The sequence below is a fragment of the Coffea arabica genome, chromosome 1e, assembly GCF_036785885.1.
Source record: "Coffea arabica cultivar ET-39 chromosome 1e, Coffea Arabica ET-39 HiFi, whole genome shotgun sequence".
In the NCBI taxonomy this organism is placed as follows: domain Eukaryota; kingdom Viridiplantae; phylum Streptophyta; class Magnoliopsida; order Gentianales; family Rubiaceae; genus Coffea; species Coffea arabica.
This window is the reverse complement of record NC_092311.1, coordinates 42,161,285-42,305,463: the sequence shown is the minus strand read 5'-3', so window position 1 is coordinate 42,305,463 and position 144,179 is coordinate 42,161,285. Positions and strand designations below refer to the sequence as shown.

Here is a 144,179-nt window from a genome sequence, read left to right as displayed (position 1 = left end):
GCCGAAAAATCCCATCTCCCTTCTCGTACAAAATCCAAGACCTTCACATCTGACGCCGCTTCCGGGAACCGCCACGCCAAAGGGCCTAGCCCACTCCAATTATCCCACCAGAAAGCCACCTCCTCTCTCGAAAGATCCCACTGCAACCAAAGCTCCATGGTTGTACGGACACTCAGCATACGTTTACACGTAGCAGACAATTGAACAGAAAACGGGCCTTGATTAGGATGCAGAGGCCCAAAATACCTAGCCCTCATGAACTGCGCCCAGAGCGATTGACCATGTCGAAACATCCACCAAAGTTTACAGGAAAAAGCCTCCACAATCGTCTAAAGTGACCGAAAACCAACCCCTCCTTCCTCCACCGGAAAACATAAGTTCGCCCATTTCGACCAGTGGCGCTTAGCTCCAAACTCCGACTCACCCCAAAAAAACCTCGCCAAAATCCGCTCTAGATCAGAAATCACCCCCTTGGGCGGCTCTATAACCGCTAGAATATGAATAGGCATAGACGACAGTACATGCTTAATCAATATAGCTCGAGCACTCATAGATAACCACCGACCATGCCAGGAGGCAATCCGTTGGGAAACCTTAGACAGCAAATTAGAAAACAAAGCTTTCACTCGTCTCCCCTCGAACAACGGGCATCCCAAGTACGTGACTGGTAAAGATCTAGAACAGAAACCAGTAACATGTGCAATTATCCTCCTGCGAGCCACCGAAGTCTTCTTGCCAACCAAAAAACAACTCTTCGCCACGTTCACCAGCTGCCCTGACACCTCCTGATACCCCTGGAGCACCTCCCTGACACACTCCAAGGAACGCTTACCACCATTGCAGAAAACGATGATGTCGTCAGCATAGGCCAGATGTGTCAGCGGCGGAGAGCCCCGCGACACCAAGAATGGGACAAACCTTGAGGCTCGAGGTAGCTCATTCAATCGCCTAGATAAAACCTCCGCTGCAATAATAAAAAGAGCCGGGGATAAAGGGTCCCCTTGACGTAACCCACGAGAGGATTGGAAGTATCCGCAAGGCTTCCCATTAACCAATACCGAAAAATGACACGACGAAATCAGCCTCCACACCATGTCAAGCCATTGCTCCCCGAATCCAAACCGTCTCATTACTTGGATTAGGAAATTCCAAGATACCCGGTCATACGCCTTGGCCATGTCCAGTTTGAGTGCAACATTAGATCCCCGCACCTTCTTCCCTAAAGCCGAACACATCTCTAAAGCCAGCAAAATATTATCCGAGATCTGCCGACCCTTAACGAAGCCACTCTGTTGCGGTGAAATAATCTTTGGCAGCACACTTTCCAAACGGCTAGCTAATAGCTTGGAAATGATCTTATTGACAAAATTGCACAGGCTAATTGGGCGAAAATCTGAGAAAGAGGCAGCCCCGGGGACCTTGGGAATCAAAGCCAACCAAGTAGACGTATACCCCCAGGGCAGCTCCGCTCCTGCAAAAAAATCACAAACCGCCCTGACAATATCCCCCTTCACTATCTCCCAACACGTCGTGAAAAAAGACCCCTTGAAGCCATCTGGACCCGAACTACTCTCACCATCCATCTGGAAAACAACTGACCTAATTTCCTCCTCTGTGGGGAACTGTTGAAGACTCACATTATCCTGTGCCGTAATAATCGACGGGATCACACTTAGTTGAGAGGGATCCACCTGCCCCCGGTCAGGCTGTGACAAGACGCCCTCAAAGAAAGCAACCGCCAAATCCTCAATCCTGCCAGCCTCCTCCGTCCAAACCCCATCACCATCTTTCACCCGATGTATACACGAGCGGGCCCTCCGCTGCTTCACCTGAGCATGGAAAAACTTAGAATTGGCATCCCCCTCCCGAAGCCACCGCAGACATGCCTTTTGACGCCAAAAAGCCGCCTCCGTAAGCAACGATTGCTTGAGTTCACCCTGAGCCTGTACTAGCTGATATGTCCCCTCCTCCGAGGGACCCTCCTCTAACGAGCATTCCAGCTCCGAGACCTTAGCCTCATGGTCCCGCACACGATCAAATATATTCCCAAAAACCTCTTTATTCCATCTGCGCAATGCCTGCTTTACCGCTTTTAACTTTCTGAGGAGGACTTGAATCGGCCGCCCCTCACACTCCCCCTCCCATGCCTGCCTTACCACACTCTGGAAATCAGGATGTGACCTCCAAACATCAAGGAATCGGAAACTAGTAGGAACCCCACCCACCTCCTTAGAACAGACTAACAAAGGAGAGTGATCTGAAGCAACCCTACACAAATGGGCGACCGATGTGGTGACCGCTAGGTTCAACCACTCCTGGTTAACAAACGCCCTGTCTAAGCGCTTCCAAACCTTGGCTCTGCCCCAACGGTTATTACACCAGACTATACTTTCTTGTTGTAAACATGTAATCAATAATAAATATCTTACCACATTCATGTGCAATTATATGAGAAAAATTACAAACAAACATGCGAAAATCATTTGAACTCCTTTTATGAATAGCTGCAATAAGCAAGATTCTTACCTAAGTTCCCTTGCAGTCATCACCAATGCACAATAGTCCACTGCCCTTGTGTACTCCATAAAGACGTGCTTTTCCTGACTTAATTACACCTTAAAAAGTTCAACAAGTCTTTTGGTTGATGCCATGAATGAGCTTTTCTGAATTGGTGCCCAGAATGTGTGGCTTCTTGAAAATTTGAGGTTAGTGGTGAGAGGAAATTAAGAAGGATTCTAGAGCAGGACCAGTTAAGAATGAAGTAGCTGTGATTACTTAATAAAGGCAGATGCTTTTAACAATTTTATGGTACCATCTAATAGAATGTTTGCATTGATGTACTAGAGAATGACACTTTTCTAGTCTTTGGCTTTACAAAAGATAGATAATTGGGCATTTGCAACATAAAAAAAAGTGAAATATTAAAGGGAAAATCGTCCAAAACGTCCCTCACATTTTGTAAAATAACTTTTTTCGTCCCTCACTTTTAAAAGTGTAATTTTATGTCCCTTACATATTCACATCGGTCAAATTTAGTCCCTAACTAGATTTCCGATCTTTTTTTGGCCGGAATCCATCACGTGCAAGGCACGTGATCATTTTTTAAGGGTAAATTTGTCAAATTATATTTTACATAATCTGATTTATAGTCCTCCACATTTTATAAAACAAATTTTTTCGTCCCTCACATTTTATAAAATGATTTTTTTCATCCCTCACATTTCACAAAATGAATTTCTCCATCCCTCATATTTCAAAAAATGAAATTTTTATTTCTCACTAATTATGTGTGTTAATACATTTTTTTAAATACTTGTATATGTTTATTTGATTTTGTTTAATAATAATAGCATAAACACATGTATGTAATTGGGTCCAGCTTGTGGGCTATCTTCTCTTTTTGTATGATTATGACTAATATTTACCAATATAACCTTAATTTGCATATTTTTATTGTATTTTGACCGAAGATAGTTTTATTGGCCAACTTGACAATGAATGCAAGATTATTTACTAGCTAATACCAGATGAAATCAAATGATCATGTATAATATATGGTATTCGTATTGTTAAGTGAAATCAAATAGACACATATATATTTATGCTATTCGTATTATTAAGCAAAATCAAATAGACATATACATGTGTTTAAAAAAAATGTATTCACACATTTTTTTTTAGGATTTCCCTCACACACATAATTAGTGAGAGATGGAAATATTCATTTTTTGAAATGTGAGGAATGGAGAAATTCATTTTATAAAATGTGAGGGACGAAAAAATTTGTTTTATAAAATGTGGAGGACTATAAATCAGATTATGTAAAATATAATTTGACAAATTTACCCTTAAAAAATGATCACGTGCCTTGCACGTGATGGATTCCGGCCAAAAAATGATCGGAAATCTAGTTAGGGACTAAATTTGACCGATGTGAATATGTAAGGGACATAAAATTACACTTTTAAAAGTGAGGGACGAAAAAAGTTATTTTACAAAATGTGAGGGACGTTTTGGACGATTTTCCCTTTATATTATACACGAGGAAGAACAGTAGTGTTTCTAGTCATCTCTTGGGGATGTTGTCTTCCTTTGATAAGATAAGTTTCTTAAAGTGTACACAAAAGGTATCATTTTCCTGCTTTTGATTTACTTCTTCAATGTTCAGCTTCTTAAAGTGTGCACATTTGTCATCAAACGAGAAACTCTGGTACAATTTTTATACATCAATTAAATTTGAAAATCCCATGCCGGCAAAACATGGTATAAGACATGCATGTGAAATGAATTTTGAATCCATAAAAGGCACGAAACAATGAAATGAACTCCCTGCTAGAACCCATAAATATGAGCTGATGCAACGGGATCAACATGCAACCAAACCAGAAATAGACACACTGAAACAACAATCAATCAACTTAAAAAGTAGGACCAATCAGAAGCTCCAATTTTTAATAGTCTATGCTGCAAAAACAGACTATATATAATACGTGGCAGCAAAAGTCATTTAAAACACGAGAAAAGAGAGGGAGGAATACAGATAATGAGAAGTAATAGTTACTGAAAGCACAAGAAGAACAAGAACGATAGCAATGGAGTGAAGAGGGTTTTCCCGTTTTGGTTCCGATGCCTAAGTTAGTCTGCAAAGTGTTTGGGAGCTTGGTATTAGAGAAATTTGAGGTTATCTGGTTACCCGAGTTATGAGGAGAAGTGGGATATTTATACCAAATGGGGAGCTATTGTCCATTGGGGTGCGTTCTCCTTGGATGATCTTGTAGAATATTTTAGTTATTACCCTACTGTGTTACATTAGATCAAATAATATCAATTATGTCACTTTTATCTTCGGATCCACTTTTGATAATTCTTCTTAGGCCCGTGGTCTAGACAACTCGAGCATTGAGTCGAAGAGACCAAGGTTCATCCTGAGGTCACGGCTCAGGTACCAGACATACAAATAAAGAATGCTGATCAGCTAAGTTATGTCAAAAACTATAAACTAAACGCAAAAAAGGAAAGCGGACTCAAATGACATATTAGATTTGCATAGCAAGAGGAGCAGCTCCAAAGAAATTGAGCAGAGCAGCTACAGTTCAGACCTATGAAAAAGTTCAAAGTTTTTCTATCTTAAAAACATTGAGAGAATTCATGTAAAAAGGAGATGCATGCCAAAAATGACGTGACAATTTTTCCTCCCTGACAACTGTGCATACAAGGAGTTCCACGGGAAGGTGAAGTCGGCAAACTCCCGAAGCCCCTACAAAATGAAAGAGAAAAGTGGGGGCTTTCCCCTCATTTTATCTCTGATGCTTAAGTCAGATAGGAGCTTGGCAAATAGTAGGCGAAAAGTTCTAGAAGGGTTTTTTCATTACCCATTTCTCATTCATATGAAGTTATTTATAGCAATCTAGGAGAGAGGGATTCTTGTGTTTTGAACTGCTTTTATGGGGTAGAGTTTGGTTATAGTTCGGCCACAGGTCCTGTACACATACAAGGTCGGTCCTCTAAAGCCTGCCTTTATGTCAGAATATCACGTCAATTATTCTTTGTCTTCTCCGTGAATGTCTCGTGAGACCTTCCGAGCTCCAAGAATTTGTGTCCATACACTGTAAAGACCTCAAGGAATGAAGGAATCCGAGGAGCAGGTCCTTGATCCCTCAACAACAAAAAGCAAAGGGAAAGATTAAAGGCACTTATTAGCAAACTGTAAGATGTAATGATGGGTGCAGAAACTACGTGAGTCTATCCAAAGAAAGCTGGCATGACCAAAATACCACCACAAAAGCCTTGGAAAATGATTCTAACGCCCTCCAAAGTACAGTGAATCACAGTTTGATGGGTTCATTGTTCATTCGGCCCTTAGCGACTTTTGTTTACTTCCATCCCATGTAAGACATGGGAGCAACAGTAGTTTTGATGTTTTCTTGAAAGGTCCCTGCATTGTTCTAAACTATTTCTCTAGTGTCATGGCATAGTTGCATGCTATCTATCAATCATAGGCAAGTTTGATGATGGTCAATTGATAGGTATTGTTAATTTACTGTCAGGGCTTTAATTAGCTTCTAGAATTTAAAATCACTATGCATTTTTAGGACATTATTAATATAATTAATTAAGCATCAAAAGAATTTATGTAACTAATGTTAATCATTTGATGTACAATCGCTTGGTAAATTAGTTCCAACTACAGATTTTAAGTCAACAACTAGAAATAAATACTGCAGATTAGTAATGCCAAGTGCGATACATATGTTCTTAAACTAATAGATTTTGTCTGATTCTCATTGAAGTCATTACCAAAGCACAACAATATTGCACTATTAACTATCACGACAGAGATGGTTGGTGTGGAAAAAGACTAGGATTGCTGAATCACTCGTGTGTGATGAGCAGGCAATTCATTCATGGATCATCTAGTGAAGGTTGGGTTAATACAATCTGCTAGATTAGTTGTTTTAGGGATGCCCCTCATGCACTTTGTTGGCTATTCGTCTACGATGCATTGGGAGTTTCATATCTCTAAGCAGTTGCTATTGAATGGCATTAGACACTTCGTTCTTACCAAAGAAGTGTAAAACAGAGAGAAATGGTTCATCCAGATACAAACATTGAAGATTATGAAAGGTTCGATCAGGCACATCATATATGATCTAAGCAATCTACAAGATCTCTCTCTCTCTCTCTCTCTCTCTCTCTCTCAACTCTATGGTGCCTGCAAAAATCTGCAATAAACAAGAAAGTAGTACTATATAATTATATTTAGATATGTATAGATTTTCATATTTTTATCTCTTAGATATGTTTATAAATGCAGATGTATGCCTTTGTGATCATAACACTAGGGTGTTGAACTCTTTACAAGATTTGTGTGAATTCGATTATTCTTTTTCTTTTTTTATAAAAAGAATGACTATAGAATTGTCTAAATCATACCAAGTTGGATTGAATGCATTGAACTCAATATAAATAATATTTCTTTGGTAAAAAGCACTATATGTATTTGGAAAAAAAACCCTACAAAAGTTGTGATACTTCTCACTCATTTATTGTATTTTAATAACACTAAAGTACTGCTTAGCCAATCGAATCTAATGTTATTCTGATTCCTTTATCATTATATTTTACGTGCATCCATCCTCTAATGTGGTCTATAACATTCACACCATTTTCTTAGAAGTTAGATGAATATAGAGTAACAATTGAAATTTGTAAAGCTCTTCCACTGCTATGTTCCTTCTAGTTGATATCGCCTGCTCAAGTGTCAACAAAAGAATTCATGCCAACTACTTTTGATATTTGGTTTCCCCATTTTTTGGTAAATTCATGTCAAGATTAATTTTTAAAACAACAACTAAAAATAATATTGCAGATGGATAATGCTGCGTGCGTGCGTGCGACACACGTGGCCTCACACCATTGATTTTTAAAATAGTAAATTTGCTTGCTGCAATTACTCATAAATATCTACCAAATTCATGTGGAATTACAAAAGAAAAGTACTAAAGAAACATTTAAGAATCATTTGATTTTCATCTAAACACCGCTAATAAGCAAGACTTATATCCGAGTCCCATTTACTATCATCACCAAAGCACAATTCTCCACAGCCCTTAATCATTCCACCAAAACATATTTTCCCCAATTTATGCGCTTAAAAGTTCAACAAGGAACAAACAAAAGTAATTTATTTGTGTCTGGAGTCAAAATGGAACTCCTCCAATAGGAGCAATTATAGTATTGGTGTATTTTTCTTGAATGGTCTATATGATGTTTTCAACTTCTAGTCTAGTATTATGTGACTGTAAGCAAATTTTAAATCTTAGACAATTTTGATGATAGTCTCGGTCATGCCAAACTAGTCATGACATTATTGTGTATTAGCTGCTGATTTGTGCCTGATTCCTTCTTCATTTTCATCAATCAGGCTTCAGCTCCTAAACAACTTATGCATAACAATACATACGACCTAAATCATTCCACAGGCATGGAACTTAACCAATTCATAGAGATTTGCAATAGCCTTTTGAAAATTCGAATTAAATTACGTTACAGAAATCGGCATTTAGACATGCTTTCCATATGGCCAAAGTAAACACCATTCGTGTCAGTTAGTAGAAACATCAAATGAAGCACTATCTGCTGCATAATTTGACCTCGCAATCAATTAATCAAAGTCAATGGACCGTCACGATTTAAAAGATTCAGTTGTACATAATTATGTTTAGATATGTATGGATTTTTTTCCATATATTTATATCTCTTACATATGTTCTGACAAAAAAAAAAAAATCTCTAACATATGTTTATATATGCATGGGTGTTCCTTTGTTATCATAACACTAGGGGCATTGCCCTCCCTCTTAAGACTTGTGAGAATTCGATTATTCTTCTTACAGAAAAAATGACATAGGAATGTATAAAACTTACCAAGTTGGATTGAATGCACTGAACTCAATGTAAGTAATATAAATATTTTTCTTTGGTAAAAAGCACTATATCTACTTGAAAAAAAATTAAACTTACAAATGTTGTCTTCTCAATCAATGGCTATATCTTGATAACACTAAACTACTTTTTTTTTTTTTAATTATTTTATAAAAATTTCGGCAGAGTTTCCCCTTATAAAAGGACGAAACTCCCTGCCATCAAACCACAATTTGACAATAAAAATACAATATAGCGAAGGATTAAGCACTTAAAATATGATACTAAGATTAAATCTTCCGTTGTCCATATTAGGATGTCTTCCAGTGAATCTGAATGTTGATCCTTGAAGCTCAGCGGTTAATCTTGTTACTTTCACCTGCATTGGTCTTTTTTGCCTCTTATTCCCATTCATGCCAGATACCGTGTACGAAACGTAGGAAGTCCTAATCGATCTAATCTAATAGCCCCCCTGACCAATTGTGGTAAATCTGAAAATGTATTAAACACATGACCTGCGCAAGCATCAGCACCAAAATTTGCCAGATGATCTGCCGGTGTGTTTGCTTCTCTGTAGCAGTGTGTGATGGATTGGAAAGACTGCTTGAATATCATCAACTCATCCAGATCTCTCTGTAGACGCCACGGACACTCACTAGTCCCTTGAACAATCTGAACCAGGGTGAGAGAATCTGCCTCTAAGTGTAACTCCAAGTACCCTTGAATCACACAATGTCTAACTCCCCATAACAACGCTCGAAGTTCTGCTTGCATGCTAGATATCACTCCGAAGGGCTCCGCGTATCCAAATACAAAATTTCCTCGACTGTCTCGTACAAGTCCACCCCCCCACTCCTTCCTGGGTTTCCCCGAGAGCATCCATCTGAGTTCAACTTATAACCTCCACACGGAGTTATCCAATAAACTGGCTTAATAATCATCCGCCTTTGATGATTACCCAACTCGAGAAGTAACCCTTCCCATGTAGGAGCAGAACACTGCACCCCCGGGAACCGTGATTGAAGAAAATCATGAAGAAGCTGAACAATCCAAGTAACCGTATCCCTTATCCTCATCTTCCGATCTTCAAACACCCCTTCATTCCTTCTTTTCCACAAAACCCAGCATACTACCGAAGGAAGTATATTTTGTAAAAATTTTACACGGTCATTAGTTCCCCTCCTTACCCAACAAGACCACACCATGTGACGTGTCGTATGCACCCCACTAAATTCACCAGCAGTACTCTCGAAGTGACTCCAGACCGATCGTGCCCCTTCTCCTGAGCAAAATACATGATTCAAGTCCTCCTCATGAGGGTTCTGACAACAGAAGCATTTAGATGGGACATAGACCCCAAACCTCTGTAATCGATCCATAAGAGGGAGCCTCCCCTGTAGTAGTCGTAACATAAAAAAAGAGATCTTGACTGGAAGGCCTTGCTGCCATATCCGGGCAAAAAGCCAAGAGGTGTCATTGGAATGACTGATCAATGAGTAAGCCGATGCAGTGGAAAAAACACCCGAGTTCGTCAATGCCCACACCATTCTGTCATTGCCCCTACCGGAAGGAGGATCAAGCTCCAGAACCTGCCTAACCAGTTCTCCATCTAAGAATTTATGGAGCATGCCCACATTCCAGACCCGTCGATCTACAAAATCCACCACGGAATGATCATGGAAGATATCCACCTTGTTGCAAAGCGCTCCTGACCCCATCCAATTGTCATGCCAAAAATCCAAAGCACCCTCACGGACTATCCAAGTAATATTCTCCTCCCCAAAACGCTGCATTGTGACCATCCTCCTCCAAGCCTGGGATCCCCGATGACCAATATCAGCCAGACAAGGGTGCTGCCCTGAACAATACTTTTGGAGCATAAACTTTGCCCATAATGATTGCTGTTGCCGGAATTTCCACCAGAGTTTAATGGAAAATGAGTCGTAGACCTGCTTCAACCCCCGCAGGCCTACACCCCCTTCATCCTTCGGCCGACACAGATCTGCCCAACTGAACCAATGGTACTTGTTCCCCAAATTCAAGGATCCCCACAAGAACTTGGCAAACAATTTCTCTAAGGCCATCAACATCCCTTTTGGAGGGGACGCGGCTGCCAGCAAATGAATTGGCATAGAGGCTAACACGCTCTGAATCAATACCACCCTGCCCCCTGACGATAAAATCTGGTTCTTCCAAGACAAAATGCGATTCGCCACCGCATTATATGTATCCGTATAGTAAATCATCTTACTCCTTCCGGCATATAAGGGACAACCAAGGTACCGAATCGGAAATACTCTTCTATTATATCCCAATACCTGGTTAACAACCGCTATCCTCTGAGCTGGTGAGCGTGGATGAGTAAGGAAACAACTCTTCTGAGGGTTGAGCCGTTGACCTGATGCCTCACTATAATCTTCCAGAACTCGTTTGATCAAATGTAGGGATGACCTGCCGCCACTAGAAAAGATAATCACGTCATCGACGAATGCCAAATGCGTAATTATAGGACAATGAGGAGGCACTTTAAACGGAGTAAATCCTCTCTGTGTGGGTAGCTTGTTGAGGGCTCGAGACAACAACTCAACTCCAATAACGAATAAGGCTGGTGAAATGGGATCTCCTTGCCGTAAACCCCGTGAAGATTTGAAAAAGCCGTGTGAACCGCCATTTACAAGCACCGAGAACCAAACATTCGATATTAAGCGCCATATCATGTCTATCCAAGTTTCACTGAACCCGAAATACCGTAACACCTGTAGTAGAAAGGGCCATGAGACTCTATCATAAGCCTTCATCATATCTAACTTGATGACCACGTTGCCACCCCGATTTGATTTTTTAATATCCGCTACTAACTCTTGGGCTAACAAGAAATTATCTGTAATCTGCCTCCCTTGGACAAACCCACTTTGCTGTGGAGATATAATCCAGGGTAATATTATCGCCAATCTTGTCGATAATAGTTTGGAAATGATTTTGTTAGTGAAGTTACATAGACTGATTGGCCGAAATTGCTTGAAATCTTGGGGGTTCTCCACTTTGGGTAACAACACAATTGAAGTAGCAATGATACTCCTAGGTAGTTCAGCGCCGCAGAAAAAACTGATAACCGCACGGTATATATCCAAAGCCACTACCTCCCAAGCAAAGGTAAAGAATTTCCCTGTAAACCCGTCCGGCCCTGCTGTGCTCTCTCCGTCCATAGCAAAGACTATGTCTTTAACTTATGTAAGAGATGGAATGTCCGTTAACCGTGAGTTTTCTTGGTCCGTTATCAATTTCGGTATGATCTGCAGACCAGTAAAGCAAGGAAGGCCCCCCTCTGCTGTGAAAAGCTCCTTAAAGAAACCCACTGCTGCTTCCCCAATCTGGCATTCCTCATCGATCCACTCTCCAGCGGTATCTTTGATCCGATGAATTACTGCCCTATGCCTCCTTTCCGTGACCAAGGAATGAAAATATTTGGTGTTCCTATCTCCGTCCGAGAGCCACCTTACCCGCGCCTTTTGTCTCCAAAAACCCTCCTCAACTATAAGCGCTCGGCGTAACCGAGCCCGAGCATGATGTAACTCGCTCCGCCGTTGCTCAGTAGGATCCAGGTCGTATGCTGTTTCAGCCTCTGTTACCATACGTTCGGCATCACGTGCTCCCTGAAAAATATCCCCAAATGTCGTTCTAGACCATTGCTTGAGGGCATTTTTAATATTCCTCAACTTCAAGGCCAATACTTGCAAAGGAGAACCATTGACTGGTTGAGCCCAACAATCCTTGATAACCCCCAGTAAACCAGGATGAGTAGTCCAGATGTTTAAGAAACGGAACGGCTTGGGTTTGTTATCTAGTTTCGTATCCACCGACAAAAGTAATGGAGCATGATCCGACGGGTCACGTCCTAAATGTTGCACCATGATTTGGTATGGAAGCTCTAAAGCACGCCCGCATAGAAGTAAGCGGTCCAGACGTTTCCATATCCGCGCCGTTCCCGAACGGTTATTACACCAGGTATATCTTGAACCAGAGAATCCCGCATCACAGACACCGGCCATCGTCATGAAATTCAAAAAATCTGATCCCTCTGACGGTCTAAATGGCAATCCACCCCTCTTCTCCTCGGTATTTATGACCACATTGAAATCTCCCATCAAAAACCAAGAGTTGAAGTCGGGTTTATCTCCCAAAAGTGCATTCCACAAAATTTCTCTTTCCTGCTCCGTACACTTCGCATGTATACAAGATAAAGTAATGAAGTCTTGAAAAATATGAGATTTAACTCTAATAGTTAGATGTTGGGGAGACTCCCCTGTAATCTGACACGTAAACAACGACCGGTAGAAAATCCAAACAGAACCCGAAAGATTGAACAAGCAACAATCCATCCCTAATTTAATTCTAATATTAGTGATTGACTCCACCCTCAATTTAGGTTCAACAACAACCACCAACTGAAGATCATACATTTTAATAAGTTTCCTTAATCGTCTTAAATTAGGAGCACGAGCTACCCCTCTTATATTCCAAAAAAGAAACTTAATCATCAGAAAGGACAGAAAAAGAATTTGATGAAGAACTAACCATGGAGCGTAGTGTTCTATCTGACGGGATACTAGCTCGGAGACCACGTGACACCGTCTCCAAATGCCCGGTCTGTAGTGATGACTTCTCCTGTCGGACAAGGTCCTTGCCCCTAGGAGAGAGGGAACCTACCCTTCTTTGAGACTCCTGTATGTCATCAATTTGTCCCTCAACAGAACACACTACCACCCTCGCGGGCAGCGCACTCCCTGCAATCTCAGAACCTTCCTCTCCTTTCTCATGTCCCAGCACCACCTCGATACCTTCGACAGCCACCGCCCCACATTCCTCCTCCGTTTTCCTCTCATGCTGTGCTGCTATAGTATCAGAGGACTGCTGCACCTGGTCCTCTTGCTCAGGCTCGTGAGATGTAACACCTGGTGACTGATCATGAGCAACTAACTCTTTGCTAGCCACAGCCCTATTAACTTCTCCCTTTGCCCCATCAATCGCTGCAGCATCTTGTAACAACCTTGCTGGGTTTTTTGTATTATCCTCCGAAGGCCCATCAGGCCCAGTAGTCTTGGCATGTTGACCAGAGGTTCCTCTCAATTCGGGCTTTAAAACATGACAAATCTCCACATCGTGACCTTGGCGGAAACAATGTGAGCAATACCTTGGAAGGTTCTCAACCACCAGCTCTTGCCAAAAACCAGTATGATTTCCATTGCCAATCCAAACCCGCGACGGAGTTGACCGCAACAAATCCATCTCAACACACACCCGTGCCACACTTGGTCTTGACACCGCAAGGGTAGCCGCATCAACCAACAAAGGGTTACCCACCATAGAAGCAATCTGGAAAATCACCTCCTTATTGAAAAAATGCAGTGGGAGCTTTGGTAATTGAAGCCACAGCGGAACCACCGACGACTCCCTATCAACATGGAAGTCTGTGGTCCATTTGAATACTCTCATGGGGAATGAAGCCACATACCAGATCCTCCTGAACCATACACGATGGAAATCAGCTTCATTGTTCAACTGAATTAACACATGTCTTGCGTCCAATAGGCCAATCATCGGGTTCTCACGTAAATCCAGCGATGCAAAGAATTTCCTCACCTCCTCCAACTTCGGTCTACCTCTAGAGAATTTCCCAATCAATGCAAAACGAAATGGACTAGCCAAAGCTTCAACCGCTGCCTGTGGGAAAATCAATGCAGGTTCTCCTTTGTGTGTAGCCTCCTGTGCCGCAAAGGATAGTGTTGGCTGCTGTGAGTTTTTCGTGAACAAATCAGAAAATGATTTGCGTTGAAATGTAGGGGGGCAGGCTGCCCTCCATCAGGTGGCCGTACGGCAGCCATGGACTGCCGCACCACTGCCCAAACTACTTCTTGTAAACCTTAGCACCAAATCCTTACCTTTAAAACTGGTAAGAATGTAGAAGTTTATAGAACCGGAGTGGACTTCACCTTTGGCTAGAAAACCAAATCCAGGTTAGCAAATCCAAAACTAGTTTTCTGTATAGGCATTATGACAAACATGTGGTCTACATGACTTAAGTTCCTCTGGTTCTTTGAAGCTAAGCTGATTGAAAAATCCAAAATTTTCCAACAATCTTTGTGTGAGTAATAACTCCAGAAAATTATGGGATGAATTCAATTGCTCATAATCAATCCAAGCGATCCTTTAATGTCCGTAGCCCCAAGATGTCCGTAGCCCCAAAGCGATCCCGCAGGAGTTTTCTTGATCTTCTGATGCTATCCGACGTCCTTGATCGGCTCTTCCACTAGCTAATTCGAAGTTTTTTCCCCAGGCAGGTCAAAGAAGAGGAAGTCGAATTCTAATATTATAGATTTTTTGGACGATTGAAGGGAGATGCCTTTTCTATACTAGTGGATTCGGTTCGAGTTTTCCTATTGAGACACTGGTATTCACTAAACTAAACTACTTATTAACCATCCAAATCTAACATTATTCTTGTTTCTTTATTGTTATAATTTAGGCGTATCCACCCGATAGTTTAGTTTATAATACTCGTTTAGTTTTCTTAAAAAGCTAGACGAATATAAAGTAATAATTTAAATTTGTGCATGTGTTTATGACTCAAAATTTGAAAATGGACATACTCCACTTTACACTCCCGAAATTGTATCATTTTTTCATTTTGCAGTCTATGTTTTAATTTTGAACTCTTTACACCCTAAACTCTTAATTTTGGATACTTTATATCCTAAATTATCAAGTTTGTCCTATTTAAATCCAATCAATGATAACTTTTTGCAAAATTAATGGCATAGGGAGCCCAATAAATCAATGATAATGTATTAAAGTAATCAAAGTATCATAGCAAAAATAAAACAATATATTATCGTTAATTTATATCATCTTTTATCTCATTAATTTTATTAACAATATTAATAATTGAACATTATCTTTTATCTCATTAATTTTGCAAATATAATCATCGATTAGACTTAAATGGGACAAACTTGAGAGTTTATGGTGCAAAGTATCTAAAATTAAGAGTTTGTGGTGTAAAATATCCAAAATTGAAATTTAGGGTGCAAAATGAGAAAGTGAGGCAAGTTCATAGGTGCAAAGTGGAGTTAATCCTTGGAGAATCTCTAACGCTACCAAAATTCTATTTATTTTTCACCTTAAGCGAATGATTTACATTTATAGTCAAGTACCAAGTATATGGCAAAGCTCTACTAATTAAGTATTATATTCCATTTCTAACCATTTTTAGACATTTAGCAAATTCCTAGTCCTTTTTTTTTTGGCATTTGGAGATGTTGATATCTCTATAGTGGTCAATGCATGTTATTTTCCTTTTTTATGTATGCCATTTTTTTTACCCCTCTTTGAAAGTTTACCAAAAATTCGTTTAAGAATTAAGATCTTTGCTCTCAAGAAAATGTCAAAATCTTTCATGTTGACTCCAAGATTTGTATGTGTTTGAAGGTTCCCCCTCCTAAAGTATATTTTGATATCCATCAATGGATATACGAAACTGAGTCGAGTTCCAACTAACATTTGATGATTCAATTAAGTGTCTAAGACTCTTTACCCAAGTCCCCCTTGGAGTCCTCACCGAAGTACAATACTCCCCATTGATGTTGATTTCCCTGCCAAGTTATACTTCCTTTGACTCGAACCATTAAAATTTGAACCAAGTACAAATTTTGGAGTAAATCACAGTTTGTTTATGTTTGGTGTTAGTGGAACTCCATAGGAGCAACCGGAGTTTTGATACTTTGTTATTGAATGGGCTATGGTTTGTTCAATCTCTTAGTCTTGTACGTGTTATGTTATTGTAAGCATATTTTCAATCTTAGGCAATATTGATGATAGTCTATTGACAAGTAATCTTAATTTGCTGTTTGATGCTTTTTCAGTTGCTCTACGATGATCTGATCTAATGCAATTTATCAAGAATAGGTGATACACAATCTGAATTCCAATAGTCCAATTGCACAAGTTATAATTAATACCACCTAAGTTACTAAAAACTAGGGGTTAAAATATGTTTAAACTCTAGATATGTTCCTATTTAGAACTAATGCTCATGTTGCACTATTTTCTTATCTGTTAGAATTTATGTTTATATTAGTTCATATCTGAAATGGATCTCAAACTGTACATCATTTTTTATTTATTAAATTTTATTTTATTAAGTATCAATAAAACAATTTATGTCAACTAATTTTTATATTTGATTCCTAGTTTCTTGGTAAATTCGTGTCAAGATTAACTTTAAAAAAGGTTTTTTTTTTTGTTTTTTTTTTTGAACGTGAAACTATTTATTCATGGGATTGAATACAAAAATATTCCTCTTACATATTTGTGATTTTTCGAAGTGAAGGCATTCCTAATCTGTCCAAACAGATTGCTCCACGAGCCAGTCTTGGGAACATACTTAATGTATCATAAACCTTGATTGGTTGCTGTGGATGCGATATTCCCACATTAGACAAAGCATCGGCAACTGTATTAGCTTCCCGATAGCAATGTGAAAATCTAGCAGAATCTTCTACTAGCTTCCAAATCTGGTTAACTTCTCTTCGAATTTGCCAGGGATACTGAGTACGACGTTGAATGATCCCAATTAAAATCAATGAATCCGATTGTACACATATGTCTTCGAAGCCCTTTTGTATACACGTTTGAAGGCCAATTAGAAGAGCTCGAGCCTCTGCGCGGAGACTTGTAGTTTCTCCCAAGTAGGCCGAGAAGGCAATTAGTGGTAAGCCAGTTGAATCCCGAAGAACACCACCACCTCCACCCACTCCTGGATTACCTTTAACACAGCCATCTGTATTAAGTATATACCTTCCTGTCTCTTTTGTCTCCCAGCGGACAACTTTATATGCAACCCTGCCACCAGAAGGAATCATCCAATCATACAACTGACAGAATGATTGCAGTCGAATAACCTTTTTGAACTGTATTCCCACCATAGTATGGATTTCTGCGAAGATGGCTTGGCAAATGGCCGACGATCGCATCTGAATACCCTCAAACATTGCTTTATTCCTCGTCTTCCAAATCTGCCAGCAAACTACACTTGGAAGAATGCGGTCAATAAACCGTCGTAGCTCATAATCATGTGATCGCAACCACCAACCTACTATGCGAGCGCGTAAGAAAGATCCTGAAAATTTCAATCCACATGACCTCCAAAATAATTCCATATTACCGTCGCTATGTGGCCATTGAAAAATAAATGTTCAATAGACTCCTCAGATGAAGCAGAACAACAAAAGCATTTGGAAGGTAAATGGAAACCCAGTTTGCATAACTGATCTGGTATCGGAATCCTTCCCAGAAGTAATCTCAACATGAAAAAAGAGACTTTTACAGGAATGCGGGAATGCCAAATAGAGGCAAATACCATAGACGTGGGGCGAGCCTGCCTAATATCCCCGAAAGCGGACTTTAGGGAGAATTTTCCGGATGTTGTGGGCATCCAAATGACTTCAACTTCATTTCCTTCTTCCGGGACCATTTGCTCTAAAATGGAAAAAACATTCTCCCTTGGCAATGTCTGGAATAAAAGATTCAAATCCCAATGACCATTGAGTGTGAAATTTTTAAATGATAAATGTGGGATAACCGGAACTTGTAGAGACAAAGCACCACTTCCCAACCAGTTATCGTACCAAAAATGACACGCCCCATCTTTGGCCACCCATAACATCGAGAGTTCCACTTGTCGGCTCACGTTTACCATCCTTCGCCAAATTGACGAATCCGTTTTCTTGAGTTCAACCTGACAAGGGTGAAGACCTTTGCAATATTTTGCTTTCATGAATGTCGACCACAACGACGATCCTGTTCGGAAGTTCCACCACAACTTGCAGGAAAAAGCTGTGTATACATCACGGAGTCTCCGGAAACCAACTCCTCCTTCCTCAATCGGATAACACAACTGGGACCAACGTATCCAGTGAAACTTCGACTCGTCGGGTGATGATCTCCACAGGAATATCGAGCATGCCTTTTCTATAGTTTTAAACACCTTACTCAGGATTACCGCTGCTGACATCAGATGAACTGGTATTGATGATAATACAGGCTTGATTAGAATTATCTTACCTCCAAAGGAGAGTAGCCTTGATTTCCAAGACAAAATCCTTGCTAGAATCGACTGACACACTTCTGCAAAATAAGATGATTTGCATCTTCCAAAATAGAGCGGAAACCCTAAATAGCGAATCGGAAATGATTGCCAGGCAAACCTAGTGATACGATCAATCACCCGTCGTCTCGCCGATGACATCGATGGATGGATTAAGTAACAACTTTTTTGTACATTTATCAGCTGCCCCGAACATCTTTGATAAGCCTCTAACACTTGCATGATAGCCTTCAGAGAAAATGAGGATCCATTTGCAAATATGAGAATATCATCCGCAAAAGCCAAATGAGTAATAGGCGGGCATGCATACGGAACTTTAAAACCCACAAAACCTGGTTTCCTGGCAAGATTATTCAATGCTCTAGATAATGCCTCAGCCCCTATAATGAATAATGCTGGTGATAAAGGATCTCCCTGCCGGAGTCCTCTGGAAGATTTAAAAAAACCGTATGAGGATCCATTGATAATGATTGAAAACCAGGCATTTGAAATCAACCGCCAAACCATATCGATGAATCTCTCACCAAAACCATACCTCCTCAGAACATTGATAATATGACTCCATGCCACTCTGTCATACGCCTTAGACATGTCTAGCTTCATAACCACATTGCCTCCTCTATTTTTTTTCGCCATACCCGATATCACCTCCTGAGCTAGCAGAAAATTTTCCGTTATATTACGGCCCTTAACAAATCCCGTCTGATGGGGGGAAATGATTTTTGGCAAAATATCCGCCACTCTATCTGCCAAGATGCGGGATAAAAGTTTGTTGAAAAAATTACAAAGACTGATGTGTCTGAATTGAGCAAACTCTTGAGGATTTTGCACCTTTGGAATTAGTACAATTGAAGTAGAGGTAATGAACCTAGGTAACTCCGCCCCACAAAAAAAACTTAGTACCGCTTTGTAGACGTCTTGAGCGATCACTTGCCATGCAAAAGTAAAGAATTTCCCTGTGAAACCATCTGGGCCAGCGGCACTTTCTTCATCCATTGACCTCAAGGCTCGGTAAACCTCTTCAATTGATGGGACTTCTTCCAACTTTGCATTATCCTCCCCCGAGACCATAGGCGGAATAAGGCTTAACATATCTGAAGATGATGCCAAAGAATCGTTGAAGAGATCATGGAAATAAGTTATTGCCGCACTAGCTATATCATCCTCATTATCCACCCAAACGCCATCAGAATTTTTGATACGATGTATCATTCCTTGAGACCGTCGCTGTCTTACTATTGCATGAAAGTACTTTGAATTGCTGTCTCCTTGGCAAAGCCATTTTACCCTGGATTTTTGTCTCCAAAATTGCTCTTCAATTGATAGTGCATGCCTTAGCTCCGCCTGAGCCTTGTTGAGCTCCATCTGACACTCCTCCGAGGCATTGTTATCTAAACTTTCCTCAGCCCTTTGTACCGCCATTTCTGCAGATCTCACAGCGTCGAACACATTCCCAAAGTGTTGCTTGTTCCATGCTTGAATAGCTCTCCTCGTTGCCAATAATTTAGAACATAAAATACGCAACGGAGACCCACTGATATCTAGATTCCAAGCCTGGCGAATGACCTCCAAGAATTCAGGTTTGGTTGTCCAAACATTCAAGAATCGAAAAGGCCGAGGTTTATTATTGGACCGAGCCACAAATGAAATCTTTAAAGGTGAATGGTCGGACGGATGTCTTGCCAAGTGAAGGACAGAAATGGCATCAGATAAATCCAGACAAGCCCCATTGACTAAAAATCGGTCTAACCTCTTTGAAATGCGAGCTCTACTCCGTCGATTGTTGGACCATGTGAATCTGGCTCCTGAAAACCCTACATCAAATACCTCAGCTTCCTCCATGAAAGACATAAAATCCACCCCTTCTGCTATAGCAAACGGACGTCCTCCACATTTTTCATGAGGAGCCAAAATAACATTAAAATCACCCCCAATACACCAAGGAAGTAAGCTAGACTTATCTTCTAACAATGAACTCCATAAATTGCGGCGCTCATCAACTGAGCATTTTGCATGAACAAAGGACATAATTATTGGAGTAGGGAGTAGCGGACTTTGAACTTGTAGAGAAATATGCTGATCCGAATTACCCACAATCGAGCAAACAAAAGGACTACTAAAGAAAACCCAAATATCACTCGAACAATTAACACATACATAATCAAATAATAGACGTAATCGAATGGACTCAATTTTAGCTACGTCTAACTTTGGCTCACAAATGGCAACAAAATGAACATGATGAGACCGTACTAGTTTAATCAATCTTCTTAAATTTGGAGTTTTAGCTACCCCTCTAATATTCCAAAAAATACCACTAATCATGAGAGAGAACCTGGAATGAGTTTTTGTTTGATGTTTTTGACCGAAGCTGTCTGTCGGTTGGGACATTTACCCGCGCACCTTTCAGCCTTTTTTGTTTGGAATTACGGTCAGCCACCCCCGATTGATCAAGCTGTAAAGATTGACTTGAAGATCCCGGCAAATTTTCTTGTGGGTCCGCTAAAGTGGGAGACAAGTATGCTGAACTAATTGGCAATTGATTTACATCGATCCCATGCTCTTTAGGAAAGGTATTCTCCGGCCCACACAATTCCACATAGAGGTGCTGCAAAGAATTTCTGTCGGCCATGCTTTGATGTGCCTCTCTAAATTGTTTATTCAATTCAGATTGGGTCCCTTCATACTCATTTTCATGGACCTTCTCCAGCTGGTTTTCCATTTCTCCTTGTTCCCCATCCAATGCATCCTCCCTCATGTGATCAGAATCGGAATACCCATGCACAGCAGAAGGCGACGGACTGGTATCATCTCCTATTGCAGCATCCTGATCTCCAATAATAGCGGTAGATTTGTCATGTTGGTGAACTGGTACGACGTATTCCTCAGCTTGCTTGGCAGTCCTGACTTCCTCCTCTATTACTCCTTTTGGCTTACCTTCGTTATCAATCGTATCTGTGCATTGCGCTGCGTTTGGAGTATCATCTGAAGTAACCATAGCAGAAATATTCAGCACCTCTGTTGTCTTTTTGGAGTTAGCATCTGGATTTTGCACATTGTCTAAATTAGACACCTGAACATTGTTTACTTCTTTCTGCGGATCATGCTTGGCTCTCGTTGTTTGCTTATATTGATACCGAGGTTCATTTTCAGTTGCATTCTTCTTGCATTGCTCATGTGAGTGCCCCAAGCGAGAGCAATATGAGCAGTATGGTGGCATGTTTTCTGGCACAATACGTTGCCAAAATCCAGACTCCCCTTCAACAGCCACCCATACTCTTGGTATCACAACCTTCGCTACATCTAGCTCCACGCAAACCCTTGCCAAACTAGGACGGGTTCCAGCAGCCGTTGCCGAATCTAGAAACAATGGTCTTCCTACTGGAGAAATTATGGAAAACAATGAATGTTTGTCAAAATAATGAATAGGCAAAGCTGGAAGATCTACCCAGACTGGAACCAAAGATGATTCTTTGAGAACATGAAACTCCCTTGTCCATCGAAACACCCTCATCGGATATTTGCCCAACTGCCAAATCCCTCTCATCCAGATCCTATTAAAGTCAGCTTCAGTCGTGCACTTAATGAGAACATGCCTGTAGTCCATCAATCCAATAGAAACGTGATCTTTCAGGTTTAACAAAGCAAAAAACTTTCGAATATCTTCCAAGGACGGTCTCCCGTGAGAAAATTTTCCCACTAAAGCCCATTGAAAAGGCGCTGCAAGTTTGTCCGCATCTGCTTTAGAAAAAACTACCGCTGCTTCACCCTTGTACACAGACGCTTGCCTAATGTGGATAGGAGATGTTGCTGGTTGTGAGAAAAGTTGTGAGAAAGACTTTTTTCCTGTAGGTGAATCTTGCCCCTCAGTCGAAGGCTGAAGGGCAGCCATGAACTCGATGAAGATCTGCCGGCGATAGGACTTGAGAAGAAAAAGAAGGAGAGAACTTTTGATGATAATCCTACTTTAAAAAAGGTTAAAAATAATATTGCAGATTGGCAATGCTACGTGCGTGCGACACACGTGCTTTTAAATTAATACATTTTAGAATTCTAAATTTGCTTTTTGTGACCACTAATAACCATCTTACAAAAGAAAAGCTATAAAGAAACATACAAGAATCATTTGATTTTCATCTAAATACCTGCAATTAGAAAGAATTAATTTGCAGTCATGACAAAAGCACAATACTCCACAGCCCTTAATCATTCCACCAAAACATATTTCCCTCGATTTAAACTCTTAAAATTTGAACAAGAAATAGCATTGAAGTGAAAACTAGTGTATTTGTATCTGGAGTCAAAATGGAACTCCATAATAGAAGCAACTGTAATTCTGATGTTCTGTTCTTGAATGGACTATGGTATGTTTTAAATTCTTGGTCTAGTATTATTTGACTGTAAACATGTTACCAATCCTAGCCAATTTTGATGACGGTATATTGATAGGTTTGACAACTTCATTTTCAGCTTCAACGAAATAGGTGGAGGAACAACTGAATCACTAAGCACAACTTCTTCATCCTTTACACCTTTATTTCAACTTCATGCTAAACGAGTAAATGTTGGACAATACTTCAATTTTCTGTCCACCTAAAATAGGTCTTGTCCACCAAATTCCATTACCAAAATGTCATTATCTTTTCCCTGAGAAATGTAAACTTGCAAAGCAGGTCATGAAAAACGTCCACATGGTTTTGTGGCAATGCCAGAATCCAGTGCTAATGGGTCGGTGAATTTGATGGTGAACCACTACACCATTCCTGGTGAACCAAAGCTTGCTGATCTAACACAAACTGAAAGCTATTACCCTGCTGAATACAAAAGAAGGATTGGACACTAGGTCAAGCAATATCCACCTATTGTTTGATAATAAGCTATTTGTAATTACTTTCGGTGGACAAGTGTCTTTGCTTAATTTTGAGCAATATGTACCGGAAGTCAGTTGATTTTGGTAGGTCATAATTTTGTCATTTATTTTATAATTAATTCCCTCTTATTCCCTCTTATTATCTTACCAAATGTGCGTTATTGGACAGATTTTATTTACTTTTGAAAATTTGTACTGATTGCAGGGAGTTGGAATAAAATACGGTAAAAGGCGCAAATTCCTTGCTACATTTGCTAATTGATGCAGGACATCCAAAGTTGCAAAGCGGGGTCACAAAGTCTGGCAATTGATGCAATTGCTGGCCATATATCCTCGGTGTACATGAGATGCGTAGGAATAATTCCTGTGGCAATAAGTAAAAGAGTTTGAGTAGTAGTAAGAAGGAGAAGACTAATTCAATTATGTTTCCTTAACCAGTGGAAAAAGTGCGGCAGACTTGGAGTCAAATTAGAACACTTCCTTTTTTCTTCTTTTGGTAGCTTTTCAAAAAGGAATCAGAGGGCCATAATAGAGCAACTTTGACTTTTTCTTGTTTTTCTTACTCCTTCGGGTAGACAATTCGAAGGAAGGAACATTTAGTCATCTTTTTGACTTGGTAGTTCTTTCAATTGTTCTTATTTCATCGGATTCAATCATCTCAATTGAGGACAATGTACGCGACAATTACTTCTACAATATCGCATGAGATTGTTTCGATGTCGATGAACTAAATCTCTTTTTCTAGTCAAAAAATAACGGAGACTTTAGTTCATATAAAAATTGTGAGATCGAATTAATTTTGTTTATTCCTCTTATTTACTGGTATTTACATATTCTCTGATTGCAGTGCTTATGATTTTTTTTTTTCTGCAACGGTAGTTTTAGTATTGATTGGCAAAAGATGTACACTTATATGAGCAAAGGCCCAAGGAGTTCTATACAAAAGTGTTAGAAACACTGAGGGTTAATCCATCCCTCATCTTGAACAATGCCTAAGGCATAATCACTAATCATATCACTTCTTTTATCTAATCTCCTATCTAGACAAAAGGAGCATTTTTGGAACAATGCTCTGAGGTTGTTAATATCATCAGCCAAAGTAGACATTTTGATATCCTTAGCCACTCCCGACGTAATCACTTTCAGCAGCTGCGGGCTGGGAACATGGACTGTAATTTCCTGCCATTGCTGCCGTCTGGCCTTTATAATGGCCATCTTTACAGCTTCTGCTATAGTCTGCAACTGATTTCCTGATTTCCTATCAACTAGTGCCCAGGCTGACACCACCTGATTGCTGTGGTTAGTTGTTAAAATCCCAATACCAACTCTTTTGGATTGTTCCTGCACACTGGTTGATATTTTGATATGCATTTCATCACTTCGTACCTCCATTGGTTCTACTTCCTCACCTTCCCTTCCAGTATCCTCAGGGGACATTGTCTCATTACTCCAAGCTGGTGATTGCTCTTGCCATTCCTGTTGAGCCTTGTTAACTGTTTTCCAAGGATGCTTTCGTTTAGCATTGAACTTCCATTCATTTCTCCTTTTCCAAATTTGCCAAAGGATATTCGTGGTAAGCTCTATATGCTCCCTCCCCTCTTTCCTACATGAGGCTTCCAGCATTGCAGTCCACCAAATTCTAAAATTCCCTGTCTGTCCAGTTAGCCCATCCCACTGTATTGGGGCCATTTTCCATACCTCTTGAGCTCTGCTGCATTGAAAAAACATATGTTCAATAGACTCAGTATGTTCTCCACAGCCATCACATATTGGATCTCCATGGTGTGTTCTATTAAACACCAAAGCATTAACTGGCAATAGCCCATTTAGGCTCCTCCAAATGAAGTGTTTTATCTTGCTTTTGACTTTCAGCTTCCACAGCCACTTCCATTGCTTTCCATTGGAGTTTGCTGAGCTCGTTTCTGCCTCATCAGCTCCTCTTCCTATGTGTTGGGTTGCATCTCTACTCAAAGCCTTGTATCCAGAATTGACCGAATAGATGCCATTGCCACTATGTAGCCAGTAGTTGCTGTCTTCCCTTCCTGAGATACTTATGAGGATATCCAGAATTTCGTCAGCATCCTTCCTATTGAATGTTCTGAGTACCAATGGTTTCCTCCATCTAAAGCCACTGATCAGCTCATCTACTCTTCTGATATTGCAATTCTGAGGCCTTGCAGATCTGACTTTCCCATCCTTATTTCCTGGGATCCATTTATCCTCCCAAATATTTGTAATTTTGCCATTGCCAATCTTCTTCCTAATTCCATTTTGCACAAAATCTCTCACATTCATCATACTTTGCCAAATCCAGGAAGTACACTTTGAGACTTTGCATTTAAAGATTGGGTCCCTATGGAAGTACTTTGCCCTCAAAACCTTGCTGACTAATAAATTTGGTTTGGAAATCAGTCTCCATACCTGTTTAACCAGCAAGGCTTTGTTAAAATTCTGCAAATCTTTAAACCCCAACCCTCCCTCTTTTTTCTCTTTAGCCAATCTCCCCCATGAGCACCAGTGCATCTTATATTTCCCATCATTTTCTCCCCACCAGTAGTTAGCTAACATGGAGGTCACATCTTTGCACAGTTTGTTAGGGAGTTTAAAACAAGACATTGTATAAACTGGCATTGCCATGGAAACTGCCTTTAACAAAACTTCTTTCCCTCCTTGGCTGAGCAACTTGTTTTTCCAGCCATTCATTCTTCTACTGATACTGTCCTTAATGTATCCAAAAACTTGCTGTTTAGACCTTGTTATCACCATAGGGAGCCCCAGATATTTCCCTTGAGTAGCCACCTGAATTGTGCCTAGGCTTTGTATCACTTCCCCTTTCCTCTGATAACTAACATTGCTGCTGAAGAACACTGAGGACTTTTCCAGGTTTATAGATTGACCAGACCCCTTCTCATACTTCCTCAAAATTTGAATGAGTTCCCTGGCTTCCTCTCTTTCAGCTTTACAGAAAATCAATGAATCGTCCGCAAAAAATAGATGAGTCATGCTTGGTCTAGACCTACTAATCTTCATCCCTGAGATCCTTTTCTCTTCCTCAGCTTGCTTCAATAAATTGGAGAACCCTTCTGAACATAAAAGGAAAAGGTAAGGTGACAGAGGGTCACCTTGTCTTATTCCTCTTTCTGGAATTACAAACTCTTTAGGTACTCCATTAATGTTGAAGGAGTATGTAACTGAGGAGAGGCAACTCCATATCCAATTCCTCCAGACTGTACAGTAGCCTATCTTTTCCATCATGGCATCAAGGAATTTCCACTCCACTCTGTCGTAGGCCTTGGACATGTCCAGCTTCACAGCCATAAAACCATTCTGTCCTTGTTTCTTATTTTTCATGTAATGCAAATACTCATGAGACAAAATGACATTATCAAGGATTTGCCTGCCTGGGATAAAAGCTAACTGATTTTTACTAATTGGCCTATAGCTCTTCAAGTTAGTAGAATTCTGAATTTTGGGTATGAGGGAGATGACCGTATGATTCCAAGACTTAGGCAACTGGCTAGATTGGAAAAAATGCTTAATGGCTGCAACTAAATCAGGTTTAACAACCTGCCAGAGTTTTTGAAAAAACAAGGGAAACATACCATCTTGACCTGGTGCCTTATTAGGATTCATGGAAAAAAAAGCTGATTTAATTTCCATCTCATCTACTTCTCTAGTTAACTTAGCATTCATCTCAGTAGTGATAGTAGGGGGTATACCATGAAGAATCTCTGTTATACCCTCACTCCCTGAACTAGAGAAAAGGCCTCTATAATAGTCAGCTACTTCCATTCCCAGTTCCTCCTCACTATTTGTCCAAGTTCCATCCTCCCTTTGAATGTTAAGCATTTTGTTTTTCTTTCTTCTTCCCTTCACACAAGCATGGAAAAATTTGGTGTTCTTATCCCCTTCTCTCAACCAATCAATCCTTGCTTTCTGAACCCAATACTGCTCTTCATCAGAGTAAGCCTCTTTCAACTGCTTCTTCAAATCTGCAATCTTATCCTTAACTCTTGAGTTCTTAGAGTCATTGATCTCCTTAATCTGAAGCTTAACTTGATTGATTCTTAGCAAAGAGTTCCCTATGAAGTTGTTTTTCCATTTGAGTAGAGCCACTCTGCAATTAGCAACCTGTCTAGTAATCTTGTACATACTGTTTCCTACAACTGGTTGTTTCCAAGCTTGCTCAACCACTTGATTAATGTCCTCCCTTTTGAGCCATCTCTTATCAAAGAAAAATCTTGATCTTCGTTTTTCTACTCTAGGCCAATTGTCTATGAACAGCATACTATGGTCTGATCCCAGAGTTTCCACATGTTCACATTTAGCTTTATCAAAAATTTGACCCCAGCTTACAGTGCTCAGACCCTTGTCCAATCTTTGCGTAATCTCTCCCTCACCTTCCCAATTATTGCTCCATGTCCAGGGGTTACCCGTAAATCCTAGGTCCACAAGGCTGTTATGCTCTATAAAACTGTTAAAATTCTTGAAACTTCTGTCATCTCTTACTCTCCCTCCCCACTTCTCTTCATTGGAGAGAATGTCATTGAAATCCCCTGCTAACAGCCATTTATCCCCCCACAATTGTTGTCTCATTGTCAAAACATCTCACTGATGTTTCCTTATATTAGCATCACTGCTCATGTAAACCCCAATAAACCACCACTCAAGTTGAGTATCCCGTTCAAACACTAGTGCCTCTATGGTGAGGGCAGTTGTAACCACTTTCCTAACTTCTATATCATTATTCCAAAACAAGGCCATCCCTTCTTTCCTATCCATATCTTCCACAATCACACTTTCCTCAAATCTCAGAATTTTTTGAACCTTTTTCATATAACAAAATCTGTTTTTGGTTTCACTTAGAAATATTAAGTTTGGTGAGAGGAGGTTGTTAATCTCCCTCAACTGGGGAACTGTCAAGGGGCTCCCTGCACCTTGACAGTTCCACACCAGAACCTTTATTGGAACATGAGGGGCCAGTTAAGGTTGGCCCCTACCCCCTCCATATTCTCACTCAGATTCCCCCTCCCCCTCTTCCTTTTTGTTTCTCTTAGGACCAACTTCATTCACCTGCACTTCAACCATATCTTCATCCACCAAGATCAGTTTCCTTTTCCCTTGTTGAGGTGTCAGAGACCTGTTCCCCCTCAGTTCTCTCAAAGGTTGTCTAGAGATTTTGGGAGATCTCAACTGTTTCTTCATGTTCCTGTTATGCTTCTGGGCAGCCTTTGAACCCACGTCAGAAGATCCTGGATCAATTTGCATTAAGGCTGTTTCAGGCCTACCAGAATCTTCCTCCACTACTGTTACTTGCATTAGCTCCTGTGCTATTTTTTCAAGACCAGTCCTCTCCACTTCATCCTTATTCTTCTCATGTTTCTCTACCTCCTCAGAAAAACTCATCCTTCCTTCTTCAAGGACACTGTTACTCTTCCCTCCAATGAGGATCTTTGAAGCTTCTCTGGAACAACTTTCCTTCTGACTCTTGCTGCTAATTGAACTGAAGCTATGCATTTTCTCTTTACTGCAGCTAACTTCAACTCTTTGTTGCTGTACCTCACCTTCTCCAATCTCTTTGGATTTCTCCCTATTTGTCTGTTCCACTTCATTACCCTTTCTATTGACTTCCTTTCTCCCTGGCATAAAGTCCTTTTGACTATAACTCTTATTCACCTTTTCCTTAGGATTTAGCAGAACCATCTCTCCATCTTTATAGCCCCAATCATTCTTTTCAGAGTTATACCTATTCTGTTGTTCCTTTTGGGGTGATGATTTTCCTGTATTGGCTCTCATCCAAGGGCCGAACTGATGTTCCTGTTTCCCTCTGCAAATCTGTATTACTTCCTTGCATGACTTTTCTCCATGTCCAAGAACTCCACACTTGTAGCAAAAATCTGGACATCTCTCATATCTGAAGTTCAACCATTTAAGAGCTCCATTAACTTTAACTGTCGATCCCCTGAATAGAGGTAGGGAAGTATCTAGTACCACTAATAGCTTTAGATGTCTACCTTCCTTCCCTCCAACTTGAGGCACCAGAACATCCTTTACTTCCTAAAATACAGAACCAATTTTCCACCCTGCTTCTTTTGTTATCCAGTGTACTGGTAGATTCCAAACTTGGACCCAGAGAGGTGCCAGGTCAAACGCAGATAAGTCTTCCTCTATACCTTCAAACCAGTGTTTCATCACCAGAATCTGATTGTCCATGACCCACGGTCCACCTCCTACTATCCTATCTCTGTCCTCTTTATTTGGAAACATAAAACTGAAAAATATTTGGACCCAACTCTATGATCCTTAGATTCCTTGGCTACCCCCAGGCTGAGTTCACAAAATTCTTAACTCCAACAAAGTTCACCACTTTCTCCCCTTTAATTCTCCCCACTAAACTTGACTGACATTCTTGAATACCTCTATCTATCTCTTCACCTCCAAGGTCAGTACCTTCCAGTTCTTTATCTGAGAGGGCGAACTTTTTTATCGCATCTGTTAGTTCCTCCTCCATGGGTTATAACCAGATTCTTAAGTTACCTCCCACTATCTCTACTAAGACCAAAAACAAGACAAACAAAGGCCAAAGAAACTACCCAGGCAGGCTTGGTCGCTTAAGAAAGGAGGACCACCCTCCCTGAAACGAAGGAAATCAGCAACAGTCTTTATATAAAAATTAACCGACTATTCTATATAAAACCTCCTTTTTTCTTTTTTTCTTTTTATTTAAAAAAAAGATCTACCTTAAATGCAGGAAAACTTTTGGAAGAGAGAGACAACAAAACTCAATCAGAAAAAAGCACCCGACCAAGAACAGTGGTGTTAATGGCTCTGAAGATACCTGTCAGCACTCTTACGTCTTCCATGGAGTCTGTTTCCTTGGGCCAGATTAGCTAAGATCGCTTCTGTATGTTCTCATATTCCGACATTGTTACTAAAATTTAGGTGCAAGCTTTCCCCTGAGTGGGGAACCAGATTCTCTCAAAGTTCTCGGCTTTTGTTTCCTCACTCTTAAATGTTCAATCTTCTTAACTTCACCACGCACTAATGATTCTGGTTGCTGTTCGAAGCTTGGGATTGTGAATGTGTCTTTCCGGAAATTTTGAAAATTTTGAAAAGGTTTGAAACTCTCAAAGTTGAGAGACTCGCACTCTTACCTAGAGAGAGAAACTCTCACTTTTGGAGGGAATTGATGATCCTGTCTGATTGCAGTGCTTATGATTGTTTTATTAATTGAGTATCTTGGGTTTGGACGTTAAATTAATTTAGCAACCTAATGTCAATTGGAGCGTTAAATCTGTAATTATTTAATTGCACTAAAATAATGGCAACTGGCATGATTGGGTTTGTGTCAGGGGAATACGCGGGTTAATCTAAAATAACCCTGGTACTGTATTATTTGGTTAGAATAGGGTTCCTCTAATACGTAAGGCAATTGGGGAATTAAATCTTATGGTCGTACTTAGGATTATTTCTTGATTAGAGTAGTGATTAACGGTCGTACCTTAATCACCGACACAGTAAGGAGGAGTTGACTGTCATCACTTGTTTTGCTGTTATAACTTATTTATTAGTTAATAATTAATATTACTTTTGTATCGATGATCAATTAGGTGAACCATTGTCGAAGTTATTTCTTGGCTATAGCTTAGTTATTATTAATTTGGTTTTAATAATTTGTCATTTAATTTTTAGTTGGCTATTTATTTTTATTTGAACCGTTTAATTATTACCATTTATATATAAAAAAAAACCCCCCTTTGTTAGTTTGAATTTTAAAAGAGACCCTACTTATCACTATCTATAGAAATTATGTTTTAAGCAGGTATTTATTATTGTACAGGCTCGACAACCTGTCAAATTTACACCTATACTTTGTGATTTTGGCCTCACATTTGGAATATGGGACTTATACACCTATACAGAATTTTGGCCTCAATTTGTGTGATCTGGAGATGTATATGTTATCTTGGTATTGGTTTTGGAAGTACTGGTTTAGCTTTAACTTTTGATATTTGATAAAGTTTTTTTGTTTCATTCACTTGGCAGTTACACATTAAAACCTGGTATTTGGATGGAGGAACTTGGATAAATTGCTAGTATTAGAGGGATCATAATTCAGTTTTTTTTAAAAAAAATTGAGTCAATTAAGTTGACACAATTACAAAAAAGTAATGACACTCACATGACCAAATAGAAAACTTGGATTGAGGTCTTTTTGACATGGCACGCCTGCTGCACGACAAAATATGAAATTGAGCAGTTGAAAAACTTATTATTAGGAAAAATCACTATTTTGGTTTCTTATTTTCAAGACTTAGGCCAATGTGTTCCCTTATTAGCAAGATTTTGAAACCAAAACAGCTCATTAACCATGAGAAATGATTGACATAGGAATAGTGCTGTTAAACAAAACGAGTAGCTCGAAAACTCGAATGGGCTTAGTTGGATAATGTTCAAGCTCGGCTCATTAATTTTAGTAAACGAGTCGAGTTTGAGCTAGAAATATACTCAATTAATTAACGAGCCAAGTCAGCTCGAATCGTTTGTTATTCGAGTAGTTCGTTTGGGTTCAATAAGAAATGACATATATGTCATTTTATAAAACTTGTGTGATTGAATTGTGACATTTTTATGAATATCACCAAAATTGACAATAAAAGCTGTTCGAGATTTCAAGATCATGCAAGCTCAGCTCGTATGTGATAAACGAATCGAGCTCGAGTCACAAGTCTCATTCGTCGATCCAATGTTAAACATACTTCAAGACTCGTCCACTTAGCTGAGCGAGCCCGAGCCTGACTCGATAGATGCACGAGTCAAATTCGAGAATCAAACACTACTCATTTACTGAAATTAACGATCCGAATCGAATATGAAGTATTGCATCTGATCCAAACCCAAACCCATTTAAATAAAAAATAATTATAAAATATATATACATATTAATCATTTAATAGTCATACACTCCCGATACCCACACCCCATAAACATAACCCCGTACCTATCGCTGCTTCTCCCATTCCTTGTCTTCATTTATTTCCAGAAAAAAAATTTCATATTTTTCCTCTGCCATTTCTCCCTGCTAAACCTCTTTCACCCTCTAGTCTAGTGCAGCACAGCATCAATCTTGTCTTCCTCTTGAGTAGTGACGCGAAATTTTCCAACTCCGCCTCCAATTTCCGCCGCTGTTGACGCTGCCATTGAAGTACTTTTGTGCTTTCCAGAATTCGTCTTTTTGGAGAAAAAATCGTGCTATCCTAGGTAAGCTTTTCCTTCTTCTCATCAGTTTGCCAAGTCTCCTTTTTTATTTTGAGTCCATAAATGAATCGATGAATCTTTAGTTCTTGATTTGAGAAAGGGTTGACATAGTGATTAAGGTCTTCTTTCTACTTATTTTGTCTGGCTCGATTCTTATTCTCCCTCATATAATCTAAATCACAAGCATTATTTATATGTACATTTATGTAGATGCAGAACCGTAAGCTTGACATTTAAATAAGACTTAGCATTTATATAGGAACTTTAAGTTTTTAATTTATTACCTTGCCAGTGACTTGTTTGATTTTGGGAATATTGAAAATAGATGCAGAACCAAAATTGGATTTCAATTGAAACAATGTGATTAGCCCCTTGGGTTGGCTCAGATGGTTTCGGAATAGTTTAATTAGGTCCCGAGATCGTGTGTTCGAATAACCTCTCTGTTGCTTGTGTATCCTCGAGTGACGGGATACACATGCGCAAGGAGATTAGTCTGACAAACTTAAAATATTTCTTGTGTTGAAAAAAATATTTTGAAACAATGTGATTAGTTCTCAATGGGCACCAATTAGCAGCAAATCAAAACTAATTAGAGAGAGAGAGAGAGAGAGAACTTGCGTTTAATCGGCCACCTCATTAGTTTGCCAAGGTTAGCGAGCCATGATGTGTTAGTCACTAATGCTCCAGTAGTTTTTCATTAATATATGTATTGGTTGCTATTCCGCGGACGTATTCTTCCAAATTGAATTCTGGTGATCATGATTGTCTAGACTTTATTCTTGGAAGCACTCTTCATTATTGTCCATACGTTCAATGTTTTTGCTTAATATATCTTTTCTTGTTTTTATTGTAAAAATTGTGAAACTTGAGAGCTATGAAAGGTGTTGAAATCTACAAGACAGTTGCACATGATGTAACTTGAGAAAGATGTCCCATTCAATAACCCCATTGTTTTAACTCTAGAAAAGTATATCTCATTAAACAGAATTAATGCAATTTATTAATTATCAGCAAAAGAATTTTTGTAACTAATTTTGATCCTTAGATGCATACTTTCTTGGTATACTGAAATCAACATTAATCACTAGAAAAGCAACTACAAATAATATCGAAGATGAGTATCGGCACGTGTGATGCACGTACACCTAGACTAGCATTTTTAGTCGATAAGACTCTAGTTTAGTAGCTAATGTTAAGATCCCAAGAATTAGAGATTCGAGATTTCTAAATCTCCTTACCCCCTCCTTACTTCTTAAATTAAAAAAAAAAAAAAAACTAGCATGTTTTAAACTTATTTTCTTATTGTAACTAGTAATAATTTCCAAACTAACGTAGAATTACAAAAGAAATACTATAAAGAAACATACGTAATACCATTTAGTTCGTCTCATTAGCCGCAGTAAACACGACTTTTTCCTAAGTCTCGAGTACGGCCAAAGCTACAAAGAATTGGACAAGTTCTACCCCCCAAAAGGAACTCGTCGAACTTCGTCGCTTCATGACACCCGCCACTCAACCGTTCCTGCTTCTTTTCCCTTCATTACTACTCTCTTCTGACTTGTCTAGGATCATGTTGTTGACAAATTCTTCATGGATATGTACAACTTGTTAACATTGAGTTACAGCTTTTAATAAAAAAAAAAAAAAAAAAGTTACAACTTGTTCATACTTCATATGGTATTACACCTGCGATTTACCGTTCCTGCTTGTTGATATTGTTGACAGCTTCTTCGTGGATGCGTATGCAGAACAGTTGAATGGGCAGCGGGCAAAAATTTAAGGATGATGAAGCTCCAACTGGTTGGCTTTAATCCTTGATTTAGATTTCTCTTACGAAATCTTAAGTTAGGGGGTGAAGAGTTGGGATTCAGTTTCTTCACTAGTCAAAGTTTCAGCCAATTTTCTGCCTTGGCTTGATTACCAGATAAATTAAATATCTGTCTAACTAAGGATTCCTATTCTTTTCTGTGACCCTTTCCATATTCCTTTTTCAAAAAATTTAAAAAAAACATGCATAAAGTCAAAGTTTTTTTTTTTGTGGCCAATTTAGTGATCTAGATTATAGAAATAACGTAATTGAACATAAATAAGTTATGCAAGTATCCAATTTGGCAAATTGTTAACAGGTAATTAAAAAAAGATGACTTTAAATTAGTGTTCAAGTTTATTTATTTATTTAGTTACTTGAAAACGCTTTTTTTTTTTTTTTTGCACAATGTGGAAATGTTCAATAACACCTAATAATTATTTTAAGTAAGAAATTATTTAAACACCTAATAATTTCCCCAAATGAAACAAGCATAAACACAGCATTAGTAGTTTTTTTTTTTTTTTTTTGGAGCACAACATAAGTAGTAAACTTGGTTCAAGAGATTTTTGTGCACTTTTTTTTTGAATCTCATTTGACACGTCCATAGCATTGAGCTACTGACAATAACAAAATTCAGGTGAATATCAAGTCCAAAGCGTACTTCACAATGCAAGTAAATTGGACAGGAGTTTCATGAAAATTACCTTCAAGCCTTAAGCAAATAATTTCTTGAAAGTCATCAATTTAGTTGTCATTTACACGAGTCAAAATTTTTTGACATCTTCATTTCTAGCTTGGACAAAGGCAGATAAACTACAGAATCACTCAAATACTATTTTCAGTACTTTAAATTTCAATCCCTAACCGGTTTTTCAAAAAAAAAAAAAATCTTTCAGTCCCTAGCCGCTTTGTTGGCTCTAATACCAATTTATTAGAATTTATAGTATAACTTTCTAATAACACTTAGTTCTGAGAAAAAAAAAATGGTTTATTAAGACTTGTATTGGGGCTTAAAAAATGGAGTTTAAATTCTCTATTCATCAACTCTCTATTTATAGAGCATACGATAAACAAATCAATATAATCTTATGCCAACAAATCTCAACAAAAGTACTTATAATTCAAAATGTTTGAACTAGTCAAAAAAACTATAAATGTGGAACTACTCATAATAACAAGATTTATTCAACAACTAATTCATTTATTCTAGGGTTAACAAGTCTGTAATAAGGTCGCATATCTCAACAGAATTTAGAGCATAAATTACTGATACTTTCTTGCCATCCACTTTTGTAGCTCCACAATACTTCAATATCAAACAGGTAAGCCATCTAAAATAAGTATTTTTCCACAGAGATATATTATCTCGAATATCATCAGCTCCTTCCACACAAAAAGCTACAATTTTAAGTCTATCTCTTCAAGGTCATTTGTTTTGGACTTTTCGATTTTATTTTTTGCTTTTTCTTTGTTTGTTACAGTACTACCACCTGGAGTTAATCTTTTTAAAGTTCGTCTTAAATGGCAGTTCCTGATTTCTTTTATGAGCAATATATGGAAACCTCATATGCAACTAAATTTTTTCTCTTTCATTCTTTTGTTAAAATCTTTTGTAATTTCTTCAAATAGAATAATTTGAATGTGCTTTTATGACATTATTCCATTTGCACCGAATAAAATATATGGACCTTAACTTTTAAAACAATCATTGCAGATAATATTAGAGATCATTAATATCACGTGAAAGACACGTGCTATTAAATAAAGTATTATATTCTAAAATTTTATATCTTATTGTAATACGAATAAATATCTTACCAAATTCACGAGAAATTACAAAAGAAAAACTATAGAGAAACAGAAAAGAATCATTTGAGTTCATCTCAATTGACACAACAACCAAGACTCTTATTTGAGTATCTATACGGTCATCACAAAAGCACCGTTACTCGCAACCCAAAATTGCTGCACCAAGACATATTTTCCGCGACTCATACCTTTAAAGGTTCAATATGGAAAAAAATTTAAGTAAAAACAGGTTTCTTTGTCTCTGATGTCAACGGTATTCACAATAGGGGGCAACTGTAGTTTTTGATGTTTTGTTCTTGAATGGTCTATGGTAAGTTTTAGACTCTTAGTCTAGCATATTATCAATCTTAGGAAAATTTTAATCATAGCCCGTTAATAGGTATTGTCAAAATTTTTTTTTAATTCCTTTTTAGTTGCTCTATGACGAGCTGCTCCGTGTTTTGCTTTTCTGGTACTAGTTTGTGTCAATGAAATATAACTAACATGCAAAAATTACCCTATAGCCATGGATGTAGTGTATAGGTAACCACTTAAGCAAAGCAAACCTGTCTCAAGAAAGTACCTCATCATAGTATTGTTGGCAATTTCTTTAGTTCAACATTCCTCGACAACTTCATTTCTACCATGGACAAAGTAGTAGAGAAATTAAAGAGTCGCAATTGGTAGCTTCTTCATCTGCTCAAGAACCCCACAGTCGCCTATCTTCAGTGATTAGAATTGAAGTTCTGTAATTTTAGGGCTGGCCGTTTTGAAGGCATTTTACAATTCACAAATTCAGACATGTTTTAGAGCAAAATATCATCCATTATGTTATTAAGGTGGCAATATTTCTTCTTATTCTTTTGGAAAGTTAAAAAAAAAATTGTCTATTTCAAAGTATCTAACATAAGAGACAATGAGTTACAAGGGTGCGAGGGTGCCCGGATTCAATTTTTTGAGTCTGTTTTTGGATAACAAAGTGAAGTTACTGTAGCAATTCCAATGATTGCCAAGTGATTTTCATTTTATTTTGACACGTGCCACATCTCTCTTTTGAGGAAATTATCTTCATTTTTTCTTTTCTTCTTTTTACTTTCTTTTTTTTTGTCACCTTATTTCCTTTCTCCTTTCTGAATAAAATTAACTAAACAAACCCTTATTTACATTGCAACTTTTTCATTTAGTTTCTATTTTGTACTTCTTTCTTTTTTTTCCCTTCATTCTCATCATTTATTCTGCTTTTTTCTCTATTGGATTAGTTGATGAATTTTCTTTCAATGTTATCCATATATAACTAAATAACTGGTTTCGTTATAGGAACTGCAGAAAGAGTTTGACATTTGCTTTCTTACTAAGTCTAGTAATCATGATTCATGATTTTCTCCTCTTACCGTCTCTTTTTGGTGTGTACTATTTAATATTTATTGTTACTTTTTGCCTCCTAATCAGAAACCTTTGCTTATTCTTTTTGTTACCATTTCCTCCTTCATTTGACTTCCTTTTTCCCCCTAAAAGAGACAAGTTGAAATTTGCATGTAATGTTGTGAATACTTTTTCGCCATAAATCTAAAGAAATGTGTTTTTTTTTGTTTTTTAAAATTTTATTTATTCTAAAATTACTTTTGGTCTGTTTTATTTTTGGAAAAAAATTCCCTAAGGCTAAAAAGAGGACTGGTGGTGATTACATGACAAATTTTCAGGTTGACAATGAAAGAATTGTAACTACATTTTCCTCGTAAAATAATAAATGCCATTATACATATTCATTCTAATTTTAATTTTTTAATTATTAAAATTGATATTTGATAATAGGATAATAGTGCTAGAGTGGAGGAGAAAGAATTTGACAAGTGAATGTCTAAGATAAATGATGATTAGAAAGGAAATGGTGAGACTTGCAGAATTAAAAATTAATCAAAACCTCTTAATTTATGGATATATAATTATATTTTGATATTTTGATTTATATAAAGTTTCTTAATAATGAAAAGTGCTTATTTACTGGATAAAGTGGATGATATATAAAATAATTGTTGGGCCTTGTTATTTAGGATGTGAAGAAAATATTTCGTATCTCTTCATTTTGAATTACTAGCCTGTATCTATGATAGGTAGTTTATTTTCATAGTTTTAAATTTTAACAAATAATATTTTGAGAATAAAGAAGTGTAAAATTAGATTTCAGAATCTTTTGTCTAAACTGGTTATATATGACTTTTCCTCTAATTCTTTTTTATTGTCCCTGATGATAGATAATGTAATTAGAATTTGAGATAATTGCTATGTGTGGGACTAGACCTATCATTATTATTTGGTTGAAGGAGTTGATAAAGTTTCTTTTGATATTATGTTTTAACTAGCTGAAATGATAGCGATTGTCAAAGGACTGTAGTTAGTCGTGGAAGTTAGCATTAAGCCTTTCAATCTAGAGTGTCAATTAAGAAGACATTTTTGCTATCAAACTAATTGTTGTTTCAATATTGTATATGTAGATCTGGAAATATGATAGTTCATATTTTTATCTAAAATTACTGTTTGTATTCTAGAGCTATTTGGTGAGATAATGTTCTCACCTATTTGTAATGCTATTAGGCAGGATTTAAATGAGTGGATTGACTCGCTTTTTCACTCAAAAAGAAAGAAAGATGTGCAAGTTTGTCTGTTTTTATTGATGTTGAAGACTGTGATATGTTTTGGTGGTTTTATAAGCTTTTTATATTTATTAAAGTGCTAGAAATAATATGATTGTTTTTTGTTTAGTTACAACTAATATTATGTTGTTATTAAACCGACAATGCACTCATAACGGATTTGTTTTCTCTTTTTTTTTTTTTGGTACATTATGTACACATAATGCTGGTTAAAAATTTTTTGTTCAAATCACAAAAAAATAGGGGACTAACTTCATAGATAGAATTTTTCTTCACAATAATTTTTTTATTATTTTGATACTCAATTTTCTCATATATCTCTATTCATTACATACCAAAATGATTTGTTATTATGTATTCAATTAAGTTTCTAGGGTGCCCGTATCTCTAGTATTTACATATATTTATATTGATTCATGAAGGATAATTACATGTGGCCTTCATTAAATCGGATTGGAAGGCTATCAAAAGTTACAAGGCTCGTTTGGCCTCAAAAAAGGGATGTCTTTTTTTTTTCGATATCAATAATAGTTGTATAACCTATTCTACCCTAATTTACAGAGAGAGAAAGTCTAAAAAAACTTATGTGTCAGAAACTAATAGGTATATAAACCTGACTTGATCAAGAAAATGCTACGGCATCTTACTTGAATTTTTTTGCCGCAGAACTCCCACCTACAGCCCGGTGGCCACTGAACCAAGCTCAATGGTTCTCAAGAAAGGGATGTCGTTAGGTAGTATATTTAGTTTTAGGGATAATTTCAGAAACCTCCCCTGAGGTTTCTGACATTTACACTTACCTCCCCTGTGGTTTGAACAATTACACTGACCTCCCCTGAGGTTACTAATCCTTTACAAATTCAGTCCAAATGATTAAAATATTATTTTAGAGAGTGAAATTAGAATTTTGTACCTGAATTGTCCTTTGTGCCACATGTCCAATGAATGGCAAAGTATTACAAATTAATTAACAATTAATAAACTTTAACGAGCGTAGTTTATAGGCAAATACGTATTGCCTATTTAAAGTACCAGCTCTTTACATGTATTTTACTTTCAAACATTTACTTTATCACAAATATTTATTCTCAAATATAGATTTGTATTTACTCTCAAATATTTAATTTTTGTTAAACACAAAACCTACCAATTTTTCTTCCGTAGAAATATTAATATAACACTTTTTCAATTTTAGTTATAAATATTTATGTATTTAACATAAATTAAATGATTCAGGATAAAATATCTATAAAGAGTCAATATTTTACTCATGTAATGGATGAAAGTCATAAAAAATTAATAGTTTATGAGGCCATTTATTTTTTAAAAAATATTTAATTTATATTAAATAGATAACCTACTGATTTTTTTTGCAAGAATATTACTTTAACACTTTTTAATTTTTAATTACAAATGTTAATATATTTATCATAAATTAAATATTTGAAAATAAAATATCTGTAAAGAGCCGATACTTTAAAGAGGATATGCGTATTTGCCTATAAACTACACTATTTAAAGTAAGGAGTATAGTTTATTGATTTAAGTAAGGAGTGTAGTTTATAGGCAAACACGCATAACTTATTTAAAATACCGGCTCTTTACAGGTATTTTATTTTTAAATATTTAATTTACAATAAATATATCAATATTTGTAATTAAAAATTAAAAGGTGTTACAATAATATTCTTGTAAAAAGAAAATCGATAGGTTATCTATTTAATATAAATTTAAATTAAAAAAAAAAAAGAAATGGCCTATAAAATGTTAATTTTTTATGGCTTTCATCCATTACATGAGTAAAGTATTAGCTCTTTATGAGTATTTTATTCTGAATCATTTAATTTATATTAAATACATAAATATTTGTAATTGAAATTGAAAAAAATGTTATATTAATATTTCTACGGAAGAAAAACTGGTAGGTTTTGTATTTAATAAAAATTAAATATTTGAGAGTAAATACAAATCTATATTTGAGAATAAATATTTGTGATAAAGTAAATGTTTGAAAATAAAATTCATGTAAAGAACTGGTACTTTAAATAGGCAATACGTATTTGCCTATAAACTACGCTCGTTAAAGTTTATTAATTGTTAATTAATTTGTAATACTTTGCCATTCATTGGACATGTGGCACAAAGGACAAATCAGGTACAAAATTCTAATTTCACTCTCTATATGACAGCCCCACCTCACCCTAAAGCGAACCCCACCTCACCCTAAAGCGAACCAAAGGGTTCGGCGGATCGCCTGCCCAGCTCTCGCCAGGACTACGGAGTCGATTTACACAAACCCAACATAGTACGTGCGATAAGATCCAAAGAAAACGAACAAGTGGAAACTACAAATATTTACATTGGAGTCTTGAACAAATCCGGATACAGTGCAATCCGAGATATTCATACTACACAAAATACAATTAGGGCTTCGTTTTCAAAAAATAAGTACAATTAGGGTTTTCAACCATTGGGGAGCTATACAAAATCTAAACTAGTTCAACTCATACTTCAAAGTCATAGTTCCCAAAAGTGGTTCCCTGTAAGGAAAACAAAGGTAACAGAAAGAGGTGAGCTTACGCTCAATGAGTTACCAAACAAATAGGGGTAAAATCATGGCCTTTCACGTTGAATCAATCAGATACATGTACCAGATATAGAGGAAAGCATTTAAACACCGTGGTTCAAAGGGAAAGGATACGGGTGGCTCTCAGGAGCCAGATTTCCATTTGCAGTACTTGATCCGAATCCGTTGACTCTCCGTCAACGTAAATAGAACCAACATATCCGTAGACCCCACTTTACACCAATTTCCGTCCACCAAACATACCCCTACCGGGCCCGAACTCCATACAGTACAGAAATGGTAATACTCGAGCATACCGGAATCAAGAGTTTCAATACCCAAAGATTCCCAGAACAGACTACTGTGGTTCGTTATCTAATCGACCAGGCCCTTGCCGGCCCGACTTGAGTCACTAGCCACAGGTGTTAAACTCAGAGGTCACAGAAAGGTCGTTGGATACCAGCCTCCAAATGACATCCGAACAGATTCAGATACAGTTAACAGATTATACACAGTAAATAGGCATATAGACAGATAAGAGAGCAAGTGTGATAAAGTACACCCTCGTCTCAAACAGAATAAACAGACATTGCAGTCATTCAGATCACAGATTGCAAGTGCAGAAATCAAGTTAAGTAACAAAACAAATAAGGGGAGTGGTACACTCACCGGTTTCAATACAGATACTTCAAAAGTTTTTGCCCAAAATAGAGCTTTAATCACCAAGAAATCCTAAAATAACCAAGGTGAAACAATTATAGTTCCCACTTTCATGAATCCAGTACACGAAATGTATAAATAAGACTCAATTATAAGTCGTGTGCCTGATCAAATTAGCTACCAGTGCACAGAAATAACAATGTGATTTTGGAGTAAAAGGTAGCAGTTGGTATCAAAGACATGAACAACCCTAAAACCCTTCGCTCAAGTCACAAGTAAATCCAACTAGCCTTCAAGTAAAATTTCGGGCAGCATATCCCTTGTGTTTACCTATTTTCCAGCCATTAATGGCTTCATTATTTTCCTCAAATCAGTCCCAACATCTCATACAAAATAATCTCATTTCCAAAAGCCGTTCACTAGGTTTAAATTCATATAAATACAAAAATCATGCTAGAAACATTTCCGGAAATGAAATCTAAGTTACGAAACAAAAGGCAGATTCGCCGCTACTTAGCGTATCGGACCTAACTGAAACTACGCTTATCGGATTGAAGTAAAAGTTATACCGTTTCGAAGCTAAGACAGAGGGTTATAACTTTGATGCAGAATACTTAGTCCAGTTCTCGTCCTAACTAGGTCAAAGTTACCAAAATAACCTCAGATTTGTCCAGTTCGAAGTTCACTGTGGCAGTCCTGATTCATTCAGTTATATCTCAGCATATACAACTCCAATTCAAGTGATTCCAAAGCCATTTGAAAGCTAAGATACACGGCTATAATTCTTAACAAGACATCAACAACCAATTCGGTAGTATTCCTGGTCAAAAGAACCAATTACAGAAGCTGATTCTCAGTTTCGGGTAACTACAGGGCAGCAGGGGTAATGCGGTCTTTTCACAGGCTACATTGCTTCGAAACTGAAATTTTGCAGGCTACTATAAAACATCATTCTATACAACTTTCATGTTTTAACCCAAAGCTAATTCAGCCTCTAACTATGAGGAACAGTACCGGGCAGAAAAGGGAGTAATCGAAACCCTAACTTCCGAAATTTCCGTTCAATGCAGAAATTTTCCGCAAATAACTACAATTGACACATTAAGGTTTCATTCCAGATCATTTCCAATCATTATCCATGGCCACAACATATGAATCATATTAAATTAGAAAAATCATGATTAAATAGAAAATGTCATCAATCTCAACCAAAATCATGAAATAACACCTAATCTCATCCCTTAGGCTACCACAAGTCATTAATTAAACATCATTAGATAGAGGAGAGGGGTTCCTTCACTACTCACCTTGTAAACACTAGAGACAAGATAGCTTAGGGTCTTTCCTTTCCAAACAACTCCACCAAGCACTTCTATCCTTCTTAGCAAGTAGGTTTTATGGAGAAATTTGGGAGATTAATGGTTGGATTTCAAGATTTGGCAAGAAAAGGAAGCAAAAGTTGAAGAGTTTTCTTTCTTGTTTTCTCCAAGAGTGGCCGGCCAAGAAGATGAGATTTTTGATGAATTTTTGGTTATTTAGTAAAGGTAATAAGATGGTCAAAGTCCAAGGTCCAATGAAAACGCGACACCTAGTATCTCTTTTGGCTTATAATTATCCTTTTGTCTCTCCACCATTAATCCATTTAGCAACCTCTAGTTATCTTTTAACATCCAATAAATTAAACCCAATATCCAAAACTTAACCTAACTGGCCAAATTTTACCGAACTTTTCGCACTAGCAGGTCCCACGTCCGATATACGTTCTTAATTTCTCAAAAACTAACCGATACTAGAAAAATCATTTAAAACTATATTTACTAATAAAAATTATGTTTTAAAATTTTTCGAATAAAGAAAATATGGAAAAACGTGCAATTCAAAGAAAATAAAACCTAGAAATTAGGAAAAATTACGGGTCCTCACACTCTAAAATAATATTTTAATTATTTGGACTGAATTTGTAAAGGATTAGTAGCCTCAGGGGAGGTCAGTGTAATTGTTCAAATCACAGGGGAGGTAAGTGTAAATGTCAGAAACCTCAGGGGAGGTTTTTGAAATTATCCCTTAGTTTTACTAGGCTCATCCAAGCAGCTGCAGAAAAGATTTCTTGTATATTTACCAGGCCATGTGATAATACAGAAGGTGTCTGACTGACTTTGATGGAACCAATGGACCCTAAAGCGGCTAATTTCTTAGATTATACGTTTAAAAAAAAAAAACAATCCGTCAAATGTACCTCTGACAGGGGGTGTTTCTCATTTTATAGCGGCCGTGCTGACTAGGCACGTCCGCATAATTAAAAATTCCACCGGAAACTTGTCTGCAAAAAATTCAGGGGAGCAGCAGGTGTCAGAGCGAACGTGCTGACTGGGCACGTCCGCAGCTGACTTCAGACAGAGCATGTGTCAGGCGCGGACGTGCGTTGCTTCTGATGTTTCTGTTGTGAAGTCCTTAATTTATTGTACTCCCATAACGAACTTAATTTGTGCCTAAATAAGCCAAGCATTTTAACAGTGATTAAAAAAAGGAAGGGTCTGATTTGACTGATTTTATTCCTACACCAATCTGCTTTTTGCCAAACTAAGTGGAGCACCATTAGGAAGGATAAACATTAGGAGCAAAGTTATCTTGAACTGAAAAAGTTTGGTCTTTGGGATTATTTCTTCTTTTCTATAAATGAGTTCTTTTCTTATTTGTTTATTTTGCATGTAGTTCTTCATTGATTCTAAAGCTAAGCAAAAATTAGCTTCTGCCCACAAGAAGCCCTGTATTGGATATGAAGGGCACTGTATCCACACTACACTGTTGGTCGTTGACAGTTCATATGCTTCATGCTCGTTTAATAATACTCTGCTACAAGTGGAATGTTATCAATATTGTCCGTCATATTTCTAAGACTACTTATATTTCATTTGCAGTGCCTTAGAAAATTTAGGTTGGACAAAAAAATTGCATTGGGATACCAATCTCTAAGAGATGTTATTAATTAAGAGTTCATCTTAAAAAAAAAATGACTATAAATCATGACATTACTAAATGATAAATACAAGCGTGAGAATCTTAAAAACAAGGAGATGAATTATCTTTTAATTTGTTTCTATCATTTAGTCGCAATGTCACTTAGTATCGAATTTTTCATTAATTAAACAGCTAATATATCACTTGGCACTTTTATATGCATTGTGGAAGTTAATTATCTCTATGTATATGGCTCCTAAATTGTGGCATTATGAAAATTCTTCCTGGTTTAAGGTATGTGTCGGTCATTGTCCAATTGAAAGGTGGGCTTGGGCTCCTCCCCTTGGTTTTCCATCTTACATAACTGGTGGTGCCATGACACCATCAACAGGGACCGGGGAAAAATAAATATATATGTCGGCTGCACAGAAGTCCGCCACGTGTAATTTCCGATAAAGGAGGTTTCATCTGGTTGGGCAAATTGTGTCCAATACCGTGTGGGGCATTTGGAAGTAGAGCTAGCATTAATGGTGCCAGCAAATTAGATGCGAAAATCTCAACTCTTTTGCTGCAGAAGAGAATTGGCCTCAGGCCTTTATATAGGGGTTTAACGGTAAAAAAAAAAAGTCTATAACACTTACAATTTTTGAATTTATTCCCTTTTTTTTTTAAATGTAGAGATTATAAAGACCTCCTTTTAAGTTGATAAATTGGATGGCGATCTTTTTGTGACATTTACATTTACTCTCAACTTTTCATAGAATTCTCTTGGAAAATGGATGTTGACAAAGAATAATGATCGTAATTTTACACTTAACAAATATCAATTATTGAAAGGGGTGGTGGGCTCCTCGAATTAAATATCAAAGATAGAATGTACCCAAAAAGTTCAAGCTAATAAAGATATGGCATTCTTTCTTAATATTCTTTACTTCTTTTTAAAAGAATAAGAAGATGACATTTCATTGCTTTGACGTCAATCTCATTCCAGCAATATTAGGTATTGCCTATTTTAACGTCAGAGAAAAAGGCAATTAACCAAAAAGGAATTTGCAAATATGTAAGCAATTTTTTTAAAAAAAAAAATAGAGAGAGAGAGAGAGAATTATGACATGGTAATGTACCTTAAAGACTTTGAAAGATAATCAAAAGAGTTTTATATATCAAATTTCGAAAAAAACAAAGGTTAACTTTGCATGATTATTTTTTTCCTTTTTTGAGGCAGCTCTAAAAGAGTGTGTTGGACTGGTGTTGAAGTTGGAAAGAGCCAAATTGAAGTACGACTCAAAGTCAGCAGAACAGTCTCTTGAGGGGTCGTGTACATATGGACATGAAAAAAGTCTCTAATAATTGATCTTGTCTGGACAGGAAGAGATACTCTTGATAAGGAAAATCGGTCAAAACATCCGTCATATTTTATAAAATGATATTTTTTATTTCTCATTTTTTTAAAAGTATAATTTTACGTTTTTTACAAATTCACATTAATCAAATTTGATTCTTACCTAAGTTTTCAACTAATTTTTTTATCGAAATCCATCACGTGCATTGTTTAAGAGGAAAATTACACGTGATCATTTTTTAAGAGTAATATTGTCAAATCAAATTTTACATAATTCGATTCATAATCTCTCACATTTTATAAAATGAATTGTTTCGTCCCTCACATTTTACAAAATGAATTTTTTAATCCCTCATTGATTATGTTTACGAATAGTTTTTTCTTATCTATTTGATTTCACCTAAATAGTACGAATAGCATGTAATATATCTCTATTTGATTTCACGTAAACAGGCTAATCGTAGTTGCACACATGCTATTCAATAGATATATACAGGGGTTTAAAACTAACTATTTTATTTTAAACCCATGTATATATATATATATGATTTCACCATATGAACCTATTCAATATTTCTGAGCTTTCTCTTTTGGTAATAATTTATTTATTGAGTTGTATAATAAGGCTATCTAATTAATGGATCCTAGCTCGAATTCTATAGTCATGCTAACAAATTGCAGTTTAAATCTGAAATTTCTACTCGTCACTTTTAAGGCCAACAGTTGAATTACTTACTTGTGATTGTCTTAAAATTTGAAAGTGCCAATTATATACTTCTTTTTGTCATACTTTTTCTTTATTTATTTTTTCTGTCCAAATTTAATTCGATATATACACTTGATAATGTTTAGGATTAAATGTCTTCTTTGTTTTCAATATTCGAGTAAAAGGAAATGAATATGAGTGAAAAACTAACAATTTTTTTAAACATATATATATCTATTTGATTTCACATGAACAGTACAAATAGCATGTAATATATCTCTATTTGATTTCGTTTGGCAAAATCAAATAGAGATATATTACAAATCAAATAGAAATATATTACATACTATTTGTACTGCTCAGGTAAAATTAAATAGATATATGCATGGGTTTAAAAAAAACTAGTCAAAAAACTAGACACGTGAGGGATTCCGACAAAAAACTAGTCGAAAATTTAGGTAGAGACCAAATTTGACTAATATAAATTTGTAGGGGATGCAAAATTATACTTTTAAAAGTGAAGGATGAAAAGTCATTTTATAAAATGTGAGGGATGTTTTGAATTATTTCCTCTTTTGATAATGTCTCAATAATTGTTTTGATATTTCAATAGGATGCAATTCCACCACCGTGTTTGAGTTTTTTGAACAATGTTTTATCTGATATAGAATAGAATTCCAATTTTTCTCTCCTTTTGTTTTTTTTCTTATTTCCTTCAACAAAAAGCTTTGTTAGAGGATAACTAGGATAGGTATACATTCATTTTGATATAAGCAAATCATCAACAGCAAATTGCATAAACTAGATGTCAAGATTTGCATTCCTTCGATTTTTCTTTCCTTTTTTCTCCCGGGCGTTGGGTGTAAAAACGTACTTATTGTGCCTGTTTAATTTTACGACACAGTTTTTTATCATTATTTTTATGTACACATATACTGTTCTAACTTGGTTCGATTTCCATTCTTGACGGAGAAATCTAGAGTTTGTTTTTAATATTTCTTTAACATATTTTTTAACTTTCTTTTAACGTCACATACATCATACTCTGTACCCGTCTGGTCAGATGGTGGTTAAGTCCCCGTCAGGTTCTCCCGACTCAATTGGCTCACTCCCTAGAGTCGTTTCCCTTAACAAGTAAGTCCCCCCCTAGGAGTAGGAGTAGGTTAGGTTAGGCTAGAAGTTGCCGCTAGTGAAAAAAAAAAACATACACCATACTCTAAAAAGTGATACAATATGTTATTGCATATGAGGGGGAGGAAAAAAGATTTCATGGTCACCATTTTTATCTAAATAAATCCAAGCGCATGTTTGATCATTTTTTGTAGTGTCCATGGTGGTTCCAAAGCTACTCCATTCTTACCTTAACCTAGTAGTCGATGTGCCATTATACGATTACAAGCTTCCCGGTTATGGGATGGACAGCATATACACTAACAGACATAAATATATATAACAAGTGTAAAAATTGAAATTGAGATTCAAATTCAAATTGAGATGAAGTAGTAAGTATCCATATTCGTTAATGCATCCACTTTCGATACATACAAAATTAATCCTTTTTTTTTGTTTTACAAAAAAAGACATCATAAAAATCTCCTTATTTGCTACTACTTTGGAGACAAATTTTTGGGTACCCTCTGCTCCAGCTCCCATTTATTAAAAGTTCCACGTCCCGTTTCTATGCAATAATAGCTCTTTGAACTGTTCTCTTCTCCACCAGCTGCCAATTTGTAGGTTCCCTGTACAACAAATATATTCAAATGTTAGTGGCACCTAAAGTTTACATTATATATGACTAAGCTTTTTAGCGAGCCCAATGGAACTACACAAATTACACTAGAACCAACCTTGTAAGTCTACATCATCATATATCTTCATAGAAATACTTCTTAAAAGCATTAATATGTTCTACTTGTAGGCCCAATGGTATCAATAACGACCCATCTCCATTAGGACTAGGAATAATGAAGAGTTTTCCATCATCACCTAGTGACGCATGGGCCATGAATATTTCATCTCCCCACCCAAAATCGGCTTTGTACAAGCCCAGACCAACCCAAGTCGTAACGATCAAATTGGGATTTCCGAAGAACAACCCCTGCGGACGACCAACGGTGTGAAAATATGGACTGGTGGATACCTCCGGAATGTTCTTCATACAAACAAGATATGACCTTACATACTCATCTGTAACATTCTCTATTGCTTCCTTAATTTTGCTTGAAGCATAGCTTAGTGGCCTCGATTGGAGGTCACCTGCAATGGCTCTTGCTGGTACAGGTAAGACAGCATTTCCAAAGTACCTTCCGGGCAAGGGTAGTTTAAGCCGCTTGCGAAAATCCACAGTCACATATAGAACCGTTTCTTGGGCGGGGTTGTGCATACGGGCCTTGGATAAGCACCTCCATATATGTGCAGATACTGCTACAAACCGGCTAAAGGGCCTTTGATTGCTAGTTTTGTGAATCATCAAATCTTGGTCGTTGGCCTTGTTCCTGATCTGCTCAATTTGGTCTTTACTTAACTTAAGCATGGCACAGATGGTAGCCTTTTTACGCCCTTCCAAGCTGCTAGACCGGCCTATCAGGACGGGTAGGGGGAAAAAGTCCGAGTATTGTAATTTTGGAGCCGTTGATGATGGATGATCGTCTTCATATTTCTGAAAAATTGTTCGATCTAGAAATGGTTGATCATCAGATTTTTCACCACGTGCAATCTTTGCCCATTCGGAAACAAAATGAAACCCGCTTTGGCCGTCAGCAATGACGCGTGACACGGCCAAGCCTATAGAAACACCACCACAGGCAAACTTTGTAATTTGCACTAAAAGGAGCGGTACCTCATGAAGGGGAGTATTATTGTTATCTATAGGTGGGATCAGGGCACGGATTTGTGGCGCTGGACAGAAGTCTCCCAAATCCTGGATTTTGAGTTCAGATTGAGCTTCAACAAGTAAAGCTCCCATGGAATTGCAATGCAGCTCAACTCGGCCCCCATCTTTCGGGTATAAACGTCCAGCAAGCGGATAAAACGCCACCAAGGCTTCGCTTAGTGAGTCTTTCAAAACCTCAGTGGCATCATTCAGCAATTCTGGACTTTCTGGCTTGTAAAAATGGACGACAGTTGCATGAGTCACGGCTACACGTTGATCACACTCAGATAAAAACATTACTTTTGTAGGGATTGGTTTTGCTGGTTTGACAATGCGAGAGGCTATCAAGTTAACCATTGTGAGAAGGAAAGAGAATAATGGGTGTGAGAATTGTAAGAAGGAAAAAAGTATGGCAGCTGGGAGACTTTGTGAGAAGGAAAGGAAATTTTGAAGGTGAGATTTTGGCTGTGGTAGCAAAGTGTCGCCAGCGTAAGCTTAGGTCATCGGCAATGGTTTACACTCTCTTTAGTGTAATCCATACATCACGTCAGCATTTCACTTTTTTCTCTTTTATTATACTTTCACTCACAATGGATTACACTCCAGAAGGTGTAATAGCATGGATTCACAATTAAATCAAATATTTATTTTAATAATGCATAACTCATATCCCATAAATAAATAAAGTAATTTTTAAAAATAATTTTGTTATTTTTAAAAAATAAAGTATTAAATTTCATTAAATTTTTTACCTTTTGAATCTTTTATTTTCTACAAATAATATTATTAATTTCTAAGTTTGAATAATACATCTTTTTCTATCTCTCAAAAATAATATATTGTTATTTTTTGAAAAATAATTATGCAGAACATTAAACAAATACGTGATACCTCAAATGAATGTTGGAAAAAATGGACTCCACAATTGAAAAAAAAAATGAACGTTGAAAACGGCTAGTTTGCTGGGCAAAATTTTTCCAACGGCTTACACGGCCACCAAACCTTAAGCTGTCAGACATTACACCGCTTATTTCACGCGGTTGAAGATGCTCTTATATAGACTCGAGATTTATAGTATATCACACGAAAATTGTGAAGGCTCTGCTAATATATTTTACAAAAGTATTTTGGTTGTTGCAATTATAGTATATATCTTACCACACTCACAAGGAATTACTAAAGAAAAGTGTTCAACGAAATATTCAAGAACCAATTTGGTTCATCTCATTAGACGCAAAAAGCAAGACCTTTTCCTGTGTCTCTTTCGGTCATTACAAAACCACGATACTTGTGCCCCTTATTTAATCCACCAAGACGTATTTCGCTCAATTATGTACTTAGAAGTTCAACAAGGAGAAAAATTCAAGTAAAAACTGGTTTGTTTGTGTATGGTTTTAATGGAACCTCATAATAGGAGCAAGTGTAATTTTTGATGTTTTGGTCCCAAGTTACTAGGCATGTAAACAAAACTAATCAAAATGAGCTAGTTGGCATGTTTGTTTATTTTAACAAGTATAGAATTTTGATTTACATTTGACTTGTTAATTGTTCGAGTCTCAAACTTTTTAGGAAGTCAACTTCTAGTAACTTAAACTCCTTATAGATGAATTTCAAGTTTCATCAGTGTCAAATCAATTTTGAAATCTTAATTACTACTAATTCAAGCTCACGTCCAACAGCATTAGTTGACAAACCAATTTTGAATGAGCTTGATTGAATAATCAATAACTTTGATTTGTATTTGAGCTAGATAATGTATTACTACTAATTCAAGTTCACTCAAACTGTTTTGTTGCCCAAAAAAATCCACTTACTTTTTAATTTTTATTTTAATTTTTATTTTTTAGATTGGAAAGCAACACTCAATATTTTTATTTTGGGAAAAGTTTACTTTGCAGAATGTGTAGAGAAAAACCAACCAAAAAAAAGTGCCATAGAGAGAGAGAGAGAGAGTGTGTGTGTGTGTGTGTGTGTGTGTGTAAATAGAAATTTGCAATATTCATTTCAAAGAAATTCTTTTGCCAACTTGATTAAATAGAAACTTAGTGTATTCTTTTCAGGAATTTATCCTTTCATTTATTTTGAAAACTTTTCAATAAAATAAAATTTCGACAAAAGTTTACGACTTTGTGAAATATAAAGATATATTATTTGAACAACATAGGATGTGACAAATAATTTCTTGAATTGCCTTAAGGGTTTATTAGTTCTTGAATCCTTAAATATTTGCATCGTTCTTCATTCAATTGTAAGCTATAGATTTATCTTCACATTCATCCTACATATACAACAAAAAGGACTTTTGGTTTCATTTTTGGGAAGTTCTTCCTCCGTCTCCTAAAGGGCCTTTTTAGTACTTTGGCATGCAAATGTAAATCATTCATTCAGCTTGAAGAACAACCCTTAAATTGGGATTGTCAGTGTAGGTTACTGATTTACCCTTTATCAATTCATTGTACCTGTTTAGTCCTATGGGCTTTGGCTTTGAACTGTTTCCGGTCAAATATGTGTGAGTGTTTGGTTAGGCTTTTCACCATAGTAGTGAATAGGGGTACAAACGAGTCGAGTCGAATCGAGTTTTGAATTTATCGAGTCGAGTTACACTTATTTATACACGAGCTCGTCGAGCTCGGCTCGATATAGGAAAAGGAAAACTCGAGATCGACTCGTTTATGGCTCGCGAGCTTAGCTCGAATTCTGGCTCGCGAATAGCTCAAGTTTCGCTTGATTTTCTGGCTCACATGAAGCTCAAAGGCAGCTCGATTTCTAGCTCGTTAGGAGTTCAAGTTCGAACTCGAAAACAGCTCGAAAATTTCTGGAAATTTAAGCAAGAAAACAGCATTTTTGTCCCCATATTTTTGACAAAATTTGAGCATGATAACAACAATTTTTCACATATTCTTGATCTTGAGGCCTACAAATTATGCACTAATACAATCATAAATATCCAAATATCCACTAATACAAATTATCCAAAAATATCCAGATATCCACTAATACAAATTATCCAAATGTCCACAAATATCCACTAATACAAATTATCCAAATGTCCACAAGAATACCAGCTTGTGGCAAGGCATGACATGAAGCGAGAATTAGTCCACCAACTCCAACTCCAGAAAATTCCTAAAGGTTAAAAGAGTCATAAGAAAAACGATTTGGCCAAAATGCAAAAGAAAAAAAAGGAGCATTCTCTAGTCCCAAAACAGATTACTATTACTAGTAAACAAGTTAGTAGCAGTAATTATTTTCAAGAAACAAGAGGACAGCAAGTCTCATGGTATACATTTGTGCTATAGCATGGGAATAGACAAAATCTGGTACAACCAGTTACATTTCCTAATAGAGTTGGATGATGATGTAGTTGTAGTATATCTTTTGTTGTGGATGCTACTTGTGTTTTATTTTCCTTTCGGATTTCCAGGAATTATTTGAGGGTTACTACTTTTGTCAAGCTCAAAGGGAGGATTTCTTTCAGCGAGCAAAGCCTTATAAGGGACATCCAACAATTCTAATAGAAATGATGAAGCAGCTTGTTTTAATAGAAATGAGTTATTTGCTTCACATTCATTGACATTCCTTATGCAATATTTTATGCATAGTGTGCTTCTCAGAATGCAAAAGCTTACTATGAAATTTTAGTTCTCCAAAATTAAAATGCGCAATTTTAGTTCCTAACAAATAAAAAGTGTTCTCTTTAGTTCCAACAAATTTTAGTTCTGTGGACAAAGATTCATTTGCAATCCTGTTACTCATGATAGCATCATATCCTAGAAAACCAAAACTTGGTACGAGGAAAGCTAAAGAACTTCTTATATTCGAGAATTACAGGGATGTAACATCTGATACATAAATTACAGAATAAATGGGGTAAAATGCAAACTATCATCAAGACAGTATCAAAAAGTGTGACATGGGATTTCATTTACCCCTTGGTATTACTACTTGAAAGCAGAGCAAAGTGGATCACCTTCTAGATTCCAAAGAAAAAGGAAAAGGAAAAGAAAAAAAACCTCAGTACATACCTGCAAAATCTAGGGAGAAAATCCAATGGACTGATCTGAGGATGTTGGACACGGTAGGGAGTGGTGGAGATGGGCTTAGCGGGTTGCACACTTGCGACGCTGGAAAAGCTTAGACAAAGCTCGGAGATGGGAATGCGCCGAGAAGCTGGTTGAGTTCGGAAAGCCCGTCAGTCAGCCTCGCGGGAGAAAAAGAGGGAAAGCTGGTTGGGATCACCTTCCAGATCCTCGTCCGTCAATGGGTTGCGCACTCAGATTCTTGCATGGCTTGGAGGTTGCTCAAGTGGTGCTGGCGGAAGTGATAGAGATGGAGCTAGCAGTAGCAGCGATGGCAGTGATAGAGTGAAAATTGGGAGTTTGGGACAGTCGGTCGGCAGAGGAAGAAGATCGATCGAAGGAAGTGAGGAAGGAGTGAGCAGAGAAGTTAACCTAATCAAAGAAAGGAGTAAAGTTTAGACTACAGTGTATCAGAAAAAGATCGATTATAGCTTAGACTATAGTGGCCGAAGATCGATTATAGCTTGAGTCCGAGTGTGCAGAGAAATTGTAAATTTTAATTGATTCAGAGATATTTTTATAATTTCATATTTATTTGAGCCCAACGAGCAGCTCGTCTAGCTATCGAACCTAAAAAATGAAGGCTCAAGCTCGTCTCGTGTATCTCAACGAACGGCTCGAGAACACGAGCTCGAGCCGAGGCCTAGTAGTGAGCCAATATCCCGTGTGACATGTACTTTGTTATCAGACCCCGCTTTTGTTTTGGGTTACGTGTACTGTGGATGCATCTACTTTGGTTATCAGACTTTTATTAATATTATCACATGTACTTATGTGACAAGGCCCGTTGCTGCCCTTTCACTACAAAGTACAAACAGCTATGGCATCGCATCTGCTGCTACCAAATGTGGGTACATAACCCCCTACGCTTCCCACGGTTTTCAATCTTGGGATTAGGTGATAAAAGATATGGTCTGGCGGAGGAGTCCAGCACTGCGTTTGATAGGGTATTATTTAAAATAATTTTTATAATATTTTTATAATATAATATATATAAAATAAAAAATAATTAAAATATATAAAAAGAATTAATTTTTTCTACACTGATAATATATATATTATCAACGTTGGATAAATGACAACTATATAAAATTTGAATTTAAAATTTTACTTTTATATACATGTCATAAATCTAACGATGATAATATATATACTATCAGTGAAAATACGATTTACTCATTAAAAAATATATTAATGATATAAACGAAATATTATATAAAATAAGTTAGCTATCAGATTTCTAGGGCTCGTGTCGGATTTCTTAATTTTCTTTCCATAGTTCATCGTTGCTTCAACCGTCATGACCATTTCTTCATTCTTAGTTTTTTTCCTCAGGTATTTCTTTCTCTGTCATCACTATTCTCGGAAACCAAATTTTTCCTCTGCCCCTCTTCTTCTTCTGAGTTTTTCTTCTTCATCTTTTAGTTAATGTGTAATGGTTTTACTGATCATTACCTCTAAATCTCTTATGCTTTTGTTTAAATTATCTAATTTTTTCCTTTTTGTTTGTCTCTGATTCTCTTATTTTTTTTCCCCTTCCCTATTTTGTTGATTGTAATTCATTGGAGTAGGGCTTCTTTTCTGCTTTTTACCTTCATTATTATGCAAAAAAGATAGTGAGATATACAATTTTAGCGTTTAATATGCTCGTTGGAATGGAAAGCTATATTTTTTATTTTCTGATAATTATTTTAGCATTTATGATTTTTGGTGGTTGTAATAAAATCTTGGTAGATTGAGTTAGAAAACTATTCCTTGGTTTTGATTCCTTTCCACATGCTTCTAATTTTTTTTGCTATCTGGAGAAAATTTAATCTCTATGCCTAATAATCAAAGTTTTGCAACTCTGATTTATGGTTGTGATTTCTTGCTTTATAAAATGTTCATGTGGCTTTGTCAAAGCCTGTGCTCTGACGAATTGTTGTCTGACAAATGCTTTTGTACTCAAACATATGTTATTTTTGAAAACATATTATTATGGTTTCCACATTTGTATCGCTGTTGTTTTGTCATTTGCTTTGCTTACTCTTCTTTTTGGGGGGCCCCCTTAACTGGGGATAGCTGACGTCATAGTTGTTCTCGTCTCGGGGGAAGTGGAACTACTTTCACCAGAGAAAATGAGCTAGTAGGGTAGAATGCCAATAAGGGGAGCGGGGTGTGGGAAGTAGAATAAGAAAAAGTGGAATATCAATAACGTCCGACATATTTTTAAAACTGCATAAATATTTTTTTAATGTAAATCTATATATATACATGTTGAAAGAGCCATAAGCAAAGATTCAGGACTGAAAACATCTACTTTTTTTTTTTTTTTTTTTTTTTTTGTATACGTCCCAATATCTAGCGACCGCATTGAGTTCCAACTAATCAAAATTCGAATATTGTCATATTCTTTTTGAGGATGATTATCTCAACACTATTTTCTCTATTCACAAAATTCGAATCCATAGTTATTGGCATTTCATTTGCTTCATGCACGTTTAATAATTTAATAATACTTTACTACAGGAAGGGTAGAATACCAATAAGGAAAACTGGAATATTGTCCGTCATATTTCTAAAACTACATATATTTCATTTGCAGTGCATTAGAAAATTTAAAGTTAGACAAATAAATAGCATTGGAGAGATACCTAGCTACAATATATTTCTAGGAGATGTTATTAATTAAAAGTTCACCTACAAAAAACGACACTGTAAATCACGACATTACTAAATGATAGATATAAATATGAGAATTCTTAAAATCAAAAAGATGAATTATCTTTTAATTTGTTTCTGTCATTTAGTCGCAATGTCACTTGGTGTTGAAATTTTTGTTAATTAAGCAGCTAATATATCACTTGGCACTTTTATATGCATTGTAGAAGTTAATTATCTCTGTGCATATAGCTTCTAAATTGTCAGGCTGATTGCTTCAGCCAACTTGAAAGTTTATACATACTTCAATTTCCAAATAATTACCATGCCATATAAAGGTTGAAATATGGCCAGCCCTGCCTAGTGTTAGCATACATGATTTGGTTTGACAATTCTTCCAGGTTTTAAAATGCTCAAGGATTGTATTAGTACATAAGTAGTGGGATCATGATGATAAGTAGTGGACCCATCTTACATAAGAAAATGCATTTTTCCATCCTACGTAAGTAGTGGTATACCATGATACCATCAACACAGAAAACCGTCACGTGTAACATATTGAAAAGGTCATACTAGCTATCACAGGGAGTAAAAGTCTCCTCGTTTGCTACTACCTTAAGAGACAAATATTTTATTCCGTCTACTCCATCTTCCATATCTGAAAAGATCCACGTCCCGTTTGCCTGCAATAATTGCTCTTCAAACTGTTCTCCAGCAGCTGCCAATTCGTTGGTTCCCTGTCCGACAAATAAATTCAAATGTTAGTGGCTGTGCATAATGTTTACTCACATATGACTAAGCTTTTCAGTGAGCCCCATGAACTACACAAACTACATTAGAACCAACCTTGTAAGTCTGCAGCATTATATATCTTCGTAGAAATACTTCTTAAAAGCATTAATATGTTCTACTTGCAGGCGCAGTGGGATAATCAACGATCCATCCCCATTAGGACCAGGAATAAGGAAGAGTCTTCCATCATAACCTAATGACCCAGGGGTCATGGAAATTGCTTCTCCCCACCCAAAATTGACTTTGTACACGTCCAGCCCAACCCAACTCGTAATAAGCAAATTGGGATTTCCAAAGAACAACCCCTGTGCACAACCAACAGTGTGAAAATGTCGACTGCAAGATACCTCGGGCATGTCCTTCATACAAACAAGATATGACCTTACATACTCATCTGTAACCTTGTCTATTGCTTCCTTAATTTTGCTTGAAGCATAGCTTGGTGGCCTCGATTGGAGATCACCTGCAATGGCTCTTGCTGGTACAGGTAAGACAGCATTTCCAAAATACCTTCCGGACAAGGGTGGTTTAAGCCGATTGCGAAAATCCACAGTCACATATAGAACCGTTTCTTGGTCGGGGCTGTGCATACGGGCCTTGGATAAGCACTTCCATATATGCGCAGATACAGCTACAAACCGGCTAAATGGCGGATGATTGCTAGTTTTGTGAACCAAATCGTGGTGGTTGTTGACGTTGTTCTTGAGCTGCTCAATTTGTTCTTTACTTAACTGAAACATGGCACAGGTAGTAGCCTTTTTACGCTCTTCTAAGCTGCTAGACTGGCCTATCAGGACGGGCAGTGGGTAAAAGTCTGGGTATTGTAATTTTGGAGCTATTGACGATGGGCACTCTTCATATTGTTGAAGAATTGTACGATCTAGGTATGGTTGATCATCAGATTTTTCACCGCGTGCAATCTTTGCCCATTCGGCAACAAAATGACACCCGCTTTGACCGTCCACAATGACATGTGACACGGCCGAGCCTAAAGAAACACCACCACAGGCAAACTTTGTGATTTGCACTAGAAGGAGCGGTACCTCATGAAGTGGAGTATTATTGTAATCTATAGGTGGGATCAGGGCACGGATTTGTGGAGTTGGGCAAAAGTCTCCAAAATCCTCGATTTTGAGTTCTGATTGAGCTTCAAGAAGTAAAGCACCCATGGAATTGCAACGCAGCTCAACTCGGCCTCCATCTTTCTGGTATAAACGTCCAGCAAGAGGATAAAAAGCTGCCAAGGCTTCGCTTAATGAGTCTTTCAAAACCCTAGTGGCATCTTTTAGCAATTCTGGATTTTCTGGCTTGTAAAAGTGGACGGTGGTTGCATGAGTCAAGGGTTTACATTGATCACACTCAGATAAATACATTACTTTCCTGGGGATTGGCCTTGCTGGTTTGACAATGTGAGAGGCTATCAAGTTAACCATTGTGAGAAGGAAAGAGAATAATGGGAGTGAGGGTTGTAAGAAGGAAAAAAGTTTTGGTAGACTTTGTGAGAAAGGAATTTTGAGGGTGAGATTTTGGTTGTGGTAGTAAAGTGCCGCCAGCGCACGCTTATATAGACCCGAGATTTGTACTACATCACATGTGAAACTTGTGTAGACTCTGCTAATATATTTACGAAATATTCAACGAAATATTTTACGAAAGGATTCCGGTCAAATTTTTGTGGGTGTTTGGTTACCATGTGATTGCTTTGGTTAGGCTTTGTCAAAGCTTGTGTTCCGACAAGTTATTGTCAGGCGAATACTTTTGTACCCTAAAGCCCCTGCAGGGCAGCTTGGTCAATCATGTAATTCTACTTTAAAAATTGATCAGTGTTCGAGTCTCGTAATTATCGTGCTTTGAGTGGGTTGAGGTGCTCTCTTCCGAGCCACAGGGGATTAGTCGGGTCGAAAGCCTAAATATCCCAGTGTCATAAAAAAAATTATACCCTAAAACATTTTATTTTTGATCTTCTATTTCAGGAGACTATGATACTATTATGGTCTCCACATTTGTATTGCTGTTGTTTTCAATGACGGAGCCAAGGGGGGGCAGAGGGGGGCCATGGCCCCCCCTAAGTTTTGAGAATTTTAATTCATAATATGTAAATATGTGTGTAAAATAAAATTGGCCCCCCCCTAAATTTTTACAATTTTAGTTTACATTATGAGAGTTTATATATATATATATATATATATATATATATATATATATATATATATGAATTAGTCATCTTTGAATGGAATGGCTTGCAAACTTTAATTTACCATGAATGTCCATATGCCTGTTACATTCATTGTTTGGCTCATAGGCTTCAATTTGCTTTAGTTGCAGCTTCTAGAGAAGTAGCTTCTGTTCTCCAATTCTTCTCCAATTTAGTTTTCATTATCAACATTGTTACTACATCTAGCAAACATAATGATGAATTAAAGATGGCTCAAGCAATTGAAGTTGCTACTAAGATTGCTAATGGTGAACTTGAAACTGGAAGGGGGCTTAATCAAATTGGCACTTTAAAACAAGCTAGAGATACTCATTGGAGTTCTCATTTGGATTCTATTTCTAGTTTACTGAAAATGTTCAATGCTACTTGGGTGGTTTTAAGTAACATTGCAGTAGATGGAGGTTCATACTCTCAACGTGGAGATGCAAATTTTGTTTTGAATCAGTTGTTATCTTTTAAGTTTGTTTTCACTTTGCATCTTATGAAAGACATTGTGGAAATTACTCATCTTTTTTGTATAGCATTGCAACGTAAATCTCAAGATATTTTGAATGCAAAGTATCTTGTCTCAAGCACAACAAAGCTACTAAAGAATTTTCGAGATTCGGGATGGGATGATTTCTTGGTGAAAGTTAAATTATTTTTTGAGCAACATCAAATTGATATCCCATGTATGAATGCTCAATATATTGCAAGACGTGGTAAATCTCGAAGTCATCATGATTAGATTAGTGTGGAGCATTATTATCAAATGGATATATTTCTTGCAACAATTGATTATCAATTGCAAGAGTTACATAGCAGGTTTAATGATCATACCGTGGAATTGTTTGTTTTGAGCACTGCTTTAGATCCTAGAAATGGATTTATGCTGTTCAAGATTGATGATATTTGTAAACTTGCAGAGAAGTTCTATCTGAATGATTTTATGGAGCAAGAACTAGTACGTCTAAGAATAGAACTTCAACATTTTGAACTTGACATTCCAAATCATCATGAATTGCAAGAATTATCTGGTATTATGAGTTATGTCAAGACTTGGTGAAGAAAAGAAAATCAGTGATATATTCTCTTATTGATAGATTGATTAGACTTGTTCTTACTCTTCCTGTATCAACTGCAATTACAGAGTGGGCATTTTCAATTATGAAAATAATCAAGACAAAGCTCCAAAACAAGATGGAAGATAATTTCTTGAATGATTGTCTAACTGTGTATATAGAAAAGGAAGTTGCTGAAAAATTTAGCAGTGATTCAATCATAGATGAATTTAGTTCTATGAAAGAGCGTAGAGCTCAATTTATTTCTAAGAAAAGATATTGAAATTTCAAAGTATGTTAACATAACTTTTATCTTTTTTCAATTGAAAATAGTTACATTTATATTACATGGTTATTTATATATTGCATAGGTGACATATTAGAGAGCATCTTCTCATAATGTGCAAATTGGATGGTTTGTGATGTTATAAGATATTTAATCAAAGGTTATCTTTTTTGTTATGACTGTACCGCATATTTATGAATAGACGTACCTTTATAATTAAATTTAATATTTGATATTTTTAGATGTCATATATTTAAATAGAAGAAAATTATTTTGAACATAATATATTAAGATAATTTTATTAGAAAAAAATTTTGGCCCTCCCAAAAAAAAATTCCTGGCTCCGTCACTGGTTGTTTTGTCGTTTGCTTTGCTTGCTCTTTTTATTTTTTGGGGCCCCTTGGATGGGGATAGCTGATGTCATAGTTGTTCTCGTGGGAAGTAGAACTACTTTGAGAGAAAAAATTTTAAAAAAAATCAATGGTTTTTTTATTTTGGAAAGTCAGGTGACCCCTCTCGTCTTTTTTTTTTTTTCAAACAATAATAATATTTATATAATCTAATTTATTATATTCTATAGAAAAGGGGAGTCTAAAGAGGCTGTATAAAAAATTAGTAGGTATGCAGATCTGACTAGATCAAAGGGGTGTTCTATCATCTTTTTTAAATTTTTTCAAAATAAGTGGAATTCAAACCTCTGACCTACAACTCAAATAGGAATTTAGTCCCTTTTTATTGCCACTGAAGCTCAGTGGTTGACCCCTCTCTTCATTGTGTGCATGATGGAAAGGTTCACAACTTAATTAGGCCGGGATATCAGCACAGCAGTTTTAAACAAACATTTTCTAGCAAGCAGTTTAAATATTTTCTAGAGAAAAGATATGCTTGGTATGACTCATGAGATGCTTGAAAGATTGGAGGCAAACTTGAAGGCGAATGGTTTTCTCAAGTTCACGATGCGATGGTTTGCGCTCATTTCCATGTTCCCATGCTAGAAGATGAAAGCTCGCACAACGCGCGGGAATTGGGTGCCTCTATTTAAAATGTTTTAAATAATTTTTAAGAAAAATATAATAAAATTGAGAAAATAGAATGTATTGCAGATATAAGTTTTTTTAAAAAAACATGTATTTAAAGTAAGTATCATATCAATTGAAATAGAATTACCCATAAACAAATCATTTTATACTCTACATAAAAATAAAGTTAATTTCTAAATGCACATAGTATTTCTTCTACATACGTTAATTAAGAAACTAGAAGGAAATGTCAAAAAGGCTAACTGAATAACATAATAAGAAAACATCCAAAGTTGAAGCTATAATATATTACTTTTTATTATTTAACATCAACATAACAAACGAGAGCAAAAACTTTTTTTTATGTCAAATAGATAATTCTCATCCTTATACTACAACTCATTATAAGATTAAAAAAGTTTTAACCCTTAGTTTTGTTCTTAGCCAGTTTTATCTTATCCACATCAAATTTGACAAACCTGACACTCAAAAAGAAAGAGTCAACCTTGTAAAGCTGAAAAGTATCACACAAATAATTTGGAAGTATTAGACAATCTATCTTAACTATGATCGAGGAAGTCCCTAAGTTTTTTGTCCACATAGAATCCAAAATCCAAGCAAGTTGATGCCTAATATATTTTTGGTCTCGTCAAGCATGATGTGGATTGGAGCATAGAATTTATAATTGTTCTGATCAATAGGAAAATAGAACATAACATGATCCAAAAACAGGATTTTTAGAAGGAAATAAATTTATGAGTTCATATTGATGGAAATCCATTGAGAACTAATAACTTGAAGTTAAGAGCTAGCTCATAGAATTTATTGAGGATAATTTTTGCACTTTTGCCTCTCCTAAAGCAATCGGTAACGTCAGCACCAAATTTGTTGCATTGGACAAACAAAAATGAGTAAAACTTCTTTGGGAGTTCTTTTTTTTTTTTTTTTTTTTTTAGCAAATTGTCATCTGTATTTTATCTGCCAGGCAAACTATGTTGTAATAAGTACCATATAATAGTAACTGGAAAAAAGAAAAAGCAAGGATTTCAGCATGCTAGTCATGAAAAACTAGCTTCAATTTGCATTATACATCAGCGGAAGTAATCACATACTCATGATTTGATCTTAACCCCGTGAATCCTTCTCACATAATAGATCATGTAACTGAAAAGGATCATGGAAGTCTCAAAAGGTTTCAGTCTAGACGACGCAGAAGATATTCCACTTCAACATGTTTGGTCAGAGGCATGACCCACTCTCCATATAGGCAAGGAAGAACAGATGGATCGATCTTGCACTTTCCATTGCCAGCATCGTTGGTGAGGTTCACTTCTTGCCCAAACACCTTTGCTTTCTTCTCCACCCTCTTCTTCACCATCTCCTCGACACTTTCAAATGTCAAAAGCTTCATCAGAGCATCTCTATCCTTGGCTTGAATTGCAGGTGAATATTCTTCAGAAGCATCCTTGAATTTTACCTCAGCAACAAATTTTCCATAGTGAATCCTTCTAGAGAGTACCCAACTTCTTTGGGAGTTCAAGGTGTCTATTTCATAATGCATTCTTGAAAGGAATAAGTGACATATTGTCACAATTTAACTCTAAAGAGAATGCACTTCACACTCTCTTGAAAGATTCACACTATAAGAAAATGTGAAAATTTGTTTCTACTTTGATAGCACATCTCAATTGTAATGGTAAAATACAATAGAAAAACACCCTCATGTGAAAAGAGCTTATTTGGTAGATCAACCCCATCACGAAACCAAAAATGAGAAGAAATTGTACACATAAATTGGAGTTGGAAGCCACAGGTAGAAAGTGGTTAATGATATTTCCCAATATTTGCTTGCAGATGCAGTATTTTCACTACTAACCCTGCAATGATGATCAAACATTCACTATATATTTCAAAAATTCCATATGAATAATGAAATTGCTAGTGGAAAACAATCATACACAGAATTCTGTGAAAGCAAGCAAATGAAAATGTGGTGGAACAGAAAATACCTCGTTGGAAGGTTGTACTAAAGTGAAGGGAGTAGTTAAATCAGCAAAATTCTAATTTATCACAACTTTGATACAATTAAATCGGAAATAAAGAAGATAAATTGGAACAAATTGGCCGTGATTGTGATAATGATCATCCAACATAAAGTTTCATAATAATTTGCATTAATTTTACCTTTATATCTTTCCTTCAAATTGGCTTTTTCACCCTTATAAGAAACACAAAGAAATATATGACTTTAGAAAAAAAATTGGAAAAGACAAGAAACTGATCTTAGTTTTATAGAGTAATATACATAACTGGCCCAATTTAAGGTTAGGAAGAAGAAAGATCCTACATTCGTAAATGTTGGGGAAAAATGGAAGAGCAAGAAGCAAATGGATAAATGTGTAAATAATTAGAAACAATTGTTACTTAAATAATAATTAATTCAATTGATTGTAGGTTATGGGGGATAAAAAGAAAGAATTTTGATTAGTTGAAGTTTATTAATTAGCTCCGAGGTAGCGGGGGTTGAGACAATAATGATGAGTCCATTAGGAACTTGAAATAATGGTATGTTGAACAAAATTCTTTCTTTATTCATGCTATGCTCAATATCCAAGGATCACAGGATTATGCAGCGGGATCTTTCCTCAAAATCAAAATCAATAAGCATGCCAAAAGAGGGAGATTTTTCACAAAAAAGAAAACAATTAGTCATACCTGGAATAAAAGATGCCCGATTATCAAAACCCAAAGGCAACAGCTATTATGCAATAACAAAAAGAAATAAAAGAGGAAGAAAAACCAATGCATATTATCATAATGTTATTAAGAGGTAATTATATGATAATTAGAGAGATTCTAGTTTCCCTTAACCGTTATATCTTTACTTCACATAATGATCAGGATATTGCAATTTTAATTACCAATTCAAAATGACATAAAATCCACGAAGTTGTAGAACCTTTGAGTGTTAATTGCCATATCAAATGGCAAAGTAATTTCACACATAAATAGTGTACTAATTAATTAAATGTCACATGCATAATCACACATTCAAAGCACAAGCAAGATAATACTGCCAAGTTAACAAAATTTCATGCTTCCATTATTTGTATTCTAAGTTTCACCACATATCAATACCTACTTTAAAATACAAACATAACCCTTAATGCAGTTGAAATTCAAAGATGAGTTTGACTAAAACTCAATCTTATAAAGTACAAGGATATTGTTTAAAGATTAGTGTACAGTATGGTTTGATAGTCCAAGACATGGGGCTGAACAGTTATCAGAAAAATCGTTTGGTAGTTCAAGACACGGGACTGTTGGACTACGGGACTGAACAGTTATCAGAAAAATCGTTTGGTAGTCCAAGACACGGGGCTGAGCAATTATCAGAAAAATCGTTCGAGTTGATTTTGTGTAAAATACATAAAACATAATTTTGTATTCATAAAGTGTAACTTACTTTCAATAACGTATAATTACAGAATAAAATTTTATAAGTTTCACGTATAATATAAAAAAATAATGTATAAAATACAATCTAGACTAGAGCTGCAAACGAGCCGAGCCGAGTCGAGTTTTGAGGTAATTGAGCTGAGCCTCGACTAAATTTTACCAAGCTCGAGCTCTAGCTCGAGCTCGACGAACTGGCAATTTTCGAACTCGAGCTCGACTCGAATCAAGTCGAACCGAACTTGAGCTCGAAAAAAATAAAAAAAAATTATTTTATTTTTTAAAAAAATAAATAAAATAATATTTTTTTCTGAATAAATAATAAAATACTAAGGATATATCCGTAATTTCACTATGAAAATAAAAAATAAAAAATATATATATATAATATACTTAATTTTATTATTAAATAAAAATAAAAAATATATATATACTCAAACTCGCGAGCCGGCTTGCAAGCTAACGAACTTATATTCTGAGCTCGTGAGCGGCTCGATTCGTTTGCAACCTTAATCTAGACCTTACATTTTTTTTTTTTACCAAATTTTGACAATAAACATTTAGAAACAGTTGCTACCCTCCTCTAATACTCTCTACCATTTTTGAGGTAAAAAGCTGACACAATTGTACTTGGTATTCTGCCGCACGTCAACTCAAATTGTTCTCGTTAATTGCGTCAACTACTAACAAGTTGCCTTTTTACTTCCCCAACTCTGCCCACCATAACAAAACAAACGGATTATTTCCGAAACTCTCATGAGATTTTTTACAATTTTACTGAGTTCCTCTAAAATTTAAAAAATTATATATATCTCTCTTATTATTTAAAATAATAATTTTATTCTCAAATATTTTATGAAATTCTCTTATTTGATATTGCTTGTATTTAGAATGAGTTTTAAAATTATTTTTTCATTTTTTTCCTTCTTATTCCTTTTTTTTAAATTTTTCGCCAATAAAACTGTAAAACTACCACTATTGCCTCTAGGTTTCTATTATAACCAAATGTCAAGCTAGTAATTTTTTTTTTGACGAGTTAATTTTATATGTAATCCAATGTTTTTGCTAATATTTGTTTTCTATTTTTTGGTATTAAAATTAACAATAAATCAAAAGGAAATGACCCAAAAGCACTACTAAATTATGATAATCTCACTCTTCCAAAAACTTATAAATTCTAAATGAATTATTTCAACATTTTCTTTTTAGTCTTATAAATCTAAATTCATAATAAAATACCATTAAAAATGTCATATCATAGTAATAAAATTATTATTATAGTTGTTTATTAAATAATAGATATGAACATGAAAAATTTGATATCTTTTTCTTATAATTATACTAAATAATCCTATAATTGTATAGAAAAATAAATTAAACTCATTCCACAAGAGTATTTTTGGGTGTTCATTTAAAAAATTGTTCAAGTCAATATTGTTTTGAAGTTTTGTTAGTAAAACTATCAAAATAAGGGAGATAAGTGTAATTTTTTAAACCTTAAGGAATCTCAGTAAAATTGTTAGAAATCGCAGGGAGATTTCTGAAATTATTCCCAAAACAAAAGCTCTGCAGTTTCTGTCCTCTCAATCATCTTTATGTCCATTCAATCTGCGTCTTACAAAAGCCTTATGTTTCCCGGTAAAATTTACCCCTCATGTGCCTGATCTAAACCGCTTTGTGCCTGATCTAAACCGCTTTGACGTCAGTAATTGTATTCGTACCTTACACGTGATCTGTGCTCCTTACCAACGTATTGGTCCGGCGTAAAGACAAAAGAAAGACAAAAGAGCATGCAGCAGCAAGAAAAAACAGAACTCCACCGCAATGCTAAAGGCCTTGCCTGGATTGTATTTTTTTAAATTTTTTATAAAAAAATTATTATAACAATTTAATGTATATAAAAAAAAATAAAAAAATATAATCATAAAAAATGATGTCCTTTTTTGTGACCGTCCAATCGAGACCAAATCGGAACCTGAGCTTGGTTTGAAGATTCTTCCGTGTTTAAGGTCATTGTCTAATTAAAAGGTGGGCTTGGGCTCCTCTCCTTGGTTTTCCATCTTACATAAGTAGTGGTACCATGAGACCATCAACAGGGACCAGGGAAAAATAAATGTATATATGTCGGCAGTACAGAAAGAAGCCACGTGTAATTTCCGATGAAGGAAGTTTCATCTGGTTGGGCTAATTGTGATTAGGCCGAAGTCCAATATCGTATGGGGGATTTGGAAGGACAATTGGCATTAGTGGTGCCTGCAAATTAGATGTTGATGGATTGAAAATCTCAACTCTTTTGCCGAAGAAGAGAATTGACCTCAGGCCTTTATATAGGGGTTTAACGGTACCTTTTAAAAAAAAAAAAAAAACAAGTCTATAGTACTTAAAATTTTTGAAATTATTCTTTTTTTTTTAAATATAGAGATTATAAAGACCTCCTTTTAAGTTGATAAATTGGATGGCGATCTTTTTGTGAGATTTACATTTACTCTCAACTTTTCATAAAATTCTCTTGGAGAATGTACCCAAAAAGTTCTTTCTTAACATTCTTTACTTCTTTTTAAGAGAAAAAGAAGATGACATTTCATTACTTTGGCATCAATCTCACTCCAGCAATATTATGTATTGCCTATTTTAACATCAAAGAAAAGGGCAATAAACCAAAAAGGAATTTACAAATATGTAAGTAATTTTTTAAAAACAAATAGAGAGAGAGAATTATGACATGGTAAAGTACCTTAAAGACTTTGGAAAATAATCAAAAGAGTTCTATATATCAAATTTCGAAAAAGCAAGGGTAATTTTGCATTAATATTCTCTTCTTTTTTTTTTTTTGGAGGCAGCTCTAAATTTGAGACAAGATGAACAGGAATTGTTCTTAAGTGCACAATGTTGAAGCTAGAAGACATGAAGGGAACTCTGCACTGAGTTGATTACATAGAACCAATCTGGATTTGGGAAGCTGGCCATTGAGAAGGAATATAAAATTCCTCTTGGACTATAAGTCCTTTGCTTTAAGATGTCTAATAGTGTACTCCTCTACTTTATATGGGTTCTTTCCCTCTCACTTGGATTCTTTCTTCCCCTCAGACTAAGATAAGATAGGTTATAAATGTTATTCCACAAGAGAGGGAAAAAAAAGATTACATGGTCACCATTTTTCTCTAAATAAATTCAAGCGCATGGTTGATCATTTTTTGTAGTGTCCATGGTGGTTCCAAAGCTACTCCATTCCTAGCTTAATCTAATAGTCGATATGCCATTGTGCAATTTACAAGTTTCTTTGCTATGGGATGGAATATGACAATTAAGTACCCAACACACATTGCTCATCATAATTCAAATTTTACTATGCAAGAAGCAAGTTTTATAGATTGACACTAAAAAGTAATAATATTATGAAAAAGATTATTCATCATATTTTTTTTTTAATTAATCTTATATAAGGAGGAGGAATGGGTTGGGTGATACGAGGGGAGGGAGTATAAGCAAGAGATCTTGGATTTGAATCCTTCTGCTTATACTAAAAAAAAAGGGGTGCTATTGCCCTTGCTTAAGAAAAAAATTAATCTTATATATATTGATAGTATATACAATAACAGATATAGGTATATACAACATGTGTAAAAATTGAAGTTGAGAGTCAGTTCAAATTGAGATGAATTAACAAGTATCCATACTCATTAATGTATCCACTTTTGATACATACAAGATTAATCTTTTTTTTTTTTTAAGAAAAAGGACATCGTAAAGGTCATACTAGCTATCTCAAAGGAGTAAAAGTCTCCTTATTTGCTACTATTTAGAGACAAATTTTTGGCTTCCCTTTACTCAATCTTCCATTTCTTAAAAGTTCCACGTCCAACAATTTGAACTGTTCTCTACCAGCTGCCAATTTGTAGGTTCCCTGTCCAACAAATAAATTCAAATGTTCGTGGCACCTAAATCTTACATTACATATGACTAAGCTTTTTACTGAGCCCCATGAAACTACACAAATTACAAATATCTTCATAGAAATGCTTCTTAAAAGCATTAATATGTTCTGCTTGTAGGCGCAATGGTATAAAGAACGATCCATCTCCATTAGGACTAGGAATAATGAAGAGTCTTCCGTCATAACCTACTGACCCAGGGGTCATGAAAATTTCATTTCCCCACCCAAAATGGGCTTTGTACAAGCCCAGACCAACCAAACTTGTAACGAGCAAATTGGGATTTCCTAAGAACAACCACTGCGGATAACCAACGGTGTGAAACTGACGACTGCTAGATACCTCCGGAATGTTCTTCATACAAACAAGATATGACCTTACATACTCATCTGTAACATTCTCTATTGCTTCCTTAATTTTGCTTGAAGCATAGCTTAGTGGCCTCGATTGGAGGTCACCGACAATGGCTCTTGCTGGTACAGGTAAGACAGCATTTCCAAAGTACCTTCCGGGCAAGGGTGGTTTAAGCCGATTGCGAAAATCAACACTCGCATATAGAACTGTTGAGATGCCTTGAATTAGATCTTCAACCCCCGCTGAGCTGTACGGACGGTATATATTAGTTACCGTGTCTGTTTTATTTTGGATCTTGTTTTGGGTCTATTTTGGGTCCAGTCTGTTTGGTTGTATATATATACACCTTATTTTAGTTTGTAAACTATTCCGATTACAACCCTAATAAAATCTGATTTCCCCCAAGTTGTTCCTGTCTATTCTTGTTTGTTCTTCTGTTCCGTTGCATCTGTTATAACAAACTGGTATCAGAGCTCTAGGTTTGTCCTAGGGCTCGGATCACGCAACAACATGTCTGCTTTGAACATCAAGATCGACAAGTTCACCGGGAGAAATAGTTTCAGTTTATGGCAGATCAAGATGCGGGCTCTGTTAAAGCAGCAGGGCCTGTGGAGTCCGCTGACGAAGAAGAAATCGGATTCCGTTGATGAAGAGTCGATGAGTCTGGAGGAAAAGACTCACTCGACAATCATGCTGTGTCTGGCAGATGATGTCATCACTGAGGTCGCCGGTGAAGAAACTGCTGCGGGTTTGTGGGTTAAACTCGAAAGTCTCTATATGACGAAGTCTTTAACCAACAAGTTGCTCCTAAAGCAACATCTGTTCGGTCTGCGTATGCAGGAAGGTACTCCTCTTCGAGAACATTTAGATCAATTAAATACAATTCTTCTTGAATTGCGTAATATTGATGTTAAAATTGAGGATGAGGATGCTGCGTTGATTCTGTTAGTGTCTCTACCGTTATCGTATGAGAATTTTGTTCAGTCTTTTATTGGCGGTAAAGATACAGTGACTTTAGAAGAAGTAAGATCAGCACTGCATAGTAGAGAGTTGCGCCATAAGACGGCTGGTAATGTTACAGATAATCAGGCTGCTGGATTAGTTGTCAGTAGTGGTAAAGGAAAATTGGGAAAAAAGAAGTCCGGAAATAAGAAGCAGTTCTCTAAAGGTCCCAAGCCGGATGATGTCTGTAACTATTGCAAGGAAATGGGTCATTGGAAATCTGATTGTCCCAAGAAGAAGAAACAGCAGGAAAAACAACACGCTTCAGCTTCAGTTGCAGAAAAGGAAGCTGAAAATTCAGAAGAAGACCTGGCCCTAATTGCAAACGAACCAACACATCACTCTGATGTGTGGGTTCTTGATTCTGGGGCATCCTATCGCATATGTCCAAATAGGGAATGGTTTACAACATATGAGCAGATAGATGGCAGAAATGTCGTGATGGCTAATAGCGCTGTATGTAAGGCTGTTGGAATCGGTTCGATTAAAATCAGGACACATACTGGAAAAATTGTCACACTGAACGAAGTCAGGCACGTCCCTAAAATGACGAAGAATCTGATATCACTTAGTACTCTTGACAGTAAGGGTTTCAGGTTCAGCGGAGGAAGTGGAGAGTTGTGCATCAGTAAAGGTTCATTAGTGGTTCTCAAAGGAGTTAAGCATGGCACCCTGTACATCTTACAAGGTTCTACGCTAACAGGTTCTGCTGCTGCTGCTGCTGCTGTTGCATCTTCTGAAGATCGCAGGTCTGATATGACCAAGTTGTGGCACATTAGGCTTGGTCATATGAGCGAAAGAGGGATGCAGATTCTGTCTAAACGTGATCTTCTAGAAGGCCACAAGGTCACTGATCTTGGATTCTGTGAACATTGTACTTTCGGTAAATTACATCGCAGAAAGTTTGGGAAGGCAATTCACAGGACAAAAGGCACACTGGATTACATCCATTCTGACTGTTGGGGTCCTTCACGAGTTGAGTCCTTGGGAGGCTGTCGGTATTTTTTATCCATAATTGATGATTATTCAAGGATGACTTGGGTAATCGTTATAAAGGAAAAAGGTGAAGCTTTCAAGAATTTCAAGCAGTGGAAGGCCTTAGTGGAGAATCAAACTGGAAAGAAGATCAAAAGGCTGAGAACTGATAATGGTCTGGAATTCTGTTCAAAGGAGTTCGATGAGTTCTGCAAAGATGAAGGAATTGCCCGGCATCACACAGTTCGACACACACCACAACAAAATGGTGTAGCGGAACGCATGAATCAGACACTTCTAGAGAGAGCACGATGTATGCTCTTCAATGCTGGTTTGCCAAGGAGGTTCTGGGCTGAAGCAGTGAGCACGGCCTGCTTCTTGATCAATCGTGCACCTCATACAGGTATAGACTGCAAGATACCTTATGAAGTGTGGTCTGGTATGTCCCCTACTTACTCAAATTTGAAGGCTTTTGGTTGTACTGCGTATTATCATGTCAGTGAGGGTAAACTAGAACCAAGGGCTAAAAAGGGAGTGTTTCTGGGATATGGAGATGGGGTTAAAGGGTATAGAATCTGGTCACCCTCAGAAAGGAAAGTTATACTTAGTAGAAGTGTAATTTTTGATGAAAACTCTATACTTAACCCTTCTGTGAAGGCTGTTGTTGAAGAAAGTGCAGGTGATGAAGAAAGTGCAGGTGTTGATAAATAGGTGGAGCTAAAAATCATTCAGAATGGTTTTGAATCACAACAGCAATTTAGTGATTATCAACAGCTATCCTGTGAAACTGAACCTCCTGCAGAAGTAGAGTCTCCAGAACCTACATCAGCAGAAAGGTTGACACCTATATCCCATACTGCGTCAGAAACTCAGCAGCATGGTATTGCTTATGATCGTGCAAGGAGAGTGGGAGTACAAGCTCCCAGCAGGTATCGGGATTTTGTAGGTTATGCATTTCAGGTTGCTGAGGAGGTGGATTCTCCCGAACCCTCTACCTATAGAAAAGCTATTTCAGGCAGTGAGTCAGCTCAATGGTTTGCTGCAATGGGTGATGAAATGGAGTCGTTACACAAGAATGGCACTTGGGAATTGGTCAAACGGCCAGCAGAGAGAAAGGTTGTGACTTGCAAATGGGTCTTTAAAAGGAAGGAAGGAATTTCTCCAGCTGAGGGCATCAAGTATAAAGCACGTGTTGTTGCAAGAGGGTTCACTCAAAGAGAAGGAGTAGACTACAATGAGATTTTCTCACCAGTGGTCAGACACACTTCTATCAGGGTGCTACTAGCAATGGTTGCACATCAGGACTTAGAACTTGAGCAGCTAGACGTGAAGACAGCTTTCCTACATGGAGAGTTAGATGAAGAGATTTATATGACTCAGCCAGATGATTTCATGTTCCGGGAAAAGAAGATTATGTATGCAAGTTGAAGAAATCTTTGTATGGATTAAAGCAGTCCCCAAGACAGTGGTACAAAAAATTTGACGGCTACATGATTGAGCTAGGTTACAACAGAAGTCAGTATGATTGTTGTGTATATCACAACAAACTTGAAGATGGTTCGATGATCTATTTGATTCCGTATGTAGATGATATGCTCATAGCTGCGAGGAATAAAGCTGATATACAGAAGTTGAAAAGTCTTCTCAGTGCAGAGTTTGAGATGAAAGACTTGGGTGCAGCACAGAAAATTTTGGGAATGGAGATTTTCAGGGATAGAAGTCAGAAAAAGCTTTTCTTATCACAGAAGAGCTATATTGAGAAGGTACTATCCAGATTTGGCATGTCTACAGCAAAACCCTTGAATACTCCGAGTGCAACGAATACTCAACTATCAGTTACACTTGCACCACAGTCAGAAGCTGAGATGGAGTATATGGCTAAGGTTCCCTATTCTAGTGCAGTGGGTAGTTTGATGTATGCCATGGTCTGCACTAGACCTGATCTGGCACATGCAGTCAGTGTTGTTAGCAGATTTATGGCTAATCTGGGAAGGAGCACTGGCTGGCAGTGAAGCGAATTTTTCGGTACTTGAGGGGTACATCTGATGTTGGTCTCATCTATGGAGGTGATACAGAGTGTTTGGTTACAGGCTATTTAGATTCTGATTATGCTGGAGATGTTGATAGTAGGAGGTCGATGACTGGTTATGTTTTCACTCTTGGGTATTCTGTAGTTAGTTGGAAAGCAACTCTACAACCTACAGTGACTCTGTCCACTACTGAGGCAGAGTATATGGCACTGACGGAGGCTGCTAAAGAGGGAATTTGGTTAAAGGGGCTGGTTGGAGATCTTGGCCTACATCAGGATCAGGCTAATATATATTGTGATAGTCTCAGCGCAATATGTTTAGCCAAGGATCAAGTTCATCATGAGAGGACTAAACACATTGATGTCCGATATCATTTCTTGAGATCTGAGACAAGGATCAAGGTGAAGAAAATTGGCACTGCTGACAATCCTGCTGATATGTTCACCAAGCCGGTCCCTCATAGCAAATTCAAACATTGTTTGGATTTGCTAAATGTCCTAAGTTTCTGATGGCCCTTATGGGCATTCTGATGGTACTTAGAGATAATTCTCTAAGTACTTCTGGCACTTCATTAGTGCGTCTGTTACATTTTTTGGGAAAGATTCAAGTCAAGGTGGAGATTGTTGAGATGCCTTGAATTAGATCTTCAACCCCCGCTGAGCTGTACGGACGGTATATATTAGTTACCGTGTCTGTTTTATTTTGGGTCTTGTTTTGGGACTATTTTGGGTTCAGTCTGTTTGGTTGTATATATATACACCTTATTTTAGTCTGTAAACTATTCCGATTACAACCCTAATAAAATCTGATTTCCCCCAAGTTGTTCCTGTCTATTCTTGTTTGTTCTTCTGTTCCGCTGCATCTGTTATAACAAGAACCGTTTCTTGGTCAGGGTTGTGCATACGGGCCTTGGATAAGCACTTCCATATATGTGCAGATACAGCTACAAACCGGCTAAAGGGGCTTTGATTGTTAGTTTTGTGAATCATCAAATCTTGGTAGTTGGCCTTGTTCTTGATCTGCTCAATTTGGTCTTTACTTAATTTAAGCATGACACAGATGCTAGCCATTTTACGCTCTTCCAAGCTGGTAGACTGGCCTATCAGGACGGGTAGTGGGAAAAAGTCCGAGTACTGTAATTTTGGAGCCGTTGATGATGGATGATCGTCTTCATATTTCTGAAAAATTGTTCGATCTAGGAATGGTTGATCATCAGATTTTTCACCACGTGCAATCTTTGCCCATTCGGAAAGAAAATGACACCCGCTTTGGCCGTCCGCAATGACGTGTGACACGGCCAAGCCTATAGAAGCACCACCACAAGCAAACTTTGTGATTTGCGCTAGAAGGAGCGGCGCCTCATGAAGGGGAGTATTATTGTTATCTATAGGTGGGATCAGGGCACGGATTTGTGGCGCTGGACAGAAGTCTCCGAAATCCTGGATTTTGAGTTCAGATTGAGCTTCAACAAGTAAAGCTCCCATGGAATTGCAATGCAGCTCAACTCGGCCCCCATCTTTCGGGTATAAACGTCCAGCAAGCGGATAAAACGCCACCAATGCTTCGCTTAGCGAGTCTTTCAAAACCTCAGTGGCATCATTTAGCAATTCTGGACTTTCTGGCCTGTAAAAATGGACGACAGTTGCATGAGTCACGGCTACACGTTGATCACACTCGGATAAAAACATCACTTTCGTGGGGATTGGTTTTGCTGGTTTGACAATGTGAGAGGCTATCAAGTTAACCATTGTGAGAAGGAAAGAGAATAATGGGTGTGAGAATTGTAAGAAGGAAAAAAGTATGGCAACTGGGAGACTTTGTGAGAAGGAAGGAAAATTTTGAAGGTGAGATTTTGGCTGTGGTAGCAAAGTGTCGCCAGCGTAGGCTTAGGTCATCCGCAATGGTTTACATTCTTTAGAGTATAATCCATATGTCACATCAGCATTTCATTTTCTTTTTTTTTATTACATTTTTACTCACAATGGATTACACTCCACAAGGTGTAATAGCATGAATCCACAATTAAATCAAATATTTATTTTAATAATACATAACTCATATCCCATAAATAAATAAAGTAATTTTTAAAAATAATTTTGTTATGTTTAAAAAATAAAGTATTAAATTTCATTAAATTTTTTACCTTTTGAATTTTTTATTTTCTACAAATAATATTATTAATATCTAAGTTTGAATAATATATCTTTTTCTATCTCTCAAAAATAATATATTGTTATTTTTTGAAAAATAATTATGCAGAACATTAAACAAATACGTGATACCTCAAATGAACGTTGGAAAAAGTGGACTCCACAATTGCAAAAAAAATGAACGTTGAAAACGGCTAGTTTGCTGGGCAAAATTTTTCCAATGGCTTATACGGCCACCAAATCTTAAGCTGTCAGACATTACACCGCTTATTTCACGCGGTTGAAGATGCTCTTATATAGACTTGAGATTTATAGTATATCACACGAAAATTGTGAAGACTCTGCTAATATATTTTACAAAAAGTATTTTGGTTGTTGCAATTATAGTAAATATCTTACCACACTCACAAGAAATTACTAAAGAAAAATGTTCAACGAAATATTCAAGAACCAATTCATCTCATTAGACGCAAAAAGCAAGACCTTTTCCTGTGTCTCTTTCGGTCATTACAAAACCACGATACTTGTGCCCCTTATTTAATCCACCAAGACGTATTTCGCTCAATTATGTACTTAGAAGTTCAACAAGGAGAAAAATTCAAGTAAAAACTGGTTTGTTTGTGTATGGTTTTAATGGAACCTCATAATAGGAGCAAGTGTAATTTTTGATGTTTTGGTCCTAAGGTACTAGGCATGTAAACAAAACTAATCAAAATGAGCTAGTTGGCATGTTTGTTTATTTTAACAAGTATAGAATTTTGATTTACATTTGACTTGATAATTGTTTGAGTCTCAAACTTTTTAGGAAGTCAACTTCTAGTAACTTAAATTCCTTATAGATGAATTTCAAGTTTCATCAGTGTCAAATCAATTTTGAAATCTTAATTACTACTAATTCAAGCTCACGTCCAACAGCATTAGTTGACAAACCAATTTTGAATGAGCTTGATTGAATAATCAAGAACTTTGATTTGTATTTCAGCTAGATAATGTATTACTACTAATTCAAGTTCACTCAAACTTTTTTGTTGCCCAAAAAAAATCCACTTACTTTTTAATTTTGATTTTTCTTTTTTTTTTTTAGATTGGAAAGCAGCACTCAATATTTTTATTTTGGGAAAAGTTTACTTTGCAGAATGTGTAGAGAAAAACCAACCAAAAAAATTGCCAGAGAGAGAGAGAGTGTGTGTGTGTGTAAATAGAAATTTGCAATATTTATTTCAAAGAAATTTTGTTGCCAACTTGATTAAATAGAAACTTAGTGTATTCTTTTCAGGAATTTCTCCTTTCATTTATTTTGAAAACTTTTCAATAAAATAAAATTTCGACAAAAGTTTACGACTTTGTGAAATAGTAAAGATACATTATTTGAACAACATAGGATGTGACAAATAATTTCTTGAATTGTCTTAAGGGTTTATTAGTTCTTGAATCCTTAAATATTTGCATCGTTCTTCAGTCAATTGTAAGCTATAGATTTATCTTCACATTCATCCTACATATACAACAAAAAGGACTTTTGGTTTCATTTTTGGGAAGTTCTTCCTCCATCTCCTAAAGGGCCTTTTTAGTACTTTGGCATGCAATGTAAATCATTCATTCAGCTTCATGTACAACCCTTAAATTGGGATTGTCAGTGTAGGTTACTGATTTACCCTTTATCAATTCATTGTACCTGTTTAGTCCTATGGACTTTGGCTTTGAACTGTTTCCGGTCAAATATGTGTGAGTGTTTGGTTGGCCTTTTCACCATAGTAGTGAGTAGAGGTGCAAATGAGTCGAGTCGAATCGATTTTTGAATTTATCGAGTCGAGTTACACTTATTGCTCGAGCTCGTCGAGCTCGAAAAATAGAGCTTGAGCTCTGCTCGATGTAGGAAAAGGAAAACTCGAGATCGACTCGTTTATGGCTCGCGAGCTTAGCTCGAATTCTGGCTCACGAATAGCTCGAGTTTCATTCGATTTTCTAGGTCGCATGAAGCTCGAAGGCAGCTCGACTTCTAGCTCGTTAGGAGCTCGAGTTCGAACTCGAAAACAGCTCGAAAATTTCTGGAAATTTAAGCAAGAAAACAGCATTTTTGTCCTCATATTTTTGACAAAATTTGAGCATGATAACAACAATATTCTTGATCTTGAGGCCTACAAATTATGCACTAATACAATCATAAATGTCCAAATGTCCACTAATACAAATTATCCAAAAATATCCAAATATCCACCAATACAAATTATCCAAATGCCCGCAAGAATACCAGCTTGTTGTCCACAAAAACCAAGGCATGACATGAAGCGAGAATTAGTCCACCAACTCCAACTCCAGAAAATTCCTAAAGGTTAAAAGAGTCATAAGAAAAACGATTTGGCCAAAATGCAAAAGAAAAAAAAATGACATGAGCAGCATTCTCTAGTCCCAAAACAGATTACTATTACTAGTAAACAAGTTAGTAGCAGTAATTAGAAAGATAAAAAGGTGTGTTAGAAATTGTAATGATGATGTAAGCAAATAAATTTTGGCAAATAATCCTCTATCCAAACAAACCCATTGTCTGTCATAACTGGAATATTGTCTGTCATAAGGAAAACTGGAATATTGTCTGTCAGATTTTTAAAACTACACATATTTTTCATTTGCAGTGCCGTAGAAAATTTAAGTTAGACAAATAAATAGCATTGGAGAGATACCAATCTCTAGGAGATGTCATTGATTAAAAGTTCACCTACAAAAAACGACTATAAATCACGGCATTACTAAATGATAGATACAAATATGAAAATTCTTAAAATAAAAAAGATGAATTATTTTTTAATTTGTTTCTGTCATTTAGTCGCAATGTCACTTAGTGTTGAATTTTTTGTTAATTAAGCAGCTAATATATCACTTGGCACTTTTATATGCATTGTAGAAGTTAATTATCTCTATGCATATAGCTTCTAAATTGTCAGGCTGATTGCTTCAGCCAACTTGAAAGTTTATACATACTTCAATTTCCAAATAATTACTATGCCATATAAAGGTTGAAATATGGCCAGCCCTGCCTGGTGTTAGCATACATGATTGTGGCATTACACTTGGTTTGACAATTCTTCCAGGTTTTAAAATGCTCAAGGATTTTGTATTACATAAGTAGTGGACCCATCATACATAAGAAAATGCATTTTTCCATCTTACATAAAGTAGTGCCATATCATGATACCATGAACACGTGCCATGGAAAACTAAATGTATATATGTCAGCAGCACAGGAAACCGTCACGTGTAACACGGACCAGGGACATCGTAAAGGTCATACTAGCTATCACAGGGAGTAAAAGTCTCCTTATTTGCTACTACCTTAAGAGACAAATATTTTATTCCGTCTACTCCATCTTCCATATCTGAAAAGATCCACGTCGCGTTTGCCTGCAATAATAGCTCTTCAAACTGTTCTCCAGCAGCTGCCAATTCGTTGGTTCCCTGTCCGACAAATAAATTCAAATGTTAGTGGCAATTAATAATGTTTACTCACATATGACTAAGCTTTTCAGTGAGCCCCATGAACTACACAAACAGCATTAGAACCAACCTTGTAAGTCTGCAGCATTATATATCTTCGTAGAAATATTTCTTAAAAGCATTAATATGTTCTACTTGCAGGCGCAGTGGGATAATCAACGATCCATCCCCATTAGGACCAGGAATAAGGAAGAGTCTTCCATCATAACCTAATGACCCAGGGGTCATGGAAATTGCTTCTCCCCACCCAAAATTGACTTTGTACACGTCCAGCCCAACCCAACTAGTAATAAGCAAATTGGGATTTCCAAAGAACAACCCCTGTGCACAACCAACAGTGTGAAAATGTCGACTGCTAGATACCTCGGGCATGTCCTTCATACAAACAAGATATGACCTTACATACTCATCTGTAACCTTGTCTATTGCTTCCTTAATTTTGCTTGAAGCATAGCTTGGTGGCCTCGATTGGAGATCACCTGCAATGGCTCTTGCTGGTACAGGTAAGACAGCATTTCCAAAATACCTTCCGGGCAAGGGTGGTTTAAGCCGACTGCGAAAATCCACAGTCACATATAGAACCGTTTCTTGGTCGGGGCTGTGCATACGGGCCTTGGATAAGCACTTCCATATATGCGCAGATACAGCTACAAACCGGCTAAATGGGGGGTGATTGCTAGTTTTGTGAACCAAATCGTGGTGGTTGTTGACGTTGTTCTTGAGCTGCTCAATTTGTTCTTTACTTAACTGAAACATGGCACAGGTAGTAGCCTTTTTACGCTCTTCTAAGCTGCTAGACTGGCCTATCAGGACGGGCAGTGGGTAAAAGTCTGGGTATTGTAATTTTGGAGCTATTGACGATGGGCACTCTTCATATTGTTGAAGAATTGTACGATCTAGGTATGGTTGATCATCAGATTTTTCACCGCGTGCAATCTTTGCCCATTCGGCAACAAAATGACACCCGCTTTGACCGTCCACAATGACGTGTGACACGGCCGAGCCTAAAGAAACACCACCACAGGCAAACTTTGTGATTTGCACTAGAAGGAGCGGTACCTCATGAAGGGGAGTATTATTGTAATCTATAGGTGGGATCAGGGCACGGATTTGTGGAGTTGGGCAAAAGTCTCCAAAATCCTCGATTTTGAGTTCTGATTGAGCTTCAAGAAGTAAAGCACCCATGGAATTGCAACGCAGCTCAACTCGGCCTCCATCTTTCTGGTATAAACGTCCAGCAAGAGGATAAAAAGCTGCCAAGGCTTCGCTTAATGAGTCTTTCAAAACCCTAGTGGCATCTTTTAGCAATTCTGGATTTTCTGGCTTGTAAAAGTGGACGGTGGTTGCATGAGTCAAGGGTTTACATTGATCACACTCAGATAAATACATTACTTTCGTGGAGATTGGCCTTGCTGGCTTGACAGTGTGAGAGGCTATCAAGTTAACCATTGTGAGAAGGAAAGAGAATAATGGGAGTGAGGGTTGTAGGAAGGAAAAAAAGTGTTGGTAGACTTTGTGAGAAGGAAAGGAATTTTGAGGGTGAGATTTTGGTTGTGGTAGCAAAGTGCAGCCAGCACACGCTTATATAGACCCGAGATTTGTACTGCATCACATGTGAAACTTGTGTAGACTCTGCAAATATATTTTACGAAATATTCAACGAAATATTTTACGAAAGTATTCTGGTCAAATTTTGTGGGTGTTTGGTTGCTATGTGATTGCTTTGGTTAGGCTTTGTCAAAGAATGTGCTCCGACAAGTTACTGCCTGGCGAATACTTTTGTACCCTAAAGCTCCTGCGGGGCAGCTTGATCGATCATGTAGTTATTTTTTAAAATATGGATCAATATTCGAGTTCCGTAATTATCATGTTTTCAGTAAATGTAGGTGCCCTTTCACAAGTTGCAAGAAAATTAGTCGGGTGAAAACTCAGATACCTCCGGTGTCATAAAAAAAAATTCTATACCCTAAAACATTTTATTTTTGATCTTCTATTTCAGGAGACTATGATACTATTATGGTCTCCACATTTGTATTGCTGTTGTTTTGTCGATTGCTTAGCTTGCTCTTTTTATTTTGGGGCCCCTTGGATGAGGACAGCTGATGTCAAGTGGAACTACTTGGAGAGAAAATTTTTTTAAAAAAAATCAATGGTTTTTTTATTTTGGAAAGTCAGGTGACCCCTCTCTTTTTTTTTTTAAACAATAATAATATTTATATAATCTCATCTATCATATTCTATAGAAAAGGGGAGTCTAAAGAGACTATGTAAAAAATTAGTAGATATGCAGATCTGACTAGATTAAAGAAGTGTTCTATCATCTTTTTTTAATTTTTTCAAAAGAAGCGAGATTCAAATCTCCGACTTACCACCCAAATAGGAATTTAGTCCCTTTTTATTGCCACTGAAGCTCAGTGGTTGACCCCTCTCTTCATTGTGTGCATGATGGAAAGGTTCACAACTTAATTAGGCCGGGACATCAGCACAGCAGTTTTAAACAAATATTTTCTAGCAGGCAGTTTAAATATTTTCTAGAGAAAAGACATGCTTGGTATGACTCATGAGATGCTTGAAAGATTGGAGGCAAACTTGAAGGCGAATGGTTTTCTCAAGTTCATGATGCGATTGTTTGCGCTCATTTCTATGTTCTCATGCTAGAAGATGAAAGCCCGAACAACGCGCGGGTATTAGGTGCCTCTATTTAAAATGTTTTACATAATTTTTAAGCAAAATACAATAAAATTGAGAAAATAGAATGTATTGCTGCTATAACTTGTTAAAAAAAACATGTATTTAAAGTAAGTATCATATCAGTTGAAATAGAATTACCCATAAACAAATTATTTTATACTCTACATAAAAATAAAGTTAATTTCTAAATGCACATAGTATTTCTTCTACATACGTTAATTAAGAAACTAGAAGGAAATGTCAAAAAAGACTAACTAAATAACATAATAAGAAAACATCCAAAGTTGAAGCTATAATATATTACTTTTTATTATTTAACATCAACATAACAAATGACAGCAAAAACTTTTTTTTTATGTCAAATAGATAATTCCCATCCTTATACTACAACTCATTATAAGATTAAAAAAGTTTTAACCTTTAGCTTTGTTCTTAGCCAGTTTTATCTTATCCACATCAATTTTGACAAACCTGACACTCGAAAGGAAAGAGTCAACCTTGTAAATATATTATGGAAAGCTCAAAAGTATCACGCAAATAATTTGCAAGTATTAGACAATCTATCTTAACTATGATTGAGGAAGTCCCTAAGTTTTTTGTCCACATAGAATCCAAAATCCAAGCAAGTTGATGCCTAATATATTTTTGGTCTCGTCAAGCTTGATGTGGATTGGAGCATAGAATTTATAATTGTTCTGATCAATAGGAACAGAGAACATAACATGATCCAAAAATAGGATTTTTAGAAGGAAATAAATTTATGAGTTCATATTGATGGAAATCCATTGAAAACTAATAACTTGAAGTTAAGAGCTAGCTCATAGAATTTATTGAGGATAATTTTTGCACTTTTGCATCTCCTAAAGCAATCGGTAATGTCAGCACCAAATTTGTTGCATTGGACAAACAAAAATGAGTAAAACTTCTTTGGGAGTTCAAGGTGTCTATTTCATAAAGCATTCTTGAAAGGAATAAGTGACCTATTGTCACAATTTAACTCTAAAGAGAATGCAATTCACACTCTCTTGAAAGATTCACACTATAGGAAAATGTGAAAATTTGTTTCTTCTTTGATAGCACATCTCAATTGTAATGGTAAAATACAATAGAAAAACACCCTCATGTGAAAAGAACTTATTTGGTTGTACACATAAATTGGAGTTGGAAGCCACAAGTAGAAAGCGGTTAATGATATTTCCCTTGCAGATGCAGTATTTTCACTACTAACCCTGCAATGATGATCAAACATTCACTATATATTTCAAAAATTCCATATGAATAATGAAATTATGCTAGTGGAAAACAATCATACATAGAGTTCTGTGAAAGCAAGCAAATGAAAATTTGGTGGAACAGAAAATACCTCATTGGAAGGTTGTACTAAAGTGAAGGGAGTAGTTAAATCAGCAAATTTCTAATTTATAAGCTTCACAACTTTGATACAATTAAATTGGAAATAAAGAAGATGAATTGGAACAAGTTGGCCATGATTGTGATAATGATCATCCAACATAAGTTTCATAATAATGTGCATTAATTTTACCTTTATATCTTTTCTTCCAATTTGGCTTTTTCACCCTTATAAGAAACACAATGAAATATATGACTTTAGAACAAAATTGGAAAAGACAAGAAACTGATCTTAGTTTTATAGAGTAGTATACATAACTGGCCCAATTTAAGGTTAGGAAGAAGAAAGATCCTACATTCGTAAATGTTGGGGAAAAATGGAAGAGCAAGAAGCAAATGGATAAATGTGTAAATAATTAGAAACAATTGTTATTTGGATAATAATTAATTCAATTGATTGTAGGTTATGGGAGACAAAAAGAGAGAATTTTGATTAGTTGAAATTTATTGATTAGCTCCGAGGTAGTGGGGGTTGAGACAATAATGACGAGTCCATTAGGAACTTGAAATAATGGTATGTTGAACAAAATTCTTTCTTTATTTATGCTATGCTCAAAATCCAAGGATCACCGGATTATTAGGAATGGCAATGGGGCCGGGTGCCAGCGGACAACCGCCCCGCGGGGGGTTCTCGGGGCGGGGGGTGGGGCGGGGGCGGGGGGAATTTTTTCCCCCCGTTTAGAAACGGAGCGGGGGTGGGGGAGTATACCCCCGCCCCATCCCCCGCATCGCCACCCGCAAAAAAAATTATATATATAAATATATATATAATTATATATAATACGTAATTTAATTAGTTATAAACTTATGATAATGATATTATTAGTTAGATGCATTATATAATGTATGTTAGTGTATGTAATATAATTAATATTATCAATTATACGAATAATTAGACATGTCTAATAATAGAATTTATTAATTAGTTTACTAAATTTACTAATACATTTATACTAAATTTCTAATTACACTTAATAGAATAACACTTTTTTCTCAAAAAAAAGCACAAACACAATAATGAATTAGTAATTATATTGGTACCAAAAGTAAAAAACTTAACTATTTTAGTTGTATTTATTTCATCATGTTGGATTGTATTCAAATAACTTTTGTTTGATTGTTTTTATGAGTTTCAATCATAAAATTACAATGAATAACAACTTGATGATGTGTTGATATATTAGTACTTGATTATTTATTAAAATTTAACTATAATAAAATTTTATTAACCCCGCGGGGGAAGCGGGGCGGGGCGGGGAGAGTGGGAGGCGGGGGACGGGGCGGGGGTCTGGGGGAATTAATAAGCAACGGGGCGGGGGGTGGTGGAGGGGTCCCCCGCCCCGTTGCCATCCCTACGGATTATGCAGCGGGATCTTTCCTCAAAATCAAAATCAATAAGCATGCCAAAAGAGGGAGATTTTTTCACAAAAAAGAAAACAATTAGTCATACCTGGAATAAAAAATGCCCGATTATCAAAACCCAAAGGCAACAGCTATTATGCAATAACAAAAAGAAATAAAAGAGGAAGAAAAACCATTGCATATTATCATAATGTTATTAAGAGGTAATTATATGATAATTAGAGAGATTCTAGTTTCCCTTAATCGTTATATCTTTACTTCACATAATGATCAGGATATTGCAATTTTAATTACCAATTCAAAATGACATAAAATCCACGACGTTGTAGAACCTTTGAGTGTTAATTGCCATATCAAATGGCAAAGTAATTTCACACATAAATAGTGTACTAATTAATTAAATGTCACATGCATAACCACACATTCAAAGCACAAGCAAGATAATACTGCCAAGTTAACAAAATTTCATGCTTCCATTATTTGTATTCCAAGTTTCACCACATATCAATACCTACTGTAAAATGCAAAGATAACCCTTAACGTAGTTGAAATTCAAAGATGAGTTTGATTAAAACTCATTCTTATAAAATATAAGGATATTGTTCAAGGATTAGTGTACAGTATGATTTGGTAGTCCGAGACACGGGACTGAACAGTTGTCAAAAAAATCGTTCCAGTTAATTTTGTGTAAAATACTCAAAATATAACTTTGTATTCATAAGATGTAACTTACTTTCAATAATAATATATAATTATAAAATAAAATTTTATAACTCCGACATATAATATAAAAATAATATACAAAATACAACCTAGAGCTTACATTTTTGTTTGACCAAGTTTTGACAATAAACATTTAGAAACAGTTGCCACCCTCCTCTAATAGGCTCTACCATTTTTGAGGTAAAAGCTGACACAATTGTACATGGCATTCTGCCGCACGTCAAGTCAAATTGTTCTCGGTCATTGCGTCAACCACTAACAAGTTGCCTTTTTACTTTCCCAACTCTGCCCACCATGACAAAACAAACGGATGATTTCCGAAACCTCTCCTCAGATTTTTTACAATTTTACTGAGTTTCTATAAAATTTAAAAAATTATATATATCTCTCTTATCATTTAAAATAATAATTTTATTCTCAAATATTTTATGAAATTCTCTTATTTCATATGCTTGTATTTAGAATGAGTTTTAAAATTATTTTTTCATTCCTTTTCCTTCTTATTCCTTTTTTTAAAAAATTTTTACCAATAAAACTGTATAACTATCATTATTGCCTCTAGATTTCTATTATAACCAAATGTCGAATTAGTGATTTTTTTGAAAAATTAATTTTATTTATAATCCAATATTTTTTATGATCTTTGTTTTCTATTTTTTGGTATTAAAATTAACAATAAATCAAAAGGAAATGGCCCAAAAGCACTACTAAATTATGATAATCTCACTCTTCCAAAAACTTATAAATTCTAAATGAATTATTTCAACATTTTCTTTTTAGTCTTATAAATCTAAGTTTATAATAAAATACCATTAAAAATATCATATCATAGTAATAAAATTATTATTATAGTTGTTTATTAAATAGTAGATATGGACATGAAAAATTTGATACCTTTTTCTTATAATTATACTAAATAATCCTATAATTGTATAGAAAAATAAATTAAAACTCATTCCGCAAGAGTATTTTTGGGTGTTTATTTAAAAAATTGTTTAAGTCAATATTATTTTAAAGTTTTATTAGTAAAATTACCAAATTAAGGGAGATAAGTGTAATTTTTTAAATCTTAGAGAAACTCAGTAAAATTATTAGAAACCTTAGGGAGATTTCTGAAATTATTCCCAGAACAAAAGCTCTGCACTGTCAGTCCTCTCAATCATCTTTATGTCCATTCAATCTGGATCTTACAAAAGCCTTATGTTTCCTGGTAAAATTGATCCCTCATGTACTTGATCCAAATCGCTTTGACGTCAGTAATTGTATTCGTGCGTGATCCGTACTCCTTACCAACGTATTGGTACAAACCGCTATACCATTTAGTAGAATTTTTTATTGTTTAACAAGCAGAAAACTGATAATATGCGTAGAGAAAGCAGCTGAGCGAGTACTAATCCATACCTGGTGTAGGTAAAACAAATTGGTCCAGCGTAAAGACAAAAGAAAGACAAATCAGCATGCAGCAGCAAGAAAAAACAGAATTCCGCCGCAATGCTAAAGTCTTGTCTGGATTATAATTGTTTGAATTTTTCATAAAAAATTACTATAATAATTTAATATACGTAAAAAAATTAATAAAAAAGTATAATTACAAAAAACGAGGCCAAATTGGAACCTGAGCCATGTGATAATGCAGTAGGTGTCACCCTAAAGTCAAGTCTCCTTCTGCAACCCATGAACCTAAAATATGTGTGAAATGATAAAAAATCCATGCAGCAAAGGTGTTAATGAGGGACCAAACTCAGTGTTCACCCAACGCATTCACACACTTGTATCAACCTTGCGTATAAAAAGAGAGGGTACTGTAGTAACCTTTTTTTTTTTTTTTTTCACCAAGTGTATAGTCTCTTATTTTAACAAGTGTCAGTTTCTTACTGTAGTTGAATTTTTGCTCCATAATTTTTTTTTTATTAGTCAAAAGTCATAAATATCTCTCCTTTCAATTATTCTTTTTTTGCTTTTTCTGTCTTTACTTTTAACCTTCATCTCCCTTTTCAAATTTTTTCTTTATAATTAATTATATTAAGATTATTTTCTTACTATTTTTTTAGATAATTATTATTGACCTGGAGAGGTGTCGCAACAATCAACTAATTTATATTGTCACTTCCTATTCCATCAAATTTAACTTTGAGTAAATCCTATATATACTGACAGTATATGCACTATCACCGTTTGATTCATGACATATGTACAAAAGTTAAATTTTAAATTCAAAATTTGCATGGTTGTCATTCATCCAAAGTATAGGAAAGATTAATTCTTCAACCTTTTAATTTAGTGTTTTGCTTTTTCTTTTTTTTTTTCCTTCATCCTAATTTTTCTCTGTCTTTCCTCATTCCGCTCAATCAATGCATTTTTTTTCTTTTTCCTCTATAATTAATTGAATGTATGTTTTACTTGCACGGGAATGGATATTTCTTTTATTCCATTGTTCAAAAATCAAATCATGATCATCTTTTTGTTTAGAAGAAATATAGACTATAGACTATTTACCTCCACTACTCCTACTGTCTGGTATATTTCATTTTCTTTTTATTCCTATTCTTCCCTCGTTTTACACTCCCAAATATGGACTTAACTTTTTTTTATTAACTGTATTTTATTTAGCCTTTATCATTTTTCTTTTTTTGCCTCTTTATTCTGTTACCTTGGTGTATTTATTTATTTTAGCTTGATTTCCTTGATATTGATTAAGCCTTCCATTATTTTGATTCTGCAAATCGATTTTCCTTTTGTGCGGTTTGTCTTAAATCTAAATGCAAAATTTATTTTTTGCAATTCTAATGTTTTAGTTCCTTTTTAATGCATAATTGAATCTTGCACTTCCTTTATTAGTTCTTTGGTATTGAATTTTTGTACCCTTTTTATGCATTGAAAAAGCCTTTCATTCAACTTTCTTGCAAGTTTTACTGTGAATTTGTAGGATAGAAATTTTTACATGATGGTGGTATCTTGTTGGAAAAAGAAATAATGGTGAAATTTTATGCATTTGTAATTATAATGGCAAGATACTTGAGTTTTATGAAGTATATATCATTTATGTTAATATTAAACTGGTTTTACATTTCTCATGTGTTTGATTTTTGAATTCTTTGTTGTTGTTTGTCCATACAATATAGTATATGTCTCCATTGCATCACAATAAGCAAGTTGGAGCAAACTTTTGAAACATTCCATTATATATAAACTTTTTTTGACAATTATAATTTCTTTTTATTTGAAAGCAAATTATAGTGTAATGAATTTTAACCATAGTTTTATAGATGGGCCTAGACTATGCTTGCATAGTCCGGTTACTTCTAGTTTGTTAGGATATGAAGGGTACTGTATCCGCACTAAACTGTCGGTTGTTGACATTTCATTTGCTTCATACAGGTTTAACATTTCATTTCACTTTTTAAATTTTACTTATAAATATTGATGTTTTTATCATAAATTAAATGTTTGAAAGTAAAATATTCATAAAGAATCGATACTTTAAATAGATAATATGTACTGCATATAGTTTAACATGCAAATAGTTTTTTAATTAGTTAGTTAGTTAATTAATTAATTAGTTAATTAGTTTAACATGCAAATAATTTGTTAGTTTCGGATAGGCAACAGTTTTAGTTAATTAGTTAATTAGATAAATAGAAATTAGTTAATTATTTAATTAGATAATTAGTTAGTTAACTAGTTAAGCAGTTAATTAGTTAATTAGTTTAACATGCAAATAGTTTGTTAGTTTCGGATAGACAACATCTTTAGTTAATTAGTTAATTAGTTAAGCAGTTAATTAGTTTAACATGCAAATAGTTTGTTAGTTTCGGATAGACAACAATTTTAGTTAATTAGATAAACAAAAATTAGTTAATTAGTTAATTAATTAATTAGATAATTAGGTAGTTAATTAGTTAAGCAGTTAATTAGTTAATTAGTCTAACATGCAAATAGTTTGTTAGTTTCGGACAGACAACAGGTTTAGTTAATTAGATAAATAGGAATTAGTTAATTAGTTAATAGTTAATTAGATAATTAGTTATTATTTAATTAGTTTAACTATGCAGAAATAGTTTGATTAGTTAATAACTATTAACAATTAGATAATTAGTTAATAGTTAATTAGATTATTAGTTATTAATTAATTAGATTATTAGTTATTTAGTTATTTAGTTAATTAGTTAATTAGTTAAACTATGCAAAAATAGTTAATTTAGTGTAATTTTTATTAACAAATGTTTCGTTGGGTTTGATGAAAGTACTCATCACATTCATTTGGTAAAATTAAATCATGTCAGGGATATTTTAATAAATTGATCCACTTTTGCCTATTAAATTGCCTCCAACTTTTGATAGGGGAGGTCGGTGCTATTTCAAAATTGATAGGGGAGGTCAATGCTATTACTATAAAAGTCAGGGGAGGTTTCTCCAATTATCCCTTAATAATACTCTACTACAAGAAGGGAGAATGCCAATAAGGGGAGTGGGGGTCGGAAGTAGAATGAGAAAAAGTGGAATATCAATATCGTACGTCATATTTTAAAAACTGCATAAATATTTTTTTTTAATGTAAACCTACGTACCTCTTGAAAGAGCTGCAAGCAAAGATTCAGGACTGAAAACATGTACTTCTTTTTTTTTTTTTTTTTTTTATACCTCCCAATATCTAGTGACCGCATTGAGTTCGGACTAATTAAAATTCGAGTATTAACATATCCTTTTTCTGAGGATGATTATCTCAACACTATTTTCTCTATTCACAAGACTTGAATTCATAGTTATTGACATTTCATTTGCTTCATGCACGTTGAATAATACTTTACTACAGAAAGGGAAGAATGCCAAAAAGGAAAAGTGGAACATCAATATTGTCCATCATATTTCTAAAACTATATATATATTTTAAATGTAAAACTATATACATATTAAAAGAGCTATAAGCAAACATTCAAGACTAAAAACATATACTTTTTTTTAACTCTCAGTGTCTAGTGACCTCATTGTGCCCCGACTAATCTGGGTTTGTTTGGATTGCTGTTTATTTGTCAAAATATATTTGCTTACATCATCATTACAATTTCCAACACACCTTTTTATCTTCCCAATTACCTTTTTATCTCACATACATCACATCACAAAAAGTGCTACAGTAAAAATATCTCTAATAATTCACATACATCATCATAATGTTGGATTTTTTTTTTTTCTGAGGGTGCTTCTCCCAACATTATTGTTTTCTCTATTCACAAGTCTCGAATCCAAAACTTTGTTTAAGGGTATCGAGCTTCCCGTCACTTGACCCAATAATTATTGAAAAAAATATATATCCAAATTTATATTTGACATATGCAACTGATTGACGAGTTTTGTTGGATCTTGCACCATTATTCTGTGGCGGCCCGAGGCTATGAGGAGTCCAAAACGCCAAACAAATATCGAATGGTCATAATTGTGCAATTGTAACACAGTTTTGGGCTTATGATGGGTATGTTCTCGCTTGAAGTATATTTTGTAAAATGCTGCTTATCAAAATTAAATAGATTAATCTTTTATACACTCAGAGTACATATATATTTTTATCATTAAATGTTTGACACATAATTTAAATTTAAATTTGAAATTCAAATTTTACATATGAGTCATACATCAAACTGTCATAGTATATACACTGTTAGTGTATATAAGATTAACTCAAATTAAATATAAAGTATATTTAGAATTAGCTAAAACCATTCTTGGATAAATTTTAGACTTTAATTTTTTTACTATTAAAAAAAATCTAATATCTAGATGCAAAAGCAAACAAGAACATAAAACAAATGAAGATTTAAAATCATGTAAGAAGATCAAACAAGAAAAAAAAAATTCCAATATAGCATTGCAATTGTCTCAAATCCCTACAGCTTCCAAGTAACTAAAGTCCATTGTAGACCAATTGTGAGCCTAATAAAGTTCATGCAGCAAACTGCAAATTTGATACCTTAGAGGGAGTTTTCGTAATTAACCCTTCGAATAATTTACTCAGTTTTTTGAAGAGCTGATGTACCTAGAATAGTCAACAATTAGATTTAGATACTAAGGAGTAAGCAATCAACATCACATCAACCCCCAACCAACATCACAAGATACCTTAAACTCATGAAATCTCGCATCTAGCTCATATCCATGAATTATAGTTTTGCTTGCCAATTTATTTGCAGTGCCTTAGAAAATTTAAGTTAGACAAGTAAATAGCATTGGAATACCAATCTCTAGGAGATGTTATTAATTAAGACTTTATCTATAAAAAGCGACTATATATCATGACATTACTAAATGATAGATACAAACACGAGAATCCTAAAATCAAAGAGATGAATTATCTTTTAATTGGTTTCTATTGTTTCGTTGCAATGTCGCTTAGTATCGAATTTTTCGTTAATTAAGCAGCTAATATATCACTTGGCACTTTTATATGCATTGTGGAAGTTAATTATCTCTATGTATATAGCTCCTACATTGTGGAATTAAGCTTGGTTTGAAAATGGGTTAATTACATTTACCTCCCCTGAGGTTTGATCATATTACCAATCAATCCCTGTAATTTGTCCAAATAACGATCTCACCCTTTGAATGATCAAACATTTAACAAAAACCCCCTTAATGCCGAAAATGCCCTTATTGAGGCCATGTTGTAATAAAAAAAACATATTTTTATTTTATTAACCCTGAAGCAATCCAAAAAAATAGAAAAAAATTTTTGCTTATTATTTTATAAAAATCATATCTTTGCTTCCATAAATAGTTTTGAATCAATAATTATTTTAAATCTTAAAAATGAATATTAAAAATTAGATAAATTGAAAGAAAAATAAAAAAAGAAGAAATTATTTTAATTCCTGAAGTATGGTTCAAATTGAGGAAAACATGCCTTGTGCTCTCCGCAACATGCCTGGAATCACAAATTTGAACCATACTTGAGGATTTAAAATAATTGCTTTTTTTTATTTTTCTTTCAATTTATCTAATTTTTAATATTCATTTTTAAGATTTAAAATAATTATTGATTCAAAACTATTTATGGAAGCAAAGATATGGTTTTTATAAAATAATAAGCAAAAATTTTTTTCTATTTTTTTGGATTGCTTCAGGGTTAATAAAATAAAAATATGTTCTTTTTTTAATGCAACATGGCCTCAATAAGGGCATTTTCGGCATTAAGGGGGTTTTTGTTAAATGTTTGATCATTCAAAGGGTGAGACCGTTATTTGGATAAATTACAGGGATTGATTGGTAATATGGTTAAATCTCAGGGGAGGTAAATGTAATTAACCCTTTGAAAATTCTTCCGTGTTTAAGGTCATTGTCTAATTAAAAGGTGGGCTCGGGCTCCTCTCCTTGGGTTTCCATCTTACTTGAGTAGTAGTACCATGAGACCATCAACAGGGACCAGGGAAAAATAAATGTATATATGTCGGCAGCACAGAAAGAAGCCACGTGTAATTTCCGATGAAGGAAGTTTCATCTGGTTGGGCTAATTGCGATGAGGCCGAAGTCCAATATCGTATGGGGGATTTGGAAGGACAATTGGCATTAATGGTGCCTCCAAATTAGATGAAAATCTCAACTCTTTTGCTGAAGAAGAGAATTGACCTCAGGCCTTTATATAGGGGTTTAACGGTACCTTCCCTTTTTTTTTTTTTTTTTTAAAGAACAAGTCTATAGTACTTAAAATTTTTGAAATTATTCCTTTTTTTTTTTTTTCAAATATAGAGATTATAAAGACCTCCTTTTAAGTTGATAAATTGGATGGCGATCTTTTTGTGAGATTTACATTCACTCTCAATATTTCATAAAATTCTCTTGGAGAATGTACCCAAAAAGTTCAAGCTAATAAGATATGACATTCTTTCTTAACATTCTTTACTTCTTTTTAAGAGAAAAAGAAGATGACATTTCATTACTTTGGCATCAATCTCATTCCAGCAATATTATGTATTGCCTATTTTAACATCAAAGAAAAGGCAATTAACCAAAAAGGAATTTACAAATATGTAAGTAATTTTTTAAAAACAAATAGAGAGAGAGAATTATGACATGGTAAAGTACCTTAAAGACTTTGGAAAATAATCAAAAGAGTTCTATATATCAAATTTCGAAAAAGCAAGGGTAATTTTGCATTAATATTCTCTTTTTTTTTTTTTTTGGAGGCAGCTCTAAATTTGAGACAAGATGAACAGGAATGGTTCTTAAGTGCACAATGATGAAGCTAGAAGACAGAAAGGGAACTCTGCACTGAGTTGATTACATAGAACCAATCTGGATTTGGGAAGTTGGCCATTGAGAAGGAATATAAAATTCCTCTTGGACTATAAGTCCTTTGCTTTAAGATGTCTAATAGTGTACTTCTCTACTTTATATGGGTTCTTTCCCTCTCACTTGGATTCTTTCTTCCCCTCAGACTGAGATAAGATAGGTTATAAATGTTATTCCACAAGAGAGGGAAAAAAAAGATTACATGGTCACCATTTTTCTCTAAATAAATTCAAGCGCATGGTTGATCATTTTTTGTAGTGTCCATGGTGGTTCCAAAGCTACTCCATTCCTAGCTTAATCTAATAGTCGATATGCCATTATGCAATTTACAAGTTTCTTTGCTATGGGATGGAATATGACAATTAAGTACCCAACACACATTGCTCATCATAATTCAAATTTTACTATGTAAGAAGCAAGTTTCATAGATTGACACTAAAAAGTAATAATATTATGAAAAAGATTATTCATCATATTTTTTTAATTAATCTTATATAAGGAGGAGGAATGGGTTGGGTGATATGGAGGGAGGAAGTAGAAGCAAGAGATCTTGGATTCGAATCCTTTTGCTTATACTAAAAAAAAGGGGGGGGCTTTTGCCCTTGCTTAAGAAAAAAAATTAATCTTATATATATTGATAGTATATACAATAACAAATATAGGTATATACAACATGTGTAAAAATTGAAGTTGAGAGTCAGTTCAAATTGAGATAAAATAACAAGTATCCATACTCAATGTATCCACTTTTTTTTGTATCACTCAATTAATAGTTATTGGATCTTAAGGAAATAAAAAAGAATTAAAATATGATGTTTATGCAGGAGAAATAGCAATATAATAAAAAGTGGGACAGAGAGTGGCACAAAGTGTGGGACAGAAGATCCGTTGCGGAGACTTTGGCTGTGGTAGCAGTATCGCCAGCCTATGCTTATATAGACCCAAGATTTATAGTGTATCACATATGAAAATTGTGAAGACTCTGCTTTTCGTGCAGTGGTGGCAATTTTCGACACCAACCTAACGTGAAATTAATGAGTTTGTATCGAGATTTCGCGAGTTCGGATTAGAATTGGGTGAAAGACGATGAACCCAAAAAGAAAACAGATCGAATTCAATTCACCCATAGGTTGACCCGATAACCCAATTATTAATTGAAAAGAATTTAATAAATATAAAAATATTTTATCTAACTAAACTAAGTTATTCTTTTTTTCCCAAAGGTATTAATCATTTAATTCTAAATGAATTTGTTTAATTCGTGTGAAGCTGGAATTATTATGTTTGGATAAATAATGTCTTACATTATTTTATACTTTTATAGTGTCTTAATTTATTTTAGATCTAGTTTGGGATAAAATACTTTATAGTTTTTTAATTTATTTCAGATTTGTTTTATCGAAATTTTTATTACTTGATTATGTAATTAGCCTTGTGTGAAATTGATTCTGCTAGAAACTGCAGTGGTAAATTAGTAAATTCAAATTATGTTTCGGGTCATAACAAGTCATTCGAGTGACTTGCGAAACCGAAATTTCAGATTCAGGTCAAGTATCCTGACCTGTTGTGAGTTGACAGGTCGTGTTTAGGTCAGCATATATCCTATATTACCTGGATTTCAACCAACTCGCCAACTCACTTCTGATCCAATTGCCACTCCTATTTATGTGTATGATCCATTGCTCATGATTTGGTGCATTGACTTCAAGTTCAATTTCCGATTGGCTTATTAATTTGGTGGGATAATCCTCCTGTAAAAAAAAAAAATCTTTACTTTGTGGTTTTATCAGGGAAAATGCTCAAAAGTGTAGAGATGTCAAATTGTAAAGAATGGAATTCGTGGCAATTGATTATATATTTTCAATGGTCTTCAGTTCTTCAATTGTATCTAGAAATAATTTCTTCAACATAAACTTTTTGATATAAAAGAATTTTTGTAACTAAATTTGATCCTTCCATGGATACCTTCTTGGTGTATGTATATCAACATTGACCAGTGAAACAATAACTAGTATTAATATTGGAGACAGGGAATGCCACGTGCTCTTAAACTAATATATTTAAGGAAGTACTTTGGTTGTTGCAATTATAGTAAATATCTTACCACATTCACAAGGAATTACAAAAGAAAAAGGTTCAACGAAATATCCAAGAACCAATGTAGTTCATCTCATTAGACGCAATAAGCAAAGACCTTTTCCTGCGTCTCTTTGCGGTCATCACAAAACGACGATACTTTTTAGCCCTTATTTAATCCACCAAGATGTATTTCGCTCGATTATGTACTTAGAAGTTCAACAAGGAGAAAAATTCAAGTAAAAAGTGGTTTGTTTGTGTATGGTTTTAATGGAACCTCATAACAGGAGAAAGTGTATTTTTGATGTTTTGGTCCTAAGTTGCTAGGCATGTAAACAAGACTTATTCAAAATGGCTAGTTGGCATTTTTGTTTATTTTAAAAAGTTTAAAATTTTGATTTATATTTAATTTGTTAATTTTTCCAGTCTCACACCTTTAGGAAGTCAATCTCTAGTAACGTAAATTTCTTAGTGATAAATTTCAAGTTTCATCAATATCAAATCAATTTTGAAATCTTAATTACTACTAATTCAAGTCCACGTCCAACAGCATTAGTTGACAAACCAGTTTTGAATGAGCTTGATTGAATAATCAACAATTTTGATTTGTATTTGGGCTAGATAATGAATTTAAGGGACTCTAGTTGGAAGTTGATTTACAATTCAACAAAGTAGCAAGGGACGAGGGCTATACATTCTCGTTCTACTTGAAAGGAAAAAACCAAAAAAAAAACAAAAAAATATCCAGGCCCCACACTGGCAGGCTCCGATTGGTCAGAGATCAGATAATTATGAACTTGTACAAAAGTGATAACGTCAATAAACTTTACTCATGTTGCTTTCGTGCAGCCTATGTATCTATCAACTCGTGTTAACAAGTTGGCTTATTTGATAACGAGGACTTAATTTTTTACAAAAGATTGTGTGGTCGAATTTCAATATTGATGTAAGAACTGTGTTGTAATGATGATGTGAGAATTATGTTGATAAATAATAAATGACCCATGGTCTCGGATACATACCCTAACCCGTGGTAATGATTAGAGGTGAATCCAATCAAACATTTTTTTCACCCAAAAAATCCACTTACTTTTTAATTTTGATTTTTCTTTCTTTTTAGATTGGAAGGCAACACTCAATATTTTTATTTGGGATAATTTCGGAAACCTCCCCTAAGGTTTTTGACAATTTCATTGAGCTACCCCAAGGTTTAAAATGACAATTTTACTCTTAAACATTTTAATAGAATTCTCTTATTTGGTATGCTTATACTTAGAATGAGTTTTAAAATTATTTTTTCATTCTTTTTCCTTCTTACTCCTTTTTAAAAATTTTTCGCCTATAAAACTGTAAAACTACCACTATTGCCTCTAGGTTTCTATTATAACCAAATGTCCAGCTAGTAATTTTTTTTGACGAGTTAATTTTATATGTAATCCAATGTTTTTGCTAATATTTGCTTTCTATTTTTTGGTATTAAAATTAACAATAAATTAAAAAGAAATGGCCCAAAAGCACTACTAAATTATGATAATCCCACTACTCCAAAAATTTATAAATTCTAAATGAATTATTTCAACATTTTCTTTTCTATCTTATAAATCTAAATCCATAATAAAATACCATAAAAAATATCATATCATAGTAATATAATTATTATTATAGTTGTTTATCAAATAGTAGATATGGACATGAAAAATTTGGCACATTTTTCTTATAATTATACTAAATAATCTTATAGTTGTATTAAAAAATAAATTAAAACTCATTCCACAAGGACATTTTAGGTATTCATTTAAAAAAATTGCCCAAATCAATATTATTTTAAGGTTTTGCTACTAAAATTATCAAATCAAGGGAGGTAAGTACAATTATCTAAACCTTAGGGGAGCTCAGTGAAATTGTCAGAAACTTTAGGGGAGGTTTCTGAAATGATCCCTTTTTATTTTGGGAAAAGTTTACTTTGCAGAATCTGCAGAGAAAAAAAAAACCAAAAAGAGAGAGAGAGAGAGAGAGAGAGAGAGAGAGAGAGAGAGAGAGAGAGAGAGAGAGTCAGTCAATAGAAATTTGCAATATTATTCCAAAGAAATTCTTTTGCCAACTTGATTAAATAGAAACTTAGTGTACTCCTTTCAGGAATTTCTCCTTTCATTTATTTCGAAAACCTTTCAATAAAATAAAATTTCGACAGAAGTTTACGACTTTGTGAAATAGTAAAGGTATATTATTTGAATAACATGGGATGTGACAACAATAATTTGTTGAATGGCCTGAAGGGTTTATAAGCTGGGCCGGTTTCTTAGTTCTTGAATCCTTAAATATTTGCATCGTTCTTCAGTCAATTGTAAGCTATAGATTTATCTTCACATCCATATTTTCAATAACAGTTTTCTTTCGAGCATGTTATAGTGTCTTATGAATCTTTCACTTGGAATACATTCAGCGATTTGGACACATGATTTAGGTTCTCTATTAATGTATGCTTCTATAACTTTAGCAATGCAAGTCTATTCAAAAACGAAAAACTCCTCATTCACTACTTTAAGATCTTCTTTCAAATAAGGCCGTGGGTTGTGCGAGTATGTGACATTGAATTTTATTTCGAGCTTTATACTATTGAGCTGTAGAGAACTTATAAAAACTTGAAAAGATCGCTTTTAATGGAAAAGGATAAACTGTTCCATTGGGTAGAATAGTTGTAACTTGTAAGAGACTTGACAAGCATGGTGATACGGTTAACATGATTAAAGTTTGATACAATATAATACAGTGTCTCAGTCTACTTTTTCAAAATGTGCACTAGTTTTTCTTATTTCAAGTGCTTGTAAATTTGGTTCTTTGCACGTAATAGATAGTTACTATGAAGGCAAGAAGCAAGAGGAAAGAATCATCAACCGCAGTAGTATCAAGAAGTGAAAATCGGGTTTGTGATGACTTGATGAATCAGGGATATGATGTGTAGGCGGCCCTGAAAAAAGTTTCTTTTAAGTTGACAAAAATGAGATTTCGAAGGAAAAGAAAATTGTGCTGAATTACCTTCTGAACAATAAAAAAAAAAAAAGAAACTTCTAAACAACCCCTCTGCCAGTTTTAAGTCCTGGATTACCTTTTGAACAACCATCTGAGCTAAGTGTAAAATCAGCAGCAGGTGGACTGATCCATCTCACAGGAATCGGCCTAAGTTTCTTCTTGAAAGAAGAGGCTGACTGCTAAAATTGCATCCAAGATGTAGTGACAAATCCAATTCCTTTGAACTGGACAGCACATGGATTAGCAACACCCTTAAAATTTTGTTTGCAAAGATGATGAAAAGACGAGAAACGCCCTTCAGAAAATGCCTCATTCCCCACCTTCCATAAATTCCAGCAAACGAAGATAAGTACTACTCTATGTATAAAAACCAGTAAAGGAAAAGTAGTTGGTTGCAACCACCAATTAACTAGCAGAACCCAAAGGCAAAATGCCAACCACAACTTCAAAGAAACTCCATACTAAAGCAGCAAGTTGCCCGTCACTAAATGCATGATCAAAAGTCTCTAAAGCTGGATTTTTGCGACACCAACAATTTGACTGACCACAGATCCCAAACTTAGTGTATCAAGCAAAGACAAACGATTAAATACGCACCGAAGGATGAAAAAAGAAACCTTTAAAGGAATACTCGAGGGCCAAATATCCACAAACGCCAAGGAGGATTTCCTTGCTTTTCTCACTAGGTGAAGGCGAAGACATGGAGAACTTGTCTGTAGATGAAAGCGACCAAACCATATCATCATTAGCGTGAAAGGAGGGTGGAGAAATCTGTGAAACTTGACTGACCACAACTAGATGCAGCGACTGGTTTAACAGATTTTGATCCCAAACTCCATCTCGAACAAAGTCTATTACCCGATGATCTGCAATTACTGACCCAGTATTATATAAAGGACCTGTATGATCCCAATTATCAAACCAGAAATTAACCAACCCATCTTTCAAAATCCAAAAAATAGCCCCCCTCAGCTAAAACTATCATTCATTTCCAATTTAAAGACCCTAAAGCCACGTCTACTTCTGCAGCCCATTGTTGGCTTGTCAAACCAGCAAAAATAAAATTCCTACTCTAAAAATATGATTTCGAGTATAGCGGTGAGTAGGGTCGTATCCACAGGGATTGAGTGATTTATTTCTTTGTGAAAAATGGGGGATTAGGAGAAATTAGCTAAATAGCTCACTTGAATAAAAATAAAAACAATATCACAAAATTAAATAAAACTAAACTAAGAATAGGCAACACTCTAGTTGAAGGTCTAATTTCCACTTTGGTTCATTTAACTGATCATCGATGCAAAGGTGAAATCACTTATTCATAAATAAACTGGTTATGGTTGTCAACACGCTCTGACAACCTGTCTCTCCTTACTGTTTCGATAATCACAACACGCTCTGTGGCTATTTCTCTTGCCAATTAAGCAACCCTAAACAAGCTCTTAGGATTTAACCTATTGACAGCATTAATAATTAGAGAAGCTACCAATTCTAACCAACAAACACACACGCTCGGTTCATTTAAGTTAGATTATATATTCCCGTGACATAAATTCGAAAGTCTTTTTTACAATCAAATTATACCACTCGCCACAAATACTAAAACCATCAAACAATTACGGATTTGATATTTCAGGTGGCAATAGACTATTTCGACAATTAAATATTGATCAGGTATTTAACTGTAGCAAATAATCATAATCATGAATAAACAGAGAATATATAAATACTCATAAATAAATGAAACAAACAAATCAAATTAGATCTCACAGTATTGTCGAACTAAAGTTTCAATTATTCTTCAACTAGAAAAGAAACTAGCCGCTCCTCCTGGTGGATTTGCGGCCACAAGGAATACTAGAGTTTATTGTAGAGGAAAAGAGGAAAAAGAATGAGAGCTAGAGAAAGAATCCCCTATTAATAAGGATGAGATTCCCCTTTTCCTTCTAAGATTCCTACTTAAATTAAACTAACCAACCAAGACCTATTAATTGAATTCCCAAAATAATTACATCGAATCATGGCCCCTCAAGATCTCCAATCCGTGGCTAATGTGTCAGCCCATGGGATGCAACCGGTTTCTTGATCAATTGACAAATTGATCTCATGTCCTGCGCACTCTTGATTGTCTTGTCAAATAAGGCGTGGGCACGCTTTATAATGAAAGTTCTTCTGGACATAGACCTTAAGAAGCACCACTTCGTGTTTGACAAAGCGTGGGCACGCTTAACAAGACGTCTTCTGGAAAATCGACTTTTAATGCACCTTTTATTTCATTCTCACCAACAATTCGTAAAAGCAACACCAAAATTCAAATATAAGCGAAATATATCGATTAACGCCATATTTTAGCAAAATAAAGGGAAAAATATTCACCAATTATATGCACAATTAGCCACTTAACACCCATGCACCTAAAATACGTGTGAAATGATGAAAGAATCTATGCAGTAAAGGTGTTAACGAGGGACCAAACTCACTGTTCACCAACCCATTCACACACTTATATTTGTTAGGATATGAAGGGTATTGTATATTTGTATCCGCGCTAAACTATCGGTTGTTGACATTTCATTTGCATCATGCACGTTTAATAATACTCTACTACAAGTAGGGTAGAATGCCAATAAGATGAGTGGGGGTTGGTAACTAGAATAAGAAAAAGTGGAATATCAATATCGTCCGTCATATTTTTAAAACTGCATAAATATTTTTTTTTAATGTAAACCTACATACATGTTGAAAGAGCTATAAGCTAAGATTCAGGGCCGCAAACATGTACTTTTTTTTTTTTTTTATACCTCCCAATAATCTAGTGACCGCATTGAGCTGACTAATTAGGATTTGAGTATTGTCATATTCTTTTTTGAAAATGATTATCTTAACATTATTTTCTCCATTCACAAGAGTGGAATCCATAGTTACTGACATTTCATTTGCTTCATGCATTTGCTTCGTGCACGTTGAATAATACTTTATTACAGAAAGGATAGAATGCCAAAAAGGAAAAGTGGAATATCACTGTTGTCCATCATATTTCTAAAACTACATATATTTTTTTAATGTAAAACTACATACTTATTAAAAGAGCTATAAGCAAACATTCAAGATTAAAAACATGTACCTTTTTTTTTATACTCTCAGTGGCTAGTGACCTCATAGTGCCCCGACTAATCTGGAGTCAATCAATGTCGGATTTTTTTTTGAGGGTGCTTCTCCCAATATTGTTTTCTCTGTTCACAAGTCTCGAATCCAAAACTTCACTTAAGTGTATCGAACTTCTTGTCACTTGACCTAATAATTATTGAAAAAAATATTCAAATTTATATTTGACATGCAACTGATTGACGAGTTTTATTGGATTTTGCACCACTATTATGAGGCGGCCCGAGGCTATGAGGAGTCCAAAATGCCAAACAAATATTGAATGGTCATAATTGTGCATTTTTTTTTAACAGTTTTGGGCTTATGATGGGTATGTTCCCGCTTGTAGTCCATTTTTTTGTGAAAAGCTGCTTATCAAAATTAAATGGATTAATTTTTTATTCACTGGCAGTACATATGCATTATGTTAAAACTAGGATAAGTGAGACAAACAAGATGGATAACAGTACAGCGCTTTTTGGATCTGCATCAGTTATTGCTTTTGCCATCGCATGGTTCTTGTTCGCAAGATACCTTATAACTCGTGAAAACTAGCAGCCAGCTTTGGTGCGGGGATTGTTCTTGAAGTGTTTTAGTTGGCTGTGTAGTCTATATCTTCATGTACATAGCGTAGGTTTATGTACTTGAGATTTCATTCTCTTTTGGAAACCTTCTAGCTCATATCCATGAATTATAGTTTTGCTTGACAAAAAAACTTGGCAAGTTCTAATTTTATTTGCAGTGCCTTAGAAAATTTAAGTTAGATAAGTAAATAGCATTGGAATACCAATCTCTAGGAGATGTTATTAATTAAGAGTCCACCTATAAAAGCGACTATAAATCATGACATTACTAAATGATAGATTCAAACATGAGAATTCTAAAATCAAAGAGATGAATTATCTTTTAATTTGTTTCTATTGTTTAGTTGCGATGTCGCTTAGTATCGAATTTTTCGTTAATTAAGCAGCTAATATATCACTTGGCACTTTTATATGCATTGTGGAAGTTAATTATCTCTATGTACATAGCTCCTAAATTGTGGTTTGAAAATTCTTCCTGGTTTAAGGATTGTATCGGTCATTGTCTAATTGAAAGGTGGGCTTGGGCTCCTCTCCTTGGTTTTCCATCTTACATAAGTAGTGGCACCATGACACCCTCAACAGCGACCAGGGAAAAATAAATGTATATATGTGGGCTGCACAGAAAGCCGCCACGTGTAATTTCAGATCAAGGAAGTTTCATCTGGTTGGGCTAATTGTGATTAGGCCGAAGTCCAATATCGTATGGGGGATTTGGAAGGACAATTAGAATTAATGGTGCCAGCAAATTAGATGTTGATGGATTGAAAATCTCAACTCTTTTGCCGAAGAAGAGAATTGACCTCAGGCCTTTATATAGGGGTTTAACGGTATCTTTTTTTTTTTTTTTTTTTTAAAAAAAGAACAAGTCTATAGTACTTAAAATTTTTGAAATTATTCCTTTTTTTCTTTTCAAATATAGAGATTATAAAGACCTCCTTTTAAGTTGATAAAAAAAAAGAACAAGTCTATAGTACTTAAAATTTTTGAAATTTTTCCTTTTTTTCTTTTCAAATATAGAGATTATAAAGACCTCCTTTTAAGTTGATAAATTGGATGGCGATCTTTTTGTGACATTTACATTTACTCTCAACTTTTCATAGAATTCTCTTGGAAAATGGATGTTGACAAAGAATAATGATTGTAATTTTACACTTAACAAATATCAATTATTGAAAGGGGTGGTGGGCTCCTCGAATTAAAATATCAAAGATAGAATGTACCCAAAAATTTCAAGCTAATAAGAAGATGATATTTCATTACTTTGACATCAATCTCATTCCAGCAATATTATGTATCGCCTATTTTAACATCAAAGAAAAGGGCAATTAACCAAAAAGGAATTTACAAATATGTAAGTAATTTTTTTAAAAAAAAAATACAGAGAGAGAATTATGACATGGGAAAGTGCCTTAAAGACTTTGGAAAATAATCATAAGAGTTCTATATATCAAATTTCGAAAAAGCAAGGGTAATTTTGAATGATTATTCTTTTTTTTTTTTTTGGAGGCAGCTCTAAATTTGAGACAAGATGAACAGGAATGGTTCTTAAGTGCACAATGTTGAAGCTAGAAGACATGAAGGGAACTCTGCACTGAGTTGATTACATAGAACCAATCTGGATTTGGGAAGTTGGCCATTGAGAAGGAATATAAAATTCCTCTTGGACTATAAGTCCTTTGCTTTAAGATGTCTAATAGTGTACTCCTCTGCTTTATATGGGTTCTTTCCCTCTCACCCCTCATATAGCTCACTTGAATTCTTTCTTCCCCTCAGACTAAGATAAGATAGGTTATAAATGTTATTTCATAAGAGAGGGAAAAAAAAGATTAAGTGTCCATGGTGGTTCTAAAGCTACTCCATTCCTAGCTTAAGCTAGTAGTCGATATGCCATCACGCAATTTACAAGTTTCTTTGCTATGGGATGGAATATGACAATTAAGTACCCAATACACAATGCTCATCATAATTCAAATTTTACTGTGTAAGAAACAAGTTTTATAGATTGACACTTTAAAGTAATAATATCATGAAAAGATTATACATCATATTTTTTTTTAATTAATCTTATATACGGGGGAGGAGTGGGTTGGGTGATACGGGGGAGGGAGTGTAAGCAAGAGATCTTAGATTCGAGTCCTCCTGTTTATACTAAAAAAAAAAAAGTGGGGCTATTGCCCTTGCTTAAGAAAAAAAAATTAATCATATATATATATTGACAGTATATACAATAACAAACATAGATATATACAACATGTGTAAAAATTGAAATTGAGAGTTAGTTCAAATTGAAATGAAATAACAAGTATCCATACTCATTAATGTATCTATTTTTGATACATACAAGATTAATCCTTTTTTTTTTTTTAAGAAAAAGGACATCGTAAAGGTCATACTAGCTATCTCAAAGGAGTAAAAGTCTCCTTATTTGCTACTACTTTGGAGACAAATTTTTGGCTTCCCTTTACTCCATCTTCCATTTCTTAAAAGTTCCACGTCCAACAATTTGAACTGTTCTCCACCAGCTGCCAATTTGTAGGCTCCCTGTCCAACAAATAAATTCAAATGTTAGTGGCACCTAACTTTTACATTACATATGACAAAGCTTTTTACTGAGCCCCATGAAACTACACAAGAACGAACCTTGTAAGTCTACATCATCATATATCATCATAGAAATGCTTCTTAAAAGCATTAATGTGTTCTGCTTGTAGGCACAATGGTATAAATAACGACCCATCTCCATTAGGACTAGGAATAATGAAGAGTTTTCCATCATAAGCAACTGACCCAGGGGTCAAGAAAATTTGATTTCCCCACCCAAAATCGGCTTTGTACAAGCCCAGACCAACCCAAGTTGTAAAGATCAAATTGGGATTTCCTAAGAACAACCCCTGTGGACAACCAACGGCTTGAAAATGTCGACTGCTAGATACCTCCGGAATGTTCTTCATACAAACAAGATATGACCTTACATACTCATCTTTAACATTCTCTATTGCTTCCTTAATTTTGCTTGAAGCATAGCTTAGTGGCCTCGATTGGAGGTCACCTACAATGGCTCTTGTTGGTACAGGTAAGACAGCATTTCCAAAGTACCTTCCGGGCAAGGGTAGTTTAAGCCGATTGCGAAAATCCATATTCACATATAGAACCGTTTCTTGGGCGGGGTTGTGCATACGGGCCTTGGATAAGCACTTCCATATATGTGCAGATACTGCTACAAACCGGCTAAAGGGGCTTTGATTGCTAGTTTTGTGAATCATCAAATCTTGGTAGTTGGCCTTGTTCCTGATCTGCTCAATTTGGTCTTTACTTAACTTAAGCATGGCGCAGATGGTAGTCTTTTTACGCTCTTCCAAGCTGCTAGACTGGCCTATCAGGACGGGTAGTGGGAAAAAGTCCGAGTATTGTAATTTTGGGGCTGTTGATGATGGGTGATCGTCTTCATATTTCTGAAAAATTGTTCGATCTAGAAATGGTTGATCATCAGATTTTTCACCACGTGCAATCTTTGCCCATTCGGAAACAAAATGACACCCGCTGTGGCCGTCCGCAATGACATGTGACACGGCCAAGCCTATAGAAACACCACCACAGGCAAACTTTGTAATTTGCGCTAGAAGGAGCGGTATCTCATGAAGGGGAGTATTATTGTTATCTATAGGTGGGATCAGGGCACGGATTTGTGGGGTTGGACAGAAGTCTCCGAAATCCTGTATTTTGAGCTCAGATTGTGCTTCAACAAGTAAAGCTCCCATGGAATTGCACTGCAGCTCAACTCGGCCCCCATCTTTCTGGTATAAACGTCCAGCAAGCGGATGAAACGCCACCAAGGCTTCGCTTAGTGATTCTTTCAAAACCCCAGTGGCATCTTTTAGCAATTCTGGACCTTCTGGCTTGTAAAAATGGACGATAGTTACATGAGTCACGGGCACACGTTGATCACACTCAGATAAAAACATTACTTTTGTGGGGATTGGTTTTGCTGGTTTGACGATGTGAGAGGCAATCAAGTTAACCATTGTGAGAAGGAAAGAGAATAATGGGAGTGAGAGTTGTAAGAAGGAAAAAAGTATCGCAGCTGGGAGACTTTGTGAGAAGGAAAGGAAATTTTGAGGGTGAGATTTTGGTTGTGGTAGCAAAGTGCCGCCAGCGTACGCTTATATAGACCCGAGATTTATATAATATCACATGTGAAAATTGCAAAGACTTGCTTTACAAGTAGGGGTGGCAATTTTCGATACAACTTGAAAACATCATACGAATTTAATACGAAATTAATGGGTTTGAATTGAGATTTTGCAGATTTAGATCAGAATCGGGTCGAACCTGGTGAACCTGAAAAGATAACAGGTCGAATTTAGGTTACCCACGGGTTGATCCGATAATTCGTTTATGAATTAAAAAGAATTTAATAAATATAAAAATATTTTATCTAACTAAACTAAGTTATTCCTTTTTTCCCAAGGCATTAATCATTAATCCTAAATGAATTTGTTTGACTTGTGTGAAGTTGGAATTAATATATTTGGACAAATAATATATTACATTATTTTTCTACTTTTATAGTGATTTAATTTATTTTATATCAGGTTTGGGATATTACACTTTTACAGTGTTTTAATTTATTTCAGATCTATTTTGGAATTATTTTATTGAGACTTTTATTACTTCGTTATGTAATTAGCCTTGTGCAAAATTGGTTCTGTTAGAAACTATAGTGGTATATTAGTAAATTAAAATTGTGTTTCAAATCATATGATGTCCAAAAATTTCAGGTTTAGGTCAAGTATTCTACCCTTTGCAGGTTGTCGGGTCGTGATTAAATCAGTAGGTTTTCTGTTATACCTGGATCTCAACCCAATCCGTTACCCTTATTTTTGACCCGATTGCCACGTCTATTGATAAGTGTATATTTTACATGTTTTAGCGTATTTTATTATTTAATTTTGGTGTGTTTTAGTAATGTTTTTAGCTAATTAACTAGGATTTTAGTGACAATGTATATTTTGTGGTTTAAGTGGTAAAAATTACATTTCTATGGATAATCCACCTGTAAAAAAAAATCTTTACTTTGTGGTTTTATCAGAGAAAATGATCAAAAGTCTAAAGATGCCAAATTGCAAAGAATGGAATCTGTGGCGATTAATTATTTATTTTCAATGGTCTTTAGTTCTTAAATTGTATCCAAAAACTAATTTCCTCAACATAACCGTTTTTTTCACTTAAGAGTATTCCAACCTTTTGGCTAGACTAATCCCCCAAGGCTGTGTAGAGTTTACTCCAAAGATACACAGCAAGGTAGCACACGAAGATCGATCACGAACTTGCTGGTACTCAACATAACCATTTTTGATATAAAAGTATTTTTGTAACTAAATTTGATCCTTTGATGGATACCTTCTTGGTATATGTACATCAACATTGACCATTAAAACAATAACTACTATTGAGTGTGTTTGGAAAGAGTATTATTTGAAATAATTACTGTAATACTTTTTGTAATATGATGTATGTGAGATAAAAAAACTAATTAAGAATATAAAATGGTGGATTGAAAAATGTGTTTATGATGCAAGCAAAATATTATGTGAAATAATTCAGCAATCCAAACACACTCATTAATATTGGAGACAGGTAATGCCACGTACGTGCTTTTAAACTAATATATTTTAAGAAATTACTTTGGTTGTTGCAATTATAGTAAATGTCTTACCACACTCACAAGAAATTACAAAAGCAAAAAGTTCAACGAAATATTCAAGAACCAATTTAGTTCATCTCATTAGACGCAATAAGCAAAGACCTTTTCCTGCGTCTCCTTGCGGTCATCACAAAACCACGATACTCTAGCCCTAATTTAATCCACCAAGACGTATTTTGCTCGATTATGCACTTAGAAGTTCAACAAGGAGAAAAATTCAAGTAAAAACTGGTTTGTTTGTGTATGGTTTTAATGGAACCTCATAATAGGAGCAAGTGTATTTTTGATGTTTTCGTCCTAGGTTACTAGGCATGTAAACAAGACTAATCAAAATGAGCTAGCTGGCATTTTTGTTTATTTTAACAAGTTTAAAATTTTGATTTACATTTGATTTGTTAATTTTTCGAGTCTCACACCTTTAGGAAGTCAATCTCTAGTAACTTAAATTTCTTACAACTGAATTTCAAGTTTCATCAATATCAAATCAATTTTAAAATCTTAATTACTACTAATTCAAGTCCACGTCCAACAGCATTAGTTGACAAACAAATTTTGAATGAACTGATTGAATAATCAATAACTTTGATTTGTATTTCAGCTAGATAATGACTTTAAGGGACTCTAGTCACTACAAGAAATATGTTTTTCAGTGACAAAAATTTATGTGACAACAAAAATCTTGTCACAGATAACCTAATTCAGTGACGACATTAGGTGTCATCACAGATGAGTACAGCACAAGCATAATCAGTGACAACATTGGAAGTTGTCATTCTCAACTCGTCACGAAATAGTTGGCGCGCATCTCATTTGATGCCGTGGGAAATGAATTTATGACAACTCAAATAAAGTCGTCACAAACGCTCTCTCTACAGTGACAACATAACTTGTTGTCATTGAAAGTCTACCCGATTCCAATTTTGTGACAACTTTTTGCATCACTGTATACTACAGTATTTTCATCAACTTTCACTAATTCTACTATGACACCCTAATTTTATTTTTTAGCCCCCAATTCTTTTATATTAGCAAAAGCACCGAAGATATGACACCCTAATTTTATAATTTAGCCCCTATTCATTACGTATTAGCAAAATGCAAATGATATAATAACAAACTATTTTTAGATATTTGTAATTTTTGCTAAGTTGACATAATAGACATGTCTGAGCATAAAAATTTTTTCACGAATTGTTTATTATTCCTTATAACAACCCCCAAAAATCAATAACTGAAATAATTTGAAAAAGTGTAATTGAATATAATTTGTAGTCTAATGTTAGCACTGTGAAAGATTAGTATAACGTGTAATACATCATAAGTAATAATTATTTTCATATGGAATGGGTATATACGAAATTAAAATTATTCAGTAAAATATCTGTCGTGCAATAAGATTGAGAGTTGTAACACATTTAACAGAATATTTGATTACATGTTTCTTTTAATTTATTATAAAAACTAAGTAATAGACAAAGAGTAGGATAAGCATGAGTAAGAAGTGTTATACTGTATATAAGCGATTCTATGCATGTTAAATTTTTGAAACATGTTTTATTGTGTAAGTTTTATTGTAAGGTAATTTCTTAAATAATTTGTATATTGAGTTGTCCAAACCCAAAAAGATGTATATAGACACAAACAAGCACACATATATACATGCACAAAAAAGAAACCAATATCAAATAATTTATTTGATATTTATAGATGAGATTAAGGAAAAAAAAAAGAGATTAAGTATGAAAAAAGAAACCTGAAAAAAAAATTGGCTAAAAAAGAAAAGAAAAAAGATGTATGAAGCTAAAGGCGTGAATCCTGGAATCTCAAAGACGTGCTTAGATGCCAAAAAAAAAAGAGCGCCAGTCTGAAATCTGAAAGAGGCGCGGGGGGGTGGCTAAAATCTCTACAAAACGACGTCGTTTTGGTTGTACACACACAAACAAAAGTCTCGCCGCTTCTCTCTTCCAACACTTAGACAAATTTCATTCTCAGTCTTTCCTTCCTATGGTGAACTAACCCTTCCTTCCCGTGAGCAAGAAAAGCTGAGGGGGAAGCCCTGAGAAAGGGCGGCTAGGTTTTAGAGGAGAAAAAGAGAAACAGAAGAGCAGAGAAGCAGCTAGGGTTCTTGGAAGTGAGGCCTTGAGCATGAAAAGAAAAAAATAGAGTGAAGGAAGAGTGGCGGCTGACAGGAAGATCAGGAGAGAAAGACGCGGCAACGGACAGAGGAGGAAGAACCAGGTCACCACCAGTCCGCGTCCGCTCTGCTGCTGTCTGCCATCGCCAACACCGCGCACAACCTCCTGGGCTGCTGCCGTTCTCTGTAACACTAGATGAAGGCTCTCGGAGGAAGTCAGACCTAGTCATCTTCCAATTCCAACTCACCGTCTTCAGCTTCGTCATAATCGCCGTCGCCACCGCTCAAGTAAGAGCACTATAAGTCGCCCCTTTTTCTTTGAATTTCAGTTCCTTCCCAAGTCCTCTAAGCATGTCTGCCATGGCTTCGTTTATTGCAATTGCCCCGTTGATTGTTCAAATTTTAGCATGCGCATGTTTATATCATGATTGAATTTGAAATCCCTTGTACTTCTGATGATTTTGGGGCCAACCGTGGCTTCATTTGAGCAAAGAATTGCTGGAATTTTTCATGTTCGTTTACTGTTTGTTGAAATGCCCAAGTGGTCTAACAGCAGGCCGTAACAGGGCATTCGTTCAATGCTCATTGCTGCATTTCCCTATCCATATTATTGACTCGAAAAGACTCCAGCAACCAAAAAAGCGATTTTATTCCAGAAAACGATAGGTCAAGTTTACTCAACTCACGATTTTATCATACGAAAAAACACTTTGAATAAAGCAAAGATTCAAAGTAGGCAACTGGACTTTATTTAGTTACAAAACAGTAGAAAAAGGACATGGTTTTGACGAATTTCTTTTTTTTTTAATGCCGGAAATATTCCAGCAGGTTGATACTGAACACCTGGAAAATCATGAGGCTGCTACCTTTTATATCCGTGACAATGCGTAAGGGAATAGGATCCTTCCATCTTCTTCTTTTTTTACAGTAAAGCAAAGCGTATACTACATGGTAATAGGAACCTGAGCTTATCCCGTCATCTTGATTCTTTTCTTTTCTTTTTTTTTTCCCCGAAGGGTATGACATGCTCTGCCCTACAAAATGGGAGCTATAGTTTTTTTCTTTCATTTCCTTTCTTTTGAGAAGACATGGTTTCATTAGTTTAGTATTATATTTCTGATCATATATCACTATCGGAATTGGTGATGGCTTAGGTGATGGCTCTGCAGCAGCAATTTTGGACGTTAAACATCCAAATTCTGATCTAGATCCAGATCCAGATTTGACTGAGGCTGCTTCAGGAGAGCAAAATTATTTTACTGAAGGTGTGCCTGATCGGGATGTTTGGCGTAACGGTTGTGGACAGAAGCTTTGCAATGACTTCAAGACAGCCGAAGAAATAATGAAAAGGAGGTAGCTGCCTATATTACTGGTTTAATTCTCCATTTCTCCTTTCTTCTTGTAAGATCTTAAAATCTCTCTTGGACTAAAAAAAATTAATGGAGAACTGCTCAAGAAGTTTTTTTTTTTTTAAATTCTCTTTTTGTCATCCTTACTTATGATTTGTTGGCCTTGTCCAATAGCTTCATACTTGGAATCTGCTTGCAATATTCCTGTTGGAAATTTTCTAATGTTTCAGTTTCATTTTTTATACCTTGTTCTCCTTTTCGTTGACATTAAAGTTGAATTTAATTTGATAATACTTGCATTATTAGGTTCGGTGGAAAGGGTCCTAGACATAAAGTGGACTATGCGCAATATCTGCTAGGCTGCTGTATGGCACTAATATGAATGTTGGTCCAGAATTTTACTTTTTCTCTGTATTAAACCTTATTTGCTATCTTTGTTCACACACGTATAAGTTGTCACTATCTTTGTCCAAATTTGATTCTTTCACCTTTGTTGCCTGTTAAAAACTGTTTGCTTATTATATGTTTGTCTTGGTTAATCTGAACTTTCTCATTAAAAATTTCCTTCTGTAGTGCAAACTTTTCTCTTCTTTAGCTTTAAGTAGCAGAAATTTTCATTTATAATGACCTTATGTAATATTTGAATTTGCTGTATTCAAATCAGAAGTTTGTTGTCTGTTTTAATATAGGGATGAACATGGACATCATGAGTATGAATCATATTTTGGCGATCAAAACACTGAAAGTCTGGTCTAGGTAAGAAACAATATTGAGTTGCATGCCCAAAGTTTTAAAAGGGAAAGGCAAAAATAAGGTGAAGAAAAGCAAGGAAGTAAAAGAACAAAACAAAAATTAAATAAATAAAGGAAAAGGGAAATGTATATGTAGCATGACTCTGCACCTCTATCAATGCAATTGATATCATTTTTCTATACTAGAAACCTATGATTGAATTGTGTAGTCCTGCATAGGTGTTGATGTTGTCACCTATTATATATGTGGCATTACTGGGTTTTTTAATTATTTGCAGACAATGGAAACTTTGGTTGCATCTGTTTCACTGGAGTCTAAAAGACTTGCTTTAGAGGATAAATCTGACAAGACAAAAGATCCAAAAAGACCTGCGCCCTCAGCAGGAGGATGTAGAGTTGAAGGTTTTGTACGGGTTAAGAAGGTAGGAATTACACCAATTTGAAGACAACCATACTTGGCATTTTTTCGTTTTGGTATAGCCACGATGCTGGATTTGATTTCTGTCCAAAACCCTTTATGCTTTAATTTCAAGAAAGAAAATGAAGTTGGCAGTGTAAAACAAGTTAAGACATTTGAGCCACTTGCGTAAATGTAAATTTTGCTTGTTGACTTTTTCTTCATTGAGGATTAGTAGTAATGTCGTAGAATTTCCACTTGCTGTTTAGTTTTTCTGTAGTCACCATGTTAAAAAATGATTGCTATGTCTTTGTTCACACACGTATAAGTTGTCACTATCTTTGTCCAACTTTGCTTTCCCTCCCCCCTCCTGAAAGTTTCACTGTAGTAAGGTGATTTTTTAATTGCAAAGTGTCTTTAATCAGTAAGTATTTGCTTACCCATTTTTCCTATCTAATCTTATCTGGTCATTTGGTGGCAAGTGGGTTGCAAATTCCTTGGATTTTAACAAAAACTATGATGCAAGTGTGTTTGAAACAACCATAAGGTTGTTTTATAAGGTTTAATGTTTCGTGTGTTTTTAGTTTTGTGTTTTCATCTTTTCCTTTGTATAAGTTTTAACATCTGAAATTCTTGTCAACTTTTTAAATGGAGGTAGACAAGACATTCATATAACTGGTGGTTACTTATGAATTTTTCATAACAAAATCCAGAGTGGTAGGAGGACTTCTCAGTGCATATGATCTGTCTGGGGATAAGGTTTTCCTTGAAAAGGCTCAGGATATTGCGGATAGGCTACTGCCTACATATGACACACCTTCTGGCATTCCTTATAACGTTATTAGCTTGGCTCACGAGAATCTGCATAATCCCGGATGGACTGGTGTAAGTTGATACATATGTTAATTTGTTTTCTGTTTCATGAAACATTTAGACTCAAGTTCATTGTCCAACTGTGACTTTTGCTATACTTTTAAGCAAAACAAAATTGTTGTGGGTCCTTTCAAGACTCAGCTGCACGATATAATAATAGCAATACCTGCCACAATAATTATTTGAATATTCCCTAATTCTTCACAATTATATAATGGCAATTGAGCTTTACATTGCTCTTATTAATCCTGGCTTTCTTTACATTTAAATCATGTATCTCCCAATCAACTTCTATATTTCTACTTCTCTGCATGAACTATTTGCATTGTCTCTGCTCATTGTCATGTCTATGCCTTGAGTATACATATGTATGACAAATTGTGTAAAACTTTACCTTTTCTCAGGTTGATAGTATTTTAACTGATTCTGGTACAGAGCAACTGGAGTTTATTGTTCTTTCTCAAAGGACTGGAAACCCAAAGAATCGGCAGAAGGTATCCAAAAACTAGCTCCTTACACTTTCAAGTAATTCGCTTGCTCATTCCCCCTTTTCCTTCTTCTGTGCATCTGAGAGAGACAAAAAGAGATGAACATTTTATGAAAGTTTTAAGAGTCAAAGTGTATATTAAGATTTTATGGTGCTCGAACAAGAGAGAATTTTGGCTGAGTTAGATAAGGATAGACCTTTTTTTCCCAATAAGTTTCTGACAGACAGCTGATGATTCATATCCATTACTTTCAGGTGGAGAATGTTATTTTATTTCTTAGCAGGACCTTTCCTACTGATGGTTTGCTTCCCATCTATGTTAATCCCCAGAGGGGCACAACATCCTATTCTACCATCACTTCTGGGGCTATGGGGGACAGATACAATCTATTCAATATGTTTACATTCCTTAGCAGTGCTTGCTTTGTAATTATCTCATAATCTATAGATAGCATTTGTTTTTCATTTAGGTCCCTTCAAAATTATCCTCCTGTATATCTCATTTCCATGGCTTTGAAAATATACTTTTTTCTTTTCTTTACTTTGTATTATTTGTAATTTGAATAATGGTAAAAGCTCTTCTTTTGGCAGCTTTTATGAGTATTTACTCAAGGTGTGGATACAAGGAAACAAAACTGCTTCTGTAAATCATTACAGGTAAACATTGGCATTTCTTTCCTTAGATATATCGATCTTTTCCCAAAAGGCATACTTTCTGCAAAGCATTCACATTTCTATTTTAATGTTTGTGTGTGTGTGTGTGTGTCTATATATATATATATAGACTTGTATCAAAGTGTGTCAGCTATCCTGAGAAAATATAGGTAAAAGAAACGTCACGTATATGGGATTAGAAAAATGTATTATGAGCTCAAAGCGAGAGACTAATGACATTGAAGTTTAATGTACATATTGCTTATTGCATTGTTGTTGAGCATGGAGTAGATTTCTTTACTTTGCTATCTTAAGTTCTTTTTCACACTTTGAGATAAACTTAGAATATCCTGGAGAAGTAACTCTTCTCATGAATCTGCAAGCAGAGAAATGTGGGAGACATCAATGAAAGGTCTTTCAAGCTTGGTTAAGAGAACTACCCCTTCATCCTTTGCATATATCTGTGAAAAGATTGGAAATTCCCTAACTGACAAGGTGACGTGTGAACTTGCAAGATTAAATATCCTAATTGTTTTGTGGAGGAGTAATTATTAATTTATAGTATTTGTCTTTCAAAATTATGTGCAGATGGATGATTTAGCATGTTTTGCTCCGGGAATGTTAGTTCTAGGTTCTTCTGGTTATGCTTCTGATGAGTCTCAAAAGTTCCTGTCACTGGCTGAAGAGGTGAATACAGTCTTTAAGAGATTCATAATTTCATGTTCTGTATAGGCCCCCTCAAACAGTTGTCATCGTGAAACTTTGATATAGTGTTGAATGGATGCTTAAGATTGTAGTCTATTAGACCACATTATAGGCTTGTTTAACTCCAATTGTGTTTGCTATCATAGGCCACAAAAGTTTCTCAATGAGTAAATAACCAACTCGTGGGATGCTCTTTCTTTTCTTGCTCTGTATTATATACTACATTGGTTCCATTTTTGCACCAGAAATGGTTTTGCAAAAAATGCAAGTTGACGGTTGCCATTGACTAGAGGCTTTGTGAGAAACGGCCAAAAAGAAACGGCCAAAAAGTATCAACAAAACTTAACTTGTGGAATAACTATACTAAAAAATATACTTTTCTAAATAAATTGTTATTTTTATTACTTCAAAACTGGACAGGGCATTTTATATTTCCATCGCGCGAAGCGCGTTCATGCCTCATAGTATATATATATGTATTTGGGTTGATCTTCTATTCGAAATGAATGTTGGCTTTCTTTTCGTATGTTGGCTTTTTTTTTCTCCTTGCTACTCACTCAATGAACGTTTTGTGATTGTTGGCAGCTATGTTGCGTAATTAACATTAGATTATTGCTTTTTACAAAAAAATAAATGACAATAAAAAAGTTGTCACTGCCAACAAGTTTCACTAGTGACACCAGAAAGTCGTCACTTTTTATGGATGGAAAACAATGACAACAAAAGTCGTCACTGAACGGAAGCATAATGTGACAACTCCAAGGGTTGACTATGACAAGAATTTAGCCAGCTTAGTGACAATAAAAGTCGTCACACAATGTACAACAATGAGTGACGACAAGAGTCATCACAAAAGCGAAATCGTTTGTGACGACTTTCAACAGTCGTCACATGGACCCCCTTTTGTGACATAGAACTAGTGACAGCTCTATGACAGCAGTAAAAGTCGTCACTGACTTTTTTTGTGACGACTTCTGAATTTTTAGTGACGACTTTTGCCTGTCACAGAAACGCAATTTTCTTGTAGTGAGTTTTCCAATTCAACACAAAGTGGCAAGGGACAAGGGCTATAAATTCTCTTTTTTTTTTTTTGTCAATCGTCAACCCTACTTTTTATCATACTCTATTCTAATCTAATTGCGGGGGAGATCTAACTGGGCCTATGAAGGGATCGATGGGGACAGAACCACCGGACAAGGGCTATAAATTCTCGTTTTGGATTAAAGGCCAAAAACTATCCAGGCTCACACGAGCGGGCTCCACTTGGTCAGAGATCAGATAAGTATGAGCTTGCACAAAGTGATAACGTCAATTAACTTTATCTATGTTGTTTTCGTGCAGCCTACGTATCTATTCATTTGTTAACGCAAGTTGACAAGAACGGGTCAATTTTTCACAAGAGGTTGTCAAATTTTGTGTGGATGTAAGGACTGTGCTAATGAATGATTTGTAAGAATTTTTATAAGTCATTTATGGTTCCGGACACATCTATTGTCGATGTAATAATTGTGTTAATAGACGATTTGTAGAACTTTTATAAGCGACCCATGGTTCTGGAGGCTATGTTTTCATACTCGGACCGGGTATTGACTTGGTTGAATTCAGGAGGCAGGGGTCAATAGGTTCGATCGGATTTGATAGGAGTTAAACCGGATGATGTCATAAATAAAAATTATTTAAAAATTAAAATATTATATGTAAAATACTTAAGAACATGTTAATATTAATAAATATATATATTCATATATATTTGATGTTTCAAATATATTTAACAAGAAAATACAAAAAAATTAGAATGATCAAGTCACATTTTAGATTATTTAATGAACATTAACAAGTTTAGAATTAAAATTATGGATTTAATTGAAAAATAAACACTGAACTTTAGGATAACATTTATAAAATATGAAATATTTGAAATATATTAATAATTTTTAACAATATAGGGGCCAAAACATAATATTGAAAATATTTTGATCTTTAAAAAAAAAATTGGGCGGCAGGACTGAGGCTGAGGTCTCCAACTCATGCCAATGTCAAGTATCTACTTCAATTAAGAAGGCCGCCATTATATCTTTCCATCGGGCCCACTACGATTCCCACCGTTGGCGACTTGAAAGTTGGAGACTTCTTTTAGTACAAATTGGAAGAAATGTAAAGCCGAAACTTGACACCTCATCAAGTTTCTTTCAGCGTTCCACCGGACCTTTGATATCAAACCGGTTCATCCGTTTGCCGGTCAAACCCAATTTTTGACCGAGTTTTATTGCATCCGATTTTTGGGTAATTCGGACTGGACGCTTGGCCAGTTTTCGGTTCGATCGATTAGACCGGTCGGTCCGGTCCGAGTTTGAAAACACAGTCTGGAGGTGTATCCTGATCTATGGTGGTGATCAGAATTAAATTCACCCAAACTTCTTTTTATCCAAAAAAAATTCACTTACTTTTTAATTTTGATTTTTCTTTTTTCTTTGAGATTGGAAGGCAACACTCAATATTTTTATTTTGGGAAAAGTTGTGCAGAGAAAAAAAACCAAAAAAAGTGCCAGAAAGAGAGAGAGGGAGAGTCCGTCAATAGAAATTTGCAATATTATTCCAAAGAAATTCTTTTGCCAACTTGATTAAATAGCGCAACGGATTTTCTGTCCCATAACCTGTGCCACTCTCTACCTACCTTTTATTATATTGCTATTTTTCTTACATAAATATCATGTTTTAGTTCTTTTTTGTTTCCTTAACATTCAATAACTATTAACTAAATAATACACAAAATTTAACAAACTCAAAAAATAAAATACATAAAAAAGGAGATTTTTAATGAATTTTCTATTGTATTTTTTAATTTTCTATTATATATTACTTTTTTGAACCTGTTGTATTTATTTTTTATTCAATTAATAGTTATTAAATGTTAAGGAAACAAAAAAGAACTAAAACATGATATTTATGTAGGAGAAATAACAATATAATAAAAAGTGAGACAGAGAGTGGCACAGGGTATGGGACAGAAGATCCATTGCGATTAAATAGAAACTTAGTGTATTCCTTTCAGGAATTTCTCCTTTCATTTATTTCGAAAACCTTTCAGTAAAATAAAATTTCGACAGAAGTTTACAACTTTGTGAAATAGTAAAGGTATATTATTTGAACAACATAGGATGTGACAACAATAATTTGTTGAATGGCTTAAAGGGTTTATAAGTAGGGCCGGTTTCTTAGTTCTTGAATCCTTAAATATTTGCATCGTTCTTCATTCAATTGTAAGCTATAGAATCACATCCATATTCTCAATAACAGTTTTCTTTCGAGCATCTTATGGTGTCTTATGAATCTTTCACTTGGAATGCATTCAGCGATTTGGACACATGATTTTGGTTCTCTATTAATATATGTTTCTATAACTTTAGCAATACAAGTCTATTTTTCTTTCTGTTTCCATAGAAGGAAATCAAAAACGAAAAACTCCTCATTCACGACTTTAAGATCTTCTTTCAAATTAGGCTGTAGGTTGTCCAAAGTATGTGACATTGAATTTTTTTTCGAGCCTTATACTATTGAGCTATAGAGAACCTATAAAACTTGAAAAGATCGCTTTTAATGGAAAAGGATAAACTGTTCCATTGGGTAGAATAGTTGTAAGAGACTTGACAAGCATAGTAATACGGTTGAAATGATTAAAGTTGGATACAATATAATACAATGTCTCAGTGTACTTTTCAAAATGTCCATTAGTTTTTCTTATTTCAAGTGCTTGTAAATTTGGTTCTATGCACGTAATAGATAGTTACTATAAAGGCAAGAAGCAAGAGGAAAGAATCATCAACCGCAGTAGTATCAAGAAGTGAAGATCGGGTTAGCGATGACTTGATGAATTATAGATATGTAGGCGGCCCTGAAAAAGTTTCTTTTAAGTTGACAAAAATGAGATTCCTAAGGAAAAGAAAATTGTGCTGAATCACCTTCTGAACAATAAAAAAAAAAAAAGAAACTTCTAAACAACCCCTCTGCCACCTTAAGTCCTGGATTACCTTCTGAAAAACCATCTGAGTTAAGTGTAAAATCAGCAGCAGGTGGACTGATCCATCTCACAGGAATCGGCCTAAGTTTCTTCTTGAAAGAAGAGGCTGACTGGTAAAATTGCACCCAAGATGTAGTGACAAATCCAATTCCTTTGAACTCGAGAGCACATGGATTAGCAACACCCTTAAAATTTTGTTAGCAAAGATGATGATGAGTCGAGAAACGCCCTTCAGAAAATGCCTCATTCCCCACCTTCCATAAATGCTAGCAAACGAAGATAAGTACTACTCTATATATAAAAACCTGTGAAGGGTTTGTAGTTGGTTGCAACCACCAATTAACTAGCAGAACCCAAAGGCAAAATGCCAGCCACACCTTCAAAGAAACTCCATACTAAAGCAGCAAGTTGCCTATCACTAAATGCATGATCAAAAGTCTCTAAAGCTGGATTTTCCCGACACCAACACTTAGACTGACCATGGATCCCAAACTTAGTGTATCAAGCACAGACAAACGATTAAATAAGCACCGAAGGATGAAAAAAGAAACCTTTAAAGGAATACTCGAGGGCCAAATACCCACAAACGCCAAGGAGGATTTCCTTGCTTTTCTCACTAGGTGAAGACGAAGACATGGAGAACTTGTCTGCAGATGAAAGAGACCAAACCATATCATCATTAGCGTGAAAGGAGGGAGGAGAAATCTGTGAAACCTGACTAACCACAACCGAATGCAGTGACTGGTTTAGCAGATTTTGATCCCAAACTCCATCTCGAACAAAGTCTATTACCCGATGATCTGCAATTACTGATGCAGTATTATATAAAGGACCTGTATGATCCCAATTATCAAACCAGAACTTAACCAAGCCATCTTTCAAAATCCAAAAAATAGCCCCCTCAGCTAAAACTATCATTCATTTCCAATTTAAAGAACTGTTCAAAGAAAACCCACCAATTTCCAATTAATATCTGTGGAACTAAGCATTCAAACTCTTTTCTGTGAACATTTTCACATACCTTTTCACCAAAAAAGGGGGGAATAAAAAAGACATGTATGAAGTCAAGTGATTTGGCCAATGTAGTGATCTGAATTATACTCATAACGTAAATGAAATAAGCTATGCAAGTTCACTGATTATTAACAGACAAAATGACTTTAAATTAGTGTTCAGATTATTTTTTTTGAAAGCACGTTTATTGAACGTAGAAGAAATATTCCATAGCTTCCATTTTACAAAGAACAGTATTTTAAATAAGAAACTATTTAAACACCTGATGTTTTTCCCAGATGAAACAAGCATGAACAATAGCATTAATACTTTAAAACTTGGTTCAAGAGATTTTGTACATTTTTGTTAAATCTCATCAGAGAATTTCACAGTATTGGGCAACTAACAATTAATAATAAAATTCAGTTGAATTTCGAATCCAAATTGTACTTTACAGGGCAAATAAATTGGCATCTCATGATTTCTTTTATGAGCAATCATATCCCCCCATGCAGGAATGGTTCCTGTTTTGGGTTGGACTTTTACCTGGCGCCTGAAGTCTTGCAGCCACTGCAAGTACTCAACCTGCAGTGAGAGCTGGTCCTGTTTATGGAATAACTAGTTGTCTCCTTCAACACCCAGCATATAAGGACAGTATCTATCTATTCCACCTGCCGCAGGTCCTTCAGGTAGCATCCACAAGAAGCATGCAGTTTCAGAAAGTCCTGGCCAACCTGAATGCCAGTATTATATGAAAACTGGGTACTGTAAATTTTGGCCTTTCTGTAGATATCATCACCAACCTGAATGGAGTGCACAGAAGGCAAATCTTGTCCTTAGCCTCAAGGGTCTACCTCTACGTCCGGGTGTTGGCTGTTTGTCATCACTATTTACAAAATGAAGTATCCAAATTTGGGCGTTCATGCATGTTTGATCACCCAATGGGGTCTCTAAGCTATAGTCCATCTGCATCTTCTCTTGCTGATGTGCCTGTTGCTCCTTACGCTGTTGGATCTTCAATGGGTACTCTGGCTCCATCATCCTTCTCATTGGACTCGAGACCTGAACTTAATTTGTCATCCAGTAAGGATGCCTTCTCCAGTTGAATGTCTTCTGTGAGGGTTCCAGTGGTTTGGTTAGTTCATTGTTTTCAAAGAGCGGTATACTCCCTCACCTAAAGGCTTAGCAGCCTGGACAGGGAATCTCTACTTCATGTGGCAGCAGTAGTACAGTACATGGAAGTGAGGCTTGAACATCAAGCTGAGCAAAGTGAAGCTAAGCCATTACAATCTTTTTGTGGATAACTCTTATCGACCCAGTGATATATTTTTGATGCAAATCACTTCCTAGGAGGTTGTTTCTCATCAGTCATCATGTTTGGTCAATCAGGTCTGGGAGATTGTAGCTCAGTAATCTGTGCTCACATAAATCATTACTTGGTCACCATTTCCATTTTCAATAAGCCATGCCTACTTCAAATTATCCAACAAACTGGTATAGCTTCATGCTGGTTTGAATAACAAGAAAATACCCACCTCAGGTTTTGAAATTCTTCACGCAGCCCAAGTTTTGGAGCTTCTTGTCAATTGTCCCCATTCTTTCACTGTTAGTAAAACAATTATGTGCTGCCTCTATCCCAAATTTAGGACATTTCTTGAGACTACAATTTTTTAGGAAAAATCGTTCAAAACGTTTCTCATATTTTACAAAATGACTTTTTTAGTCCCTCACTTTTAAAAGTGTAATTTTACATCCCTTACAAATTCATATTGGTCAAATTTGGTCCCTACCTAGATTTCCTACTAGTTTTTTATCGGAAACCACCATGTGCCTTGCACGTGATCATTTTTTATGGGCAAAATTATGAAATTAAATTTTACATAATTCGATTCATAGTCCCTCACATTTCACAAAATAAATTTTTTCGTTCCTCACATTTCACAAAATGAATTTTTCGTCCTTCACATTTTTCAAAATGGATTTTTTCATCCTTCATTGATCATGTGTGCGAATAATTTTTTTTAAACACATGTATATATCTATTTAAATTCACCTGAGCAGTTCGAATATCATGTAATATATTTTTATTTGATTTCACCTAGCGAAATCAAATAGAGATATATTACATACTATTCATATTGTTCACTCATATTCATTTCATTTTACTCAAAAATTGAAAACAAAGAAGACATTTAATCCTAAACATTATCGAGTATTTATGTCGAATTAAATTTGGACACAAAAAATAAACAAAGGAAAAGTATGACAAAAAGAAGTAACTGATTAGCACTTTCAAATTTTAATACAATCACAAGGCAAGTAATTCAACTATTGGTTTTAAAAGTGGCGAGTAGAAATTTTAAATTTAAACTGCAATTTGTTAGTACAACTATAGAATTTAAGTTAGGATCCATTAATTAGATGACCTTATTATACAACTCAATAAATAAATTATTACCAAAAGAGAAATGTTACAAATATTGAATAGGTTCACATGGTAAAATCATTTAGATATATGTATGGTTTAAAACAAAATTGTTAGTTTTAAACCCCCGTATATATATATATATATATATGTTGAATAGCATGTATACAACTACGATTGGCCTATTTTAGTGAAATCAAATAAAGATATATTACATGTTACTCATACTGTTCAGGTGAAATCAAATAGATATATATATATATATATATATATGGATTTAAAGAGAAAAAAAAAACTATTCATACACATGATCAATGAGAGATGAAAAAATTCATTTTGAAAAATATTAGGGATGGAAAAATTCATTTTATAAAATGTGAAGGATGAAATAATTCATTTTGTAACATGTTAGGGACGAAAAAATTCATTTTGCAAAATATAAGGGACTATGAATCGAATTATATAAAATTTGATTTGATAATTTTGCTCTTAATAAATGATCATGTATAAGGTACTTGGTGGATTCTAACAAAAAATTAGTAAAAAATCTAGGTAGGGACCAAAATTGATCCATATGAATTCATAAGGGACGTAATATTACACTTTTAAAAGTGAGAGACGAAAAAAATCATCTTGCAAAATGTGAGAGACGTTTTGAACGATTTTTTTAAATTTTTAATATACAGTAGATCATTATGGACAACCGAGATTTTGCTTCCAAATTTGCGCCCGTAGTCAGATAATGTTTGTTTTTTCTATTTTATAATAAATCCAAGGGTCCATCCTCCACACATGCATTTTTTAAAAACCAACATAAGCCTTGCCATTAGATGTTGTTTTGCACACACCACTAGATTTTCCAAATGGGTACTTAATAGTGGGTCTTACTAAAATTTTTAGTAACTTCTGTGACATGCACCTCTGAGGGTAAAGAGATGAAAAGTTTGGAAGGAAATATTGTAGCATGACTCCAATTGGGGATGGTAAAAAAGTGAAACATGACATTAACAATAATAACACGGAGGGTGTAATTGATTTTGATCATTTGTGTAGTTTCTTTGTAAGTTAATATCAAGATTAGCCTTTAAAGCAGCAAGTTACAAGTAATATTAGAGATGGCAACGTTACATGCGACATACGTGATATCAAACTAGTATGTTTTAGTAAATATATTATTGTTTACAAACTTCACATGAAATTACAAAAGAAAAGCTATGAAGAAACATATAAGAATCACTTGACTCTTACTTGAGTTCCTTTGCAGTCATCACAAAAGATTCAAAAAGGAACAAAATTCAAGTAAATATAGGTTTCTTTATCTCCGCTGTGAATGGTACTCCCAACAGGGGCAGCTGTAGTTTTGATGTTTTTTTCTGGAGTGGTCTATGGTATGTTTTAGACTCTGAGTCTAGTATCATGTGACTGTAAGAATTTTATGAATCTTAGGTAATTTTGACGATGGTCTATTAATGCTTGTTTGGTTGCTTTATGTGCTGCTGCTCTATGTTTTGCTCTTCTAGTACTAATCCGTGTCAATGAAAGACAATTAGTATGAAAATTACCCTCAAGCCATGGATGTAGGGCACAGGTAAACACTTCAAGCAAACCAGTCTCAAAGAAGGTACCTCATCGTTGCATCCCCTCAAATTTTTAGAAACCTCTTTTTTATGATATAAATAATATTGTGGTGTCTTAAACTGGTTATATTATAATATTTTTCGCCCACTCAGACTACAAGACTTATATATTGCCCTCCCTCAAGAAAAATAAAAGTTTACTGATGCCTGGAGAGAAGGGAACATGAGTGCAGATTGTTTGGCCAAGGAAAGCTCGAGTCAAGGACCAGGATTATATAATGGTGGTGGCAACACCTGTTTAGTTTCAATGTGAAGAGCTTGGAGGCTCTCCAATGCATCCAAAAATAAAACTAGATCAATCAATACCCAATTTTCCAATGAGAAACAATTGGAACAGAATAAAAAAAGAAGAAAAAAGGTAATAGATGCATAAAAGGTCAAAAAATACCATGTTAGACTTAGAGTTATATGGAAGCATTAGCCAAATACAACTGGCATATCTAAGGAAGAAACAAGCTAGTTAAAAATGAACAGCGAGAAAAGACTTATAGTGTTTCTTTTTTAGCTAAATTTGATTTATTTCTTTTTGTGTTTGGTTGATTATCAACTAATTTACTCTTGTATGATTTGCAATTGTGTAACTTCTGTGACATGCACCTATGAGGGTAAAGATGAAAAGGTTGGAAGGAAAAATTGTAGCATGACTCTAATTTAGGGATGGTAAAAATGTAAAACATGATATTGACAATAATATGGAGGGAGTTTAACTGATTTTGATCATTTGTATAGTTTCTTCGTAAATTAATATCAAGATTAGCTTTTAAAATAGCAAATTATAGATAACATTTAGATGGCAATGTCACGTGCGACATACACGTGGTATTAAACTATTATGTTTTAGAAAATATATTCTTGTTTACCAAATTCACATGAAATTACAAAAGAAAAACTATAATGAAACATATAAGAATCGTTTGAGTTTCTCTCAATAGACACAACAAGAAAGACCCTTACTTGAGTTCCTTTGCGGTCACCACAAAAGACAATAAGGAACAAAATTCAAGTAAATAGAGGAGGTTTCCTTGTCTCTGCATTGAATGGTACTCACAATAAGGGCAACTGTTGTTTTGATGTTTTGTCCTTGAGTGGTCTATGGTACATTTTAGACTCTTTAGTCTAGCATCGATCTAAGGTAATTTTGACGATGGTCTATTGATAGCTATTGTCAGTTATTGTTTTTTTTTTTAATGCTTTTTTGGTTGCTTTATGTGCTGCTGCTCCCTGTTTTGTTCTTGTGGTGCTAAACTGTGTCAATGAAAGATAATTAGTATGAAAATTACCCTCGAGCCATGAATATTGTGCGCAGGTAAACACTTAAGCAAACCTCATCATTGTATAATTGGTATTTTCTTTAGTTCAACCTTCTTTGACAACTTAATTTCCAGCAAACTTGATTTCGAGTTTAGACCGAGTTGAATAGATTAATACAAAATTACTATGGGTAACTTCTTCATCCTTTGCACCTTTAATCATCGACTTTTTTACAGCCTTCATAGCCTTTGCATTCAACTTCACGCTGAACAAGTAAATATTGATGCTGTCATTTTTTCTCCACCTAAAATAAGGCTTATCCACAAAATTCCAATTACCAAACAGGCCATTAGCTTGTCTCACACTGGATTCTTCCAGTTTTTCCCTCTTCAATTTTCATAAACTGCAACATTAACAATTTCAGCTCCACAATTGGAGTCCACCTTGCCTTTTTTCTCTTATATCCACCAGGTCCTTATCACATGGAATACCATAAGTGAAGGAGGATATCAAAACCTTAAGGATCAAATATCTTTATTTCCCCATCTGTATTCCTAATTTTACCTCTTACAGGAACACCTACTCACTACTCCTTCTCTGCCTACTTTCGAGTATTAACTGATGCATTTTGATCAGAAGTAGAGCCACATACTCAGGAGGGTGGGCAATTGCATCCCTTCAAATTTTTAGAAACCTCTTTTTTACCTTATAAATAATATTATGGTGTCTTAAACAAGGTATATTATAATAGTTTGCACCCACTCAAACTACAAGACTTATATATAGCACTCCCTCAAGAAAAATAGAAGTTTACACTTACCTGGAGAGAAGGGAATATGAGCGCAGATTGTTTGGCCAAGGAAAGATTGAATCAAGGCCTAGGAAGTTCTTGAACCAGGATATAATGGGGGTGGCACCACCCCGTTTAGCCTCAATGTAATGAGCCTGGAGACTCTCCAATGTATGCAGGATCATGCTCGAAGGCCGACAAAAATTGAAGACTGAAGCTACAATGGTTTGACTTTAATCATTGATTTATATATTTTGACAAAATTATTAAGGATCCAGGGCTTCTGTAGTTACCAGTAGCAATTGCACTATATAGTATAGACTCGGATATAACAAATGTAAATACTGAACAAATTAATGTAGACATTAAGACAACAATATGCAAAGGAACAACAATTTTTGTCAGTTATTGAAACTGTCCTTACAAATTCAATTCCAATAATCTAATTTTAAATCACTACATTTTTTACAATGAACTATTCCCTGCAATCGCCATTGTGATTTTGATTGTAGAGGATCTTGATCCCACAAGTTAGGGAGTCAAGAGATGGGATTCAGATGCTTCATTAGTCCAAGTTTGAGCCGATTTTCTGCACTGGCTTGATTACCAAATCAATTAAATATCTGTGGAACTAAGGATTCAAATTCTTTTTTCTAACCGTTTTCATATTCTTTTTTCAAAAAAAAAAAGGACATGTATAAAGTCAAGTTGTTTGCCCAGTATAGTGATCTAGATCATACATTTAACGTAAATGAACATTAATAAATTATGCAACTATGCAATTTGACAAGTTGTTAATAGTTAATTAAACAAGATGACTTTAAATTAGTATTCAATCTTCTTCTTTTTTTCTTTCTTTTTTTTGGATGAAAGCACGTTTGTTGCATGACGTAGAAATGTTCACTAAATTCTGTACTATAAAGAACATTATTTTAAATAAGAAACTATTTAAACACCTAATAATTTTCCCAAGTCAAACAAGAGCAAACATGGCATTACTTGTTTAAAACTTGGTTCATCAGATTTTGTACATTTTTTGTTGAATCTCATCTGTGACTTCTACGGCATTGAGCTACTGACAATCTCAAAATTCAAGTGAATATCGAATCCAAAGTTTACTTAACAATGCAAGTAAATTGAACAGGAGTTTCATGAAAATTACTTCAAACCTTGAGTTTTGCGCACAGGTAAATGCATGGTCCCGTGCTGCTTCCCCCAGGTATATATGGTTCCTGTTCCAATGCAAGTACCCAACCTGCTGTGGAAGCTGGTCCTGTTTATGGAATAACTCAAATGTCTCCTTCAGCTCCAGCTGCTGGTCCTTCAGGAAGCAGCCAGAAGGAACATGCATTTCCCCAGAGACCTGGCCAACCTGAATGCCTGTATTATATATATGGAAACTGGGGACTGTAAAGTTGGGGGTTTTTGTAGATATCATCACCCACCTGAATGTAGTGCACAGATGGCAAATCTTGTCCTTAGCCTCAAGGGTCTGCCTCTACAGTCGATCTGCATCTTCACTTGCTGCTATGCCTTGCTCCTTTCCGAGTTGGATCTTCAAGGGTACTTTGGCTCCATCATCCTCCTCATCGGACTTGAGGACTGAACTTTTTTTTTGTATCCAGCAAGGATGCCTTCTCCAATCGAATGTCTTCTGTGAGCGGTTCCTGTGGTTCTGTTGGTTCATTGTTTTCAAAGAGAAGTATAGTCCCTCAATCGCTCAGCAGCTTGGATAGCATGCTTGGCCATTGCAGGTCGCGGTCACGGTTGTTCCATATCCGTCATCGTATATCGATTAGATATCGGATGATACACACATTACAGCACATAAAATTTTTTAAAATTCTGAAAAAATTACTAAAAATAAAAAATACCATAAAATACACCATCTGAACAAATATTCGAGTCGACTCCGAGTTAACTAGAATATTTTGGCTGATTTCATGTATCACGAATTCGAATCGGTTAATATTGGTCGAGTTAGAGCGAGTCGCTGCAGATATAAAATTATTCATAATTCAGGAATCAGTATCGTATCACTTGCCTCTGTTCCCAGTTATGACTTGGTCGAATCGTATCGAACTCGGCCGAGATGGCTAATCATGCTGGATAGGGAATCTCTACTTCAAATGGCAGCAGTAGTACAGATGTGGAAGCGAGGTTCGCACATAGCAAAGTGAACATAAGCTACTACAATCTTTTTGTGGATAACTCTCATGGACCCAGAGATATATTTTCGATGCAAATCACTTCCAATCATTACATGTTCCGTCAATCAGGTCTAGGAGATTGAAGCTCTGTTAATCTGTCCTCATAAATCATTACATGGCCACCATTTCCGTTTTCAATAAGCCATGCCCACCTCAAATGATCCAACAAACCTGGTACAGCTGGATGCTGGTTCTGAATAACAAGAATAGCCACCTCACAGCCCAAATTTTGGAGCTTCTTGTCAGTTGTCCCCATTTATATTGGAATCTTTTTCGGAAACAAATTTGACTGTCTTCAAGGCCATTCGTCAAATTTGGAAGCAAGCTTCCAACTTGACTTAGGAATGAACAAAAATATCTCCTTGTTACTCACTTTTTTATTTTGTATGGGGCGTTTTTGTGCAAATTATTACAAAAGGGAACTGCAAGAAGGCATTTGGAGAACTGCCTTGATATGTATAATTATTACATAAACCAGTATCAAAGAAGGTACCTCATCATTCTATAGTTGGTATTTTCTTTACCTCAACTTTCTTTGACAACTTGCTTTCTAGCCAACTTGATTTCCAGTTTAGACAAAGTAGAATAGAAAAATACAAAATTACTATCGGTAACATTTCATCCTTTACACAATTAATCCTCAACTGTTTCACAACCTTCACAGCCTTTACGTTCAACTTCTTGCTGAACAAGTAAATATTGGTGCTGCCATTTTTTCTCCACCTAAAACAAGGCTTATCCACAAAATTCCGATTACCCAACAGGCCATTAGCTTGTCTCACATTGGATCCTTCCAGTTTTTCGCTCTTCAATTTTAATAAACTGCAATGTTAACAATTTCAGCGCCACAATTGGATTCCATCGTGTTCTTTCTTCTCTTATATCTACCAGGTCCTTATCAGATGGAATACCCTAATGATCAAATATCTTTTTTTTTTCCGTATGTATTATAAATTTTACCTCTTAAAGGAATACCTACTTACTACTACCTCTCCATCTCTGCCTACTTTCGAGTATTAACTGATTAATTTTGATCAGGGTAAGAGCCGCATACTCATGAGGGTGGGCAATTCCTTCCCCTCAAAATTTTAAAAACTTCTTTTTTACGCTATAAATAATATTGTGGTGTCCTAATTTAGTACTCAATGTTTTAAAAGGTGAAGGTGTTGGGGGGATCATTTAGTATCCGCCCCAACGGGGCGAAAGACCTGAGGTGTGAGGCATAAGCCCCGCGAATTTTTTTTTAAATATATATAAATATGATATGTATTATAAAAAAGTCATTTGAAGATATAAATAAACAGAATAATTAACTGCATGTTTATCAAAGTTAATATTCAAGCACTTAAATTACAAACACATAAAGCAGAATAATTAAAATTACAAAAAGTTGAATTTTAGAAACGAACTAGTCAAAATTCAAAAGTCACGACATTATGGAGCACTTAAATTACAAACACATAAATTGAAGTAGACACAAACTTCAAAGGTTAATTGTTTCAATAAACACACTTAACTAGTATCACGAGTACCAAATTAGCAACCATATTGCTTATAATACATAACAAGGAATAGCAACAATAATTAGAAATAAACTGACAAATAAAATAATACTATTCATCAAAGTCAATATGATTCATGTCATCATCTTCATATAGTGTATATATACTAGGTAATTTTCTTCCAATAGTTGATGGTAATTCTGGAATTTCCATCCCATCATAGGATCCAATCTATAGGTAACAATCTCTTTTCCTTTACCTTGCTTGCCTAACCATATATTATATTTCAAATAAATTAATATCAAATTCACTCAATGTCTCAATATAAAAGATAGTAAATTAGTAATAAAATTGAATATTAAAAAGTTAAAAATTTAATTGATAAAGTTAAATCTTTTTTTTTTGAAACAATTTGTAGGGTGTATGCTTTTAATGCCTCACATCAGAGGCGTGCCCAAACGTACACCCCACAACACTTTCGCCTTATACGATCAACCAGGGGCAGTATTGGAACGCAATGCCCCAGGACTTGCCGCGCGAATACCTTTTAAAATATTGTTAGTAATATTATAATAGTTTGCATCCACTCAAACCCAAAGACTTATATATTGCATTCCCTCAAGAAAAATAGAAGTTTACTCATACCTGGAGAGAAGGGAACATGAGCGTGGATTGTTCGGCCAAGGAAAGATCAAGTCAAGGACCAGGAGTGAAATGATTGCTGACTCCTACTGAACAACTAAGGAAGTTCTTGAACCTGACTCCAACTGAACAGCTAAGGAAGTTCTTGAAACAGGATATAATGGGAAACAAGTGGAAGAAAATAAAAAATGAAGCAAAAAGGCAATAGATGCATAAAGGTCAAAAAATACCATGTTAGACTTCCACAGAATGAAAAATACCATAAGGAAGAAACAAGCTAGTCAAGGGAAAGCATAAAAGTGAACAATAAGAAAGGACTTACACAGAATGAAAAAGATCAATTTGATACGGTATTAGAAAATGTACTTAAGAGTGTTTCTTTTTTTGCTAAATTTGATTTATTTCTTTTTATATTTGGTTGATTATCAACTAATTTACTCTTTTATGATTTGCAATTGTGTAACTTGTTTGGGTCTTTTTTAATATAACATATCTATTGCACAACAAAGATATAGAATTGACCAGTTCTCACAGAAGATCTTGTTATTAAGGAAAAGTTACCATTTTGGTCTTTTGTTTTCAAGGCCTTGGGCAAATGTTTTCAATCTTTTATCTTCAAACAAATTAGAAATGTAAATTGCTATACAGTAAATTTAGAGGAGCTAACGGAGGAGTCATGGGAACCGCACGTACACTTTTATACTTCCATTTCCATTTAGAACAAAATTTACATCCCATTCAAGCTCACAAATGAAAAAGTACATGATAAGAACTGGATTGAGTTGATTACATAGAACCAACATGCCATAAAGGACACAAAGGAAATTGCACTGAGTTAGTGTATCCACTTTCAGTACATACAAGATTAATATAGTATTTGTTTTAAGAAAAAGGACATAGTAATGGTCATACAAGCTATCTCAGGGAGTAAAAGTCTCCTTATTTATTACTACCTTAAGAGACAAATTTTTGGTTTCCGTCTACTCCATCTTCCATTTCTGAAAAGATCCACGTCCCGTTTGCCTGCAATAATAGCTCTTCAAACTGTTCTCCAGCAGCTGCCAATTCGTTGGTTCCCTGTCCGACAAATAAATTCAAATGTTAGTGGCAATTAATGTTTACTTACATATGACTAAGCTTTTCAGTGAGCCCCATGAAACTACACAAACTATATTAGTACCAACCTTGTGAGTCTACATCATTATATATCTTCATAGAAATACTTCTTAAAAGCATTAATATGTTCTACTTGCAGGCGCAGTGGGATAATCAACGATCCATCCCCATTAGGACCAGGAATAAGGAAGAGTCTTCCATCATAACCTAATGACCCAGGGGTCATGGAAGTTGCTTCTCCCCCCCCAAAATTGACTTTGTACACGTCCAGCCCAACCCAACTAGTAATAAGCAAATTGGGATTTCCAAAGAACAACCCCTGTGCACAACCAACAGTGTGAAAATGTCGACTGCTAGATACCTCGGGCATGTTCTTCATACAAGCAAGATATGACCTTACATACTCATCTGTAACCTTGTCTATTGCTTCCTTAATTTTGCTTGAAGCATAGCTTGGTGGCCTCGATTGGAGATCACCTGCAATAGCTCTTGCTGGCACAGGTAAGACAGCATTTCCAAAGTACCTTCCGGGCAAGGGTGGTTTAAGCCGACTGCGAAAATCCACAGTCACATATAGAACAGTTTCTTGGTCGGGGCTGTGCATACGGGCCTTGGATAAGCACTTCCATATATGCGCAGATACAGCTACAAACCGGCTAAATGGCGGATGATTGCTAGTTTTGTGAACCAAATCGTGGTGGTTGTTGACGTTGTTCTTGAGCTGCTCAATTTGTTCTTTACTTAACGGAAACATGGCACAGGTAGTAGCCTTTTTACGCTCTTCTAAGCTGCTAGACTGGCCTATCAGGACGGGTAGTGGGTAAAAGTCCGAGTATTGTAATTTTGGAGCTATTGACGATGGGTACTCTTCATATTGTTGAAGAATTGTACGATCTAGGTATGGTTGATCATCAGATTTTTCACCGCGTGCAATCTTTGCCCATTCGGCAGCAAAATGACACCCGCTTTGACCGTCCACAATGACATGTGACACGGCCAAGCCTAAAGAAACACCACCACAGGCAAACCTTGTGATTTGCCCTAGAAGGAGCGGTACCTCATGAAGGGGAGTATTATTGTAATCTATAGGTGGGATCAGGGCACTGATTTGTGGCGATGGGCAAAAGTCTCCAAAATCCTCGATTTTGAGCTCAGATTGAGCTTCAAGAAGTAAAGCGCCCATGGAATTGCAACGCAGCTCAACTCGGCCTCCATCTTTCTGGAATAAACGTCCAGCAAGAGGATAAAAAGCTGCCAAGGCTTCGCTTAATGAGTCTTTCAAAACCCTAGTGGCATCTTTTAGCAATTCTGGATTTTCTGGCTTGTAAAAGTGAACGATGGTTGCATAAGTCAAGGGTTTACATTGATCACACTCAGATAAATACATTACTTCTGGTTTTGCTGGTTTGACAATGTGAGAGGCTATCAAGTTAACCATTGTGAGAAGGAAAGAGGATGAGATCTAACTAGTGAGAGTTGGAGAAAGGAAAAATGTGTGGCAGGGAAATTTCTTGTGAAAACGAAAGAAATGAGGGTGAGACTTTTTGGTTGTGGTAGGGCGCATGCTTATATAGGCCCGAGGTTTATATCTCATATGTCAAGATTGTGAAGGTTATGATACAGGGGAAAACAAATGGTTACATTGCAAGAAATTCCAAACTCTCGTCTCAAGGACTCTGCTTTACATGTATCCATTGCTCATGATTTGGTGCATCGAATTCAGAATCAATTTTTGATTGGCATATTAATTTGATGCGATAGTCCACCTGTAAATCTAATCTTTACTTTGTGGTTTTCTCCAACAGATGATACACGTACAGCTTTGAAAAATTGCTCCATTGTAAAATATCTTCGAGCGGAAAGTATCTTCCAGGAACTTTGTTTCCAAGAAAACATTAAAATATCTTAAAGAAGAAAATATGGGGTGAAAATCCATAAAAGTTCAGTCCACAAAGAATTAGTGAAGGAGTACAAATGCAACAAAAGACGAAGCTTCATATTTGTGCTTACAAATGCAACAAAAGATGAAGCTTCATATTTCCGCTTTGACGGGGGACCACGGATATGTCGTTTTGGGTAGCTTTGCTGTGATTGAAGCAAAATTTTCAATGACAATGACTCTCCAACATTCTCCACTGAACTTTCTCCATGTTATGCTTTTAGCACTACTAGTAATGGAACACATGCTTTGCATGTGATCATGATGTTTCTATTTTTTTCTTTAAAATTTTAGAAAATTAATTATTTTGAAGGAATAAATGTAATTGAGAAAAAAAAATGTGATATTTAATATTTATATTATTTTATATTTTTTCTGACCTTGATCTGCCCTAACCAATACATATGGATAATCAATAAATTATTTTTTGTTCCAAGAGCACCTTTAGTTTATAACAATATCAATATTTTTGTCTTTTAGTTAAATTTAGATGACCTAAATGTTCTTTTTTATGCCATTTAATTTTTAATTTTTAATTTTTTGAATAATTTGTTGCTTCCCTTTAAGTCATTCTATGAATCGTTTATTAGTTTTAGTGAGATTTTCTAATAATAATTATTTTTTGCTAATGATGGATTGTAATATGATCTATAGAGCTATTATAATTATAATAGTATTTAAATATACTGAAATTCCATTGTTTGAATTTAAATAGTTTAACTTTGAAGAGAAATGTTTTGATTTGGTGAAAATTATTTATATTTCTCACTGATGACATGCTTTAGGATTATAGAGTTTATATGATTAAAAATTGTAATATGTTAAAATTATTTATTATATAATAGTCAAACTAAACTTGGATATATTTTTATTCACCTTTGAAGTACTCCTTGAAATTGATATTTTATAAAACAATATTTTTTGGCTTAATTTACCATAATTCAAAGGGATGTTTCACCTTTGTAATTATTATAATGATTGGCATTGATGAACATAATATTCATTAATTGTAGTTTAATATTGTTAATTGTTACAAGAATATGATTGATAAAGTTCATTAAATTTAATCTTTATTGCAATTTAAATAAATAATTCCCAACATAAAACTCTTTACCTAGCTTGGTACTCCATTTACTATTATATTTTGTATTAAAGAATTTTTACTCAATCCTAATATACTCATATTAAAAAAGTGCTCTTAAGACTTAATTTACTTGTATCCAAGAAATAATAAGACTTGTGGAACTTTTTAAAAGATTTATAATACCAATTTATTATGTTTTGTTTCATGTTTGAGGTATTCTCTAAACTTGGATTTTGTAAATAAAATTTGTTCTTCTTTCTTTTGGTAAATAAAAAAGTAAGGAATATTTCATTTTTGTAACTATTAGCATGTTTGATATTATTTATTAATGATGAAATGTAATGCAATTTATCCCTTTATTAGAGAGGAGCACAATTTTGGCATCACAAAAACTAATATCATTTTTTGCTTACACTATTAACCACTAAGATTCACCATATTTTTTATAATTTATAAATAAAATTTGTTGTTCTTTTTTCGATTTGATTCACTATAACTCAAGGGAATGTTTTTCATTCTCATAATTGTTGACATAATTGACATTAATTATTGATGAAATGCATTGAATTGATTCTTCTTGTTTTTTTTTTTTTGGTGTAATTAACCAGAATCATCACAATTCAAGGAATGTTTCTTTGTAACTGTTAGCATAATTCTTATTAATTATTAAGAAAATGCAATGTAATCTGCCTATTTGTTAGTGTGAAGAGCAATATTAGTATCACAAAAATTAAGATCAATTTTTGCTTACACTGTTATATACTAAAGACTTATCATACTTTTTATATAGTAATAGATAGATAGATATATTTCAATGTCAGCAGGGTGTTAACTGTAAATTGTAGCATGAAGAAATTGCTCATCCATTCTAGATTGCATTTTTTTCAATGATGATTTATAATTACTCTATCTTTTATAAAACTTATTAATTTTTTTCTTTTTCTTCTGTAAAAATTATGAATATGATTCCACTAGAGATCCTCCTTTTATTTCTTTTGTATTTGGTTGTGTATCCCAATTTCAATAGTTGTAAATGAGAGAGACTAAATTCATAACAATTATTAACTAAATTCATAGCAAGTATTGGTATTACCTGAATTTATAGCAATTATTGCGCCAAGTTCAACAACCTATGGAATTGATATGCTAAAGTTAAATAAACTAAAAACTAGAAAAGTACTTTGTAGTAAAACTTTTGCAGTGAAGATGGAGAAAGAGAAAGCCTTTGTTTGCCGAAAATGGACACACTGGGTTCAGGTTCTTCATGAGCCCTCTATTTAGCGGTTTTTTTTTTACTTCTAATTAAATTGCGATTTTTGGAGGACATTTTTTGTTTATCTATTAATATTAATATCGTCATTATCTTAATTTGCTTTTATAGTTTAACTTAAGTCTGGGGAGGTTTAGAAGAATTAGGATTAGTTAATTTAATATGCATACTCATCAAGGAGAGAGTGGATCAGGAAATCAGAAAGAGAGTGAAACAAAAAATCCCTTGCCCTGACAAGAATTCTTCTGAAACCAAGAAAGTGAGACAGAGAGTGAAACAAAGGATCCGTTGTGCCGACAAGAATTCTTCTAAAACCAACAAGCCCGCCTTCTTTTATTTTTCATCTTCCTCGTCTCCACTTTCTGTGGCCATACATACCGCAAGCAATCCTTCACCAATTGTGAGGGACACGAAAAGGAAGAGGCAACAAGCTTGGGCCAAAGACCAGCCTTCTTTCACCTATGCTCAAATCTCCCCTGGAAACCACTCCTTTCTCCAGATGTAATTTGTTGGCACAAAAATCCTCGTGCAGACAGCGGAAGCAATTCTAACACATATAAAAAATATGTGGGAAGAGGAGGAGAGCAAACACTCAATAATTTAGTTAACTCAAAACAAATATTAAGTCATAGCTTTTCGCTCATGACAATTCACAAATCTCAACTATGAGATTTTCTCTCAAGTCTAATCTCTAGACTCAACTCAACTCTCCACTTCACTTCCCGATGGTGGACGAAACTTGTACTTCTCAAACAATTTCTTCTCCTGATCGCTCTTGTAAAAAAATTCAAATATATCCACCAATTCTTTATTAGATACTCCACAATTCAATTCAACCATATCACCAATAAAGTGTCCAAAGATCAGAAAATCATAATTTTTACCAATAAGGTTTTCAACATCACCATATTTTTCCTTTAGTTTTTCAGCACTAACAACTGCATCAACTTTTGCAGTATCACAACCTTCAATTAATTGTCCACCTCACAATTGATTTCAACCAATCTCATCACTTGATTTTTCTCTTCAAAATATTCATCAACCTCAATAAAGTCAACAATTTCTCTGTCATCATGATCTTCAATCACATCTTTAATTTGATCAATGATTTCACTTTCTTTCTCAACCACTTGTGAAATTTCTTCTTCAATCACAATTTCTTCATTTTCATGTGTATCCACAATTGTTACAATTTCTTCTTTCTTTGCCTCATCAAAAACTTCTTTTTCTTCTTCCTTGTCACAAATTTCTTCTTCACCATGATCATAGGAATTTGTTAAAAATTTCCAAGCCTCCTTCGCTGTCTTTACATGTATGAATTTTTTGGCTACATGTAACTGGACTTGGGTATGGAGATAGTATAATGCCTTATAGTTCAACTGTCTATTCCTCTTTAATTGTTCAACTGCATCCCTTGATAATTTTGTGCCTTCTATAGGTTCCATGAACCCCTTTTGGATAATATTCAAAACTCTAATATTTTTGAAAAAATTCTTCATCATCGACCTCCAAATCTCAAAATAATTTTTACCATCAAAGATAAATACACCACAACGTGGTAAATAATACGAATCCATATTTTAATTTCACAAACAAGCCCCAGGATGAAAGCCTAGAGCTTTGATACCACTTGTTGGCACAAAAATCCTCGTGCACATAGCGGAAGCAATTCTAACACATATAAAAAATATGCGGGAAGAGGAGGAGAGCAAACACTCAATAATTTATTTGACTCAAAACAAATATTAAGTTATAGCTTTTAGCTCACGACAACTTACAAATCTCAACTATGAGATTTTTTCTCAAGTTTAATTTCTAGACTCAACTCAACTCTCCACGTCACTTCTTTTCACCTAATAACCTACTAGACTAGTAGTATTTATAGGTTCTAAAACTTCCTAAAATAAATATAATTGTAAACCCAAACTTATTTGGAAATTGACTTGAGATTTCCTAATCTAATATGGAAACTAAACAAGTAAGATACCAAAAGGAATTAGGAAACTAAATACTAAAATAACTTGGTTTAATTTCCTTCATAATTTCTTTCAATGTCCATAGACCCAATTAACTAGTGTGAAATAATCTATTTTGAAAAAAATAGTTATACCATTTTTAATGTTGAAACTTTTTTTCTATACAGCCACGGTCCACCATTTCATGCCCCATTCTATGAATCATAAAATCCATCTTCTTAACTCTTAAATTATGCTATGAATGTAAATGGAGGATTTAAAGACCGCAAGATCCAATTTTAACAATTAAATCTAAATCTTCAAACATGAAAACCAAGGGAAATTTGAGACAAAAAGGTCAAAATTCAAAAGAAAACATAAAATACATCTAAAAAGAGAAGAAAAAGGAATTTAAGGGCATTGGAATAGAAACAATCACATTATAAATTTGCACCAGAAAGGTCGCTGAGTTGAATGACTGGTAAGTTTGCCGACGTTGAGGAATAGCGAATTTGCCAATGAAATTTTGGCTCTCTAGGCTTCTTTGGTCTTCGGCTTCTTATGTTGGAAAACTCTCCGACTTCTCAGTTGGCAGCTAGAAAATAACTTCAGTAAGTTAATTAAGGAAGTTTTTTGAAATTTAAATGGAGAAAATATTTTCACCAACTACATAACAACCAAACACCTGAAGTAACGAAAATGCTTTTCAGAAAAGATTTTCAGTCGAAATAATCACAGCCTGAGTCTAACAAAACAATCGTCCTTCCTATTAACTTCTTGCTTACCTTGAGTCTTAAAAAACAATTAACTATTTATCTACAATGATTTTTTGAATCTAATCACTTGAGTCTTTAATAGAGACCAATGCTTAACAGCGTCATGCCTCATGCAAGTTAAATCTGTGGGAAAATGGAAAGTGAAATGCAAAAATTTACATGCAATAAATTCCTTTTGCCCTACCCGATATGGACCATTGTGCTAACTCCTCAAAGATTTGATGCAGGTTATACGGTCCTCATAGAGGTATGGTGATCTTACAAAAACAAAAACAAAAACAAAAGAAATAGAAGCTTTTGTAAACAAAAAATGCTGAACAGTAGCTAATAATCGTGACACAATTTAGAAAGCCAAAGCCCATCTTAGTCTCCATACCAATTGATTATTAAGGAACCCAAGATTAGGGTAGGATTTCAAACGAAATCGTGAGTTGATTTTTGTTTAATTTCTTGTGGTCAATGATAAGTGAATATTTAACGTATATTTTGTACAAGTTTGACATGAACTTTTGGTATGTTTTGAGAAGATTAAAGCCATATTTGAACTCTTTTTGGTGCTAATTGCTTAAGTGTTGTTTGAGTAATCAAAATTTGCTAAATGAGTGGATCAATGCTTTAATCTGTGATATTTTGAAGGATATTGATATGTGAAATTCTTGAACGCGATAAAGAAAAAGCAAGGATCGTCTAGAGGACAAAGTACAAAAGAAACCAAGAGCAAAAATGAAGAAATTGAAAAGTCTGGAAATTGAAGAGCACGGATCCGAGCGCGGATCCGTGTGGACCAAAGATGATCTGAGCCCTTGTCTGTACTTCTGGAGTAGTGGATTCGAGGCCAGATGATCCGAGCTCGGATCCATTTGAGAAAGACCTCAGATCAGCCATGATCCGAGCTCGGATCTTACTGCATCCCTCGGATCCAGAGCTCGGATCTGCCTCCCTTCTCTGCAAGTGGCACAGCCAGTTTTCTTACTTTTCACACAATTTTCTAACTATCTTTGGTGAGAGAATTCGGTGGCACATACTTCTGAAGTAAAAAGAAAGACAATATGATTTATTGTCAAGTTAAAACAACATTTCTTTTGACTTTCTTAACAAATCTGAGATGTTGGAATCATGAGGGGAGAAAAAATGCACTTTCTACCATCTTTTTATGCAGAAAATGAAGGGGAAGTTGGGGATCCATACGTAGTTAGTTTTTTTCTTGTAACATTTTCTCTCTAGCTAGAAGTTCTTGAAGGAGCACTTGGAGATCTCATCTTGTAATCATCTAGTGCAAGTCATAGCAAAAATTGGAGGGCTGCACCATTAACTTGGCTAAGCTTTTCTTTATCCTTCTTGTACTTGTAACTTGTGATGTTTTCCATTAATAAAGTTATGAGTTTGATGGTTATATCATTCATGAGAAGCTAAATTTCTATATCTAGGGAGTAGATGAAACTTATGGTCAAGTGATATAAATTGAATGTGATTTACACTTGTTGTATCTTGTATTAACTTGTCTACTTGTGCATGCTTGATTACTTGTTGTTGTTTGATCACCAATAGCAGGTTTATAGTTGTATTACTCATTGAGAAATGGTAAAAATAATGGAATAACATGAGTAGAGCTTGGGTTGGAAGTTCATGAAAATTGAAATACAATCAAGTGGATGAAATCTGCATTTCATGCATGAACAAGAACAAAGTTAGTTATTTACCAAGAGATTAGGAAAAACTAAACTGTTCTAGACCATTATTATCATGAGAATGAGATTTTGGTATTTTTGAAAATGAATCCCTAGTTAAACAAGAGTAGTAACAAGTGTTAAATTCATTCATTTGGATCTTTTGTACCATAAATGGAATCTATATCCCTAAATTCAAGTCTTTAGTGAATTTTCTCCATTTGTAATTTGCATTGATCTAATCAGATTTTAGGAAGTAGCATTTATAATATTTCTACTCCAATTTATTTTTAGTCTAAATAATAGAGTAAATAAAGATCTAGTACTTGTTTAAACTTGCTCCTCGTGGGATCCACCAGATACATGCCCTAAACTACTAATTTGACCTGTATACTTGCAGTCAAATGGGTGTAAATCGGATTTTAACTTGTACGTATATAAAAGATCCGTCAAGTTTTTGGCGCTGTTGCCGGGGAGCTGCAATATTAGGGACTAATCATCTCTATTAATTTAGACATCCTTATTTTTATTAGTTGAGTTATTTATAGTTAATTTTGCATTTTTAACAATTTTTGACAATTGAAACTGCATAATTTTTCTTATTTCTGTTTGTAGTGTATGCACCGGACATCTCAGAAAGTTGCACCTTTCGATCCAGAAATTGAAAGGATACTTCGTAGACAAAGAAGACATACACCACAACAAGAGGAACAAGAGGTTTGGCAACCAATAGAAGAAATCTTAATAGAACTACCATTTGAAGAAGAGATGGCAGAAAACGAAACAAATAGGTGAGTTCTATGAGATTTTGCTCTACCGGGGACACAAGGATCTCAAACAAGCATAGCAAGACCAACGGTAAATGCTAATAATTTTGAAATTAAACCATCACTTATTCAAATGGTTCAACAATCTCAATATGGAGATAATGCTACTGAAAATCCAAATTTTCATTTGTCAACATTTCTTGAAATTTGTGATACTATAAAGCTTAATGGTATTAGTGATGATGCAATTAAGTTTTGACTGTTTTCATTTTCACTAAGGGACAAGGTCAATGTTTGGTTACAATTTCATCCTCCAAACACTTTTACTACTTGGGCTGAATTAGCTAAGGCTTTTCTTAATAAATTTTTTTCACCTAAAAAAACTGCTAAACTTAGAATGGATATAATTAGTTTCTCTCAACAGGAAGGAGAGACATTGTATGAAGTTTGGGAGCGCTATCGAAAATTACAATGAAGATGTCCTCATCATGGTCTCCCTGATTGGCTAATAGTCCAAATATTTTATAATGGTCTCACCTATTCGACAAAGACACATGTAGATGCGGCAGCAGGAGAAGCGTTGATGGGAAAGTCAGTTGACAAAACTTAACAATTGATTGAAGAAATGACTGTTAATAATTATCAATGGGCCAACGAACGAGGTAATACAAGGAGAACCGCAGGTATGCTTGAAGTAGATACCTTGAATATGTTAAATGCAAAGATGGATAATGTGGTTAAGATACTAAATAGGCAAGTTGGTTCTAGTTCTAACCAAGGAGTAGTTGTTGCGTGTTGTACTAACTGTGGAGGAGACCATAATGATTCTATGTGTTCTAGCAGCGAACAGGTTCAATATCTCAACAATTACAATCGTCCACCCCAAAACAATTCATACTCCAATACCTATAATCCAAGGTGGCGTAATCATCCAAACTTTGGATGGAAAGATCAAGGGAACTAACAAATACCAATAAATTCACCGAATTTTCAACCGAAACAATCACAATCACTTTCGGAGTCTAAACCAACTTAAAAATTGGCAATTGAGAAACTAGCAAATGTATCAAATGATAAAATTAAAAAGTTAGCTAGTGCCACTACTCAAAGGTTTGAAAGAATTGAGAGAATGATGGACCAACTCACCAATATGTATAGAAATATCGAGGTCCAATTAGGCCAAATAGCTAATGCGGTCAACAATCGGAACCAGGAAGATTTACCTAGCAAGATTAAGATAAACCCAAGAGAGCATGTAAAGGCCATAACCCTCCGTAGTGGTAAGAAAGTGGGTGAGGCACCTGTGATTGAAAGTGTGAGAGAACATGAAAGCAGAGAAAATAACAGTCGAGTGACTTAGGAGAGAATAGCAAGAAAATTAAAGATGAAGACAAGGTGGAAGAAAGCAAGCCACAGATTATAGAGACAACACCAATTTCTCCACCGGTGCCATTTTCACAAAAATTGAAATCTTCGAAAAGTGACAAAGACTTTGAGAAGTTTGTCAACATTTTCAAATAATTACATATTAATATTCCTTTTGTTGATGCTATTTTGCAGATTCCTTCGTACGTAAAGTTTCTCAAGAAGATAATGACTAAGAAAAGGAGATTAGAAGATAGCGAGACTATTGCATTAACGGAGGAATGTAGTGCCATCATACAAAATAAATTGCCACCAAAGTTGAAAGATCCAGGGAGTTTCACAGTTCCTTGCACTATTGGTAATGTAGAATTCTCTAAAGCACTATGTGACCTGGGTGCTAGTGTTTCATTGATTCCTTTAACTGTGGCTAGGCAATTGGGGTTGAAAGAATTAAAACGTACTAACATTTCTTTACAATTGACTGATAGGTCTATTAGACATCCAATGGGTATATTGGAGAATGTGTTTATTAAAGTGCATAAATTCATCATTCCTGTTGATTTTATTGTTTTAGATATGGAGGAGGATATCAATGTACCTATTATTCTTAGTAGATCATTTCTGGCCACTGCAGGTACTATAATAGATGTTAAACGTGAAAAGTTCAAATTCCAAATCGGTGAAGAGGAAGTGGAGTTTGATTTGAGTAAAGTAGAGAAATATCCCTCTTTTACCGATCATATTTATTCTGTTGACATATGTGATAAACTGATACTATAGATGAGTCAAGTTAATCTTGACGATGACCCTCTTGAACTTTGTCTTAATGGTATAGACCTGCAAGAGAAACAAGTTGAAAAAATGACTAAATATTTGCAGGTACAAGTTCTT

The 144,179-nt window shown here is 35.2% G+C and overlaps 13 protein-coding genes and 1 non-coding gene across 19 annotated transcripts in view; 4 read left to right on the top strand and 10 right to left on the bottom strand.

Moving 5' to 3' along the window:
* Positions 1 to 11,651: 11,651 nt before the first annotated feature.
* Positions 11,652 to 12,884, bottom strand: LOC140017779 (uncharacterized). The gene has a single exon (XM_072071495.1). The coding sequence runs from the start codon at positions 12,882 to 12,884 to the stop codon at positions 11,652 to 11,654; it is 1,233 nt and encodes a 410-aa protein (XP_071927596.1).
* Positions 12,885 to 48,763: 35,879 nt separating this feature from the next.
* On the bottom strand, positions 48,764 to 50,399 carry LOC140021490 (hydroxycinnamoyl-CoA:piscidic acid hydroxycinnamoyltransferase-like). Its single transcript, XM_072072462.1, has 2 exons — positions 49,043 to 50,399; positions 48,764 to 48,934 (listed from the first exon to the last, which is right to left on the bottom strand). The coding sequence occupies exon 1, from the start codon at positions 50,362 to 50,364 to the stop codon at positions 49,060 to 49,062; it is 1,305 nt and encodes a 434-aa protein (XP_071928563.1). The 5' UTR covers positions 50,365 to 50,399; the 3' UTR covers positions 48,764 to 48,934; positions 49,043 to 49,059.
* A 6,784-nt stretch (positions 50,400 to 57,183) lies between these two features.
* LOC113725426 (hydroxycinnamoyl-CoA:piscidic acid hydroxycinnamoyltransferase-like) lies at positions 57,184 to 59,096 on the bottom strand. The gene is made up of 2 exons (XM_027248569.2): positions 57,633 to 59,096; positions 57,184 to 57,523 (listed from the first exon to the last, which is right to left on the bottom strand). Exon 1 carries the CDS (start codon positions 59,009 to 59,011, stop codon positions 57,650 to 57,652), a length of 1,362 nt encoding a protein of 453 aa, XP_027104370.1. The 5' UTR covers positions 59,012 to 59,096; the 3' UTR covers positions 57,184 to 57,523; positions 57,633 to 57,649.
* A 905-nt stretch (positions 59,097 to 60,001) lies between these two features.
* On the top strand, positions 60,002 to 60,838 carry LOC113741397 (uncharacterized). The gene is made up of 2 exons (XM_027268922.1): positions 60,002 to 60,418; positions 60,521 to 60,838. The coding sequence occupies exons 1-2, from the start codon at positions 60,002 to 60,004 to the stop codon at positions 60,836 to 60,838; spliced, it is 735 nt and encodes a 244-aa protein (XP_027124723.1).
* Positions 60,839 to 63,333: 2,495 nt separating this feature from the next.
* On the bottom strand, positions 63,334 to 63,699 carry LOC113741389 (chorismate mutase 2-like). Its single transcript, XM_027268910.1, has one exon. It carries the CDS (start codon positions 63,697 to 63,699, stop codon positions 63,334 to 63,336), a length of 366 nt encoding a protein of 121 aa, XP_027124711.1.
* Positions 63,700 to 69,544: 5,845 nt separating this feature from the next.
* On the bottom strand, positions 69,545 to 70,328 carry LOC140017718 (hydroxycinnamoyl-CoA:piscidic acid hydroxycinnamoyltransferase-like). Its single transcript, XM_072071494.1, has 2 exons — positions 70,258 to 70,328; positions 69,545 to 70,127 (listed from the first exon to the last, which is right to left on the bottom strand). Exons 1-2 carry the CDS (start codon positions 70,326 to 70,328, stop codon positions 69,545 to 69,547), a joined length of 654 nt encoding a protein of 217 aa, XP_071927595.1.
* Positions 70,329 to 74,717: 4,389 nt separating this feature from the next.
* On the bottom strand, positions 74,718 to 75,635 carry LOC140017672 (hydroxycinnamoyl-CoA:piscidic acid hydroxycinnamoyltransferase-like). Its single transcript, XM_072071493.1, has one exon. It carries the CDS (start codon positions 75,633 to 75,635, stop codon positions 74,718 to 74,720), a length of 918 nt encoding a protein of 305 aa, XP_071927594.1.
* A 3,474-nt stretch (positions 75,636 to 79,109) lies between these two features.
* On the bottom strand, positions 79,110 to 81,062 carry LOC113741373 (hydroxycinnamoyl-CoA:piscidic acid hydroxycinnamoyltransferase-like). The gene is made up of 2 exons (XM_072056382.1): positions 79,600 to 81,062; positions 79,110 to 79,490 (listed from the first exon to the last, which is right to left on the bottom strand). Exon 1 carries the CDS (start codon positions 80,976 to 80,978, stop codon positions 79,617 to 79,619), a length of 1,362 nt encoding a protein of 453 aa, XP_071912483.1. The 5' UTR covers positions 80,979 to 81,062; the 3' UTR covers positions 79,110 to 79,490; positions 79,600 to 79,616.
* A 24,005-nt stretch (positions 81,063 to 105,067) lies between these two features.
* Positions 105,068 to 106,943, bottom strand: LOC113704211 (hydroxycinnamoyl-CoA:piscidic acid hydroxycinnamoyltransferase-like). The gene is made up of 2 exons (XM_027225952.2): positions 105,467 to 106,943; positions 105,068 to 105,367 (listed from the first exon to the last, which is right to left on the bottom strand). The coding sequence occupies exon 1, from the start codon at positions 106,846 to 106,848 to the stop codon at positions 105,484 to 105,486; it is 1,365 nt and encodes a 454-aa protein (XP_027081753.2). The 5' UTR covers positions 106,849 to 106,943; the 3' UTR covers positions 105,068 to 105,367; positions 105,467 to 105,483.
* A 3,552-nt stretch (positions 106,944 to 110,495) lies between these two features.
* Positions 110,496 to 113,121, top strand: LOC140009997 (uncharacterized). 6 transcript variants are annotated; one of them, XR_011817269.1, is made up of 6 exons: positions 110,496 to 110,952; positions 111,490 to 111,551; positions 111,819 to 112,017; positions 112,320 to 112,397; positions 112,703 to 112,769; positions 113,044 to 113,121. XR_011817269.1 is itself a non-coding variant. In XM_072056364.1 (5 exons), exons 2-5 carry the CDS (start codon positions 111,518 to 111,520, stop codon positions 113,082 to 113,084), a joined length of 333 nt encoding a protein of 110 aa, XP_071912465.1. In that variant the 5' UTR covers positions 110,496 to 110,952; positions 111,493 to 111,517; the 3' UTR covers positions 113,085 to 113,121. The 6 variants fall into 6 exon arrangements, 5 of the variants coding, with proteins under 5 accessions (XP_071912465.1, XP_071912475.1, XP_071912460.1 ...); XM_072056364.1 differs by lacking the exon at positions 112,703 to 112,769 and having other exon boundaries at positions 111,493 to 111,551; positions 112,320 to 112,378; XM_072056374.1 differs by lacking the exon at positions 112,320 to 112,397.
* A 129-nt stretch (positions 113,122 to 113,250) lies between these two features.
* LOC113694357 (mannosyl-oligosaccharide 1,2-alpha-mannosidase MNS2-like) lies at positions 113,251 to 115,042 on the top strand. The gene is made up of 4 exons (XM_072071492.1): positions 113,251 to 113,351; positions 113,876 to 114,047; positions 114,440 to 114,529; positions 114,778 to 115,042. The coding sequence occupies exons 1-4, from the start codon at positions 113,251 to 113,253 to the stop codon at positions 114,961 to 114,963; spliced, it is 549 nt and encodes a 182-aa protein (XP_071927593.1). The 3' UTR covers positions 114,964 to 115,042.
* Positions 115,043 to 132,023: 16,981 nt separating this feature from the next.
* LOC113704193 (hydroxycinnamoyl-CoA:piscidic acid hydroxycinnamoyltransferase) lies at positions 132,024 to 134,029 on the bottom strand. Its single transcript, XM_027225925.2, has 2 exons — positions 132,534 to 134,029; positions 132,024 to 132,426 (listed from the first exon to the last, which is right to left on the bottom strand). Exon 1 carries the CDS (start codon positions 133,901 to 133,903, stop codon positions 132,551 to 132,553), a length of 1,353 nt encoding a protein of 450 aa, XP_027081726.1. The 5' UTR covers positions 133,904 to 134,029; the 3' UTR covers positions 132,024 to 132,426; positions 132,534 to 132,550.
* Positions 134,030 to 142,311: 8,282 nt separating this feature from the next.
* On the bottom strand, positions 142,312 to 142,418 carry LOC113719602 (small nucleolar RNA R71). The gene has a single exon (XR_003454935.1). It is a non-coding gene; the product is annotated as a small nucleolar RNA R71 (small nucleolar RNA).
* A 637-nt stretch (positions 142,419 to 143,055) lies between these two features.
* Positions 143,056 to 144,179, top strand: part of LOC140017641 (uncharacterized) — a 7,197-nt gene continuing 6,073 nt past the window's right edge. The window contains exons 1-3 of the mRNA XM_072071491.1: positions 143,056 to 143,238; positions 143,484 to 143,922; positions 144,124 to 144,179. The exon at positions 144,124 to 144,179 is cut by the window's right edge and continues 143 nt beyond it. Coding sequence (XP_071927592.1) covers positions 143,056 to 143,238; positions 143,484 to 143,922; positions 144,124 to 144,179 — 678 coding nt within the window. The remainder of the gene's footprint in view (positions 143,239 to 143,483; positions 143,923 to 144,123) is intronic.

What these genes read in the sequence shown, in the direction of transcription:
- LOC140017779 (XM_072071495.1), bottom strand. Translation starts at nt 12,884, where the DNA reads ATGTATGATCTTCAGTTGGTGGTTGTTGTTGAACCTAAATTGAGGGTG.
- LOC140021490 (XM_072072462.1), bottom strand. Translation starts at nt 50,364, where the DNA reads ATGTTTTTATCTGAGTGTGATCAACGTGTAGCCGTGACTCATGCAACT.
- LOC113725426 (XM_027248569.2), bottom strand. Translation starts at nt 59,011, where the DNA reads ATGGTTAACTTGATAGCCTCTCACATTGTCAAACCAGCAAGGCCAATC.
- LOC113741397 (XM_027268922.1), top strand. Translation starts at nt 60,002, where the DNA reads ATGGCTCAAGCAATTGAAGTTGCTACTAAGATTGCTAATGGTGAACTT. An exon ending in CGGGATGGGATGATTTCTTG is followed by an intron (nt 60,419 to 60,520) that starts GTGAAAGTTAAA and finishes CATCATGATTAG; the next exon opens with ATTAGTGTGGAGCATTATTA.
- LOC113741389 (XM_027268910.1), bottom strand. Translation starts at nt 63,699, where the DNA reads ATGCATTATGAAATAGACACCTTGAACTCCCAAAGAAGTTGGGTACTC.
- LOC140017718 (XM_072071494.1), bottom strand. Translation starts at nt 70,328, where the DNA reads ATGCAACGGAACAGAAGAACAAACAAGAATAGACAGGAACAACTTGGG. An exon ending in AATCAGATTTTATTAGGGTT is followed by an intron (nt 70,128 to 70,257) that starts GTAATCGGAATA and finishes CCGTCCGTACAG; the next exon opens with CTCAGCGGGGGTTGAAGATC.
- LOC140017672 (XM_072071493.1), bottom strand. Translation starts at nt 75,635, where the DNA reads ATGGTTAACTTGATAGCCTCTCACATTGTCAAACCAGCAAAACCAATC.
- LOC113741373 (XM_072056382.1), bottom strand. Translation starts at nt 80,978, where the DNA reads ATGGTTAACTTGATAGCCTCTCACACTGTCAAGCCAGCAAGGCCAATC.
- LOC113704211 (XM_027225952.2), bottom strand. Translation starts at nt 106,848, where the DNA reads ATGGTTAACTTGATTGCCTCTCACATCGTCAAACCAGCAAAACCAATC.
- LOC140009997 (XM_072056364.1), top strand. Translation starts at nt 111,518, where the DNA reads ATGAGGCTGCTACCTTTTATATCCGTGACAATGC. An exon ending in TTTTATATCCGTGACAATGC is followed by an intron (nt 111,552 to 111,818) that starts GTAAGGGAATAG and finishes GTGATGGCTTAG; the next exon opens with GTGATGGCTCTGCAGCAGCA. An exon ending in GCAATATCTGCTAGGCTGCT is followed by an intron (nt 112,379 to 113,043) that starts GTATGGCACTAA and finishes AATTATTTGCAG; the next exon opens with ACAATGGAAACTTTGGTTGC.
- LOC113694357 (XM_072071492.1), top strand. Translation starts at nt 113,251, where the DNA reads ATGCTGGATTTGATTTCTGTCCAAAACCCTTTATGCTTTAATTTCAAG. An exon ending in ATAATCCCGGATGGACTGGT is followed by an intron (nt 114,048 to 114,439) that starts GTAAGTTGATAC and finishes ACCTTTTCTCAG; the next exon opens with GTTGATAGTATTTTAACTGA. An exon ending in ACCCAAAGAATCGGCAGAAG is followed by an intron (nt 114,530 to 114,777) that starts GTATCCAAAAAC and finishes CATTACTTTCAG; the next exon opens with GTGGAGAATGTTATTTTATT.
- LOC113704193 (XM_027225925.2), bottom strand. Translation starts at nt 133,903, where the DNA reads ATGGTTAACTTGATAGCCTCTCACATTGTCAAACCAGCAAAACCAGAA.